The sequence below is a fragment of the Hylobates moloch genome, unplaced genomic scaffold (assembly GCF_009828535.3).
Source record: "Hylobates moloch isolate HMO894 unplaced genomic scaffold, HMol_V3 SCAFFOLD_2, whole genome shotgun sequence".
NCBI lineage: Eukaryota > Metazoa > Chordata > Mammalia > Primates > Hylobatidae > Hylobates > Hylobates moloch.
In genome coordinates, this window is record NW_026652277.1 from 153,989,834 (window position 1) to 154,134,012 (window position 144,179).

At 40.0% G+C, this 144,179-nt stretch overlaps 3 protein-coding genes and 1 long non-coding RNA gene across 18 annotated transcripts in view; 1 reads left to right on the top strand and 3 right to left on the bottom strand.

Annotated features, from left to right (window-relative positions):
- Positions 1-27,450: 27,450 nt before the first annotated feature.
- On the bottom strand, positions 27,451-51,685 carry MTFR2 (mitochondrial fission regulator 2). 2 transcript variants are annotated; one of them, XM_032159704.2, is made up of 8 exons: positions 46,890-51,685; positions 45,848-45,963; positions 41,255-41,359; positions 39,296-39,408; positions 37,885-38,117; positions 35,888-36,245; positions 29,737-29,911; positions 27,451-27,812 (listed from the first exon to the last, which is right to left on the bottom strand). In XM_032159704.2, the coding sequence occupies exons 2-8, from the start codon at positions 45,908-45,910 to the stop codon at positions 27,696-27,698; spliced, it is 1,164 nt and encodes a 387-aa protein (XP_032015595.1). In that variant the 5' UTR covers positions 45,911-45,963; positions 46,890-51,685; the 3' UTR covers positions 27,451-27,695. The 2 variants fall into 2 exon arrangements, with proteins under 2 accessions (XP_032015595.1, XP_032015604.1); XM_032159713.2 differs by having other exon boundaries at positions 46,602-51,685.
- A 3,470-nt stretch (positions 51,686-55,155) lies between these two features.
- Positions 55,156-86,306, bottom strand: BCLAF1 (BCL2 associated transcription factor 1). Of its 9 annotated transcripts, XM_032159762.2 has the most exons (13): positions 86,183-86,306; positions 79,095-79,198; positions 76,305-76,418; positions 74,413-75,324; positions 72,388-73,053; positions 72,077-72,246; positions 69,634-69,739; positions 68,546-68,630; positions 65,994-66,169; positions 64,716-64,896; positions 63,583-63,729; positions 57,845-58,057; positions 55,156-57,690 (listed from the first exon to the last, which is right to left on the bottom strand). In XM_032159762.2, exons 3-13 carry the CDS (start codon positions 76,406-76,408, stop codon positions 57,685-57,687), a joined length of 2,766 nt encoding a protein of 921 aa, XP_032015653.1. In that variant the 5' UTR covers positions 76,409-76,418; positions 79,095-79,198; positions 86,183-86,306; the 3' UTR covers positions 55,156-57,684. The 9 variants fall into 9 exon arrangements, 8 of the variants coding, with proteins under 8 accessions (XP_032015653.1, XP_058291568.1, XP_032015672.1 ...); XM_058435585.1 differs by lacking the exons at positions 63,583-63,729; positions 79,095-79,198; positions 86,183-86,306 and adding an exon at positions 77,537-77,922 and having other exon boundaries at positions 72,388-72,534; positions 74,413-75,318; XM_032159781.2 differs by lacking the exons at positions 63,583-63,729; positions 79,095-79,198; positions 86,183-86,306 and adding an exon at positions 77,537-77,921 and having other exon boundaries at positions 74,413-75,318.
- On the top strand, positions 85,344-97,841 carry LOC131382889 (uncharacterized). The gene is made up of 3 exons (XR_009212517.1): positions 85,344-85,786; positions 91,183-91,512; positions 97,571-97,841. It is a non-coding gene; the product is annotated as an uncharacterized LOC131382889 (long non-coding RNA).
- A 37,891-nt stretch (positions 97,842-135,732) lies between these two features.
- Positions 135,733-144,179, bottom strand: part of MAP7 (microtubule associated protein 7) — a 212,207-nt gene continuing 203,760 nt past the window's right edge. For all 6 annotated transcript variants that reach the window (XM_032159912.2, XM_032159903.2, XM_032159860.2 and 3 more), the window contains exons 17-18: positions 138,863-139,086; positions 135,733-137,235 (exon numbers count right to left, since the gene is read on the bottom strand). In XM_032159912.2, coding sequence (XP_032015803.1) covers positions 137,225-137,235; positions 138,863-139,086 — 235 coding nt within the window. In that variant the 3' untranslated portion in view covers positions 135,733-137,224. The remainder of the gene's footprint in view (positions 137,236-138,862; positions 139,087-144,179) is intronic.

The window sequence follows — 144,179 nt, forward strand, 5'->3', positions numbered from 1 at the left end:
AAAAAATAAAAAATAAAAAAATAAAAATGCTTTACAAAATAAAAAAATAAAATAAAATAAAATCACAGTGGCATCAGCCATCTGAAGATGACAGTATGATTCTTGTTCTACTTTTCAGCTTCTTCACTATTTCATCATTGATTTCCCAGATACTTTGATTCATTCATTCATTTGTGCAACAAATATACATGAAGCACCAAGTTTGTGTTAGGTGTTGGGGATACAATGATAATTGTCTTCTCTGTGCTTACAATAAAGTGAGCAACTAGGGAGAATTCATAATAGCAAATCATAATTAGTGAAATAACAGGAGAAGTAGGAGCAGGCGGGATCACATAGAAGGGAAACCTAACCCACGACAGGGTATGGGAGAAGTCAGGAAGCCCTCCCAGAGGAAGGGATGCCTAAGTCGAGATATAAATGAAATGAGGAGTGAGGCAAGGGGAGGAATCTGGGAAGAACTGTTCCTGACCAAGGGACAATAGTTGAAGTGTTTCTGAGGATGGAAAAATATCCCCAGAAACACCAAGAAACTGAAAAAAAAAAAAAAAAATTAGCGCTCAAGGGAGATATGTAGGTAGTTGTGCAGATAATAAGGAAAAGTTAAAGGTATAGAAAATGATAGGTGCACCAGTTCCTGATAAGGATGGGACTCAGAGAGCAGAAGGCTTTGGAGATGAAGTCGACTCACCACCATTGTGATAGGTGGGAAGGAGATGAGGCCATGTGGGACACAATTATGTTCATGCATTTTGTGGCAAAAGTTGGAGAATTCTCGTCTGGTGACCTCTGCATTCTGGGTCCAGTACAATGCACAGGCATCTGCTGGAGTGAAGGGGGCCAAAAGTGGGAGAAAAAAAGAGGAAATCAATAGCATATCTGTATATGAGAGAGTGTTGACTCAAGAAAGAAAGAGCATAGCAGAGAGAGTTCACTGAAGAAACTTCACATGATCACGTAGAGCACCAATGCTAGAAGTCGGGAATTGATAGCCACAACCATCTTAAACATCCTGCAACATCTCCAGCAGCTCTCAGCCCCCGGATGAAGATGAGAAGGTAGAAGTCAGATTCTTCCAAGGTTTGGATCTTGCCCAGAGGAAACAAAGTAGAGCAGCAAGGCAAGGGAGTTGATTGTAGTTGTAACTTAAGCTGAGCAGAAAAGGCAGTAAAGATGAGAAGCTGTTGGATAAAGGCAGAATCAAGAGATAAAAGAGCCTTAGAAGACATGCTGAGAAGAAAGAAACAGAGAGCTGGAAGGTTAGGCTTGTGTGGTCCGAGGCTGTGGAAGGTTTGAATGTATTATTTTAGAGGTGAAGTGGTTTGATGTGAAGACAGGTCCAGGAGCTTTGGGGGCAGAGAGCTTCAGGAGTATGGAGAAGTTTATTATAGTTAAGGAATCAAAAGTACGTGGTGGTAGGTGAGTTATCCACTTGGTTACTGAAGTAACACAGGGTATTGGCAGCACTTGAAGTGAAAAGAAGCCTGGAGCTTCTCCAGTAACTGAAGTGGAAAGAATGAAATGTCAAATGATGTCGCAGACATGAGGTGGTAGCACCCACGGCAAGAACCCCAAGGGAGACGGGTTCTCAGCTTTGAGTCCTCCCTGAGGGTAGAGGACTAATGGTCTAGAAGTGGCAGTAACATGCAAGGGAGACGCTGATCCCATGTCCCAACACTGACATGAAGGACAGTTGGTAATAAGTAGCCTCCATTTGAGAGGCTTCCATAAGACAATGTTGTCAGGGGACAGTTCAGATAAAGGAACGTCTAGGGCAGACAGTGGTCGTAAGAGTGTTTATATCCTGGTTTGGGAGTCCCAGGGAAAATAATAGAAGTGTCAGGAAGGAGGATTGTGACAGGAAATGGTAGGATCCAAGTATCATGGAGCATGAGAATGTGGGAGAAGATAAGTGAAGGAATCATTCTTCTTAGTTGGTAAACAAGGGTTACAGGGATGAGAGGTAGGGTAGATTAAGCTGGCCACTAGACTGCCAATAGAATTAATCCCACCATCCGCCCTGTAGATGGGAGGAGGCTCTCAGGGATTCACATAGCCCTGCCAGATGTACTTCCAAGCCTTAAAAGAAAGGGGAAACTCTTAGCTGTTGGAAGAAGTGACCTTTGGTCTGGATTGACTGTGGTGGTCTCGGGGAGGTTGTGGGAATGAAGTAACTTCCACTCAGGTACCCAGGGAATGGTGAAGGACACCGCACCCAGAAAGCCTGGCTGGGAGTGGGCAATGGGTCCAGCTCTTTGAGGGAACGGTGATGACCAGGAAATACTGTCACACAACCTGCTCTGCTTCTCCCTCTGGGACTCCAAGCTCAGCAGTGCTACGGTTAGAGAGTCTGTGTGCAATCTGCAGGTGGTAATAAGGATCTGTAGCTAGCATTTTTCAATCTCTCTTCATACTACATCCCCAGAGGTCAACTGAGAGCCCAGGCAGCTTGCTGTTACAGGGACGGCCGTCAGACATGTCAGTTTTCTGAATGAAACAGAGTCCTGGTGTGTTTGAAAGGTGGAAAGAAATCTGTCTTCAATTAACCAAATGGTCATTCTTCAATAATGGAAAAGATAAGGTAGCAGCAAAGACCAAAAGTGGGCACTAAAAGGTATGTGATTTTTTTTTCAGGTGAGACAAGGGTCTATATTCCTTTCCATTACAAGTGGGGTCATTTCTATGACTCAAATCTAAACAAAATACAGGTAGCAATCTAAATTCAATCATGATAATAAAATACTTTCCATTTTCCAAGTTTGATGGTAATAAATATTTACGTTTTAAAAAATAATTTGTTCTTTGTTTTTAAAAAAGACGACATGCTCAAGGTTACACAGAATCTGGAAAAAATCACTTCATCTGAGAGATCAACTGGTAGTAAAAAACACTGTTCTTACATAGTAACCCAATTCAAGAATATCACCACGGAGTCTAACATGATGTTTATTTCAAAGACAATATTCAAGTATGTCATTTAGAACACTATGTCTAATGTATCCGTAAAGAAGCAAACATTGCTATCCAAGAGCATTAGGATAAGTAGTGGTGCCAGCCGGGAGAAGACCCCATGTGCCATTAATAAGGCACTGATGGGAAGGGTGCCTGACAGGGAAGGCCAGCCGAATGAAATTAAACCACCACCCCCCAGAAATGCCCCCTTGACAAAAGAGACAAGAAGGCAATGGTGGTTGGGGTGGTGGTGGAGGTGGTGGTAGAGGAGGGGGTGGGGGTGGAAGAGTTGGCTGGGGGTGGTGGAGGAGGTTGGGGAGGTGGTGGGGGAGGGGGAGAAGGGCAGTGGGGAAGAGGTGATGGTAGAGGAGGTTTCCAAGGCAGGGGAGATTATGGTGGAAGAGAGGGCTGTGGTGGAAGAGGCTATGGAGATCCATATGGAGGAGGAGGTGGTGGTGAAGGTAAGTAATTTTTAATGAACACTTCCAATCACACATTGAACACTCAGGCAATCCCTTTGTTAAGGTACAAATCAAGCAACTTCTGGATTTTAATCCAAGTTCACGGTCCTGTGCCAAGTTCCCAGACACACTCAGTTGAGAAAGAAAAATAGGCTCAGAAAACGGCTAGAAAAAGCGGTTCTACTCAAGCTCTCTTACATCTGATCAGAGCTGGCTCCCAAAAGCAATGGATAGTATAAAGAAAAAGAGATCACTTAGACAGCATCCTCTTTATGCAGTGATTTCTTATTAACCCTTAATGTAAGAAAGAGACAATTCTTAGAATTTAAGAATTTGCTAAAAAACAAAATATTTTTTCCCTGAAATTAACCTTTGTGTTTCAAAGCTTTCAAGCCTTCCTGGAATTATTGTTTATTATTCCAGAGGGTTCAGTGAAGATTCTCAAATGCAACTACGTCCTCTGCTAACATTATATGCAGAGGCCTTCTTCCTCCTACAATGACAGGGTATATCATGCAATCTTCTCTAGAAACAAAAAGGCAATATGATAATTCTACTACCAACAACAAGCACCAATTCAACCAGAGTTTAGTTTTGAAATTAAGACTCACTTTACGTGAGATCTACTCTCAACAAATATTTAAGTGTACACTATATTACTGTTGACTATAAGTATAAATGCCTATTTTTCTTATAAGAACTCTGACATCTCAAAGTTGTAACCATTCATTTTCCAATCACGTAAATAACATATAGAGGAAGGATCACCATCAGAGACTTACACAATTTATGGAAGGGAGAATGAGAAAGCCATTTCCTAAACCAAACTCAAAGGGATTCAAGGGCCAGGGAGTCTGTAGTCTTGAGTCAAATAATTAAAATTTGTTCACTAAGGGGACTATAACATCTTATCAAAACATAAGAATAATTTGGGGCTAGGTGCAGTGGTTCACAACTATAATCCTAATGCTTTAAGACACTGAGGCAGGAGGATTGCTTGAGTCCAGGAGTTCAAGACCAGCCTGACCAACATAGCAAGATCCTCTCTACAAAAAAATTTAAAAATCAGCCAGGCACGGTGGTACATATCTGCAGTTTTAGCTACTCAGGAGGCCGAGGCAGGAGGATCACTTGAGCCTAGGAGTTTGAGGCTGAAGTGTGCTATGATCACACCATTGCACTCTAACCTGGGCAGCGGAGAGAGACCCTCTGTGAGGGTTATCAGTGAGGCTTCCGCTTAACAGTAGACTATTAGTAGTTAAGCTTTTGGGGAGTCAAAAATTATATGTGAATTTTTTACTGTGTGTGGGTGGCACCCCTAACCTCCCTGTTGTCCAAAAGTCAACTGTATTACAATTCATTCTGCCAACCCGAGTCTTTCTAAAATGCTAACGTAATTAACCTTTTTGCAGTCATTTAATGATTCCCCTTGTGGCTTTTCAGATGTGTTAGTCCATTCTTATACCGCTAATAAAGACATACCTGAGACGGGGTCGTTTATAAAGGAAAGAGGTTTAATGCACTCACAGTGCCACATGACTGGGGAGGCCTCACAATCATGGTGGAAGGTGAAGGAAGAGCAAAGACAAGAGGGAGTGTATGCAGAGGAACTCCCTTTTATAAAACCATCAGATCTCATGAAACTCATTCACTATTATGAGAACGGCATGGGAAAAACCCACCTCCATGATTCAATTACCTCCCACCGGGTCGCTCCCAAGACACGTGAGGATTATTACAATTTAAGGTGAGATTCAGGTGGAGACACAGAGCCAAACCATATCATCAGAAATCCAGTTCCTTGGGTTAGAATGCTAAGTCTTCATAATCTGAACCCTGCCAATCTCTACAGCCTTCTCTTCATTCATTTTCCCACCCTCCTCTTGCCAGCCACCCCATTCCCCCAGTCTTAGGCTCCAACCATTCTAAATACCTGCAGGTCTCCAAACCCCGCTGCTATTTCCCACCTACGAGCCTTCCAACAAAAGTTCCCTCCACTGAGAATGCTCATCCTCCAACCCACCCTGAGTTTTTCCATTTCAAATAACAATACCTCTGTCTGATGTGGCTATCCTCCTTTAGACAATCATAGCACCCTCTATCAGGGCACTTCCTACCTAGTGTCTTCATCACTGATTATATATATGTTTCTCCTACTGGACTTTGAGAAACTTGAAACTATCCATTTGCTATTTTAAATTCAACACCTAAAACCACAATGCTTAACAAAAGTTTGTTGAATAAAATAATGAATGAATAACCCATGGGCAAATGATTTAATATATGGAAACCAGATGGGCTGGCTGTAAATGGTTTTATGAGCTTTATTCCTTAAAGTTGATGTTTTCACATTTTAGAAGCTAGAGAAATTTCCAGAGTAGTGAGAATGAAAGCAAGGTTCGCACTGATGAGGAAAAATATGTGAAGAAACTTAGTTTAAGATATCTATGAATAATAAAAAAAATTAATTTTTTAAAAGGCCGAGTGTGGTGGCTCAAACCTGTAATCCTAGCAGTTTGGGAGGCCGAGGCGAGAAGATCACTTGAGTCCAAGAGTTCAAGACCAGCCTGGGCAACGTGATGAAACCCTGCCTCTATCAAAAAAAAAAAAAAACCACTATGATTTTATAAATGTGTTTTGAGAAGGATTTTTACAAAATGCTATTAAACTGTTTGTTGAGTGAATAAAGCAAGCATTGCTTGACTGCCCTTGGGCCTATGTCACTGAGGAAGTGAGAACACACCAGGAAATGTTTGGCAGACTAAGAACAGGACACAATCATTGCCTCCAGGAGCTACTATCTGGTTGGGAGACAAGATATGCAGGATAACACTCAATGAGGACCTCACAGAAGAGAAAGAGAAACATCTTGCCTTAGTCTAAGTCAAAAAAGACTTCACAGAGGACGGGGGCCTTAGAACTGGTTTTGAGAGAGGATCTGTGTTAGTCTGTTCTCACACTGCTAATAAAGACATACCCAAGACTAGGTAATTTAATTTATAAAATAAAAAGTTTTAATTGACTCACTGTTCCTCATGGCTGAGGAGGCCTCAGGAAATTTGCAATCACGGCGAAAGGCGAAGGGGAAGCAGACACCTTCTTCACAAGGTGGCAGGAAAGAGAAGTGTAAACGGGGAAATGCCAGACACTTATAAAACCGTCAGATCTCATGAGACTTACTTATTATCACGAGAACAGCTGGGGGGAACCGCCCCTATGATTCAATTACCTCTACCTGGTCCTGCCCTTGACACGTAGGAATTATGGGGATTACAATTCAAGGTGAGATTTGGTTGGGGACACAGCCAAATCATATCAACATCTAAATGAGAGTGACAGTGAGTGAGAAGGAAGAAATCTACACTAAAGTGTAGGAAGTAGACTTACCACAAGTAAGGGCAAAAACTTGCCATTGTGTTCACCTGGTGGTGAGGCCATCAACAAGATGAAGCTGAAAGTAATCATAAACAGGACTACAGAGTCAGCTGAAAAGCTACAACAGGTTCAAATACATAGGATCTTGAATGCCTAACTAAGGGCAAAGGTCCCCCTAGAGTGGTCAGGACATGAGGAAAATAGTGTTGACTATGTAATTGGCCCCCAAGCCTACTGAAAGATAAAGAAAACAGAAAGCAATCAAAATATTTTTGTTACCATAGTAATACAAGCACTGAAAGGGGAAAATTGGAATGCTCTATCTTCAGGGAGACCTCATTGAATGGAAAGTCTCCACAGCTGGTGCAAGGAGGGGGCCATGGAGTGTGATCCAGCCAGACTACAAATCAAGAGTCCAGAACACAGACCAGCATGGCAGAGGATGGGGTAGCATGACAGATGAAATAACCAAGCAGAAGAAATCCTTAATCTCTGTGAGAAAGGTCCATATTGAAGGAACACATTTGTGTAAAAGAGATAATGCATTATCACATAATCAAGAAAATTAGCCTAAGTTGGCCAGGTGTGGTGGCTCATGCCTGTAATCCCAGCACTTTGGGAGGTTGAGGTGGGTGAATCACCTGAGGACAGGAGTTCAAGACCAGCCTGGGCAACATGGTGAAACCCTGTGTCTACTAAAAATACAAAAATTAGCCGGGCATAGTGGTGGCACACGCCTGTAATCCCAGCTACTCAGAAGGCTCAGGCAGGAGAATCGCTTGAACCGGGAAGGCGGAGGTTGCAGTGAACCAAGATCAAGCCACTGCACTCCACCCAGCCTGGGTGACAGAGCGAGACGCCATCTCAAAAAAAAAAAAAAAAAAAGAAAGAAAACAAAAGAAAAGAAAATTAGACCAAATTTGTAATAATGATATTTAGGTAACTGTAGAAGTTGCCACATAATAATAAAGGGGGACTTTGATGTCATATCAGGACAAGATGTAGAGCTGAGCTTTCCTTAAACAACAATGACTGCTTCACCAGGGCAGGACGAGCTGCCAGGGCACCTGGCGAATACAAAAGACCTGAGAAAAGGCAAATCCAGACAGAGGCTAGAAACTTTAGACAAGTGCCTCCAATCAAATTATGCAGAATGTTTATTCCAAACTGATAAATAAGTTCATATTTATGTTTGCTTTTTTCCATTTGTTTTTCACATATATTATTTCATTGGCACCTCAAAATGACCCTGTCAAGTAGATGGGGTAGGAATTATTATCCTCATTTTATGACCAAGGAAACCGGGACTCGACATTAGTAAATTACTTGCCCAAGATCCCACAGAGAGTCGAACATGGAGCTGGGTCTTGATTTCTTGTTTCTAGTTCAGCTCTCCTTCTGCTATAACAGGAGGCCTCTCTGATTTAAGGTTCACCCTATAGAAATAGAAATTAAGGAAGCGTGCAGAATAAGGAGGCATCCTGGCAAGGCTACAGCTCCAGGCCCTTGTGGGAGAAGACAAGTCAGCAAGCAGCAGATCTATGGGGAACCCTGGAAGAGGATGGAAACCTCGGTCACCAGGTATCCCTTGGGGTGACAGCAAGAGGGCAGGGTCACCAACTCATCCCAGTTTGCCCAGCTCTGTCCCCATTTTCAAATCGGAAGTCCTATAGCCTGGGAGCTTCATGCTGGTGGTCTCAAGCACACCAACATAGTGGTTGGGAGCCCTGTGTAGGAGCAGAAGCTCTGGAATCAGAAGCAAGGCCCAGCTTTCAGACCACGCTGTCACAGGACAATGCATGCAGTCTTCAGTGTGTCACTTAACTCTCTGAGTTGCAGTATGGAGATGGAGTTGGTCATTAGCACCTGCGCCTTCTTCACCTCCTGCCATGATTTAGTTGAACCTTTTGAAGTTGCCTCTTTTTTTAGTCAAAAAGTGTCACATATTTGTATGGTTCTACCTAATACTTCATACTGCAATTAGAAAGACAAACGAGGTTGTGTTTATGAAAATACTTATAAACAGTAAAGAGCTTATAAATGTAAGTTATTATCATTATTACTCTAAAAGGACCCTTTATTATCAATAGCAAAGTGGACACAGGCTGGAGTGACCATGAGCTTCACTCAGTGGGAAAGCCTTGTTTTGTAATATTTTTAAGACTTCCAGGAAAAATCACTGTTCTTTTACATTTTCTCATGTAAAATTTTTTCCTGCCCAAGATTAATGGTCATTCAGATGCCTACCAGATAGACAGCAAACCAAGAAAACCAGAGGGTTCTGACATCTGGTTCGCTCTTAAAACAAGAACACATTTCTAAGGTTGCATTGTAGATATGTATCACAATGGGAATAAATACATTCATGAAAAGACTAGTGAAACCAAAAGCAAACCACAAAAATGACCCGAGTTAGGACACTGGGAAATATATTGGGAAATGTAATGACCCCCCATGGAGGCCATGTTAACATTGTGTTACCCAGAAAACTTTGTGTAAATAATTGATTGGGAAATGTCATAATATTGCCTCTGTCTCACACACATCTCAGAGAGATGCAGAAAAAAGAAGACAGAGCTCCTACCCTCCCATTCCTTATAAAAGAAAAAGGAAAAAACAAAAAGCAAAAGTCCTACAGAAAGGGCACGATCTATCTTCTGAGCCAGACATGAGCTCAGACAGGGAGAGCAATTTAGAGCTATTGAAATAAACCCCTTTGGCCAAAGGCAGCTCTGTGTACCTTCTCTAACTTCACAGAACACTCACAGACTATCTATAATACGTATACAGCTTCTAGAAAATCTGACTGCTTCAAACACACGTGCTGATTTTGTGAAAGTGACATAAACAAAACATACATGGAAAAATTCAGGGCCCCGAGCAAGTAGTCTTGGCAGCCGTGCTGTAAGGAGGGCTCAGCTAACACACCACAGTCTCCCAAATGGAGGACAGCATGGACCAGACTCCAGGGGCTGGTTTCTGCTACTTGAATTATATTTATATGACTCTATGCTGATGTGTTAATTTGCAAATAATGCCCTTATAACATGGAAGATGTTCTCCTTATAACCCTGAAAATTGTCATCGCCTTTAGGGAAAGAAATTTTTCTCAAGCTCAGAAGGAATGACACATTATTTTTGACACATTCAGCACTCATATAGTAGCTTCGGGAGTTAATATTGCTGCCAAAACCCCTTTAGAACATGGAAAGTGAGGTCTAGAGCCACGGCCTATTAGTCAGTGAGAAGGGACACCTGCTCCTCCCTCCCACCACTTGTTTGCCAGCCACAGTACATTGGCAAGGTCCTGGCAACTGGACCTTGTCTGTGGGCTCTCCATAGGACAGGGCAGGCAACTGCAATCACCCCATGCCCCAACCCGGCAGACACACACACACACACACGCACACACACACACACACACACACACCTGGAACTATGCACATTGCTGCGGTCTTCATAAGAGGCAGTAAAGAACTCCACCTTTAGAGAAAATAAATAGCATAAGTCCAAGGAGGTCTCAAATTCTGGCAGCAAATCAGTGGCAAGTTATACAGGGAAGCAAAGTGAGAACTGACCACAACTGTCAGTTCCATCTGAAACCCACTGATCTGAGGTGCAGGGCCTAAAATGTGAAACTTTCTCAGGCCTCATTGAGGTTTTCAGAGAGTCTATCCAGAAGTCCAATGATACAGTAATGATGATGAACAAGAGGAGCAAGAGAAAGAGGGGAGAATAGGTAACCTTTACTAAGCACTTACCAAGGCTTTGTTTAGGAGCTTTGCATGTATTAACTCACAATGACCCTATGCAGTGAGAGCTACTATTTTTTCCCAGTTTCTACATAAAAAAAAAGTTGAGAACCAAAGGGTTAAATCATCGTCAGGGTCCATGAAACCAGGCCAGCTGGCTCCAGAGCCTGACAATGTTGTATGGTCATTCAAATGCTCCTAGAAGAGTCCCCTCTACTTGAATACCTCCGAAGCAGGCAACTCTACATCCCCAGCCAGCCCTGCCATTAACATCATCAGTGTGAATGTGCGCAACTGCACGCATTCTAGCCACGGTTGCACCTCTGGGAATTTGAGATACATATGTGCATGTAGGCAGTTATTTGTTGGTGCATAGTTATAGTTTATACAGAAAATAATCCGCATTTCCATCAACAGATTAACTAGTTAAATTCATTGCCGTGTGGCCACACAGGGCATTAGCATATAAAGCTGGCTTCTCCCTTCCACTCCCTGCAACCCTGGAGGCATGTGGCTTCATCAGTTGATAGCACTTTGATGGGAAGAAACCTGTGCTCTTTCCTCCAAGTGGAAGCAGGGCACTTGTACTGCAAGCCATGCAGCCCCATAGCCTCTCAATTAATTACCATGCAGCAGCAATAAAAAAGTAAGTGGTGCGCACACATCCACGCACAGAGTTTGCGCAGACCATCTCCGGAAGGACCTGTGGGAAACTGATGACCGCATTTGCCTCTGAAGAGGAGACCTGGAGAACTGGGGGTGGGAGGGTGGACTTTTTACTTACAAGTCTCTTTGCTATGTTTGCATTTTACATGTATGTGTAAACCAAGCATACCTTTTAAGAAAGACTAAAATTTCAAGTTAAAAATTTCTAGCCTGGGCAACATGACAAAATCCCTTCTATACAAAAAAATACAAAAATTAGCCAGGCATGTACTTGTAGTCCCAGCTGCTTGGGAGGCTGAGGTGACAGGACTGGTTGAGCCCCAGGGGGTCAGGGCAGCAGCAAGCTGAGATCATACCACTGCACTCCAGCCTGGGCCACAGAGTGAGACCCTGTCTCGAAAAAAATACAAAAAATAAATTTAAGAAAAATTTGAATAAACCAGAGAAAAATAAAATATTCATTAATAATCAGTCACAAGCAAAAAATTAGAAAAGGTAAAACAAACAAAAAAAACGAAGTGTCCAACAATTTGGGAAATGGAATACAAAAATTAGCTAGGTATGGTGGCATATGCCCGTAATCCCAGCTACTCAGGAGGCTGAGGCAGGAGAATTACTTAAACCCAAGAGGCAGAGGTTGCAGTGAGCCGAGATTGCGCCACTGCACTACAGCCTGGGCGACAGAGCGAGACTCCACCTCAAAAAAAAAAAAAAATTGGAGAAATGGATAAGAACGTAAGAGGATAAGTCTTCAGTGAAATATCATGTCATCATTAAAAGTTGGGGAAGCTATGTAGCAACGAGGGAAATGTTTAGATTACAGTGTCAGTGAAAGAGCAAAATGCCAAATTGTATGTTCCATGTGATTACAATCACGATAATATGAAGAAAATTGTCTTCTCTTAGCAGCTAGAATAAGTATTTCTTCTAAAGGTGGGGGTAGGGCTGAGTGAGCTGAGATCGTACCACTGCACTCCAGCCTGAGCAAGAGTAAGACCTTGTCACAAGAAAAAAAAAAAAAAAGAGGCAATGAGAAGCAAATATGTTCCAGCTCTAAAAGGCAATTGGAAATCTTGCAGAAGACAGTGACAGCAGGGATTAGTAATGAAACCTCCACGTTTATCAGATCCTCAGGGAGCTTATGTTCTTTCTGCCACCATGTCCAAGCCCCTCACTCCTGGGATCAGGTAAAAGGGAAAAAGCGGCATGAGCTGCAGGAGAGAGGGATGGCTAGGCAGCAGGAGGAGAAAGGAGTTATTTTTTATTTCCTTGTGGGACGGAGTCTCACTCTATCACCCAGGCTGGAGTGCAATGGCACGATCTCAGCTCACTGCAACCTCCGCCTCCCGGGTTCTAATGATTCTCTTGCCTCAGCCTCCCAAGTAGCTGGGATTACAGGCGTGTGCCACCACACCAGGCTAAATTTTGTATTTTTAGTAGAGACAGGGTATCACCATGTTGGCCAGGCTGGTCTCAAACTCATGACCTCAGGTGATCCACTCACCTCGGCCTTCCAAAGTGCTGGGATTACAGGTGGGAGCCACCACCCCTGGCAGGCTGGAAGGAGCATTTTGGAAAACACCTTACCCTACCAATGCATCTCAAATAGATAACTGATCCTGATGGAGAAAATAAGGCTCAAGAACGGAAATAATAGGTCTTTCTCGATTATATTCGTTCTGTAGAGTATATAACTAGACAGTCATAAGGCTGCTTACCTCAAACAGCACATGTGATAGCTAAGTAGGTAGATAACAAAGAGCATGCAGTATTTTATAAACCACAGTTCAATCCTTTCTCCTCTGCTCTTCTTCCCCACTCTTGTTCCTTTCATCCTTCTGCCCACAGATTGTAGAATTGACAGTGAACCACTGAGCCCCAAGCCTGATACTTAAACAGATCACAACTTTCCACATCACTTAAGCCTCCTCAGCCTCAGAATCTCCATGAATAAGATGGGAACAATAACAATATTCAGCTTTTGAGGTTATCTTGAACATTAAATGAGATCATGGATGTGAAAGGCCCCTGGGATTTTAAAGCATTCTATAACATTATTTTATCAGGGGCAAAAAAGCTTATGCTGTTTCAGAAAATGCAGAAAAATATCCCCAAGAAATATGATGGCTAAAACACACAATTTTGGGATACCACATAATTTTATAACATTAGAAATTCAAATGTTAATAAACTTAAAACTATATATTACCATCTTGTTTTTATTTTATTCCCATATGTACTTATAAATAGAATCCAGCTTAAAGAAAAATGGGCTAATTTGACTCTGCTTTTACTTTAATTAAGGCCTCTTAAAAGTAAAAAAAAAAATAAAATATCTTTGAAAGGTTGTTGTTTTAAAAAAAGGGACGATGTTATTTTCTTGAAGTCACCTTTCAAAATGCAGCAACAAAGTAGGCTTCAATTTAAATTGAGTGGAAAATTCAGCGATAGCTTCCTAAAAATTTCATGCAGCTTAATCAGAATATTTCCCTTTGTACTTTGATTTTTCTAGGTAAAAATATTCTTTTTTTTTTTAGACCCAGGTTGGAGTGCAGTGGTGGGATCTCAGCTCACTGCAACCTCCACCTCCTGGGTTCAAGCGATTCTCCTGCTTCAGCCTCTCGAGTAGCTGGGATTGCAGGCACCTGCCACCACACCCGGCTAATTTTTGTATTTTTCATAGAGACAGGGTTTCACCATGTTGGCCAAGCTGGTCTCAAACTCCTGACCTCAGGTGATCCACCCACCTCAGCCTCCCAAAGTGCTGGGATTACAGTCGTGAGTCACTGCGCCCAGCAAAAATATTCTTTCTAAGTTTACCTTTCCTTTTCATCATATTGAATATAAGCATATTCATTATATTAATTGGTAAACTGCTGTGCATTATCTTTACTATTATTACTATAAATAAATTGGTGTTAATCAATTGTAAGTGAATATTCTAAATGAAATTCAATATCTAAACCAGGTCACAGAGCCATGAGGTCATGGCCAAAGCCCCTCTGGTAGTGGTCCACAGTCATAATCCCAATCATTCTGCCCATCTCCTCTACCCAGCACATATTTAGAGCTGTTGGACAGAAAGAACCCTCAAGGGAGGCCTTACAATGCATCCAACTCCAGGCTGAACAGCTCCTGGTATTAGAAGGCCCTCTTGACTCTGAGCCTCTATCTACCATCCTTTGACTTCCAGCCATGAACCTAGAGCTTCCATCTTGAGCAACACATAAAATCAGTCCCCCTCCATATGAAGAGAACTATCATGTTCCCCATCAGTATCCTCTTCCAAATTAAATACATCAAATTGCATTAACTCCTCCTTATAAAACACAATATCCTGACTCCTTCGCCATCCTGGTGAAACTTCTCTGGATACAAACTTCTCTGCATCTTCCCAAATGGATATACTACTCCAAACATCCTCTAAATTATTCTGTGTACAATGGAATTCACTCTTGTTATGAATGAATATTACCTATATAATTGTAACATAAATTTGCATGCATTGTATTGTTTGCTTGTTTGTTTTGAGAAGAGGTGTTTGTTTTGGAATCTTTCTCATTCCAGGCTTATGTTGAGCTTGGTGCCTTATAGTTGGAATTATCACGATTATATGAATAAATTTGTCTTTAAAATTTTCAGGAAATATCTCTACATTTTTACTTAAATTCAGCATTCTTACATTCCCCAAGGTCAAAGAGAAAAGAACTACATACGTCTTAATACCAAGTATTTTCAGAAAGGATGCCACAAATCTCTGCAAAGAGTAAGAGACTTCTTAAAAACGCTGTGTAGTCAAAGTAAAGACGATTTTTCATCTTCAAAGTATATACTAGCTAAGCGTCTTGAAGGGGGACATTATAAGAAAATAGACTGACTGGGTCCTGTACCAACTGGTGATATCTCATATAAGAAATGTTTTAGCAAAACATGTGATAATCTTAAGCTAATCTAAGCAAGAGATGCAATTGGGGTGAGCTTTTAAAGTGTTTTATTCTCTCTCTAGTATGGTACCTGGAAGACAGGAAGCATTTTGGAATCAAGCCTTGTTTCAATGCCAGAGACACACCTGTGAATAAAGCAGACACAATTATCTATCTACACACAGCTTACACCTGCACACATAAGTATGTATATGGTGATGGTAAGTGTCTGTCTTGTCCATTCTCACACTGCTATAAGGACATACCTGAGACTGGGTAATTTATAAAGGGAAGAGGTTTAATTGACTCACAGTTCTGCATGGCTGGGAGGCCTCAGGAAACTTACAATCATGGCGGAAGGGGAAGTAAACACTTTCTTCTTCACAGGGTGGCAGGAGAGAGAAGTGACAGCAAAGGGGAGAAAAAGCCCCTTGTAAAACCATCAGATCTTGTGAGAATTCACTCATTATCACGAGAACAGCATGAGGGTAACCATCCCCATGATTCAATTACTTCCCATCAGGTCCCTCCCATGACATGTGGGCATTATGGGAACTACAATTCAAGATGAGATGTGGGTGGGGACACAGCCAAACCATATCAGTGTCAATGAATTCATAAAAGCAAAATTCAGAAATTCATGTTCTCCCTCATTTTCCATCAAAAAGAACAAACCAAGACTAGGCATGGTGGCTCCCACCTCTAATCCCAACACTTTGGGAGGCTGAGATGGGAGGATCATTTGAGACCAGCCTCGTCAGCAGAGCAAGACCCTGTCTCTACAAAAATAATAAATTAGCCAGGCATAGTGGTGCACCCCTGTAGTCCCAGCTACTCAGAAGGCTAAGGCAGGAGGATTGCTTGAGCCCAGGAGTTCAAGGATGCAATGAGCCATGATTGTACCACTGCACTCCAGCCTGAGCAACAGAGCAAGACCTTATCTCTAAAAAAAAAAAAAAAAAAATTATAGGCACAATTCTGAAATAGAAATGTTTCAGGGTTCATTGTCCTTGAGGGATCATTGATGTTCTATGAATTAACTGGGCAAGAGAAAATATTCCAGGCTTCAAAATAAAATAAAGAATAAACATCACATCTTGGATTTGTTTACTTTACAAAATAAGGTCAACATACTTAGTCATTTGTGCAGTTACCATAAAGGAAACTAGGTAAGTAATGTATCTTTTAAAAATACACACATTCTATATTCTCTAAGTATTTAGTCATAGGGTTTTTTTCTAAAGTCTGCATTGTATAAAGAAGGAAACTGAGGCCAAAAGACATTTAAAGACTTGGCTAATGTGACTCAGTAAATGAGGGTCATTGCAGGGGCTAGCTCTCCAGTCTCCCACGCTCAGTATGCTCTTTCTACTCACTCCAACTTCTACCTGTGACTTCAGACAGAGGAAAAAGAGATGAGCCACTCCAATAAAATGCACAGATCATTCTCTTTTTTAATTTAATTTTTATTTTTCCATAAGTTATTGGGGTACAGGTAGAATCTGGTTACATGAGTAAGTTCTTTAATGGTGATTTGTGAGATTTTGGTGCACCCATCTCCCGAGCAATATACACTGCACCATATTTGTAGTCTTTTAACCCTCGCCTCCTTCCCACTCTTCCCCACCAAGTCCGCAAAGTCCATTGTATCATTCTTATGCCTTTGAGTCTTCATAGCTTAGCTCCCACATATCAGTGAGAAAATATGCTGCTTGGTTTTCCATTCCTGAGTTACATCACTTAGAATAATAGTCCTCAATCTCATCCAGGTCACTGCAAATGCTGTTAATTCATTCCTTTTTATGGCTGCATAGTATTCCATATATATATATGGTTTTATATATATATATGTGATATGATTATCACATATATATATGGATAAATACATATATCACAGTTTCTTTATCCACTTGTTGATTGATGGGCATTTGGATTGTCCCACAATTTTGCAATTGTGAATTGTGCTGCTATAAACATGCGTGTGCAAGTATCTTTTTCGAATAATGACTTCTTTTTCTCTGGCTAGATATCCAGTAGTGGGATTGTTGTATCAAATGGTAGTTCTACATTTAGTTCTTCAAGGAATCTTCACAATGCTTTCCATAATGGCTGTACTAGTTTACATTTCGACCAGCAGTGTAGAAGTGTTTCCTGTTCACCACATCCATGCCAACATCTATTGCTTTTTGATTTTTTTATTATGGTCATCCTTGCAGGAGTAAGGTGCTATTGCATTGTGGTCTTGATTTGCATTTCCCTGATCATTAGTGATGTTGAGCATTTTTTCAAATGTTTGTTGGCCATTTGTATATCTTCTTTTGAAAATTGTCTATTCATGTCCTTAGCCCACTTTCGGATGGGATTGTTTGGTTTTGTCTTACTGATTTGTTTGAGTTTGTTGTAGATTTGCACAGATCATTTTAATATGTTTTTCTAAAACTCTAGATCTGAAATCAGGTTGAAAGAGACAAAAGCTGGAATTCTTACAGAACAAAACTTGCCCTAAGCACTATGAATCTAGTGCTCAACACAGCATATGGTAGATTAAATGGTCAAAGATCAGCAGAATTCAACAAAATGTTTTCATTCATTTCAAACTGATTAGCACCAGTATTAACAATTTAGGCAGTCAGATTCCTGGTGGCAGGCATGTGCCATTAATGAAAGAGAAATTAACATCAGTGATATTTTACCTTCCATCTGCTTCTTTAGTGACTGAATTTGGTCATAATATTCAGTTCAAGTAGAAAATAACAGATGGGTATAAAAGTCCCACGTGCATTACTTCTTGAAGAATATAGGAAAATGCATGTATTTTTTATGCACTACTTCAATGGCTTTTGTCAAAACTAACCTGCTTTTAACTTAAATAGTCAAAAATATTTTCATCTTTCTTCAAATTTTACTCTATCATCTGTTAAAACTAGCTTTAAATCTTGGATCCAAACTCCTATCCAGGCAATATCGATCACAACATATGTTGATGATTTTAAAGTCTTATGACTGATTTACTGACAACACTCTTACCAGAAATTCTGAAAAATGAGTAAATTCTTTAAAATGAGTCGTATTAGTTCTCACACTGCTAATAAAGACACACCCGAGACTGAGTAATTTATAAAGAAAAAGAGGTTTAATGATAAAGGGGATATCACCACTGATCCCACAGAAATACAAACTACCATCAGAGAATACTATAAACACCTCTACACAAATAAACTAGAAAATCTAGAAGAAATGGATAAATTCCTGGACACATACACTCTCCCAAGACTAAACCAGGAAGAAGTCGAGTCCCTAAATAGACCAATAACAAGTTCTGAAATTGAGGTAGTAATTAATAGCCTGCCAACCAAAAAAAGCCCATGACCACAGCCAAATTCTACCAGAGGCACAAAGAGAAGACAATATCATTCCTTCTGAAACTATTCCAAACAATTGAAGAGAAGGGACTCCTCCCTAACTCATTTGATGAGGTCAGCATCATCCTGATACCAAAACCTGGCAGAGACACAGACACAAAGAAAACTTTGGACCAATATCCCTGATGAACATTGATGCAAAAATCCTCAATAAAATACTGACAAACCAAATCCAGCAGCATATCAAAAAACTTTTCCACCATGATCAAGCCAGCTTCATCCCTGGGATGCAAGGCTGGTTCAGCATACACAAATGAATAAATGTAATCCATCACATAAACAGAACCGAAGACAAAAACCACATGGTTATCTCAATAGATGCAGAAAAGGCCTTTGATAAACTTCAACATCCCTTCGTGTTAAAAACTCTCAGTAAACTAGATATTGATGGAGCATATCTCAAAATAATACGAGCTATGTATGACAAACCCACAGCCCATATTGAATGGGCAAAAGCAGGAAGCTTTCCCTGTGAAAACCAGTACAAAACAAGGATGACCTCTCTCACCACTCCTATTCAACATAGTGTTGGAAGTTCTGCCTAGGGCAATCAGGCAAAAGAAAGAAATAAAGTGTACTCAGATAAGAAGAGAGGAAGTCAGGCCGGGCACAGTGGCTCATGCCTGCAATCCCAGCACTTTGGGAGGCCATAGCAGGAGGATCACGAGGTCAGGAGTTCAAGAACAGCCTGACCAAGATGGTGAAACCCTGTCTCTACCTAAAATACAAAAAAATTAGCTGGGCATGGTGGCAGGCACCTGTAATCCCCAGCTACTCAAGAGGCTGAGGCAGAGAATTGCTTGAACCCAGGAGGCAGAGATTGCAGTGAGCCGAGATCGTGCCACTGCACTCCAACCTGGGCAACAGAGTGAGACTCCATCTCAAAAAACAAAAAAAAAGATGAAGTCAAATTGTCTCTGTTTGCAGACAACATTATTTTATATTTAGAAAACCCCATCATCTCAGCCCAAAAACTCCTTAAGCTGATAAGCAACTTCAGCAAAGTCTCAGGATACAAAATCAATGTCCACAACTCACAAGCATTTCTTTACACCAACAATAAGCAAGCAGAGAGCCAAATTATGAATGAACTCCCATTCACAATTACTACAAAGAGAATCAAATACCAAGGAATACAGCTACAAGGGATGTGAAGGACCTCTTCAAGGTCCTCTCTTATTTCCAAACCACTGCTCAAGGAAATAAGAGAGGACACAAATGGAAAAAAATCTATCCTCCTGGATAGGAAGAATCAGTATTGTGAAAATGGCCATACTGCCCAAAGTAATTTATAGATTCAATGCTATTCCCATCAAACTACCATTGACATTCTTCACAGAATTAGAAAAACCTACTGTAGGCCAGGAACGGTAGCTCATGCCTGTAATCCCAGCACTTTGGGAGGCCGAGGCAGGTGGATAACCTGAAGTAGGGAGTTCCCGACCAGCCTGACCAACATGGAGAAACCCAATCTCTACTAAAAATACAAAATTAGCCAGGCATGGTGGCACATGCCTGTAATCCCAGTTATTCGGGAGGCTGAAGCAGGAGAATCGCTTGAACACGGGAGGTGGAGGTTAAGGTGAGCCGAGATCACACCACTGCACCACTCTCGCCTGGGCAACAAGGGCGAAACTCCATCTCAAAAAAACAAAAAACAAACAAAAAAAAAAAAACTACTTTAAATTTCATATTGAATTAAAGAAGATCCTGTATAGCCAAGACAATCCTAAGCAAAAAGAACAAAGCTAGAGGCATCATACTACCTGACTTCAAAGTATACAAGGCTACAGTAACCAAAACAGCATGGTACTGGTACCAAAACAGACATATAGACCAATGGAACAGAACAGAGGCCTCAGAAATAACACCACACATCTCCAACCATCTGATCTTCTACAAACTTGACAAAAACAAGCAATGGGGAAAGGATTCCCGATTCAATAAATGGTGCTGGGAAAACTGGCTAGCCATATGCAGAAAACTGAAACTGGACCACTTCCTTACACCTTATACAAAAATTAACTCAAGATGGATTAAAGACTTAAATGTAAAACCCAAAACCATAAAAACCCTAGAAGAAAACCTAGGTAATGCCATTCAGGACATAAGCATGGGCAAAGACTTCATGACTAAAATGCTGAAAGCAATTGCAACAAAAGCCAAAATTGACAAATGGTTTCTAATTAAACAAAAGAGCTTCTGCAGAGCAAAAGAAACTATCATCAGAGTGAACAGGCAACCTACAGAATGGGAGAAAATTTTTGCAATCTACCCATCTGACAAAGGTCTAATAGTCAGAATTTATAAGGAACTTAAACAAATTTACAAGAAAAAATCAAACAACCCCATCAAAAAGTGGGCAAAGTATATGAACAGACACTTCTCAAAAGAAGACATTTACGCAGCCAACAAACATATGAAAGAAAGCTCAACATCACTGATCATTACAGAAATGCAAATCAAAACCACAATGAAATAACATCTCACACCAGTCAGCATGGTGATGATTAAAAACTCAAGAAACAGATGCTGGTGAGGCTATGGAGAAACAGGAATGCTTTTACACTGTTGGTGGGAATGTAAATTAGTTCAACCATTGTGGAAGACAGTACAGTGATTCCTCAAGGATCTAGAACCAGAAATACCATTTGACTCAGCAATCTCATTACTGAGTATATACCCAAAGGAATATAAATCATTCTACTATAAAAACACATGCACATGTATGTTTATTGCAGCACTACTTACAATAGCAAAGTCATGGAACCAACCCAAATGCCCATCAATGATAGACTGGATAAAGAAAATGTGGTCCATATACACCATGGAATACTATGCAGCCATAAAAAGGAATAAGATCATGTCATTTGCAGGAGCTTGGAAGAAGCTGGAAGTCATCATCCTCAGCAAACTAACACAGGAACAGAAATCCAAATACCACATATTCTCACTCATAAGTGGGAATTGAGCAATGAGAGCACATGGACACAGGCAGGAGAACAACACACACCAGGGCCTGCTGCAGGATGGGGAAAAAGAAGAGGGAACTTAAAGGATGTGTCAATAGGTGCAGCAAACCACCATGGCACACGTATACCTATGTGACAAACCTGCACTTTCTGCACATATATCCTGGAACTTAAAGTAAAATAAAATAAATAATTAAATAAAATTAGATTAAATTTTTAAAAAGAAGAGATTTAATGGACTCACAGTTCCACATGACTGGGGAGGCCTTACAATCATGGTGGAAGCCAAAGGAGGAGCAAAGGCATGTCTTATATGGTGGCAGGCAAGAGAGCAGGTGCAGGGAAACTGCCCTTTATAAAACCATCAGATCTCATGAGACTTATTCACTATCACAAGAACAGCACGGGAAAACCCCACCCTCATGACTCAATTACCTCCCACCAGGTCGCTCCCATGACACGTGGGGATCCAGCAGACACCACCACCACCTCAACCCACTTCAAATGTGGTCTCCCATGCTCGAGAAGCAGTGCTCACCTTCTGGTCTGCAAAGCGCCATCCTGGCATAATTTGCCTTGGCATTTGTCTTTTAAACGATCTTTTAAACGAATATAGTATCTTTGGAAGCCCTTATTTGCATGTATTAGTTATGATATACCTAATAAAAATACCACCACTCTAATTTACCAATCTTTACCAGTTATAAAAGCAGAAACTATAATCATGTCTTTCGAAATAAGCCTTGGGCTGTTTTGTAGCAGTGAAATAGATAGTTGCACTTCACCTAAAGAACCTGCGAGAATCCCACTGCAGTGCTGAAGTTTAACAATAAGCAATACTATCCCTGGCTTTCATCATTGAATTTCACAAAACATGTATTTGCTGGGAAAACAGTTGAATAGGCCTGATGACATGAATAATCTCAGGCCTGTCAAGGATATAGCTGTATTATAAATCCTTAGTGTCCTTAAATGTAAGCTGCTTTTGCAATTAATACTAAATCTAACCTCGCTTTTTCCATAATTTCTATAATTTCATCTGAACGTCGTAACAGGTTAGCAGGGGCAATCAGCCTGGGCGCTCTCGGTGTTATACTGTCCTCTCGTGGTAAATCTGAGAACTGCAGCCTGACGGCTTTTTCCTCTTTTCAGTTTCCTGTTCCATTATTTTGCCGTGCTATACATATCCTTGTAAACTGCCTTAAATTCTTTCTAGGATACAGCAAAATCTAAAATAAATAGATAAGCAAATGTACAAGATGAGAACTGTTGACTAGGAGCTTAAAACATGGGTTGGAAAACCCATCTGCTTGGGTTCAAATCCCAGCTCTTAAAGCCCAGCACAGTGGCAAGCGCCTGTAGTCCCAGCTTCTTGGAAGGTTGAGGCAGGAGAATGGCTCAGGTTCAGCGGAAAAATAAAAAATGAAAATTCCAGCTCTGCCACTTAATCAGCTGTGAGAACCTGGGTTATCTACTGGGGTGGAGATCGTCTCTCTCTATGCCTAGTTCCTCATCTGTAAAATGAGGATAACAATAGCCTACATTGCACAGTGCTGATATACCTCCATGGCAAGCACTAGGAACAGAACTGGCACATTGTAGGTGCCATTCAAAGTGAGAGCTTTATGGCCGGGCCAGGTGGCTAACACCTGTAATCCCAGCACTTTGGGAGGCCGAGGCGGGCGGATCACTTGAGGTCAGAGGTTCGAGACCAGCCAGGGCAACATGGTGGAACCATCTCTACTAAAAATACAAAAATTAGCCGGATGTGGTGGCCCATGCCTGTAATCCTAGCTACTCTGGAGGCTAAGGCGGGAGAATCACTTGAACCCAAGAGGCGGAGGTTACAGTGAGCCGAGATCGTGCCACTACACTCCAACCTGGGCAACAGAGCAAGACTCCTTCTCAAAAACAAACAAAAAACAAAAAACCAAAGTGAGAGCTTTATCATCTAAACGGTCAATTATAGCTTATTCTTACATATAGTGGAACAGAAGTTCTCTGGGACCCACAGACCACTTCCCCACTGTGTCCAAATTTGACACAGAGTGCAGAAAACTGAAATTGCAACCCAGCTGAGCTGTGATTGTGTCTTTTTTCACTGGAGGAAGTAAATCATAGAATGTTAGTGTTGTACACTAGACTCTGGAACACATTCCGTTTGGCCTCCTCATTTTACAGTTGACGAGTTTGAGGCCCAGAGAAGTGATAACTCAGTTCTCCTGATACATTTACACGATGCGATCACTGCTTCATGCTCTGAGTCCTTATAAACACAGGAATTTCCATGAAGAGGGAAGGACAAAGCTGTGACCAACCAGCCATAGGTTTCCCAGCCCTAGTTTTCCCCATGCAGCTACAGAAGTCACCGTGGAATAACCCACGAGCAAGGCCACAGGCACAGACACTTTGGGAGCTGACAGGAATAGATCTTTAGAGACAGGAAGGCTTTCCTATCCAACCCCACCACCACTTTTTTAAAAGCAAACATTTCCCAAAAGGTAAATATAAGAACTAGTCTGGTCAAAGGATAACAAGGCAGTAGGTACTGGAAATTCCGGACAATTTGTACTACTCAAGCTAACCGCAATGCAAGACAGGCTCTGGAACCTAAGGCAAGCTATTATGGCCGGCTCTGCAACAATTTTAGAATCCGCGTCCTCTGTAGTGGACTGTGATGCACCACTATGTTCTGTCCTCAACAGAGGTTGTCCTCTGACAACCCTCTCTGAAAACTGCCCTCAGCTCAAGAAGGTTGCTTTGTTCAAGGTCAAGCCCCCCAGTACTTAGTCAACGAGAAAGTTTAGAGACTCAGCACTCCCAGAGCAATGGGGGACAACTCCAGAGCACCCGGGGTTCTGCTGAGGCCCTGCTGAGATTGCATCACACCCAGCTGCCCCCTCACCTGAGTATTATCCTGAGGACACGCCCAGAGAGATGTCCTGCACGTTCATCGCTACTCAGAGCCTGTTTGCCAGAGAAACCAAATCAACAGCCCTTTTCTGATATAAAATCTCACACGTCACTCTTCTTGACCTGTTCGGGTTTTGTGGGGTTTTTTTGTTTGTTTTTTTTGTTTGTTTGTTTGGTTGGTTGGTTGGTTTTTTTGAGGGGGAGAGGATCAATTTAAAATAAATCCATTGTATACTTAGCCTCTCCAATCTGAGAAGAGAGTGTGCTTTATATCTGGCAAAACCTGTTTAAAATGCTCTTTCCTGATTGCTGCCATCTAAATTATCCTCCGTGTAAATGGCTGTTTCTCCCCAAACCTAATTCCAGTGGATGGAATGCTTCTGTTCCCCCAAAATTCACGCGCTGAAATCCTAACTCCCAAGGTGATCGTATTTAGGAGGTGAGGCTTTTGGGAGATGACTAGGTCAAGAGGGCGGAGTCCTCGTGATTGCGATTAGTGCCCTTGTAAAAAACCCCAGAGAGCTCCCTTTAGCCACATGAAGACACAGCAAGAAGAAGGCTGGGCCTTCTATGAACCAGGAAGCAGGCCCACCCCAGACACCAAATCTGCCAGCACCTTGATCTTGGGCTTCCCAGCCTCCAGAACTGTGAGAAATAAATTTCTGTTGTTTATAAGCCCCTCTGTTTATGGTATTTTGTTATAGGAACCTTAATGAACTGTTGGAAATTTTTATTTAGATTTCATAATTAAAACACAAATACATATTCATTGTAAAAGTATGACCTTTTGATCCCCCCTCCCCAGGGGGCCCATGCCACCGTTTCCAATCTGGGTCCTCTCCAGATTTTGATACACACTCCTAGGTAGTCACGTCTCCCCTCCCTGCTTTGAAAACCACTATCATCTGCATATCAACCAGTCAAGATTTTGAACATTAACTTCTTGCAGTCTATATTATAAAACCCTTTTTAAAAATTTTTCCAAATATAAAATACTATTAGAATGCCTTGTGAAACGTCCTTGCTCAAACACCTTAGTTTGAGGGCACTAACCAACACCCAGTTTGGAGGGAAATGCAACCTACTCAAAGGCATTTGAGGAAGTGAGAGAAGTGTTTCAGAGTCAGGAAAAGAAGCTATTAACATGACTTGCAAGAGAAAGCTTCAGCATTTACAGTAATTTCATCAAATTTAAAAGTAATCAAATCTGGATTTTATAACATTTGGCATGAGGTCATTTATGTATAGGCTCATGAGGAAGGCCTAAACTGAATCCCCAATCCTCAAGAATTCTAAAGTGAACACAACAGTTACCGGGAGCCCAAAATTAGGCCACTGCAGATTTTAGGGCATATGGTCATGTCTTCCCAGATACCAGGAGTTATACTTCGAAACACAGGGGAGCATAAAGTCAACTCAATTCTAATGCATCACTGGTGTTGAAATGTGCTTTGGGAAGGCAGGAAATCCATTCTAACGAAGAATAAAAAAGCCCACCAAAAAACCAACTTGGGATTTGTCAAGAAATAATATACTTCACTTGGCAGAAGACAGTATCTTCCAAAGATTCCTGCTGGTTGTTGACGGATTGTTGATTACACATTTTTGAACAAGGAAACTAGAACACTAAAAATGCAAGCCTACCTACTTGAGAAATAAAAAAAGTTATTTCAGGAGAAAACAAACTCTTATTACAAGGACAATGAGACAAGTCAGGGTGGGGAAAACGTTTGAGAGGGGCAGGAACAACAGCAAAAACAAAAACTATTGGTAGCTAGCTAAGAAATGTCAAAAACAATCACAGGCTGGGTGCAGTGGCTCATGCCAGTAATCCCAGCACTTTGGGAGGCTGAGGCGGGTGGATCACTTAAACCCAGGAATTTGAGACTAGCCTAGGCAACATGGTGAAACCCCGTCTCTACAAAAAATACAAAACTTAGCCAGGCGTGATGGCATGTGCCTGTAGTCCCAGCTACTCAGGAGGTTGAGGTGCAAGGATCACTTAAGCCCAGGAATTGGAGGCTGCAGTGAGCCATGACTGCACCACTGCACTCCAGCCTGGGCAACAGAGCAAGACCCTGTCTCCAAGAAAAAAAAAAATCACAGAAGGAATAACAAATAACAGGCAGGCACTGAAAATACACTACGACAGGTGCAGCGACTCACGCTTATAATCCCAGCACTTTGGGAGGCCAAGGCAGGAGGATCACTTGAGGCCAGGAGTTCGAGACCAGCCTAGGCAACGTGAGACCCTGTCTCTACAAATTAGCCAGGATGGTGGTACACACTTACATTCCAGCTACTTCAGAGACTGAGGAAGGAAGATCGCTTGAACCCAGGAATTTGAGCTTGCAGTGAGCCGTGACTGCGCCACTCACTCCATCCTGAGCAACAGAGTGAGAACTTATCTCTTAAAAAAAAAAAAAAAAATTACACTACTATACTTGCTGTATCATTACAAATGCTTTTGGCTGCATGTAACAGAAAACACACAGGGCATATTTTTCTCATATATCTTTCTGACAAGAAGTCTGCAAACAGGACTTGTTGATGTTGGTTCAACAGCTCAGTGATGTCATCTCTGTGATTCTAACCCTTTTCTTCATGGTCATAACTGCCACACAGCCACTCCTAACTGGAATATGGCCAGGAGAAAGGGTTGCGAATGGAGGTGGGGCTAGGCAAGCAAGTCTGCCACAACAACAAGAAAACTGTAGGAAACCTGGGCTTTGCTGAAAGTGAAGAGCTTGGCAAAATGGGTGGGGCTGAGTCCATTCCAATGGTGACCTCAGCTCCCTGGCTGTTGCACACAGTCTGAAGGGTCCAGGGAAACATGTAAATTTCCATATCACATTAGTATGTGGGAGAAGAAGGACAAAATATCTGTTGCAAACTTATGTTTCATTTCTATTATCCAAGAAACTCTACCTATGGAATTCCTCACAAAAAAACAACAAAAAAAGGTCAGACTATGTGGTGAGAAAACATGAATTTGAGTTGCTACAAAACACAAGCAAGTTCAAAAGGAATGTTTATTTTAAGCTCTATGTACAGAAGAACAGAGTATCAACGTAAAAAGGAACAAAGGAAACAAAAATGACAGGCGTACATATTTACATAGCAAGTGTAGGCAAAATGTGTCAAGAAGAGTCTTTAAATACATCTACTTTTAGCCTTTAACAGTCTGAATCAGTTTCTAAGAATAATTTATCATCCAGGAAGAAGTTTTAGAAGTTTAAGGCTCAACCTTAAGTTGAGTTTAAATCCTTGAGTTTAGAAGGCTTGTGTTGCTGATACCTTGGTCAACAGCTTTTGTGTTGACCATTTCTTCTTTAGTAGTTCGCTGTCCTTCTAACTGTGAAATGTGATGTCCAAACTGAAATAAAGCAAATATTTGACACAGAAATTATTCTAATGTTAAAAAAAAAAAAAGGGCAAGACAAAGGCCAGATGACCCTCTGAGGTTTCATTCACAATATTTATTTACTGTATTTATTACTATAATACATAGTTATTTGGCTATGTATCAGGTACTACGCTCACAGCCAAGGACAAAAGTGAAGAGACATTCTCAGGCGCACAGACCGAGCTCTTGGGCAACTAAACTTTGAGTCCCTATGTGCCCAGTGCTAAAAACTATGTAAAACAAAAAGAAGATTCTCTAAAATACTTGTAATTGGCTGGAAAGAAAGTGCTAAGAGACACGGAACTAATAGCAAGCAGTAAATGACAACCTAGTAACACTTCGTTTACCCACTACCACTGGGAAACAGTGTGTTCCACCTACGGGAACTGCTTAGATAACTGCAGGTTTTCAAACATCCTCAAATTTAAAGAAACCAAGTTCTAGTCTCTGCTCTGCCCCTTAGATATGGGATTATAGGCACTACAGGGCTCATTTTCCTCACATTTTGGGGGGCAGGGGGGTTACTGCTGTGAAGATCTAGTGAGATGAGTAAAAAAGGTACTTTGCAAGTTACAAACTGCTCTACAAATGTCAAAATTAAACATTTACTTTAGACACACTTGCATTTTTATAGTAATAGTTCTAAAGTGAACTTTTTGTCTTCTTAAATAGTTAAGAGAATATAATTTTCTAAGTCGACATGCTAAACATCAGATACAGTACACACACACACACACACACACACACAATGCTGAGCACAGAGGCTGCACACACTGGAGTGGGAATGTGTGTGTGTGACAAGTCCCTCCACTCTGTTACACTCTTTTTTTTTTTTTTTGAGACAGAGTCTCGCTCTGTCGCCAGGCTGCAGTGCAGTGGCACAATCTTGGCTCACTGCAACCTCCACCTCCTGAGTTCAAGCAATTCTCCTGCCTCAGCCTCCCCAGTAGCTGGAATTAATTACAGGTGCGTGCCACCACGCCCAGCTAATTTTTGTATTTTTAGTAGAGATGAGGTTTCACCATGTTGGTCAGGTTGGTCTTGAACTCCTGACCTCATGCATGATCTGCCCACCTCAGCCTCCCAAAGTGCTGGGATGACCACGCCCGGCCCTGTTACACTCTTGGAGGGCTCAATGCGTCTGAGTCTTCCAGTCTCTTCCTCTGCTGACGTCTGTCCTTCCTCAGTGCTATCTAGCTGACTTTAGATGCTGTTCCTCTTCCACACTCCTGTCATTCTCAAGGCTTATTCTTATGTGTTAATACTACCTCAACTAAATTAAGACATGTGAAAACCACCCCAAAATTAGAATTACTTCTAAATTTAAGAAAAGAGACTTCAAGTAAGGAGTAATCCTAAGGCTCAAATGCTTAAAATCCAGTGTTTGTCATCCTAGGCATCCAGTAAGTGCTGTCACTAAAGATAACTATAATCCCATTTGCTTTTTTACATGCAGAGTTAACATTATATTCAACAAAATATCCAAAGTCTGTACATTTGACAGAGAAAAATCTTGGCGTATTCACATTCCATATGGTTAGGGGAAATCTATTGCACCATTCTTCCCTGGCCCTCTCAAACTGTCAGACACCCAGTTCATACTGCAGATGGCAACATCAAATTGGCACCTGTCTAAGATAAGTCATTATAAACATATGCACAAATATTTTTCAAATTAAGTATTTTATTTCAAAAGAGCTCATGATAGGCTAAAAGTGAAAATGAGCATATAAAATTAACCACAAAAAAAACCCCAGAAACATTAGCAGCATCAATAAACAATTATATAGCCCATTCTGCACAATTACTTCAAGAGAACTTGAACACAAAGCTGCAACATAAACAATACATCGGAGAAAAACTGAAAAATTAATTTTACATTAGTGTGGCTTACCCTTGAAGTTTCTGGACTAGAAAATGGGGAAGATTCCCAAGATGTATTCTCTTTCTCAAAAGAATCATCTTCTTGAAATGCAAATTTCTGCTTAAGTGCATGAGATATTAAAGAAACTGGATCCCAATGTGAATTCTGTCTTTTCCTCTTATGAATGGGTCTACCGCCAGGTGACCTATTTTAAAAAAAAAAAAATTGAATTTATTACAACTTGGATGTAATTTTAGCTCCTTGTTGATAAACATAGCAGGAATACAAGCATAATATCTTACAATTCAATCAGTCTTCAAGAGATTGAAAATAATCTAATCTTCAAGAAATTTTTGCAATGAAATAAGGCACAATGAATGAAGAATCAGAAAACCAAAAACCCATGTGACTTGAGACACTGCCATAACCTTGCTGTCTGAGATCTGTCAGATGTTACTATGCTGAAGATCTTTATTATTATAATTTTCTAATTTCTTAATGGGTAGGAAAATTCAAATAAATAAGAACTTTTAAAAGGACTAGAGTTCATGCCAAAAAAAAAAATTAGGCAAATTGTTCATTTGTTTGGTCATTCATTCATTTAATCTTCATTGAATGCCCACTACTACATCCAACTCCATTTTACGCTTTGGGAGTATTCTGCTCCCAGTTCTTACAGCAAGACTATCATCAATATACAAGTGAGCAAGATCATTTGGATGGTAATAAGTGCTGTGAATAAAACAAAACAGAGGCTGGGCATGGTAGCTCATGCCTGTAATCCCAGCACTTTAGGAGGCCAAGGTGGGAGGACTGCTTGAGCCCAGGAGTTCGAGAGCAGCTTGGGTAACATAGTGAGACCCCGTCTCTAGAAAAAATCTAACAATTAGCCAGGCAACTACTTGGGAGGTTAAGGCAGGAGGATCACTTGAGCCAAGGAGGTCAAGCCTGCAGCAAGTCGTGGCACCACTATACTCCAGCCTGGGTGACAGGGCAACACCCTGTCTCAAAAAAAAAAAAACATTAAAAAGTAAAAAATAGGGAAATGTAATAGTGATTAGGGACAGAAGCACTTCAGATGAGATATGATCAGAAAAAAAGCCTCTTTAAGGAAGCAACATCCTCTTTAAGAAAATGACAAGGGGTCAGTTTTAGTGTAAACATCTGGGGGTACAGCAGGAAGGAGCTTGGCATGTGTGAGAAATGGAAAAAGGAAAGCAACTGCAGCTGGAGTGCAGTGGGCAAACATGGGACGTAGGAGAGGAGCTCAGCGAGAGAAGTGAGGTCTGGCTCCTGGAGGGACCTACAGACACAGCAAGGGCTCTAGAACTGATTCAAGCACAACAGAAATGCACAGAAGAGTCTGAAGCAGGAGAATGGCCTGATCTGACTTTTGGTCACTATCTGCAGAATAAATAAGGAGGCAAGAATGAAAACAGACCACTGAGGAGGCTGCTGTGGAAGTCTAAGCTAGATAAGAATGGGCTTAGCCTGGGGAGTTGGCGGTGGAGGTCAAGAGGGTCCACAGAATTGAGCTATGCGCTGATGGGAACGGTGGGAGATAGAACGGAAAATAAAGATGAAGGATGATTTCTAGATATTTGTTTTTGTTTTTTTGATACGGAGTCTCGCTTTGTCACCAAGGCTGGAGTACAGTGGCTCACTGCAACCTCCGCCTCCCGGGCTCAAACAATTAATTCTCCTGCCTCAGCCTCCTAGTAGCTGGGATTACAGGTGTGCGCCACCATGTCAGAGTAATTTTTGTATTTTTAGTAGAGACTGGATTTCACCATGTTGGCCAGGCTGGTCTTGAACTCCTGACCTCAAGTGATCCGCCCACCTCAGTCTCCCAAAGTGCTGGGATTACTGGTGTGAGCCACCGCACCTGGCCTGATTCCTAGATCTTAAGCAACCGGGTGATCGTGTTGCCATTTGCTAAGATGCAAAAGACATGGGAAAGAACAGGTTTTCAAGGTGGTGGAAAAGAACAGGTAGGAAGGAAAAGTCCTGTTTTGGACCTGTGAAACGAGATACCTGTGAGACAGGCAAATAAAGATGTCAAGTAGGCATTTCAGTATATGCATCTGGGCTCAAGAGGAGAGGTCAGGGCTAGAAAAATAAACGTTTGAGTCATAAGCATACAGCTGGTATGTAGAGCCATAGGACTAGGTGAGCTCACCAAAGGAAACAGCATGGACAGAGAAGAGAGGGGGCTGAGGTCTGAACCAGGCACTTCAACATTTAAAGACCAGGCCCAAGGGGAAGAGTTAAAGGCATAAGAAGGAATAGCTGATGAGGTCAGAGGAAACCTCGGGGTATGTTTTCCCAGAAATCAAGTAAAGAAAGTGCTCCCAGCTGGGCGCAGTGGCTCGCGCCTGTAATCCCAGAACTTTGGGAGGCCAAGGTGGGCGGATCACGAGGTCAAGAGATCGAGACCATCCTGGCCAATACGGTGAAACCCCATCTCTACTAAAAATACAAAAATTAGCTGGACATGATGGCACATGCCTGTAGTCCCAGCTACTCGGGAGACTGAGGCAGGAGAATCACTTGAATCCAGGAGGCAGAGGTTGCAGTTAGCCAAGATTGTGCCACCTCACTCCAGCCTGGCAACAGAGCGAGACTCCATCTCAAAAAAAAAAGAAAGTGCTCCAAGGAGGTGGGGACCATAGGCTGTATCAAATGCTGCCAAGAGGTCAAGGAAGACGAGCAATGCGAAGAGACCACTGGATTTAGCCACATGGAGTCACTGGTGAAGCAGTTTTCAATGGAGTCACTGTGGGTAGAAGGCGGCAGCGATAGATAGAAACAAATTATGGACAACTTCAAGAATTCATATCAGAAAGGGGAGCAGAACAACAGAACAACGGCTGAGAGTACATGTGTTTTGAAGGTGGGAAGTACTCAGGTGTGAGGAGAAGGACGAGGTAAAGAAGGAAGATTCAGTGATGCAGAAGGGCTCATTTTAAGTGAAATCCTTGTGAAGAGGAAAGAGAAGGGAAACCAGTAACCACAGGAAGAGCATGAGGCAGCTTGTTGAGAAAAATCTCATGGCTGTAGGTGCATGCTTGGTCCCAACTAGATCTTGTACTTTTGTCATTGGGCTTAGTCAATATCAAGTGGCAACTCTGTGACTGTTACCATCACTGGAAAAACAACTAAAAGGCCAGTAGCCTCTGCCTCCTGTCCCCCTATTCTCTCCTGAGTTGCCTCTACAGCTAACTTTGTTTTGTACATTGCTGAGGAATCAGATGAGCTCTGTCACCTCTTTACACCTACAGATTCCCCATGCAGATTCTCTGCCTTCCATCTTGCTGTTGGGAGTGAAGTGTCATCATTCATGGCCAGGCTCTTCCTTTGGTTACTGGTTTCCCTTCTCTTTCCTCTTCACAAGGATTTCACTTAAAATGAGCCCTTCTGCATCGCTGCAAGGATCAAACTCACAACCTCATTAAAAACAGAACTGACTTATCTGTCCTAGGACTATTATACAGAAAATATATCTATTTTCTCACCAAAAGCCTCACTGAGGGACTTCCAGGTAAGCATGGCAAATCCCTCGTGAAATCCTACTAAAATGACAGTAAAGAAATGAAAAAGATCTATATATCCACAAGGACAAAGAGATTAGAAGGGGAGACAGGAGATAAGAATTGCAACCAGATGCTGGAAGCTGGAAAGCTGATTAAAGTGAGAGCATGGGGCGTGAGCGCCCTGCTGAACACAGGGCGTGTGCTGAATAAGACACTTCTCTCTTGCTCGTCTTTCCCCACTCAGCTCTCCAATGACCTGGCTTGCACCCGCTGTGTAATCCCCATCCCTCCTGACCACAAGGGAAAATGAAGAACTTTCTAAGGAAAATCCTGTAGCCCAAAAGAAAAGACATACAGCTCTGGGGTGTGGCCAACAAAATGGTCCTCTCCCTAATCACTAAATTGTGAAGCCCCTAAGTTGATAAGACCACTTCACACAAAGAACATGCAATCAGCTTTTCCTTGCCTCATTTTTAAATAAGAATCACCAGATGCTTACACAAGGCTACAAAACTAAAGATAGAGATCAAAGCTAAAAGGAAAAAAGAAACTCACAAAAAATACAGTAATTCAAGAACAGAGGAAAACTTAAAACAAACCTACACTTTTAATATTGTCAGTGGGATAAGACCAACAAAACCAAAAAGATTTTAAAAAGAAGCATTTGAAGAAAAAGAAACAGCTCTTAAAAATTAAAAATGTGGGCCAGGTGTGGTGGCTCACACCTGTAATCCCAGCACTTTGGGAGGGCGAGGCCGGCGGATCACAAGGTCAGGAGTTCATGACCAGCCTGGCCAACATGGTGAAACCCCGCCTCAGTATACCAAAACTACAAAAATTAGCTGAGCATGGTGGCATGTGCCTGTAATCCCAGCTACTTGGGAGGCTGAGGCAAGAGAATTGCTTGAACCAAGACCCCGGAGGCAGAAGCTGCAGTGAGCCAAGATCATGCCACTGCACTCCAGCCTGGGCGACAGAGCCAGACTCTGTCTCAAAAAAAAAAAAAAAAGAATAAAAGAACATTTTTGGACATGCAAAGTAGTAAACTAATCTACCTTTTATGTTTCTCAGGAAGCTATAGGAAGATATGACATTTAGGAAATCAGTGATGCAGCATAGAAAAAAGGGGGCAAGAATGCTCAAGAGGTAAGCGAAGGAAATCCTTCGGGCACAGAGGGATCCTCGAGGAGAGTCACCAAGAACTAAATGGAGGGTCATCCAAAAATCAGAAATAGAACTACCCTATGATCCAGCAATCCCACTTCTGGGTACTTATCCAAAAGAAGTGAAATCAGTATCTCAAAGAGATATCTGCACACCCACATTCATCACAGTGCTATTCACAATAGACAAGACATGGAAGCAAACTAAATGTCTATCAATAGATGAATGGATTAAGAAATGGGATATATACATATAACATACAGCATGCTAAGTGAAATAAGCCACTCACAAAAAGATAAATGCTGCATGATTCACTTATATGAGGCATCTAAAGTAATCAAACTAGGCCAGACACAGTGGCTCTTGCCTGTAATCCCAGTACTTTGAGAGACCGAGGCAGGAGGATCACCTGAGCCCAGGAGTTCAAGACCAGCCTGGGCAACACAGTGAAATCCTGTCTCTATTTTTTTTAATAAGATAAAATAAAAAATAAAGTAATCAAACTATAGGAGTAGAAAGAAGAATGGCAGCTGCCAGGGGATGAGGGGAGAGGGAAACGATTACTGTTCAGTGAGTATAAAATTTCAGTTATGCAAGATGAAAAATCCCTAGAGATCTGTCGTACAACATTGTGCTTAACGATACTGTATTATACACATAAAAATTTGTTAACAGAATGGAGCTCACTATGTTTTTTTCACCACACACACACAACACACACACACACACACAAATGGAACTCAGACAGGCAATTATTAACTCTAAAAAAATTATTCAATAAAATGTAGTCAAAATATATGAAATGGGGCCAGGCACAGTGGCTCACACCTGTAATCCCAGCGCTTTGGGAGGCCAACATGGGCAGATCGCTTGAGCTCAGGAGTTTGAGACCAGCCTGGGCAACATGGCGAAACCCCATCTCTACAAAAAAAATACAAAAATTAGCCAGGCATGGTGGCACATGCCTATAGTCCCAACTACTAAGGAAGCTGAGGTGGGAGGATCACTTGAGCCCAGGAGGTCGAGGCTGCAGTGAGCCGTAATTTCAACACTGCCCTCCAGCCTGGGTTACAATATGAGAAATGGCTTACTGTGGATGTTTACTGTTATAATAAGGATATTAATTTTGAATACTCTTTTAACTAAAGATTGTGGTTTATTTCAGGAAGACATAGCAAGATGTGTGTGTGTGTCCTCGGTAGAGTATCTACGAAAATATATTCCTAATATCCTACAACTGGAAGTCAATATAATTAAAATATCAAGAAATAGCAAATAAGTATGTTGTTTCAAAAATATGGTGATAAGAGACTAGAAGAAGAAATAGTCAAAAATAATTGAATGTCATTATCTCTGGGAGAGGTATTCAGGTGTGAAGAAGAATAAGAAAAAAGACATATATGTTAATTTTCATAAACATAATAATTTTTCTAAACATAAAATTGACAAAATTTCAGTTCACTTTTCAAATTACAACAACATACCGCTCAATTGCACGAAGCTTAACCTTATTCATATCCTTTAGAACGTCCAACATGTTTGGAATATCTTTATTTCTCTGGCTTTTTGAATGATGACTATAATTGGTCTTATTAGCAGCCGGGTTCTGTTTGCTCATTTCAGTTGCTGGATTATCTGAGTCACAAATATGATTAGATCCTGGTTGTATGGGAGGAAAACATGGTGGCTGGAGAGATGAAAACTGAGGAGGAAGTGGTGGTGGAGGAGGAGGAGAAGAAAGCACTGAACTTGGAAACTGATCTGGCTCCACACTCAGATGGGCAGCCTGCGATGATGACAACTGACCCAAACTAATGGGCTCGTCATTCAAGCCAAAGGAACCTACAAACAAAGTGGTTCATTACAAAATCATTCACAATTATCTCTAACGTAATATATATTAATAACACTAATTAGAGCCAAAACAGGAGCAATTTCTGTAATGCTACTAAAGGTAGCAATATGGTAGCAAGGAAAGAGTATCAATCCCATCTGCTTAGTAATTTAAGAGTCAAGTCAAATTGTGAATTCATTTTTAATCCAGTTAGGAATTTTCAGTGTAGGTCCAAGAGCAGAGTGGGGAGGAGAATGCATTTTAAACAAACAAAAAAAAAACGAGTTTTTTCTGTAATTCACATACACTCTGAACTTCATCCTCTATTTTAAAAAGCTAAAACATAAATCAACAACTTGTAGTTAGAAACACAAATTGATGTATTCACTCTATAATGACATTGGAGAAATAAGCATATTATTTTCTAAGCAAAGCTTAAGATGGGTACTGAGTATTTAACTTTTCCACAACAGATTTGCTCTTAAAGGACTGTGGGTAAACATGACTGCTTAAGAAAACTGTGTATAGTTATATATCATTTTATTTATTATGTATAAATATAAGTTATTGTATATTATATAATGTGTTTATATGTAAATGTTATAAATATACACTGTATAAATATCTTAAATTATATGTGTATTTATGCATTTGTATATATACATATATATTAAAAAATTTTTAGCAATTATATTTACACACAGCCCTTTACAGCCAAATCTGTTGTGAAAAGCATTCAGTACCTAGATTGCTTTACATTTTATACACACATACATACATTTTGTGTGTGTGTGTGTGCATATGTTTAAAGCAAGTTGTATCTCTAAATTTATAAAACAATCATCTGGAAAACATTACTCACCTCAACTTGGTGGAAGTGTAGCAGCAATAACTAAAAACTATAAACATATGATGACTCAAACCTATATCCTCTTTCAAACCAATGCATTCTTCCTCTTTAATATCCAATGCTTTCATGAAGAGTTAGAAAAGCTTACTGAGGGCCAGGCGCAGTGGCTCATGCCTGTAATCCCAGCACTTTGGGAGGCCAAGGCGGGTGGATCACGAGGTCAGCAGATCGAGACCATCCCGGCTAACACAGTGAAACCTCGTCTCTACTAAAAATACAAAAAATTAGCCGAGCGTGGTGGCTGGCGCCTGGAGTCCCAGCTACTCGAGAGGCTGAGGCAGGAGAATGGCATGGACCTGGGAGGTGGAGCTTGTAGTGAGCCGAGATCGTCCCACTGCACTCCAGCCTGGACGACAGAGCGAGACTCTGTCTCAAAAAAAAAAAAAAAAAAAAAAAGAAAAGCTTACTTAGAAGACAACAGACTTTTTAATACAAAAATACAATCTTCTAGTACAGTAAAGCTAGTTCTTCTTTAAATCAAAGCCATCCCCTCACTACAAATGTGTCTTAATTCATCCTGAATAAATATCAGATATAATAATTTTGTATATTCAACATCCTTTTATGTACATTTAATGTTTTCATGGCACTTATTCAGAATTGTACTCACTTAAATACTAGATGTTCCTGTATGCTACTATATGTACTATATTCAGTACAGTATCATGCTGTACGGGTTGGTATAGGCTATACCATGAGTATCATCTAACTGAAACAAAAATCCTAGTGTTACTTACTAGAATTTGTACTGTTTTTCAGTTCCTGCATTTCCACAATTGCTGCAATCTGAGAGCGAAGAAAAGTCAGCTCATTTTCAAGGGCAGCTATTTTTTTAATTGCAGCTTCATTTACAGGCAGATCATTTTTCACTGTTTCATTCTGTCTTACAGCAGGTGACAGTGGATCCCGAACTAGTCGCGAAGGCTGAAAAATTTCCACTTTCTCTTCTTCATTTTTCCATATACTATTTCTGTGGGTGAAAAAAATATGAAATGGAGGGAAGATATATTTCCAATCAAAAGAATTATAAACTCTTACACTCCTACGTGAAAATCAAAAGACAATAAAACAAAATAAAAGCTACTCTCAGGCCAGGCACAGTGGCTCACGCCTGTAATCCCAACACTTTGGGGGCTGAGGCAGTGAATCACCTGAAGTCAGGAGTTCGAGACCAGCCTGGTCAAAATGGTGAAACCCCGTCTCTACTAAAAATATTTTTAAAAATTAGCCGGGTGTGATGACGTGCCCCTGTAGTCCCAGCTACTCAGGAGGCCGAGGCAGGAGAATCACTTGAGCCTGGGAGGCAGAGGTTGCAGTGAGCCAAGATGATCGTGCCATTGCACTCCAGCCTGGTCAACAGAGTGAGACTCTGTCTCAAAAAAAAAAAAAAAAAAAAAAAAAAACTACTCTCTATCCCCCATGATTGTTTCTAGAGTCACTGAGGACAAGAAAAACATCTTATTTAGCGTTGTATTCCCAATATAAACAGAACGTAGCCTCCAATGGAGGACCAGTCAGTGGCCAGGAAATGAACAAAACAAACCTTGCTTTTAGATTATAAAAGAAAAATAATTATCCTGCAATTGTTCTACTTATTAACTTTAAACGCAGGTAAGTTAATTTATTTAGAAGTTCTATATAAGTTAATAAAGAGCCTTACATTCAGGATTATGTTAGGGTGAAATGTATGTTATTTTAACTATTTGAAAATTGGTGCCAGTTTGATACATAATAAAATCAGCCAGAATACTTAAATAATTGACACTTAACGTGCTTAGAGCCTGTATCTGAATATACTAACATATAAAGTAATACTCCCTAGGAGTAACACATCCAAATTTTGAAATACATTTAACATCATTGCCTGGTGCACAATAAACAGTATATAAGTTTTGGCTAAATACATGATTCTAAAATCTCTTTAATAACCACTCCCTCCTAGGCCTGGTATTAGGTTTAAATGTGCACTAAAAAAAAAAAAACTGCCTAAAAAAATGAAAAGCAGCCAGTCTTCTTTATTAGGAAGATACAGTAGGGCACAGCACAGTTTGAAGTTAAAACAAAAAAGCTCAATCAATCTGTACAAGCTTTGACACATGCAAGAATTCAGTTTATAGCCCACTTCCCAAGATAAGCATATAAAATTACCGAAATCTGAGATAACTGACTTCTTCATCATTTGCCACATACAAAATATCAGCAAAAGATGGAACCATGGATCCACGATTACCAGAGTCTACAGAGTTCAAGAGAGGGATTAACTAAAGTAAAAAAAGAAAAAAATAGTCAGAGCTCTGCAGGGAGTCAGGAGAAGACACATGCCCCATGGTATTAAATTAGTTAACAATCCAAAAGAAAGAAAAAGAAAAAGAATATTCAATAGAAAAACATGCACCTGTTAGCAAGAAAGAACACTGGGAAAAATGTTATGCTGAAGTCTAAGCACTAAGCAATATTCTCTCCCCTGGTTAATTTCATCTATCATAAAATGCAAAATAAAATTAAACTCTTCAGTTATTGTTCACACTTGCCCATCTGTGAATGTCATTACAGACATGTACCACATAACGTTTAGGTCGATGACGGACTGCATATACGTGGGGTCACATAAGATTATAATGAAACTGAAATATTCCTATCACCTAGTATTTACTATATTATACTTTTTATTATTATTTTAGAGTGTATTCCTTCTACTTAAAAAGAAAAGTTGGCTGGGCATGGTGGTGCATTCCTGTAATCCCAGCACTTTGGGAGGCCAAGGCAGGAGGATCAATTAAGGCCAGGAGTCCAAGACCAGCCAGGGCAACATAACAAGATCCTGTCTCTACCAGACCAAAAAAAAGTCAGCCAGGTGTGGTGGTGCACACCTCCCAGGTAGTCCCAGCTACTCAGGAGGCTGAGGTGGGAGGATCACTTGAGCCCAGGAGGTTGAGGCTGCAGTGAGCCGTTATCATGCCACTGCACTTCGTTTGGCCTGGGTGACAGCAAGACCTTATCTTAAAAAAAAAAAAAAAAGAAAGTTAACTATAACACAGCCTCAGGAAGGTCCTTCAGGAGGTATTCCAGGAGAAGGTATTGTTATCGTAGGAGATGACAGCTCCATGCATGTTATTGCCATTGAAGGCCTTCCAGTAGGACAAGATGTGGAGGTAGAAGACAGTGATATTGATGATTCTGCCCTGGGTAGGCCTAGGCTAACGTGTGTGCTTGTGTCTTAGTTTTAACAAAAAAATTTTAAAAGTATAAAAAATTTAAAAATTTTTAAATCATAAAAAGCTTATAGAATAAGGATATAAAAAATATTTTGTATAGCTGTACAATGTGTGTTTTAAGATAAGTGTTATTACAAAAGAGTCAAAACTTTTTACAAAATACCTAAAACCTAAAGTATAATAATAAAAAAATTAAAAAATTAAAAAAATTAAAAAAACATTTATAAAAAGTTACAGTAAGCTACGGTTAATGTATTATTGAAGAAAGGGTTTTTGTATAAATTTAGTGTAGCCTAAGTGTACAGTGTTTATAAAGTCTACAGTAGTGTACAGTAATGTCCTAGGCCTTCAAATTCACTCACCACTCACTGACTCACCCAGAGCAACTTTCCATCTTCCATTCACGGTAGGTGCCCTACATGGACGTAACATTTTTTATCTAATTTTTACTGCATTGTTACCGTACTTTTTCTATGTTTAGATACACAAACACTTACCATTGTGTAACAATGCCTACAGTATTCAGTACAGTAACATGCTGAAAAGGTTTTCAGACTAGAAGCAACAGGTCATACCATATAGCCTGGGTGCATAATAGGCCATATACCATCTAGGTTTGTGCCAGTATACTCTGTGATGTTTGCACAATGACAAAATCACCAAACAACGCTTTTCTCAGAATGTATCCCCCCCATCATTAAACAATGCATGATTGTATTTAAATAAACAAAACCACAAAAACATATATGAAATGGCCTGTTCCCAAGGGTAAACTAAAGGTTTTTGGCTTGCAGGAAATGTTTCTTCGTTTGCTGTTCTACCCCATACCTGTTAAGAGTACCTAGGATTATTTTGTACTTGGTACTTAAACAATTTATGTTGACTGACTTACCTCAAAATTAGGTCTTCGACAAGGTTCCAATGGAAGCATTTTCCCAATAATACGAACAATACTCCTAGTTGATCCATAGTCTTTATTTTCCCAAATCAGCAAAACCTATTTTAAACATAAAGTATGAATTAAAATGCACTCTGATTAAGCACATTTATATAAGTATGAAAAAAGGAGATGTAAAAAAGATGCAGTGGCATTTTTTTTTAAATACAGGGAGTCCTGTAAAATAACATTTATTTTTAAAAAGAAATATAGAATGGCAGAGCCTTTCTTCAAAGAATAGAACTTTATGAGTATTTGTCCAAAAAAAAGATGGTAGTAAACTTATATACATTCCAGGAAGATCTTTTAAAAACCACAATTCATTTTGTTCTATTTCTGATATGTCCAAATACCTTGGGAGAAACTTTGTTCAAAAAAATTGCATCCCCTCCCCCAGCTACAAATCCCATCTTTTTGGCCCAACCAAAAATTGACAATTTCAAATTATCAAGCAACGAGGTAATATGGAGTATACTTATGTAATTTCCTTTAAAGGAGAAATAAAAAAGGGAATAAATCAGGTCCTAGACAATTCAGAGTTATTTACATAAAGTGAAATATATCCGCTGGCAGTCAGCTCTTGAAAAGGCATTAGAAGTAATCATGTGCTACTATAGCTCAAATAATACTTTGTCCTTTGGTGTGGGCTTCCCAAATTAGTGTAAACCATTGCCACAGGAACCACTCTCCCCCACCAGCCAAAAGATACGACATAATAAATTGGACATTTTTCCTAAGATCCCAACAGATATAGGTAGCCTCCTATTAGCATCCTCGTTAAAACATCCAATAAACAGCCTGTCTCAGCTGTTAAACAACAGCAACAACCAACGACAGCAGGCTAAGTAAACTTGTGCACCTGCGTTTTGATTGTGACCCATCATATGAGGTCAGGTGTAAAATTTTCCCATTGTGGTGTCATGCTGGTACTCAAGAAGTTTGGGATTTTGGAGGATTTCAGATTTCAGGTTTTGAGTGATGCTCAACCAATAATATTTTTAAATTGCTAAGATTATTTTACATTTTTTTCACACTCAGTCTTCAAAATCCCTTATATAGTTTATACCTATAGAAGATCTCAATTCAGATATTTTGAGTGCTTAAAAGTGACATGTGGCCAGTGGTTATCATACTGGATTGCACAGCCTAGAGGATATAGATCCCAGACCTATTACTAGTAGAATATTTGGAGGATTGACCATTTATATTTAAAGTGTTCTACAGACCATTCATCTGCATACCCCTGCTAAGAACAACAGGCATAGAGGCTTTGCTACCATGAGGGCTACCTACGACATATACAGTCACCCAAGAGTTGGGTTAGCTCTTAGTTAATTTAAATGATACCTTCCTATCTTGCTCGGCAGTTTCCATCCTAATAAACTCCTGTCCTTCCTCTCATTCCTTCATTGCCCCTGGCCATCTTCACCACTTTCGTTGTTGTTGTTGTTTGCTTCTTGAGGTTTTTTTTGAGATAGGGTCTCACTCTGTCACCCAGGCTGGAGTGCAGAGGCATGATCAGGGTTCACTTCAAACTCTACCTCCCGGGCTCAAGCAATCCTCCTACCTCAGCCTCTGGAGTAGCTGGGACCACAGGCGCACACGACCATGCCTGGTTAATTTTTATATTTTTGATAGAGACGATGTTTCATCATGTTGCCCAAGCTGGTCTTGAAAACCTGAGCTCAAGTGATATGCCTGCCTCAGCCTCCCAAAGTGGTGGGATTACAGGGGTGACCCACCACATCTGGCTATCTTCACCATTCTTATTATTTCATCTTCCCTCTATTCCTGGTCTAGCACCCACATTTTGACTTTACTAATTTTCCTACCAAGCATGGATTTTCTGGTTAATTATTTTAGTAATATGTTCAATGCCATTCAAAAATGGGTTCGTTCTTTTGATATTATGTGCTCCCACACTGCTAATGAATACACTACCCTAATTACTCTTAGCTAGGAAAAAAAAAATCACAAAACGACGATATTTAGAAAAACTACAACTCCATGATGACTTCAGCTGGGTTCTCACAGGTATTCTGAAATCCCTTCATAACGTGTTAGATTCTATACCACATTGTCCAGAGCAGTCTCCGATCTCTGAAATCCCTTCTCAAATCCCACCACTTCATTACCTGCAAGTGACCTTGTCTCTGCTCTTACAGAGAAAACCGAGAACTTCAACTTGACATACCTCAACTTCATTTCTGTTACTTAGCTCCATTCAAAATCTCTTTTTAGACCAGGCGCGGGGGCTCACGCCTGTAATCCCAGCACTTCGGAAGGCCAAGGCAGGTGGATCACTTGAGGTTAGAAATTCAAGACCAGCCTGGCCAACGTGGTAAAACCCCATCTCTACTAAAAATATAAAAATCAGCTGGGCATTGGTGGCAGGCTCCTGTAATCCCAGCTACTCAGGAGGCTGGGGCAGGAGAATCACTTGAACCTCGGAGCAGAGGTTGCAGTAAGCCAAGATTGCACCACTGCACTCCAGCCTGGGCAACAGAGCAAGACTCCATCTTAAAAAAAAAAAAATCTCTTTTCACTCTCTCTCACTTTCATTCTGTTCTTTAAGGCAGGACAGTCTCTCTCCTTTCCAAGACTTATTTAATTAGATCCCTTGCCCAACCATCTTCTCAAAGGCGGTGCTCAATCACTCTCTCATGTGGATCTTAAATTTCTTCCTGTCTGTTTCTTCCAGAGTGATGACAAATATGCTGAAGTTACTTCTAACTTTAAAAGAAAAATAAAAATTCCATCCTGCAGCCCCTTCAGGTTGATGGCCTCTCTCAATTTCTTTTCACAAGCAAACTTTTCAAAAGAAGGTTGCTGATCCCACCTCCCTTCCTGACATTCTTCAAACTACTCCAACACAGTCCCATTCTCCACTTACAGAAATTCTTAAGGGCACCAATAACCTAATAGTGATAAACAAATGTTCAGCTGTTATCTTCAGTCTCTCAATTACTGAAATTTAAAATGTTTTTAGGCCAGGCGCGGTGGCTCACACTTGTAATCCCAGCACTTTGGGAGGCCGAGGCGGGTGGATCACGAGGTCAGGAGATCGAGACCATGGTGAAACCCCGTCTCTACTAAAAATACAAAAAAAAAAAAATTAGCCGGCCGTGGTGGCGGGTGCCTGTAGTCCCAGCTACTCGGAGAGGCTGAGGCAGGAGAATGGCGTGAACCCAGGAGGCGGAGCTTGTAGCGAGCCGAGATTGCACCACTGCACTCCAGCCTGGGTGACAGAGCGAGACTCCGTCTCAAAAATACATAAATAAATAAAATAAAATAAAATAAAATAAAATAAAATGTTTCAATCACATCTAATGACATTTGCGATTATCAAAGTCCATGGCTTTAAGTATCAAGACAAAGCAGATAACTCCCAAAACTGAATCTTTTTCTTTCCTACATTCTAAAACCATATATATATCCAATTGTCTGAAGGATATTTCTACTTATATGTTCTAACATCACCTCTGACTCACCTCATCTCCATATTCAAACTAGTTTCTCATACTAAGATGCCCATTTATAATAATGGTACCATGATTCTTCAACTTACTTTTGCTTTAAAAAAATCTTAAATTGTCCTTGACTACTTTCTTCTAATTCACCCCACCCGTCTTCCTTATAGTCAATCTCATATTACAGTTATCTTTATTGTTTCTTATTCCCCATATTTTAAGCATTATGAATACAACAATCATGTATTACTCCTCTGTATTACCTGCAGAAACAAGCATATTGTCTTAGATACAGTAGATTTTCAACAAGTAGATAAAATTTGATTTGCTTATGATATGGTTTGGCTGTGTCCCCACCCAAATCTCACCTTGAATTATAATTATCCTCACGTGTCAAGGGTGGGGCCAGGTGATGATAACTGAATCATGGGGGCAGCTTCCCCCATACTATGCTCGTGGTAGTGAATAAGTCTCATGAGATGTGATGGTTTTATAAACAGGAGTTCCCCTGCACAAGCTCTCTTGCCTGCCACCATGTAAGATGTGACTTTGCTATTCATTTGCCTTCAGCAATGATTGTGAGGCCTCCCCAGCCATGCGGAACTGTGAGTCAATTAAACCTCTTTCCTTTATAAATTACCCAGTCTCGGGTATGTCTTAATTAGCAGCATGAGAACAGACTAATACAGCTTATAATTCTCAGGCCTAAATCATCCTCTTTCCATTAGATTTATTCTGGATTTATTGAGCTTTAAATATTGAACTTGTTAATAAATTACCTTGAATAGAAGTTTTAATGTATCTGTGCAATAAATGTAATTCTGTGAAGGTCATGTCTATATTTTGCTTCCTTTGTATCTTCTGTTGGCACTTGTCCTATCAGGTAAATATGTTCTCAATAATCTTATCCCTCTTCTAATTCGAACCATCAAAGCTATACTGTTGCAAACTCACCTTTGTTCCATCTAAAAAGAAGGAACAATTTTGCCTCAAATCAAATGATTACATATAAGTTATTTTCAAAATGAAACCCAAGAACAAATACAACAGATCCGTTCCAATCCAAAAGGACATTTACCTGTTCTACAGGAACGCCAAAATATTCCAGCATCTCTCTTAAGATATTCAGTATGAGAGACATTGATGAAGCAAATACAGAAGCAATTCAAAGGAACATTATCAGTTTCTTGGTGCCTTTGGGAAAAATTTTAGAAAATGTTACTCTTGACAAATAAATGCCACACAAATTGTACTACATAACCTGGAAAAGTCCTCTTGATACACATTACACTGTCAACTAATTTCTCCTAGCCAGCATTATTTTAAGTCAAAGAAAAAGAAAGGAAGAGGAAATCTGGGGGAAAGAGAGGGTTGTAAAAGAAATTTCAATTTATTGGTTAGACTACATTAAAACCTCGTAGGATGTTTGAGCTCATGAAGAGGCCTAGTTAATAGAGACCAATCAACAACAAACTGGACATGTACTTAGTAGGCAAGGCTTCAAGTTACATGCCACAGCGAAGCTCGCTCTTTCCTGAAAGCTTTGGGCTGAGACTCTTAGCAGATGGGTGAGTTTAGCCGACCCTTGAAAGCAGGCAAAGGACGACTCAAGGTTTTTTTAAAAAAAATAAACAGTAGCTCTTCTCACACACCTATCGAAGTACCGCCCAACCCTCCTCACTCTTTTAAAATAAGGAGCACGAATTCCAGATAGGGGACGTGACTTGGTCACCCATCTAGTAACAGGCCGTGACCAGAGCCGGATCGCGTCCCTCGCTTTGGCCACAAGCTTCCTGGTGCTCTCCAAACACAGCGTGGTAGCCTTGCCTCACCTTCCTCCGAAGCCGAGCCCCCGGGAATCACCAGAATATCAAGCGGAGGGCGTTAGGAATCCTCAGTCAAACTCCAGACTGCGCCACTCCTTGTGCAGATCGCTCAGACGTCTACCCAGACATCCACCCAGTTTCCGCCCACGCGCCTCGGCTTGCAGCCACAGGAGGTAACGATGCCCTCAGCGAGGAATAAGAGGTCAACCCAGTGCCCAGCACTGGAGCCTCACGCTCAGCTACGGTAACATTACGGAAAGTGCACCCACCTCCTCCTGCGCCCAACGAACCCACCTGCTAGACCCTAGGACCGGACTGCTACTTCCGCAGGACCGGACTGCTACTTCCGCATCCCAGGACGAAATCAAACTCCGCGGGCCAGGACCCGTACCCAGTCTCATTGGGCAAAACTGAAGATCGCTGCTTCTGATTGGTCATTGCATGATGTCAGGCAATTCGGGAAGCGACTGCTTTTCCTTCCCAAGAGGCGGGTCTTCCGAGAGTCAGCCAATAGGAGCTGATGGGCGGGGCAGGTCGCGTTAGGACGGCTGCGCTCCCGCAGGGCAAGGTTTTAGGTACAAACCCATGAGCTGAACTCGCGGTTCGGACTTCGTACCCCACGTAACTCTTCGCAGGGAGTGCGTTACTCACTACAGCCGGACCCTAAGCGCATCCGCCTTCCCAAGTTCATTTGACACAAAGTCGCGATTTATTTTTTGGTCATTTCATTTGTTCAGCTAATATTAAAATACTTGTGGAACTGGCAGAAGCCAAGCACTACCCCCGAGGGTTTTGCAGCTTTGCATTGGTTGGATTCATTCGTTCGTTCACTAAATACACCTACGTATCCAGGCTACCGAATATGGGCCGGACACTCTCCTGGCTTAGCTGAGGATGGCAAGTGATATGACAGGTGATATCCCAATTTTCATTTCTGATTTGAGGTTATTGGCTTCATACGAAATAGCTTCCTCTTCTGAATTTCAGCAAGACGTGCACCAGAGTGATATAACAATTTAAGATGTGTGCCTGCTACTGACATAATTTGAAAATGTAAGTTTTGAACTTATTTATCTATGGTCAACACCATTTATTCATTCAACCAATAATGGATATCTACTACGTAGCAGACACCATTCTAAGCACGGAAAATGCCTTAATGAGAGGGCAGGTCCTTGTCCTCCTGGAGCTTACATGCCAGTGGGGCATCTCGTTCCACTCTAACCCTAATTTGCTTTTCTCTATAGCACTTATATGTTTAGTTATGCTTCCACTACCACCAAACAAAATTGTAGACTCCAGCAGAACAGGAATTTGTTTTGATCCATGCTCTTTCCCCAGTGCTTTAGAAGAGTGTCTGGTATATAATAGGCATTCGGTCTATTTGTTGAATAAAATACTTACATGTGGAATGACAGAAAAGATGATAATGATTTGGGACTAAGCAACTAGCAAAACAATTGATAGCAATTATAGTGATATGCCCAGTAGTCTGAGCTGGATACGGCTGAAAGTGAGTGCAGAACAAGGATGATGATAGATCAGAAACCCTACATGGAGTAATTTTCTCAAGTTTCTTGTCCTTCCCTTTGCCCTTGTGAATAAATCACGACTTTATAACCCCCTCCCTTTCCCACTCTCTTATCAAACAGCAAACAGGGCCAGAATGAAAACGTCCCTCCAGAATGAGAAGGGAACCACTACTGTTCCAGCTGCACTATTAACATAGGTTAATATTCCAACTGATTTAGGTAGCAAGGACGACCCAGGTCAAATACTACATCCATAAATGCTTTGCTGACAACTTTCTTCTAAATTCTTCAGAGATATTTCCTCCACTGTTTACTAAAGCATTCATAATTCCATTTTGACAAAAACATTTTATGTGATTGGACATCTTTTTCCCTTGCTCATTTTTACATGAAATTAGATTTTCCTCAACTCTCAGAATGAGATAGTGTCCAAGAAAGCTTTTCTGACACCACAAAGCTAGCTTTTCTGTTGCCTCTGAGTAGTGTTCAAAAATATGGTGGCTTGTTTTCTGGGGTTTTCCTGTGTTCCCCTCCCCCAGTTTGATCCAGGTAGAAAACTTGCTATTCACAAGCTGCATGTAACACTTTTTAAAGTATCTAGTTATCAAGTATTAGCTCATTATATTGAATTAAGCTCATTATATTGAGCTAGTAAGTCTATGTCCCTAAGATTTTTTACCTACTGACTCTGATTTCTGTCCTTTAAATATGTAACATTTTTAAATGAGGAGATCGGACAAGGAAGTATCAAATAACAGTCTCCTGATCCTATGTGATTTGAACATGTCTCTTCTCTGGGAAAACCTTTTAAGGATTTGAACACAGCAATCAAAAACCTATCTCGGCTGGGAGCGGTGGCTCACGCCTGTAATCCCAGCACATTTTTAAGACAGCCCAGATTGTATGTTTCAAGCAGCAGCAGCAGACATAAAATTAAATCAAGCCTTTATAAACATGCAATTATCATTTTCATTTATACACACTCAAGGACCATTTATTACGTAACTACAGTATGTGTGCCACGCACAATACTAAATGCTAAAATTTTATTCTGGTGGAGACATGTAAGTGGAATGAATTACTAGCCTAAAGGTATGTGCTGCATTCAGTGGCCTCAGAACAAAAAGAGGAATTGGAAATTTTTTGCTAGGGTGTAAGACTTTAAGATAGGCAACTGAACAAGGAGTAGCATAAGGCAAAGTGGCCAAAAACAGTACATAGGGAGTTCCTATAGTTCATCATGACTGAGGTTCAGACAACAGGAAGACATCGATGCGCAAATTTTGGTTTTAAAATGATTGTAATTTTGCACTTGAAAAACATCCCAGAGACGGCAATATAAAGATGAAATTTATGGGTAGAGTCCAAACTAGGAGACCAATGCAGCAGCTAGGGATAGTGATGAGCATCTATTATTGGGGGTTAAGGGGGGATGGCGAGGCGGCGGTGGAGAGAAGACAGAACACTTTATAGGGATGTCCAACTAGCTTAATGGATAAAGAACATCAGTTTGCAGTAGGATGGGGTACAGATGATGACAGTTTGGAGTGCTGAAGTTCTAGCAGAACTATCCAGGGAAGAGTTGGAGAGAAAAAATGGAGTTCAGGAGAGAAGTTTAAGAGGTAAATTTCAGAGTCACCTGCATGTAGATAAAAATGTTTGAAAACCTGTCATTCACAAAGTACTTCCATTCTTGTTCCTTCCACATACCAATGTTATTTACTATTATTTACTAATTTTTGCTACACCCCCCCCCCTTTGTAAACTTAGCCAGAGACAGTAGCTGTGAAATGCTGGATTTGAAGTGCTAGAACATGTTTAACACTAACCTGAAATATGACAGCACCAGAAAACTCTTTATGGCTGTTCCAATTACTTTCAGGGCTTCATCTGAAATCTGTATTGCCTTTCTACTTCCTTTTAAACAATGGGTTATCTTTTATCCTTTGGAATATTTGGAATATTCAAATGGCCTAAAATGGCAAGAGAACTTTGTATAATGGTAAGCTTGGAAATTTTGAATAAAAGTGGTATTTAAAATAATGTGAGGAAAGTTCGACATTGAAAATGAATTAGGCCGGGCACAGTGGCTCACGCCTGTAATCCCAGCACTTTGGGAGGCTGAGGCGGGTGGATCATGAGGTCAAGAGATCGAGACCTTCCTAGCCAACATGGTGAAACCCTGTCTCTACTAAAAATGTAAAAATTAGCCTGGCGTGGTGGCCAGCGCCTGTAGTCCCAGTTATTTGGGATGCTGAGGCAGGAAAATCACTTGAACCCGGGAGGTGGAGGTTGCAGTGAGCCGAGATTGCGCCACTGCACTCCAGCCTAGCGACAGAGCAAGACTGTCGCGCAAAAAAAAAAAGAAAAAAAAAAAAAAGAAAATAATTAGCACTGAGACGTTTAGTTTGATCACTTACATTTTTCTCCTACACCTTATCCTACTATACATAATACCTTACGCCAGAAACTCTATTAGCTCAGGAGATGATCCATTTTTGTCTAAAATCCCTCTTATGTAAGGCAGTCATATTCCTTGATGAGCTTTAAACAATTTAGCACTGGGTTGGCATTATCAGGGGATTCTGAGGTATTAGATTTTCTCAGATGGATATTTAACCCTTTAGACAGCTGTCACACCTTAAAGCTTTTTCATCAAAATTTTTATTAAATATAACCACACATTTCCAACTAATCTTTTATGACTTAGGATTAACACTATATTGTGTTGTTCCGTTATGCAGTGATACTCCTAAACATTACTTAGCCAGGTGGGACTTAGCTTGACTTTTCAACCCACTATGGTATTTTTACTTTAGTTCTGCTGTCCTTTTCCTTAATGGCGACTGAGACTATCATAGGGCTTCTGCAAACAGTACATTCAAAACAGGCTGTTGCTGTTATATATATGAAATTTATTACTGGGCAGTGTTGAGAACTATTTTTGAAACTTCTCCATAAAGGATCTGCTCCTTACCTGCTTTGTTGTATCAATACTCACATCTCATTTTCAACTTATTCCCTCAGTGTAACACAGTGCAGGACCGACATTTGTCCAGGATACCAAAAAATTATGTTTAAAAAAAAGTCAACATACCATGTGTCTAAAACTTTTAGGCCTCCCAGTGTTTAGGAAAGAGGTGAGTCTAAATAGATGAACTCTGAATTAGAGACAGAGAACTTGATCCTCAGAAGTATCAAAGAGTTACTAAAAGAATCCTGATTTGCATATTAATACCCCATTATTTGGAGCTAGCTCATTCAAAAACTAGAGCCTATGAATATATTAAATATATAATGCAAGGAAATATTTTCACTATTATAGTGCAAGAATAAAAATGAGAAAAGGACAAAGCCTTATCTTGTTGCTCTAGTGCCTAGCTCACACTTAACTAGTGAAACATAGAACTTTAAAACTGCAAGTTATATCCATGTAACAGTTGCTTTAAGAATATACATCCTAATCCAATTACTCTGCTAGATATTCCTAATACCTGGAGCACTACCATATTCAGATAAGATGGTTTTAAGACCTCTTATTACTGTTACACTCTGGCATCATGCCCTCAGCCACCAGAAAAGAATGTTGCAAGAAACACTCATTTGAAAACCTGTTCCTATTCTAGGAAGACTTATTCTAGGAACATCAACATCTAAATGAAAACCTACGGACAAGTATCTCAGTATTTGGTAGCAGGAATAGTTCTGCTTCCCAGAAGTGGTTTCATTTGACACTGAAAATTGCATACCTTATTTCCCTTTTTCATATAGCTACTATTGGCCAATTCAAGCTCTGAATCTTTTTCCTTTAGTGAAGACTAGCCAAATACTTATTTCCTAAAGTGTTGCCCAAGTTGAGAATACAGAACAAAATCAAGATGTAATATTGTCCTGAGTGGGCCAGACACCTAAATCTTTAACTACATGAGAAGCCATATGCTTTTTTTCCCCCAATTCTCTGACCTCCCCACACCTCAACTGGAGTTTTACATACTAAAAGCTAAGATTCCAGAATCGTTTTATATAACTCAGTTCTGTTAACTGAACCTTATCTTTTGTAAAGGACAAACATTCATGTTTATAAATATGGAAGATTATCTTAAGGTTGTATCAAGGGAAAAAAGTATACTTTGAAATCTAGAAAGGACTCCAAAAACAATGTTTTAGTTTTCCAGTAAGTCATGAATGGAACTGTTAATTTTTTCCTTTTAAATAAGCAGCCATCAATTTTTCACTCCAAGTTCTATCAAAGACTTTCATGACTTTTACATCCCATTTTCCAATTAAAAGTACAAATTTTTAAGTCATTTCTTCCAGCTGACAAATCCCCTTACTGCAGTATCTGAACACGATTACTCAGAAATCTGATTCCTCAGTTATACGCTGAGGTGGTATTACTCCACAAGTCTGTATCTTCAAGCCATTTGAACAGTATGCTGACGTTAATCAGTTAATTACTGTAATTTTTTTTTTTTTTTTTGAGACAGAGCCTAGCTCTGTCACCCAGGCTGGGGTGCAGTGGCATGATCTCCGCTCACTGCAGCCTCCACCTCCCAGGTTCAAGTGATTGTGGTGCCCAAACCTCCCGAGTAGCTGGGATTACAGGCACGCGCCATCACGCCCAGCTAATTTTTGTATTTTTAGTAGAGGCGGGGTTTCGCCATGTTGGCCAGGCTGGTCTCGAACTCCTGACCTCAGGTGATCTGTCCGTCTCAGCCTCCCAAAGTGCTGGGATTACAGGTGTGAGCCACCACACACAGGCCTATCTTTTTTTTTTAAGTACATTAGGTAATGATATTCAACTTCTTCCAAAAACAATTCTGGAGTGGGAAAACCTTTTGGTAAGGTAAAAAATAAAAAATAAATTAATCCTGCAGGCTGGATATGTGAGACGTAAATTAAAATTTAGAAACTCTGGCCAGGCACAGTGGCTCACGCCTGTAATCCCAGCACTTTGGGAGGCCAAGAATTAGACTAGCCTGGCCAACATAGTGAAACCCCGTCTCTACTAAAAATACAAAAATTAGTTGGGTGTGGTAGTGCACACCTGTAATACCAGCTACTCAGCAAGCTGAGGTAGAAGAATTGCTTGCACCTGGGAGGCGGAGGTTGCAGTGAGCCGAGATCGAGCCACTGCACTCTGGGCAAGACTCCATCTCAATAAATAAATAAATAATTCAAAGTGCATTAACTTTCTTTTTCATGGCCACCTTACAAGTATCCTGAGAACTCATCAGAAAGTTTAGTTTTCCGTTCTAGTACAAATGAGACTGAAAAATTATTTTCCATAGTGAAGGACTCAATAAGGTAGCAAGTAATCCACTATTCTGGAGGGTGAGTGGTATTTTTTATTTATTGTGGCTCTTCGCATTCCATGAAATTTGTAATCACTATGACAGTACCAAGCAAATACACAGTTCATGCTGTGATTATAAATCATTTCACACCACCTAAACGTACAGTGTAGCTATGATCATGTACTTTTATTAAAGGCAGAGCTCATTATTAATGAATTTGGAAACTGGTCAACCCCAAAAGATTAAGAAAAATTTGATGTATATTCTTGGGGGAAAAGCATTAAAGCCTGCTCACCCAACCTTTTTCTATTTTCAAAATTACCTTTTGCACTTTGTAAGTGCTACAAATCAGTTCACTGTGGTAAAACACCAAAAATATCCATAGGACAAATTTTCCTACATACAGATTACAATTAAGACACATTATTTGAATGTTTCTAGTTGTGGCGGAATGCTGTCCTAATATTGCCTGTTCTCTTTAATCAGTGAGATTCATTTTTAAAGGCCAAGGTATAGTCTGCTAACATAAAGAGAACTGGTACCCTTAATTAAATGTACAAGTTTGGTCTCATTACCATCACTGACACATGTTAATCATTACTGCATGTTTCTAAAACAATAGGAGTCCAGCTCATAAATCAACACAATCTCTGTGGCTCTCAAGTCAATTAAATACAACTAGATTCCATATATTCCCGAATCCTAAGAAATGTAAAACTTGTTCATTTAAACTTCATTAGGACAGTGTACTAATTTTTAGTATCTACCCCAATAAAATTTGAAACAGATTTAATAATAGTATCAACTATTTGAGAACTCTAAATATATAATGGATATTACTTTCTCATTTTAAGGCTTAAGAGATTGAGTCTAGCCAAATTAATCCCAATGACAATGAAGTTTATTTCTCCATTTGCCTTCTCTCTTCAACTTTGTAAATTGAGAAAAGCCTCTGAACTTCTCTTTCTGGATGTGAAAGTGTATTATTCCACAAGGAAACTTAAGGTACATCCCCACCAAAGGGATTCCAGTTGAAACCCAGAAAAAAAAAAATAAGAAAAGTTAAACAAATGTTCTTAATAATACAGCATACTTTTATATAAGAAATTTGTATATAACATTATAATTATCCAGGATAATTAAGCTACCAGTGATCTTACACAACCCTTTACATGCATATATATGTACACACAGAGTTCTTATTTCTCTCACAGAATTTTTAAGGACTAATTTGCCATTTGTATGAGTCAAAATGTGTCAATTTGTCTTAGCACACAAATTTCTGTAAAAATGCTTTGTTAAAACTGACAGGATGGCACGTGGTAAGAATTATACCAGATCTTACTCAAAGTGAATGAAAAGACAATTCTTTTTAGTTATTTACTAGCTACTATGTTTTTAGAGAGAGAAGTAATCACCATCTTATTATGGGTGATAAGGTCCCAGATTAACGTTAAGAAAAAGAGGACTAAACTAGAAATCCAGAATTCCTGTATTTCAAAATAATGGCTTAGATTTACCAACTGTAAAATTTCCCATTTTCCCAGGGGAGACAAGGGAAAAAACAAAAACAAAAACAAAACAAAACAAAAAAACAGTAAAGAGAGGTTTGAGGGAGTTTATAAAGCATTTATCAAGCCTTACCACACCAGTAATCTTCCTAACAGATATGCTGATATTCTAAAATAAGCCATAGAAATAAGGTGTGAAATAGACACAGGTAAACAAACAGCAGTTATTACTTGTGACATTTTATTGGCGTATGACAATTTACAAGGGTCCCTGTTGCATTATACATCACACTGAGTAAGAATCGTTTAGCCATCTACATTCAATGTTACTGGGTAATATTTTTCTCAAATTATAATTCCCAACACTGATTTTACCTGTGACAAAAGGAACAACAGTTAATTCCTTGAAGTAGACTGTAACTGGAAAAACATTTTGCTTTTAGTATAAAAATTCCTAGGATGCTGAAAGGTACACCATACACACCTAAAGAGTCATGGCCTTCTTAAACAGCTTTCTTAATCCTTTCTGGAAATATCCTTTGGTTCACTTTTATTGCCCCTCTCTAGGCAAAACAAAGTATGTTGACACAGGTATCAATGAGTTATTTCCTAGCACTTGTAAGCAAATATCCTTACCAAGAGGAACCATTCAACTTTTATAATGTCGTAAAGCGTGGAGTTAAGATGTGTTTTAAAAAAATATACAGGCTACTTTTTATATGCTTGGATCTGAAAAAGGTAACATCCACAATGACATTCTATTACAGAGTTCTTACAATCACCCTAGCCTACTACACTCTGGTATAATACTCTTTCCTCAATTTTGTTTAATAGAATAAAAGTAACCAAAGGTTAAAGCAATGCATTTGAACTTAAAATGTAACCTGCCCACAGGAATCAAGTAGCTTTATTCCCACTCCCTATTACATAATTTCTCAGATCCCCTTTTACCTACTGTCTTAAGTGGATAAGCACATAGTCATGCACACAGATTTGATGTCTAACCAAGTAACTGTTAGGGTATTCATTTGTATACAATAAAAGGGTCATGAAAATTCTGTGCTGGGAATCACATCCATGTTGCTTTCACACGTAAGGAAGTATTATTCTGAACAGGAGAATATTAATTATGTTCTGATTAATGCAATATATACTTCCTTTGGCAGGTATTTCCTCTGCTTTAATAGACAATTTCAGAAAGACATGTTAACGGGGGAAAAATCACACAATACTAAGGATCTGAGGGCCATAAACATCACATATGATGAGTTTGCTTTTAGTTTTGTTTCCAATAGTTCTTCACCAATGTCCCTGGCTGTAACCTAGGTGCTAGACGCATTGCAAATCCTCGAAAGTGTTTAAGATGAAAGAGCAATACACTTAAGATCTTCAAAAGTTTACATTAACAGAATAAGCATTAGCTCCTTTTAACACACACAACTAACAAATGAAATGTGTCTACTTTTATATATGCCCATAAAGCAGACAGACTTAACATTGAAATTTACTATTTTAGATTTTCACTCCTTTAAGAGCTATCAATATAGACACAAAAGATAATTCACATTTGAAAAGTTATCTACCTGAAGAATAGAACTCTTAAGAGGAAAAAGAAAAAGCCATTCTACAAACTGCAACTGAAATAGGGGGGAAAAAAGTTAGATCAATGCGGCAACAAGCTTCCTGCCAAAACTTTTATTGGTGACATTTGAAAAACAATTTTCTTAAAATACTATTAATGAACAGTATGCTGTTTCTCTATTTTTACTAATAGTTACACTACAAACTAATGTTCAGCTCAAATAAATATGTAAGATATTAAATCAGGTACTAATGTATCAACTTATTCTGCAGGATAAACCTCCTCCATACCAACCCCAGGATTACAGTTTTTCTTCTGTTTAAAAGTAGGATGTTCAGTAGAAATGGGGTTTCTATTTGCAGTATTATTACAAACCAGTTTCCTCTCACAAATAGCTAATATCTAAGACCATGACTCAAACTATCAAATAGGAATAGAAAGAGAACACTCAGTTTTGAACGCAAATAGAAAAGGCTCCTAAGAATGTTCTTTATAGGCCACTGCTTGCTTTCAGTAAAAATAACATTTTCTCAGAACTTTTCAATCTGATTTTTAATAGCTTTTACTTTTTAGCTATTGGCAAAGCTTTTTTTTTTTTTTTTTTTTTAATTCCTTCTTAAGCATTTGCTCAAGTGTTAAACTAGCTTAGTTTACCAAAGTAACAACTTTTTGTCTGTGGTATACTTCAAAAATTAGTCACCCTACAATGTAGTGTGTTCAAATTAAACAGATGTATACAGTTAAAACAATTAGTGTAGTCTCTATAAACAATTTCTGTTCCAGGATTTTTATGTAGAGCTAACGTTTACTTCAGAATAAAACATTGACAAACAGGGAAGGAAGAGAATCAGAACTTTCACAGAGCTGTACTTGACCATATCTTAAAGACAAAGCAGAATTACAATGCATGTAACAAAAACGTTAAAAGTTTTAAAAGTTGATAGTTACAAATATGGTACGTAACAATTTTCTACTTTATTTCAGTACAATTTTCAACATACAGTCTACTATTTCTCAAGATATTTGAAGACTTAAAACAAAATTTCTATAGACTACTTGCAAACAGTAAAATTTAAGTAAAATGCTTACATTCTTATTTGAAAACAAAAATCAGGTAAAAAATGGTGGGTGCAAGTTCTGCTCTGTTGTAATCTTACTTCATATTTATTATTCCTAAGAGAGAGAAAAAATTAAAATTAACAAAAGACACGAAGAGTGAAAAGGAACCATATTAATAATTGTTCCTAAAAATGAAATAATGAACTAATTCACCCACCAAACCTATATCAAAAAAAATCTGTCAGAATCACAAGTTGAAATTTTATACCTTTTCTTCCTTGCGTCTGTCCTTCTTTTCTTCATTATTTTCCATGGTCTCTTCCTCATCTTCAACAATCCCATCCCCTTGGTATTTGTCATGAGTCCATTTAGGACTGCTACCTGATTTTTTGAAGTTAAAGCGCCCTCTGCCACGTTGAAAAGTACCACGACCTCTTCCTCTTTTGGCCCAATAATCCACACCATCATCTCTGTCGTCATGCTACAGAAAAGTTAAAAACAATTGTCAATGAAATGTTTCTTGTAAAGATGATCATTTCTCCAATCATAAATCACAGTATTGATCTTCTGAAGATTGGGTATATGAGATTGGTAATATTCTAAAACACAATAAAACAAAACCAGTAAAACTGAATTTTTCAACAAAAATATATTCCATCGTCAAGAGAATAACTACATCTTACTACTTAGCAACCCAAGCACTGAAGGTTACCCAGACAATCATTTGGAAAATCTCAACAGCTAAATTACCACTGATTTTCAGAATCCTGAGTTTTGTTTTTCCATTATGTCAATCCAATCCCACTTATTATTACACCAAATGCAGAGATAAAATAGTTTTTCCCAAAATTACCTTAGTCATAAAGATGCAGCACAAAGTCATAAAAATATCATTACAATATTAATGTTCACTAAAATGAAACTGGTGGTATGAATTTTATACTTTACATGTAAAAGTAGATTTTAAATCTATTGAGATTGAAATCTAGATCAATGTATAGTACATATCGATGTTCTGGGCTACAGAATTCAATGGTAAGTCATGACATGGTCCCTAGAATTAACACCTCAGTTCTTCTTCATCAATCTAAAGTACTGCACTTATCACCTCCCAGCTTTAATTATTAATTGTATTCAAATACAGATGTTCCCCAAATTATGAAATTGTTCTATTAAGCAAAACAATCTGCAAAACTGAAAAGTACTTGACTCTGTACATGAGTAGAGATGGGTATTATATTCATACAAAAGGCAAGGGAGTCCTGTATGTAATTTAATTAATTGCTAACTTACTTTGTCACCCACAAAAATGGGAAATAAAGCAAAATGCCCCTTTATTAGAAAAGGGGTATAATGCAAACGAAATGTTGTGTAATCTAGAGTATTAGCAGTGAGCAACCATCCAAAAGCCACTAAAACTTTTTTTTACGTAGTATGTCATTTGAGTATTTTTTTTCCAAAACGTAAGACTGTGCCTTTGGATATATTCATTTAACTGATTAACCCCCTTCATGACTTGAAAAGTTAAATTATATGGGTAACTAACAGACCATATGAAAGAGAACTTACCAACTGCTAATAATCTATCTTTACTAAACCACTGAAAGACTACTAGGTAGAGGTGTACATGACTCTATAATGAATGGATTTGGGAACTATCAAAAGTGTAAATTTAAATACAGCAGAGTTTATTGCAAACCCAAAATAAACTACTTTAAAATAGTCTGCCACTAAAAATAATGCCCACTCCACTACATAATTTCATGCTCCCTTAACATACCCAACTCCAGAGGCTGTGTTTTTTTATGATATTTACACAATACGCCATGGATTCTGGGAAGAGGTTTTGGAGTAGAAGCATGGGTTTAAATCTGATCAGAAACTGTGTGACTTTGGGCAACCTCTCTAGAATTTACTTCATTTTAATAATGTGTGCCTTGAGGGAACACAGATCAGTAGAAAGTGCCTGGCCCAGTGTCTGACAAGCAAGCACTCAATAAACGGTGGCAAAAATGATGTTTCTATAGTGTGTAATGTGGATCTGGCCCTGTTCTGAACCCTTCACATGTATTTATTCATCCAATCCTCACAACAACCCTCTAAGATACTGTTACTGCCCTCATTTTAGAAATAAAGAAACTGAGGCACAGAGAAATTAAGTAACTTGCCCAAGGTCACAGAACTAGCCCTTTCTTCTACCCCTTGTGACCATCACCCATAAAACACATTTCCCAGATACCTTGGTGGCAGTATATGATTACCACACCAGGTAGCCAAGAGTTGGCAGAAATAGAAAAGCCAAGAGCAAAGCTAGACACTAGGGTTAAACTAGCCATTGCATTTAATATACAATCATCTGAAACTTGGTAAACCAACAGCACCTAAACAATTAAACTGTGCCTTTCGTAGGGTATCCTGGCAGCTAGTTGAGATTTTTGATGCTAAACATATTCTTAATACTCAAGTTTTATATCAAAGATTTCAATCTCATTATTAAAATTTTTAATTTTTAATTACCTCAGATTAAAAAGGGCCAGAAGTTAGATATTTATACACAGCTAAGAACATGTTAACAAAGGAGTCTGTATTAGAACTAAGACCTTCTGAACCATCTTCTCTCTTCTCCATACAAGGATCAAGTTTCAAAGGAATAATTACCAAAACTCCAATCCTGAACCCCCTTCCCCACCAGGGATTTTCTCTTCCTTTGAAGACAGCAACTCAACACTGAGAACCTGCCTACTTCAGTACTTTCCCACTTGCTCCAACTCTTCACACTCACCCCTCCATAGAATTTCAGGTTCTAACTAAAACTAGTATCTTTCCTGGAATTTTTATTATTGAAAACATTACCACACCTTTGCATAAAACAAAGCTTAGCGGTAGGAAAATTCAGAAAAGAATGCAACAAAGATTACTGTAACTCAGTATTGGACAACAAATAGTACAAACGAGACTTTCAGAACCCTGACTCTGGAGCCCAATGCATAAGTCCTGACCCCACTGCTACTAGCCACATAACTCTGGTTAAGCTACTCAACCTTGTACCTCAGTTTTTTCCATCCACAAAAATAGAATAACGGCCCCAACTCAAAAGGCTTTTTTAAGTATTCATACATACAGAACACTCAAAACAGCACCTAGCATGGTACATGATGCTTAATAAATGTTATCTATTATTACTAAGATTTTTTGTTTGTTTGAGACAGATTCTCGCTCTGTCGCCCAGGCTGGAGTATAATGGCGCAACCGTGGCTCACTGCAACCTCCACCACCTGGGTTCAAGCGATTCTCCTGCCTCAGCCTCCCGAGTAGCTGGGACTACAGGCACGCACCACCACGCTCGACTAATTTTTGTATTTTTTGTAGAGACAGGGTTTCAACATGTTGGCCAGGCTGTTCTTGAACTCCTGACCTCGTGATCCGTCTGTCTCGGCCTCCCAAAGTGCTGGGATTACAGGCGTGAGCCACCGTGCCTGGCCTGTTAGTTACTAAGTATTAATGTTTCATCCAAATGGGCAAACTCTCTTAGACTGGTCAATTGTTCTGAAAGAACCTAAGGGAATGAATGTCTAGTTTTAGACTTTTCTTCTGAATCATATTTTTCTTTCTTTTCCCTCAACATTCCTTTACATATAAGATACAAAATCTTTGAAATTCAACTATTCATGTGAAAACCAAAGTTGCCATTTCAATGGCTCATAAGTAAAAACCAAAATAATTAACTGTGGGAATTGATTTATAAGGAAAGAGTGTGTAATTTTGCTTGATACGCTAGTGAACATCATCAGTCTGTGGCAAATCAATGTTTATGTTTTATACAGAGACCAAGATTTTTAAATATAACCCAGAAAAGCAACATGTAAAAATATTACTGCTACTTATAAATGGCTAAATTCTTAAAATAGGACAGTTCTTAATGAAACTACTGCCTAAGTAAACGCCAACCCAAAATGAGTATGTACTTGTTAAGGGTTAGCAGCCTCTTAAGAGAATGCCATAGAAAAACGGCCTAAATTTTATATTTCTAAATTGTTAAAAGTGTTAAACAATTACTATCTACTTGTTCACCTCTCATTCCCTCTTAACCTTCTGACCTATCTATCATACCTGGTCTACTTCTCTGGCAGTTTTACTCTCTCTCACTTTTCACCCCACCTTTGAAATGCTGGTCTTTATCTCTTCTCTTCTGTGATCTTAACACAGCTTTAATGGTGACCTATAAAATTACAGCACTTAGATTTTTTTGTTTCTCTAAATTTGAATTACCAACTATCCACTGGACAGCTCCATTTCTCCCAGGCACTTCAAATTCAACCTGTTCAGAACAGAACTTAATCTTTTGAAAGGAGCTTCTTTCCTATAGATTTAGATTCCTTCCTCTCACTACCAACTCCCTGAATTCAAGTCCCCATAAACGTTACTTTTTCTCAAATCTAGCACCTTAGTTCAGACACTACATTCTCTCAAATTGCTTAACTTTTAACACCCATGATTTTTGTAAACTCTGCTTAAAACTACTTTCTTAAAACTATTAAGACCTTTCACACTGACTCCTTGTGCTCAATTTTCCCATACTTATACCAACCATCTAGCCATCTGAGTACTAGAGTTATCTATACCATGCTGTTTCACTCCTGCTATGTGCAGTACACTTGCCTACCTCTTAACCTCAAGATTAAGGTCAAGTTCCTCTACAAGTCTCTCCTAATCACTGTCTCCTTTGCAAAAATCCACCTATTTCTTCTTTGGGAAAAGTGAAAAGCCACCATATATATTCAGAATGTTTGTTTCTCTACTACTAGTAGTCTCTCTAAGTCAAAAATTAGAATCATATCCTACTTGTCTTTCCATCCTTAGTACCTAGCATAAACATGAGTCTGTTAATACATAAATTCTTGAACCAAGTAGATGGATCTTTCAAATTTTTCTACACATCAAATGCCTTTTACTTTCCAGAATGTCAATTCAAGCCACTCAAGAAGCATAAACTGAGAAAACATTATGCATAACGCACTCTATAACTTTTTTTTGGTTCTTGGTCATTAACATGCCAAAAAAGAGGCAAATGGAAATATATTTTTGAAACATATATATTGTTTTTCCAGACAAAATAGAGATCCACTTCAAACTACAGCTATAACCTCTAAGTAGGTATGTCATGGACATTCAGGTTTATACAAATATATTCATAAAAAGCCAACTGAAAAAGTCAACAATTCCTCAAGTCCAACACAATCTTCCTCCATGGAAGCAACTAGTTTTCAGAACTAGTCTCTGAAACATAAATTCTCTGAAAAGCCATGACAAAAAAATGAATACTTCTGGTAATAGTTTCGGTATATTCTTGTCCACCTCTATAATGCAGGAGGGAACCTTTTCCCTATGCCAAACAGCAGAAAATCCCCATCCTTATCTACAGAATCTTTCAGGACCTACCCACCTCTAGCTTCATCCTTGAAAAACTATTTCAGAGGGAAAAGCACCTCTACCACAGGAAGCACCAAATTAGTGTATCTAGCAGCAACTTTTCTGTAATGTAATTTTTCATCTTTTTTCTCCAGTGAAAGTTGACAGCCTCCCTAAAATTCTTAATTACACGTACTTTGAAAAAATTATTCTCCTTTTCATTTAAACAAATAGCTATGATAATGGAAGGTACATCTTAATGTGAAGTTTCTACAACTGTCATTGTCTTATAGACAGATATAAAACAAACATTAAGCTCAACTATAATATAATGTTTTTCTCTGAATGTGGGTAACAAATCAGGCATATTTTTCGCTTACCCTGATCAGCCTGTGTTTAATATCAAGAAAATATGAACAGGACTAAAGGGACCCACATTTTTCAAAATTTCAAATCATCTGGGTAATTATTTTAAAAAAGGTTTCCCACATAACGGTGAATCTTCTTATAGTAGTGGTTATCTGTACTCAAATGTATTCACCTAGTATGCTTCGAAAATTAATGCAAACCAAATAAACACAGATGTCTAACACCCACCAAGAAGTACTTCTTGCTCTTTGGGGTATATTCTGGATCCCATTCCTCTTCCTTCGGTCTCTTTTGAAAAGTAGTATTTGAGTTGTTTGGACCAGTATTTGTCCCAGCAAAAACTCCTCTGGCTCTTCCTCTGCCTCTAATTCGAAACTGATTAACATTAACAAAGTTGTTTAGTGATGCAATCAAAAGGTATTTAGTTACATGCAAATTCTAATTTTACTGCAGTAACAAAAAACATATGCCCTAATTTCCTATCTAAATCTCATGGCCATTGAGGATGAAAAGGATGGCCATTTTATATCACAGGCAAAAAATTTCTGCCAACTACAAGTTGAGTAGGTTAAGAAGAAATGATCAACCTAAGTGTTAGAATACTGTACTTTCATGGACTGAACTAATATTTTTAAATAATCCAGTTGTTTTTCCTTTTTACTAGTCAAAAGTTGTCTAATTTCTTTGAATTATCATAGAAGCCCCAAGTATTCAGCCATACCTATCACCATATAAGCAAAGCTCTTCTCTTTCCCAAATTATCTAATAAATGAACTCCACCAAAACCCAACTAGATACTCGCTCAAGGTAGGAGTGTGAATCTCGAAATTAAAGAGGCAAGAAGATGCACTACCATGAAGTCATTATATCAATAATTATAACGACTTACGGAAACGGGGATAATGTATATGCTATGTGAAATATTTATATGATTTCTATGATTGATACCCATATAAGTAAGGATTTGAAGAAAGCAGACAAAATGAATGTAACTATAATACAGAGATGAACATACAGGGGTTTTATTAAGGCGTTAAGGTACTTTTTCAAAAACTAAGTGATTAAAGAAATGTTATTACCAATCAGTAACTTTCCTTGACTCTTGGTCTTTAAGGACTAGGTACAGTTATTGATCTCGAAGTCAAGAAAAGTACCTACTTTATATAGATGCTTCTAGATCTCAAAATGGCATTTCTAAATGAAGACAGCACTTCAAACACCACTTCATGTTTCAATACTACCTCTGACTTCAGGAATAATGACACACATAACAATCTCTAAATCATGTATATGACCTTCCTTATGTACAGTACTCTAAGATAAACTCCTATCAAACAATCAAAGATAATTTTTTCACTTACAAAGGTTCCTCGTGGTCGGCTAACTCCTGCAAAGCCTGAGTATTCTTTCATTTCATGGTGAGTTTTAAATTCTTCTTCTCTTTCCTTCTTACTCTCCTTTTCTTCTCGAGAACTGGGAGAAGAAGGTGATGCTGAAGAGGATGAAGATCGAGAATGATCTTGCTCTCTACTTTTATGTTTACTGCAAAATAAAGAAAACAAAAAATGTGCTACTTTTAAAAAGATAAAGACCCTGCTGAATCTTACAATAGAAGAGATATTTTTCAAGTCAAAAACACTATCCCCTAATAAAATTATGTAAATAAAATAACTGGGTGTTAAACTTTGACACAGTCTGTTTCCATTCTCCTTCAATATGTGTTTTACATCAACAATGAAAAACATGCTAGGGCCTGCCAGTTAGAAAATAGTAGTCTGTAAAGATCAAGAATAAGGTTCAGTTCTTTAGTATTTTTAAATTAACTTATATCTTTTATTACTTTAACGAAAGGAAGAGAAGAGTAGAAAAAAGTAAGGATGTTTTTAAGGCCAAGTTTCAAAATGACTGCAGTTTGTACACCCTGGGTGAAAATAGTTGGTATAGTTTGGGCTATAGTACCATTATAGCAAATAAAAAGCATATGACATTACAAATAACAGCCATAAATTTAATAACACAAATAAAATCCACCATTTACCTAATGAATAGCAAGAAAAAAGATTATCTATAATACTTTGTGTTCCTATTTGACTCTATGATGATCAAATTTACATGATTTAATGCAACACCCGAAAAGGTCATACCTGTGGTTAACTCTTACCACTGCTAACAGTTTCCAAGGAAATATTATTTTGAAAGACTAATACACATTGCTATTTCTAGTCCTTCCTCCCCCCCATCTCTCCCATGTTAAACCACTAGATATCAGTTTAAAATTCTTGTACTCTGGGTGTTATGAGTTGAAAAAGTGCGGAATCAAGCATAACGAACCAAAGTTCTTACACAAACTGTTTCTAGAAATGCACTGCATTGAAGTCCAACCTCCTGATGTAGCCTGGATAATAGGACACATTAATTTGTCATTTTTTTTTTCAGTGTTAGCTTGCTATTCCAAAGTTTTTGTCCTCATCCACCATAAGCCGTGTAAAAGACAAATACATTTTTGCTGTAAAACAAATAATTTTAATTGTTTAAATTTAAACATTCGATTACACAGTCAAAATTGAAAGCAATTAAGCTGACAATTATTAAAGGCTAATTAGAAGCTAAAACCTATCTTAGTCAGTTTGAACAATTACCTGTCATCTTTGTAAGATTTGTATTCCTTGTAATCTTTTGGAGTTTTTTCCTGCTTTCTTGATCCACTGGATTCCCTGGAGCCCTTGGAATCTCCCCGTTCTTTACTTCTTTCTTTTCTACGGCGATCAATGTCATGCCGAAGGTCAGCAGAGTCACACCTTAATTTTTTATCTCCCTATAAAAGACAGATGTAAAATACAGATTTCAGGGGAGAAATAGAAAAAATATATACACATATATTATAGAGTTAAATTTTATGCCAGCTTCTAAACTGGCATTTTAGTATCAGAAAATAATGAACCATATAAGATACTATCACTTAGTTTTTGTTAAAAAAAAATGTACTTGATTTTTACTAAACATTTGTGTATACAAAGTGCAGTGGGACTGGGGAAATTATTAAAAGCTAATTATCCTGAGAATTTTGCAGGTTTTTATCCAAAACAATCTATAATAAACTTCTGTACAGTAAATGATACAAATATTTTTTCCACTCAGCATATCCTTATTATTATCCCTCATCCTTCCAAATGGTTTTCAATAGTTGAACAGTAACAGATGTTATAATCTGTAGTTGTGACGTAGCCTTCTACCTAAATAAAAGATATCCTAACATAATGGTTCTCATTACTTAAGCCTCATTATGATCAAGCTCTTCCCAAATAATCTGACCAACCCAATAAAAAAAAAACACTTCAAAAGTAAGAATTCTATAATTTCCATAACATGCATGTAAAATATGATTAATGAAACCAATTGGTTGAACAAGGGTAGAAACAAAGCCAGAAAGATATTCGCAATCCTGTACTCAGTATCTTGGGCCATATACTGCCCTTTCTCAATTCAGGTATTGCAACGGACATTAGTTTAACTGGGTCACAATTCACCTCCTTCTTGTTCCATTGCTTTTTCAAATACTATATAATTTAGGAAGATGGAAAGAGGCATCTAGGAATGAAGAGAAATTATACATCAGTAAGATGCTAAGCAATGTGGACATCCTTGCTAGTATTCAACAATAAGTAGTATTTACTCTGGGAAGTCTGGCTATAATATTCATAAGCATTCATAAAACTGAAAGTACGTATCTCCAAATGATATCAACTACTCACCTATTTGCTCCCAGAGTCACAAAGAAAAAAATCTAATCAAGAGCAAAAAAAACCCTTCCTATTCACCTAGGTATTACCAAGTCCACAAGTAACAAGATAATGTGAAACTACTTTGTAAATTACAAACGATATATACGTAATTACATATTAACATGTTATTCATCCAGACAGGAGGATAAAACCAATGGCATATCCTCTTGTCTATTCATCATCTCTACTTTTTCTCCTCTGGATCAAAATCTGGTCTACATAATGAGGAGGGAAGATACTCACTGTCAGAGCACAAGGACAGACTAAAACTGTTGGGAAAACTAAATTAACAACTTTGAACCCAAGATATTATTTAAGTTAAAAACCAAAAAAAGTATTCACTTCTCAGAATCTGTTCTTTCAAGATCAATACGCCCCATGCGAAACAAAAACAAAAACAAAACAAAAAAGAAAAACCTTCTTTGTAAGCTCTAGATTCCACATCTAGTAAGTTAATAGCATGCCCTATTAAACATGTATAGTACCACTGTCCATAACAGCTTCTAGTAACAAACGTGCCTATTTTCAAAATAACCCAATTATTCAACAACTCTGCAAAACAGATGCATTCTCATTTTTCTAATTAGAAAAGCAAGGTTCAAGAGGGTATTTTCCAAGTATCATGTAGATAGTACTTAGTGACAGCCAGAATTGGAACCAAGCAGTACTTCCAAGTCCCCTAATCTCTTCAAAACAGTTGCTTCCTTTCTACCTTTCCCCACATTTCTACTCCTAGACATTTTATGGCCTGATACAGATTAGTCTACCTGGCAAAGGTCATTTTGAATTGTCAAGAGTATACTGGAGACCCCTTAACCACTGAATTCCATTCGCACCAAGACCCCTCAATATCTTTCACAGGCTCCTCTCTCATGTTTAAAAGACATTCCCCCAATCCCCAAATATTCCAAGAGTGACAACAGTCTTTGTTCCAAACGCTCATTTGTAAACCAGTTCTTAGAATGCTTATTTCTTAATCCACATCAAAAATGCCCAGTAGCATGGGGATTACTTCTTGTTATCTGTGAAGAACCTAGAGATATTAATTTAGACACACAAATCGAGAAATATTTACTCTGGCTAATGAATCTCATCTCAAAATTCTAATTTGTATCTTTGATTTTATAATTTCCCTTTGTCTACCCACTGATTCTTTACACTTTTCTTAGGACTATTTTTTTTCCTTTCGTTAGTGTTCTGAAAAAATACTCTTGGTTTAAATTTGAGACACTTTGTATAGTGTCACCTTAACTTCTTCCAGGAAGGAACAGTATGTACACTACCATAATATAGTTATGAATTAAAAGTAGAAGATACCTATAGACATTTTGCCTTGAGAAACTATATTTGGTACAATATCATTAACTAAGCTGAACTTAACATGAAAAAAATTACATTCAAAAACATACCTTTTGATTTTCTTCTTTAAAAACTCTCTCTTCCCCTGCTAAACGGGTATGCTTCCTCAGGGTACTTGGTGAGATGTCAATTCTCCTTAATGTAAAATAAAATATATTTTTAGTCATATTATTAACTTTTTGGTTCAAAAACATCCACACGATTATCCATTTTCCTAAGACAGTTATTTCTCTCCCAATCAACTAATTTAGCACACCAAGACTATTAATTTACTTTATAATACACAATTAAGGAAAAATATCCATGAAGAATAAATTAAAATGCTCCATATATTTTTATATAGAAGTGAAGTCTGCCCTTTAAAACATCAAACTTATTTTAGCCATCAAAAATAGAAAAAATATGTTTCGATTAAACTGGATATGATTTTAAGCATCAACAAACACATATGAATAGGATTATTTGCTCCTGTCTTCAGTATTTTTAAATATTCAGTGCCCCTTTAGTTTTATTCTGCGCCTTTCCTTTTTAAGTCAGTATTGGCTGTAACTACCCAGTGCTTCTTTAGCAGTCATCACCAAAACCACACCAACTGTGTACAAAGTACCGAGTCAGATACTTCATAGCCAATATCACTGTCACTGCCACCCTGCAAAACTGGCATGATTATCCACATTTTGTATATGAAAAAATTGACGTCCAGAGATTAAGTTGTTCATCACAATGCAACAAAGAGACACAGCCAGGATGTCAACACAACTATCTGACTTCAATGCTCATGCTTTTGTTCTCTCTCACCAAACATTTTTTATTTCACAAACTTACTAGAAATTCGAAGGTAACTCTAGGCCTCCACTGTCCCTCCCAAAAACCAAACTAACTGATAACTATTTAATTCCATACTGCAAAGTAATAAGGGTTAATATTTCAAGTTCTAACAACCAGTTTCAACTAAGCTGAAAATCGAGAATTACAGAATTTTCAAGACTTAGAAATATATTTATTTAAACTATAAATGAGGAATAAAACCAAAGTTTTTAGTTGTATCAATGACAAAAACAAACTTCCAATACGATGTTTTAACAGTGTCTTCCTATCAAAACAACGTTTTTATATGCCAATTCAGCAGGATACATACCTGTGTATTTCAGGGCTCTTTTGCCGAGTACTATGCTCTTCAGTGGCTTTCTGATACGAAGTGAACCGCTCGTTTAGGGTCACTGCAGCTGACTTGAAGTATTGCTCTGTTGATTTAGAAGAAATACTGTCCGATTAGTTAACTTTACTTTTAAGAGAGATCTGTTTGTGACAGAAGGGCATGTAGCAGGTGAAAAGAAAATAAAAATAAGAAACCTAGCAAAAGAGAATCAAGTGTTACAAGGAACTCCTACCCTTTCAATTTCTTGTACCTCAACAGGAAAGTGCTTCGAAAGTTGCTCACAGGTCCCTGTCAATACTACATCTAATCCAAGAGCAATTAGTAGATTAAATCAAGAGTCTCTAATTCTACTTCATTAATACACTACTTCCTCAGAACAAAAAGGAACATAATCTATGGATGTTCTAATACCTTGCCAATATGAACCAATGACATTACTTCAAGTAATCCTTTGCAGAAAACAAAAATTAACAGGAAAATATGGAGTTAACTAAAAAGCTAGTTTGGGTAAACTATTAAATTTCATCAGTGACTATGCTGCCATATCAACAAAAATGGATTTATAAAAACACTGAATACTATCACTCAAATTGGAAAAATATTTTTAAATCAATTAGCACTCAATAATTACTCCAAAAATCTGGCATCTTGGCAAACCCAACAGCACATTTGATATTGCTGTTTTGTCTCTCTTTAAACAATTTTCAAACTAGTAATATCAATACTGATTATTTTTAAAACCAGTTCAAGATATGCTGTAAATGTAAAATAGACGTATAAAGTCATGAGCTATGAAATGTCACATTATGAAGCAAGCTATCTGCTTAACAGGTCAACATACATCTGTGTCAACTTACCGCCCAATATCCAGCACATGTCTCATAACCAATCATTAAAACTTGAAACGGCCACTACAAGGGTAGTGCCTCAATCATAATTCCATGAAACCCAGGAATTTGAGCTAGCAACTCAGTTTTTATGCCATTTTTGCCAGGAAGACAGAAGATTCAACTTTGCCTGTATCTTTCAACAGCTATTTTACTTTGAAACATGGATTTTGCCATTTCAAAACATATTCCAGGACCTAGTTACAATGAAAAAGAAAACATCACTGGGCATTTTCAGCTCTGTATAAAGTAAGAGCTGTTCAGATCGGTTGCACAATACCAATTATGAAACATCACTACAGTTCTTTTAAAAAAAAAAAAGAAAAAAGAAAAAGGAAAAAATTTATCAAAACCTGATCTCAAAATTCAGTACTAAATTGTAAAATGTGGAGATAGGCCAAAAAAGATTAAAAAATTAAAAAAAATGAATGTTTCATATTTTATGTACCACAGTAATATGGTCATGAACTGGTTCACAAACCTACTTAGAGCCAAATAGCAAAACTGTCTTGTTACCGTGTTTAAATAATTACAGCCCAAAAGAAATTCATTTAACTATTCACTGTTCTGATATATCAACTGCATAAAGAACTGCTAGAGGCAAGTTTCATCTATTACAGTGAGCTGTTCTCACATCAAATGACAGATTTTTTTAAAGTGGGGAGGAGATTAATTTTAAAGGCCAACAGTCTTCGAAGTTCCTGAGAAAGAACATGTCTCATAGTAAGTTGCTTTTTAAAAACAAAAACAAAACAACAAAAACAAAACTTAACCTAACTGCCCAAAAGACATACCTGAAAATCTTTGAAAATTATTAGTAACTTTGCAACTATAATTACATACTGGTAAAACTTTAAAAAAAAAAAAATCATTACTTTAGTTGAAATAAACAACCTTATCTTTAGGACCTAAAGAAGTGTCATCATTATCCTAATTAGTCACTATTCATGTAATCAGTATTTATATATCATACTTCTAAATTCCTTGAACTTTTTTCCTTTAAAAATCCTGATAAATTTTCTTGTTTTATCATTTTAAGATTTTTATGTATAAAAAATTAAGCGCAAAAGTGTTTTCCACCACTTCAGATTTCTTTAAAAGTTGAAAAGAAATTCTTAGTAATATTCAATAACAATACTGTCTGACTTTGTTATAAATCTATGCCAAGATTATCACAAGCCATAGGCATGCAATGAAAGACTATCTGTAAGCCTTCTGGCACTTCAAGTACATTACAACGACATACTTAAAAAACACTTTTAGCATTCAACAAATCTACATCATGTTCTACCATGATACAGATTTTTAGCGTATGGTTTCTCCAGCATTTCAATTACTTTTTATTAACTATCTTCTTACGTTTCAATGCTAGCAAGACTAGGGACTCCCTTCTATGAAACTACTTTTCCAAGTTTTAATAATATTGATGTATATTTGCTAGCCCTGGGGTACATGAATTATTAAGCATAATTACACATTTTTTTATTTGCATGCAAGAGAAATTTAATTCACAATACTAAACATTCTAAGCATACCTTTAACATGATGAACCAAGGACACAATGTGTTGAATAAATGACTCTGAAGTGCTTTTGCTGGCCTGTGGCAACTTAATGTGGTCAAAGATGGATCGGAATTCTTGCTCCTTCTTGACAGAATGGACAAGTGTACTAGCAAGCAGCCTGTCTTTAGTCAAGGAAGCAGGTCTGGAACATATTGATAACACACACACACACAAAATATACCATTGGTTTAAATATAAAAATGGTATGTTCAGAAAGTTTAAGATAATTAACTGGAATACTGACTACCCACAGATTATTTACTGGGCATCAATATGGAATTACCTGTTAGAATCATCAAGGGGAACAGGTGCCATTTTGAGTTTGACTTCAGGACGGTGAGAATCACTCGCTATCATTTTGATCCTAAGTGGGCTTTCCTCTCTGAAGGTAGACTTTTCTCGTGCATCCAGATTCTTGTGTAGAGGGGGACTGTAATCAAAGAGGTCTTTGAGCTTTTCAGACTTTACCTGCTCAGGTGACTGAGTTTCTTTCTTTACTGTTATTCTTTCAGAATTTTTGTCTTCTTCTTTGTGCTTATCTTTTGTAGTGCTAGGCCTTTCCACTACATATCCAGTCTCTTTAAGTTTATAATTTTTTTCTTCTCTAAATCCATCACTTTCTCTATTGCCTTTCAGTGAAACTTTGGACTTGTACTTGAGTCCTTCCTCCTCAGTATTCCGGTGAGATGCAGTAGCAAAACTTTTACCCTGATCTGCGAGGACTGACTTCCTGAACTGTCTATAATCCTCTGTCTCCTCTGTGTCATCCCCTTCTGAATCATTAAACTTTTGTTTTCCAGACTCTTTATCACTGAAGTAATCTAGAGCTTCCTGATCTTCCCATTCTCCCTCTGCCCTCCCTTTCTCTGATCCTTTCTCTTTTGAAGCCTCTTTATCCCTGGTATTACCCCTATCAAGCAGGAATACTCTAGACTCTTCATCTGTGAACCTGCGAATAAGCAAAGAAGAGGATAGTAACTCTGGATTGCATTCACTGTAGATCGCTTCCATATTTAAATGTGTTGCCCAATCCCTCAGGACCAGCAAGAGAGAAAATAACCCTATTGAAAAGTGCTTTTTCAGATTCCACTTTTAAAAATCATTGAAAGCATCCACACAGAACTTATGTACTAACTTTTAAAATAAATTTACAATTGACTTCTGAAGTTTAAAACGCAAAGCCAACCACAAAAACCTGTCCTATTTAGTCACAATCCACAATTCTGCACTAACACGAACTTCTAGAGATTGCCTAAATTTAATTTTTGAAGCTAAGAACCACTAATAGATAATACGCATTGTTAGAATTCTATTGATAATTATCCCCAAAATTTCAGACTGTTTCAATTACTTATCTATTAATATAAACAAGAGTTCACACAAATGGATTTAAATACCACTACAGTAATTTAATACTTTATGCGAATCACAAACAGTTCATATATACTTGCTCTTGAAAAATAATGATTTCTGGCACTATTTCATAGAAACTAATGATCAATTCAATAATAAATTCTAGATTGTGCAGTGCTATTCCACAAACAGCATGTTTCCTCTATTTTCTCACTTTTAAGTCAAATCACAATACACGAAGCAACCAATTTTCATTGTTAGCAACTTTCAGCAACACTTGAAATCAGAATTTAAATAATGTATGTTTCAAATGTCATTAGTCAGTGAGAAATACCATTACCTTTTGTATAGTCAGGCTGAAATCATTAAATATTGACAGCCAGACTGTTTATGCCACCTAACAACATGCAATATAGCTGCATTATTTATGTAGGTCACATTCTAATAGTGAAAAGAACAAAATAAGCCTTCAATGCTTTAATAAACTTAATTTCTAAAAGGTTTACAGTTATTAGCAACATGTATCATTTAGTTATGCTCTAAGCTACTCAACTTCTCCTCATCTGTATTTTTAATTCTGGACCGAAAATGGTAAAATTAAGAGGAGGAATAGAAATTAGTGTTTTTTATTCTTTTTAAAGAGACAGGGTCTTGCTCTGTTGCCCAGGCTGGAGTGCAGTAGGCGCAATCATAGCTCACCACAGCCTTGAACTCCTGGGCTCAAGAATCCTCCCGCCTCAGCCTCCTGAGTAGCTGGATAAATTAATTTTTATTAAAACACTTAGCTTCCAAAGTTCACCAGATAAGAGTAAAAACAATTTGGAATTATCTTAAAATGAAGGAAGAGTAAAAACCGCTAGTTAAATACATATCACAATTTTACGTTTATAATTCCAAACAGAATTCAAAGAACAAAAACAATATTATAATCTAGATTCTGTACTTTAGTTTTTACCTTTTTAAGAACTTCCCAGTCTTTGCAGTTTCCTGATCTCCACCATCAGGATAAAATGAGGAACGGCCCCTAGACTCATCTCTTGGAGCATTCTGTGGTGCGATTGTCTTTGCAGGACTTCTTCGTGAAGGGATGTGATGAATTGGACTATTCTGAGAAGGACTGTATCGACTAGATCCATTTCCGACAGAACCAGACCCAGACCTTTCAGGACTATGCTGAATGGAATGTGAATGCTGAGAAGGAGTATTTTTTGCAGAGTGAACTGTACTGAGCATGGGAGCATCAGAGCAAGATGAACTCTGACTAGGTGGTGTAGCAATAGGTGAAGGACTATGGGGTGATCTAGGACTATTATCATAAGCTGAAAGGCCAGGCCAAATATCACCGGATGTGGCTGATGACTTATTAAATTCATCGATAGACTCAGATGGGTCATGTTCAAATGTATCTTTCGGTTCCTCCTGTGATTTACTTTTCAACGGACTCTCTTCTTGGGGTTCCCCTTCAGCTTTTTTGGTTTGTTTTTCCTGAGACCCTCGTCTTTTAGAAACAGGAGATTTGCTATATGGGGATGAAGAACGAGAAGAGGATGATCTTGGAGACCTAGAAGATCTATATGACCGGCGAGATCTGCTTCTGGATCTTTGAGAAGAAACGGATCTTCTTTTTGGACTCCTGGAACGTGAACGACCTCGTCTAGGACTCCTAGAGTGCCTTCTATTCCAGACAGGTCTATAACCACCTCGATGATATCTACCACCTCCTCCTTGATAATACCCTCTACCCCTTCCTCTGTACCCATAAGGTCGTCTCATTCCTCTATTATTTCTGTAATCGCGACGATAATCTCTAGAATACATACGATCTCTACTACGAGACCTTGAATATGTTCTGGAACGAGACCTAGAACTAAAAATGAAATAAATATCAATGCAAGAAAACTAAAGTATTCCATCCTACCACTCTAAATACTCTGGTTGAATATAACATGTAAATAAACGGTAAAGGTAAAAATAGACTTTTTAAAAAAACCTCATCTGTACAAAAGTTTATGGTCTCCAATCAAAAAGCCTCACTAAGGTAAATACTGAGAGAATACCTTAAAGACCTTACAAATGAAGGCATAAAACACACACACACACACGTGCGTGTGTTATATATATATCTATCTCACACATTAGGACATATTAGCAAATTGTAGTACATCTAGGCAAGCACTTAAACTGATGTTATAAAAGAATATTTAATGGCATTGCATAGTATATAGTTAAATGGCGGAAAAGATTACAAAAAACTATCAGTGAGATACTATTAATTAAATACATACATGATATAAAGTTAAGCCTGGCAGGGGAAAAAGAATAATCATCAACTACTATTAATTCTTAATGGTATTATGGTCATTTGTATTTTCAACTTCTGGTTTCTGTTTTCTATGCTAAGTATGTATTACTATTTTAACAAAAATAACCAGAGTTGTTAACTTTTTAACAAAAAAAAATTATTTTGTTAGAATTCAAAGATTCACAGTCAGAAATGAGAAACTATAAAACAATATGCAGAGACTGTTTACTGTCAAATTCTTGCATTACCCAATTCACCTCTTAACATTGTGGACAAATACAAAGAAACCTACCATATATTATACAGTAAAATTTGAGACCTGGAGTCAGACTAACTGGACTTCAAGCCAAGCTCTGCCATTTACTAGACCTTGTTACCTGGACATTTCTCAATTTCTTGCTTACAATAAGGATAACAATAGATCCATTTCACAGGGTTCTTTGAGAATAAAATACATTTTGGGGTTTAGCACTGTATTTATGATACGCATCCAACAAATATTAACTGATATAATTATTTTAAAAATTTAAAGCACATTAAATCACCTGTATCGCTTCTTTCTAGAATGAGATCTTGATCTTGATCGAGAACTAGACTGTGATCTAGACTTTGACCTTGAAGAATGTGATCTAGAATTGGAGCGACCCATTTCTTTTCTCCTAATCAAATGATAGGGCAAAAAAAGGTTAAAATTACAATATGATTTTTTAAATTTTACATTATTACTTATTTTCAGATAAAATATGATTTTTACGAAAGTTTCTCAAAGGCTATTTATTATTCACCATCCTTTTCAAATCAGTATTCAGAAGACAAGTCAATTATCCCTGACTAAAACTGTTTTCACCTGCATGACAGGTACTGTAGATTAAAGACACAACTGAAGATTTTTATGGACTGCCCCATTTATGTGCCTCAATCCAAAAAGGCAGCAGCTGCAGAAGCCAAAAAAAGCAATGAGACTGCAGCAGCATGTTATGTGTTATTCCACACCCAATACAAATGCCTACCTCTCCTGTAAGAAAGATAAATAATAAAAGTACTACAGACAAGGCAACTGAAATAAAGTGTCACAATATCAACAAAAAATAAACCTACCAGACTGTTATCATAGTGCTTTATGGCCTTGAAAATGAGACTGAGCTGACCATTCCATATACACAATCCAGTCTGGAGTGGTACTAGATAGTATCCTAGAACAATACAGGACACTAAGTTTCTGAACACCTGGAGCCATGGCTCTGCTCTCAGTACTCCATGACTCCAGAATAAAGTGGACTTATGTGACAATGCCTAGTTCACCCTGAAGCTTTCTGTTAAGATTTAAAAATAAAAGACAAAGAATTGGCAGGATTACTTCAAGAAAGATTTATTAGAATTACAAGAAAAAAAACTTGGGCACCAGTAGTTTAACTTTTCTAAACACTACATGGTATCCAATGCTATAATTAGACCTCATTGGGTACAGAAATCAGTTAACTGTCAGAACTAATTGATTTATAAGATCTACCAATTGAAAAAATATACATATATAGCAAATCACTGCATGCATATCCCAAATGTCACATTTTCAACTTTTCAATGATTAATGAGATTATATCTCAGCCTCTCAAGCTTGTTTTTGCTGCATAGAACTATTTCCAAATTTACACTTACTCAAAAAGTATTCATTTCAATAAAAATCAACTTACTAAATTTCTAACAGCTTGCAATTCCCATAATACTTAAATAGTATCTCCTACAACCAAGTATTTTTGAAAGCACTTATTTTACCTACCTAGACTTTGTTCGGTATAATAAAATAGTATTTGGAGGTACTAAGATGAGTTCAGTTATAGAAGAGGTAATGGTAATACTTGGATAGTTCCTCATCAAGCAATAGAAATAACAAATTCAAGATGTTTGAGATAAATGCTTATTTCAAAATAAAACATAACTATCCTCTAATAGACTACCACCTTTGTCTTCTCTCACTCTTCTTCTCAATCCCAAGTGAGCAAGAAATACATAAAGACAGAAATAAAACATAGGTTCAGGGTTCAAAAAGGCAGAATAAGAATTCTACAACACATAAGAAACAAATTTAGCATTAACATAAGGAGATCTGATACCTTGTAGAACACAATTTGGTTTAGCAACTGTAGTTTTGACAACATAACACAATTGTAAAGGAAGGAATCTCGGCCACTGGGAACTGTGACATTCTTTTGCATTTGATTTCAAAATTCTGTCCCTCCCAAACTTTTTAAAAGAATATAAATATGTAATTTACATTCATTGTGATTGAATTTACTTCAAGATATTTATTTTTATCCCACTCTGAGATAATCAGACACACTGTAGGAAGAAACCAGAGCTGCAAATGATTTTGGAGATCCAGTCCAGCAATAAGACAACATTCTTTTTCATTGTATTAATCAGTAAATAAAACACTATTTTACTAAGAGCTAGAGATGCTGTGTTGTGCTGTATCTCCAGAACCTCTGTTCTTGGCTCTTGAGGCTTTTTGGATGGTAATTTCTGTTAAGGGATTCAGGAATTCTGTAGGCTTTTTCAGTCACCAGGATGTAGTTGGACTTGTGGCACATGAGCACAACAGGTATTTAATAAATAACTATCAAATGAATGCATTCCCCAGAACCTGGATATTTTTTAAAGCAGCAAGTTTATTTGTAAAGGTTTGCGTTTTGCTTTAAGCTACACCTGAAACTTCAAAAACTAACGGAAAGAAAGCATGCCTATCAAATAGCCGTCCAAAAGAAATGGATTGATATCTTCTGCTCTACTGCAAAAATACTTAGGAAAAAAGTTAAGAACATGGTCTCTGTATTTAAACTACATGAATTCAAATTCCTAAGCTCTCTGAGCCTGTTCCTCAACTGTAAAACGAAGAAAATAACAGTACCTACTTCACAGACTTGTAGCGGACTTAATGAGCTGATAAACTTAATTCACTTAATACATCTAACACATTAGCAATCAATTTGAATTACCTAAACACTACAGTAGAGAGAAACAAGTTATGAATCTCCTCGTTTACATTAGGGAAATGGGTTAAGTAGCAGTCTTTCTATCTTGTATGTCCTGAGTCTTTTAGGAGATGTGCTTATAGAAATAGAAAAAGCAGGAGCACAAACTGGAAGGAGACAGAAAAAGAACCTTTTTCCTAAAACTAACTTAACATTTGACTTACTTCATACAAGCCACCAAAATAAACAAAAAACAAAGCTTCGGACCACATCATTTTTAATCACTCCATCCGAATCATCAGTTCAGTAGTGACATTTCCTCAAAAAAGTCAAAAGTGAGAACTAGGAAAATGAATGCTCTTTTACCTTGGGTTTATGCAGGATCAAGAAGTCAAGTGAAGTCTTTGAGATACTGTAAAAATTCTTCCTGGAGAGAATGCTCTGAGAAATTAAACTCTAAATTCAAATTCCTAGCAAAGACAAAAAAACCATTATTTTGATTTATGTTAAATTAAATAACCATTATTTACAATGCATATAATGGGCACTGCAATAAACTCTAATAAACGTACTTACAATTTCAGGGAAGGAAAAACTAATTCAGGAAATAGGAAACTTCTAACCGTAAAAGCTTAAAACTCAACTTTTTTGTAAACCACAATGCAGCAGCGTTTCATGAAACTGACATCTTTTTAATTTTAACTACTTGAATTCTAATTTTAGCAATTTGAGCTTTAAAAATCATATGATATGTTGTCGTTCCATCAGAAAATTCCAAAGTAGCTAACATAATGCCATCTTGGTAGCGGGGCAAGGTAGCACAAGTCTGTAGTCCCAGCTACTTGGGAAGCTGAGGCAGAAGGATCACTTGAGCCCAGGAGTTTCACGCTGCAATGCACTGTGATCACACCTGTGACTAGCTACCGCACTCTAGCCTTGGCAACGTAGCAAGACCCCACCTCAAAAAAAAAAAAAAAAAAAAAGATAATCTGTACTTAATTTTCATAATGCTCTACTTTGCTAAAATATAAGTTTAATGCTCTGCTACTTATTCTCTTTTGGTACTTCCTTTCACACAATTTAGTTTCATGTGAAACTGATTTTAAAATCCACTGGTTAACAGCCATCATAGTAACTTTAAATTCTGTGCCTAAAAGCATCTTGATACATCTACATTCAAATAAAAGAACAGTCAGCAACGAAACTTTTATCTACTGAAAGTCAATATTCTTTCTAAAATAATTTATCATTACTCTGTAAATAAACTTTGCACAAAATATTCAAGTTACTAATACTGAAAAGTTTAGCTTTATGTATATTCACATCAAGTATGTGCAAAGGATAGTCAAAAGCACCAGGGGAACAGAAACTAAGGAATACAAGATTAATATATGTCAGCACTTAAAGAATTCATGAACAAGTTTACATGGAAATCTGTAACTCTTACCAAGATCCAATTTTAAAAATAAAACGAGACTGGAAATACAAAGAAGAAATGGTAACATTAAACTGGTGAATCAAGAATAGGGTCTCCTAAAATATCCATGGCCCTCCAACTGGGGAGAGATTTGAGGTTCAGCCTAGGAAGGAGGAATCGGAACCTATTAAGGAAAACACTAAAAAAGTAGCAAAGTCAAAAAGCCAAGCAAGATTGGTTACAAAAACAAAGGATTTCTAAAGGACATATAAGTTTAGTTTTTAAAATATCAAAACCCCAAGTGGCCAGAGAAAAAAATGGCAATCTTCTAAACTGGAGTACTGTTATAAAACTGTATTCTGACCTGGAAAGTCATTACTACTGATTCACTCCTAGAAGTGGTACAAGGCTCATTTTAGCTAACACTTCCCTAAACAATTCCAAAAGGCTAATTTCTATATATATATATATGTATATATATATATATATATATATATATATATATATACACATATCCAAAGACTCAACTGCCAGATCTCTTTACTCCGTCATGGTATTCTGAAGTTCAAAGAAAATAAACACTAGATATAAAAAACTGACAGAACAGGGAACATAGGCTGTTAGACCAGTGGATATACATTCCTGTTCACAATCTATAAATATATTCAAGTATCCACACCAATAACTCAAATAATACACAAAATGTGACACACAATAAATAAGTCAGTATCAAAGACTGATTAGTTCAACTAATTTTTAAAAAATGAAAGTCTATATACAAAGCACAATGCTAATTACTATAGGAAATATGTCTATGTAAGTGGTCCCTGCCTTCCAAATACCAAATCGAGAACAGTTATCAGCAACAAATCATAGTAAACTAAACATCTAAATACCAACCATGTGCCAAGAACTGTGCTAGGTGACTTAAATAAAATAATCTCATATTTGATCCTGATAATCTCATGAGCTACATATTAATCCCATCTTTCAAATACAGAGAACTCTAAACTTTCCAAATAACTTGAAATAAGTGCCTTACATGCCAGGCACTACTATTCTAATGTTGGGAATACAGCATTTTAAGTAAGATTAAGTTCCCTACTCTCTTGAAGCTTTCAGAGGGGGGAAGACAGAAAACAAGAAAAAAATCAAATAGTGGCAAGGGCCACATTGGAGGGGGAGAAAAGTACAAGTCAACATGCAGAGGAGGTGGGCAGGGGGGCTACTTACTTAGGTGGATCCTTGGGCCCTCTTTGAGGAGGTAATATTTGGGCCTAAAAACAGGGAACACTGCAAAGATCCACAGAGGGAAGTGCATACTAGGCAGAGGACACAAACTTAGCAAATTCAGGACAGAAAGACCAATAAGAAGGTTGAGACAACGTGATCAAGGAGTTGACGGTATGAAATACGGCAGGAGGAGGAGGAACGGACCAGATGAAATAGCAGCTAGTAGATCATCAAAAGAGGTCAGGATTTTACTCGGCAGAGAAACCCTTGCAGGGTTTGCTTGGGTGAGTCACTCATCTTATTTACATTTTAAGATGGCTGCTAATGAAAAAAAGAGGCAAATCCAAGATGTGGTTTGTCAAAATGACTTGTTAATGGATTGTCACGGGTGTGAAGTACAGAGAGTGAGGAAAAATGAAAAATCACTAGTGCCCTTAAATTCTAGGTTTTAGATTCAAGCAACTGGGAGAAGGACAAGTTTGGGGGAGAAAACAAAAGACGTGTTTGCCGTTTTTCGTGCCCACAGTCGGAGTGTAACTCTCCTGACTCCAACTCCAGTGCTCTCTCTTCAATACCCTGAAAGGTGCCTGATGTTTCCAAAACCCAAATACAGAATTGAAAATGCCAAATTAATCTTCCCTTTATTACAACCAAGATCATTTGTTAATAGATTCCCACTTGTATAGAGATAAGGAATAAATTGCCATATGTATCTTTAGCCAATTGATACACCAACCAATGAGGAACACAGAATAAAATAAAACAGGTTTTATTTTTAAAAATAAGGTTCTTAAATATCTAAACAGAGCCTATCTTTCATGAAATAATACATAATGACCAGCTAGAACATAAGTGATCAGAAACCAGCTAGAAAACAATTATACCAGGCCAGGCATGGTGGCTCACGCCTGTAATCCCAACTCTTTGGGAGGCCGAGGTGAGCAGATCCTGAGGTTAGGAGTTCGAGACCAGCCTGGCCAACATGGTGAAACCCCATCTCTACTAAAAATACAAAAATTAGCCAGGCGTGGTGGTGCACACCTATAGTCCCAGGTACTCCAGAGGCTGAGGCAGGAGAATCACTTGACCCAGGAGGCGGAGCTTGCAGTGAGCCAAGATTGCACCACTGCACTCCAGGCTGGGCAACAGTGAGGCTGTCTCAAAAAAAGAAAAAAAAATGATCAAAGTAACTGGGTTCAACAAAATATCCAAGACAAACCACCCAAAATGAATTCTTTAAGATTACTATTTCAAGCATACTTGATCCCAGTCTTCATTTTAGCAGGCTCAAGGAGTTTGGTCCCCAGATTGTTGTAAACAAAGTAATGCTATTTCCATCTTTTCAAATCCTAAAAATATAGCCCATGACTATTATTCCAGTAGACTAGATTCAATTCCTGGCTCAGCCATTAACTAGCTGCCCAACACTGAACAAGTTACCTTAATCTGTCAGCTTCAAATTCTGTAGGTGTTTTTTGTTGTTGTTGTTTTTTTAAAGGCTACTAATGGTACTTCCTTACAAGTACAGGGTTAAATGAACTAAGCAAGGCATGTAAACAGCTTAATGTTTGGCCCGTGGTATACAATCTAGCATTAGCCATCATTATTGGTAAACCTTGTTTAGGCAGCCTTTCTGTAAGCTAACCACGTTTACTTAAAATGATTCTTGCACGTATGGTTACCTAATATTTTTGATACAGCATTACTCAGCATCATTTAGAAGTCTTTCCAGACATGCTTAATAACATGTCTGGGCTGGGTTCGGTGGCTTACACCTGTAATCCCAACACCTTGGGAGGCCGAAGCGGGCGGATCACCCGAGGTTAGGAGTTCGAGACCAGCCTGGCCAACATGGCAAAATCCCGTCTCTACTAAAAATATAAAAATTAGACGAGCGTGGTGGCGGGCGCCTGTAATCCCAGTTACTCTGGAGGCTGAGGCAGGAGAATCGCTTAAACCCATGAGGTGGAGGTTGCAGTGAGCCATGATCATGCCACTGCACTCCAGCCCGGGCGACAGAGCAAGACTCCATCTCAAAAATAGAAAGAAAAAGAAAAACTAGCTGGCCTTTGTGGTGTGCACCTGTAATCCCATGTAATCCCAGCTACTGGGGAGGCTGAGGCACGAGAATCAGTTGAACTTGGGAGGCAGAGGTTGCAGTCAGCCAAGATTACGCCACTGCACACCAGCCTTGGCGACAGAGCAAGACTGTGTCTCAAGAAAAAAAAAAAAAATTAGCGGGACATGGCGGCGGGACATGGCGGCAGGCCGGCGCCTGTAGTCCCAGCTACTTGGGAGGCTGAGACACGAGAATCGCTTGAACCAGGGAAGTGGAGGTTGCAGTGAGCCGAGATGGCGCCACTGCACTCCAGCCTGGGCTACAGAGCGAGTCTCTGTCTCAAAAAAACAAATAAATAAAATTAAAGTGTTTGGAAACTCTAAAATATTACACAAATATAATCTAGTATTATCTTCGTGTTAGTATACTCGTTGGTTTTCAGCCTTAGGGACAGTCAGATAAAATATTAAATGCTATGACTGAGGTAACACTTATTACCTGAGTGTAAACAATTAACAAATTCATATCCAACAAGTACCCAGAGATTTTAGCTTCTTAATTCCCTCTTCTACTTATTTGGTAAATAACAAATCACTGTAAATTATACAGCTGAATTCAGCTAGTGTGCAACTACTGATTTCCAACGTAGTTTCCAGAAACTCCCAAACCAAGTCCTATGTAGAACTGATAAAACTTTGTCCATTTCTAAGTCTTCTCATCACATAGTTAACCTCGTACAGCTTGCTGCCCATAAAAGTTGTTTAATAAATTCAACCGAGGCCAGGCGCAGGGGCTCACCCCTGTAATCCCAACACTTTGGGTGGGCCAGGCGAGTGGATCACCTGAGGTCAGGAGTTCGAGACCAATATTGTGAAACCCCGTCTCTACCAAAAATACAAAAATTAGCCCGGTGTAGTGGTGGGCGCCTGTAGTTCCAGCTACTCGGGAGGCTGAGGCAGAGGAATCGCTTGGACTCGGAGACGGAGGTTGCAGTGAGCCGAGATTGGGCCACTGCACTCCTGCCTAGGCGATAGAGGGGCATTCCGTCTCAAAAATCAGTCAATCAACCAGACCTGAGCCTACCAGTGAGTAGTACTTTTTACATGTCTGTCACCAAGTCTTATACTACCATTGTTCCTCAAAGTCAAGAAGGGCTCTGGCTAAACAGTTTCCTTTGCCACCATTTTAATTACCTGAATTAAAGAAGATATTTCAGTATTCACCACAATGTACTGGCTGAAGTATGAAATCACTAAGAGAAGATGCTCCAAGGTTGTTTACCATGAGCTACCTTTTTTAAGTGACAAGGTCTCGCTCTGTTGCCCCCGCTGGAGGGCAGTGGGACGAGCATAGCTCACAGCAGCCTCAAACTCCCGCCGAGGGGCCACTTTTTCCCTCCCATCAAATTACCTATCATGAATTGGTCGTGATCAAACAAAAATACAAAAACTTTGTAGCAGTTTTTCCTACATAAAGGTTATTTACTGCCTGAACAGTATCCTAACCATTCCAACTAGAGTCAAACTGACATGAGAATTCACAAAAGGAACAAGAAATTTTGTTTTGCTTTGTAATACCAAAAAATTTAACAGAGGCTGTTGCAACGAGGTACAAGTCTGAGGTAGCTCATCTTTTTCATCAGTGTTAACCACACTTGCTTTCAACTTCAGTCTTAATTTTTTTCCAATTCTAAAATGCTTTTTTAAAAAGTCTGAGGTAGCAAAGTAGCTGCTGGTACTTCAGCTTGATTCTGAAGAAATAAATCTTAAAAGCGAATCAAGCCAACTCATGAATTTAAAATGAAGGCAAAGTCCAATTCGCCACTCCCACCCATTTCTCACAGCAGCTGTCTACCAATCGTGGCCGCAGCATTTCTGACACGACTAAATGGGCTGAATCACTTGAAAAGACTCGGCTTCGCTAGTACTCATGAAGAACCGCACTTTCAGCCGGATGGGGCAGGGCCACGCTCAGAACCACCAGCTAAGACCCAATCCTCTCGCTAGGGAACCGTAACTAGGCAACCAGCACGAGTCAACAGCGCGCTCTCGCTTCAAAACAGCAGGTTGCCGGGGGTACCGAAATTAACTCCAGAGAACCAGGGTCAGCAGTGACGGGCAGAACAGAGCCTCAAAACCTAGCAGCATCACAAAAATGAGGCATTAACTGACGGGTGGCCTGAAGCCGGAGAGCAGTTTTAAAGACCACGCGAAAAGGGGCAGACCTACTCAACGCACTTTGCTGCGGGTCACAGTTATTTTCTCAAAACCCCACAGGCCACGAAGAAAGGTGGCAGTCTCAGCCAATGAGAGGCGGACACAAGTTGCACCTCCAGCGGCCGTCGGCGCGGTAGGCGGGGGAGAGAGAAAAATGAACGAGCGCGCGTGCGCGGAGCGTTCAGTCGGGCGCGCGCAGAGGTACGGGCTGAAGAAATGGGGGAAGGGTGGAAGAGGAAGATATGCGCACGCGCACGGGAGGCCGCGCGGGCTCTGGGTCTCCAGCCAGGTTCGCAAACACGCGCGCGCTCGCCGTTAGCACTGCTCACCGCCCCCGCCCGGCCTTTTCGGCCCGTAGTGCCTCGAAAACCTGAGGGAAGCTGACGAAAAAACGCATAAATAACGGCGCAACGTCTCCTTGGTTCTCCTTTCGCCGCCAACCCGACACCACCCACAAAAGAGTCAAAAATATGGCCTGTCCTCGGTCTTCACTGCCCCTTGAGTAACTTGAATACAGCGCGAGGCCTACCTGACACGCCGAATCGCGGTTCCGGGGATTTATCTCCGTTGCAACCACACAGCGGCCATTTCCCGACTCAAGAACGCGAGGAAAACCATAGAGCTACCTTCGACGCGCTAGCTCGTCTCCGTCACTTCCGATCTGGGCGTGGTCTCGGCTGCCGCTAAATATGCGGGCAAGCCCCGCCCACCCTTCCGCTCTGGTCCGGCTTCCTGGCTGCTATTAAGATGTTGCCTGCGGCCTTCTGGGAAGTCGCGTGGCTCGTCTCGCGCGAAGATGTGGCGGCTCCGCCCTCTGGCCCGTAGCGACAGCCTTGGCCGGAGAGGCGGTAGAGTGGGGTGGGTGTTTTGTTAGGCCTGAGTTAGCTTGGCCATACGCCGCTTTTCGCTGGTGTTTCTGCCTCGTTCTGAGTAGACCCTCTAGACCTCACCGCCGCCCCTACTTTTTACCTCAGTAAGCTCGTCTGGTCTGTTCTTTCTGTGGGGCCAGCTCAGACCAGGCAAAAAACAAAAAGACAATCCCACACTGAGGAAAAGATCAGGAGGCGAGACGTGGCTGTAATTGCAGACACGCTGCTCCCTCAGCCAGCAAGCGCCACTTTTCTTCCTCTTGGACGTCTAACTGGAGATTAGAAAATGTGGCTTTTGCTTTGCTATTAAATGCAGCAGACGCACTTAGTTGAAAAATGGCCACGATCTAAATCCCTTTCCTGAGTGGCGTCTGATCAAATCGGAGCTCACGCCGCGGCAGCCGGAAGCCTCTTAGGCTGCTCGCGCCAGAGGAGGCCGCCCTTCTGGCGGCGTGGTGACAGCTTTACCACATCGGCAACGTTGGCATAGGCATAAAAAAATAAAGAGCACGAAGCAGTTGAGCTTTCAGCCTGTGACGATGATTTGTGGCAGCCGAGGAACACAGCCCAACGTAGCTTGGTTGTCCAGAATTATAAGTCAGATTATAAATAGGCAAGCCACATTCGATTTGAATAGAATTTAAATAACAGCCTTTGCACATTTTCCATTAATACTTCTCCGGACTGCACTTTCTTAGGGCCTAAAACCGCTATTGCTTTGATGTTTAGAGATGTTAACTACCTTGATGGATTTCAGACTTGTAATTAGCAACCAGGGTGTCAGTGAGTGAATAGAATCTAGTATTGGGCCCTGGTTGTGAATTTAACACTGTGCTTAGGGCATTCTTTCTTCACAGTCCAATTTACCAGCTCAACTAGAAAAACGACAACATTTTCATGGAGTGAATCGTAGGTTTTTTATTGTACAGTCTGTCCCTCACCCCATTACCACCTCAGGATGTGGACACAGAAATCTTTGGCCTTTTTGTTGTGCCCTGATGTCTCAAGCATTCGCAGGTTCTCAGTAAATATTTGTGGAGTGAATGAACTATATTTAAAAAAAAACTAAGGGCTCAATACACCTCTGCTATTCTGCATGTATTGGGAGTCAGGGTGCTCCCACAAAATACCCCAAATTGCAGGCTAGCATATTATCTTGAGCTTCCCTCTGCAATTCTATTGCACATGTGTTGAAAATGAAGTCATCTATTTAAGGCAATATAACTGATTATGATTTTATTTACATAACATGAGGTAGTAACAAAGGAGATCCTTTGGAACAAAGCCTTGAGTAAATGGAAGTTATACAGACTTCCCTTGAAATAGATCCATTTGATACGTGATGCTTTCCCAATCTACAAAGTAGAAGGTTCTTGAATTTAGATGTTTTATGCACATTCTTATTTTCAAAACTTGAAATTCCACCATTACAGATTCATTCTTTGTAATAAATTTTTTATCCTATTAAAATACAAACGCTGAAAAGAGCAGAGGAAGTAAGAGCCCATTTAACAAATGGGCATTGCAGAAAAATAGAACATTATCTCAAGAAGAAATACAAGTTGTAAACAAATGACCAAACTGCTAAGAAGATACAAAAAGAATGCTGAGATAAATTAGTGAGCTGATTTTAATTTTTTTTTTTTTTTTTTTTAAAGACAGAGTCTCACTCTGTCGCCCAGGCTGGAGTGCAGTGGCGCGATCTCGGCTCACTGCAACCTTCGCACCCCCAGATTCAAGCAAGTCTCCTGCCTCAGCCTCCCAGGTAGCTGGGGTTACAGGCTCCCACCATCAAGCCCAGCTAATGTTTGTATTTTTAGTAGAGACAGTGTTTCACCATGTTGGCCAGGCTCGTCCCAAAGTCCCGGCCTCAAGTGATGCACCCGCCTCAGCCTCCCAAAGTGTTGGGATTACAGGCGTGAGCCACCGCGCCCGGCGAGGTGAGTTTAATTTATGGTCATGGAGAAGTTATTGTTAATATGATTATAAAACTCTTTCTTGAAAGATATTGCTTCTGTTTTGGTTTGATTTTAATTTAAGATAATTGAAAAAGAGAAATGGGCCAGACGCTGTGGCTCACGCCTGTAATCCCAGCACTTTGGAAAGCCGACAGGGGCGGATCACTTGGGGTCTGGAGTTCGAGACCAGCCTAGCCAACATGGTGAAACTCCATCTCTTCTAAAAATACAAAAATTAGCCGGGCTTGGTGGCGGGCACTTGTAGTCCCAGCTACTTGGGAGGCTGAGGCAGGAGAATCGCTTGAACCCGGCAGGTGGTGGTTGCAGTGAGACGAGATCACACCACTGCACTCCAGCCTAGGCAACAGATCAAGACAGTATTTCAAAAAAGAAAGAAAGACAGAAAGAAAGAAAATGAAAAAAAGAAATGGAGACAAGAAAAGGAAAAAGAGAAATGGAGAAGAATGGATATGTGGAAAGGACAAAGACAAGAAGATAGGAATGAGGATGGGGTTGGAAGTCTAGCACAAAGGCAAGCTCCAAGACCTGACTGGTTTTGCTTGGTTTGTTTTGTTTATCTTTTTAGGTGGAACATCTGAACTATTTCCATATTTGGGGAAATTGAAGTTGAAGTGGTATTTGGAGTCTCACTCTTCCCACTCCCTGAAAATACTGGCATTGGGAACCCAACAGTAGTAGTGAGAAGCAGGCAGCAGAGGAAACGTGACCAACAGAGATTCCCTAACTAGAGTGCTGATGGGGCCGGACTTTGGCTGTAGTTCCTGCTGCATGGCCTCCATTTGTGCATATCCCTCTACAGGCTTTGTGCTAATTTCTTTTTTAATTTTAAGTAATAAAATATGCATTGATTCTTTGAGTTAGCTGGTATCCTTCCAGTAAATTTCTTTTCCTGATGAGTTAATCAGAGTTGGTTTCTATTGTTTGCTAAGAACCCTGAACTCCATGTCACAGTTTTGAGTAGAAGCAGGTCCTATTTATGAGGTCAGTTTTCCAAATGGTCTGGCATTTTTTTAGATCTGTACCAGTGAAATAAATGGTTCCCCTTGTCTAGACTGTTTCATTCCTACTGGTGAATAAATTGACTAGGATATTTTCCTTATTTTTCTATCCCCTTTTACATACTAAGAATGTAGAGTTATTTATTTTATTTAAAATATTTTAATTTTATTTTTTCAATTTTAATTATTTTGGTTTAAAATTACCAAAATTATTTAAGAATTATGTATTTACAGTGTTGTTCCTTAATATTCATATCTCCATTTTGAAAAAAAAAATTGAAATATCAAAATGAGCCAGGTATGGTGGCTCACACCTATAATCCCAGCACTTTGGGAGGCTGAGGTAGGAGGATCACTTGAGCCAAGAGTTTGAGACCAACCTAGACAATATGTGAGACCTTGTCTGTTCGAAAAATTTAAATATTTGGATTTTTTTGTTGTTGTTTTTTGGTTTTGGGTTTTTTTCTTTTTGAGACAGATCCTTGCTTTGTCGCCCAGGCTGGAGTGCAGTGGCGGGATCTCGGCTCACTACAATCTCCACCTCCCAGGTTCAAGCAGTTCTCTGCCTCAGCCTCCCAAGTAGCTGGGATTACAGGCATGCACCACCACGCCTGGCTAATTTTTGTATTTTTAGTAGAGACAGAGTTTTACCATCTTGGCCAGGCTGGTCTTGAACTCCTGACCTCGTGATCCACCTGCCTCGGCCTCCCAAAGTGCTGGGATTACAGGTGTGAGCCACCGCGCCTGGCTGAAAATTTTAAATACTAACCTAGTGTGGTGGTTCCTACTTGTAATCCCAGCTACTCAGGAGGCTGAGTTAGGAGGATTGCTTGAGCCTGGGAGGCGGAGGCCACAGTAAGCCAAGATTGTGCCACTGCACTCCTGCCTGGGCGACAGAGCGAGACTCCGTCTCAAACAAACAAACAGAAAAATATCAAAATGTGACTGTTAACTATTGCTTCTAAGTTCTACCAAGATTAATGCGCATCTTTCAGAAAGATGGAAACAACAAATAGAACATTAAATTCTTTCAAAGTTTTCGTAAGAAATCTTTGCCCCAAAATTGTGCCAGCTTGCTGTTTAATGTAACTATTGAAGAACAAAGAGGGAACCCCTCTAAAATGGGGCAACAGAATTGTGATGAGATTCATACCCAGAAATCATTTCTTCCTTAAGAAAGGTTATAAGAGTTACAGAACAACTCCTTCTTTTAAAGCAGTTATCCAGTTGCCAACAAATATGTCTGTTTGCCCCCTGAAAAGTCTGAAAACTCAGTTCTACCCAGACAATTTATCTCACAGAAGGCTAAAATCACCTAAGCAAAGGGCTGCAACCAATGATGATATTTTAAAGTAGTGAAATACAGAGCATAGAGTATTGGAGGTAGGAGTGAGGTAGGGGAGCCTCTCCAAATGTCTTGGGGTGCTGAAATTTCAGCCTCATTGCTTATTTTAAAAGAACTGAGAATTAAGCCTGGCCTGGAGAGGGAGTCACCATTGATATTGACAAGCCCTAATGCCGGTTTTCTTAAAGTGTAAAACAAAAGCCAACTCATGAGAATAACCTAGGTTGTTTAAGAGAACTGAGTCTCATTACACATTTATTGAGGCAGAATCTATGGGGGTAAGGATACACACTAAAGTTTTAGAACCGCTGATTTATTGAACACCTGTCATATTCTAGATATTACAGACCAGACCAAGGGTCTCCAACTCCCAGTCCAGTCCACACAGAAGGAGGTGAACATCAGTCCAGCGAAGCTTCATCTATATTTACAGCCACTCCCCATCACTTGCATTACCATCTGAGCTCTGCCTCCTGTCACATCAGTGGTAGCCTTAGACTCATAGGAGCATGAACTCTATTGTGAACTGCAAGTGCAAGGGATCTAGGTTGCAGGCTGCTTGTGAGAATCTAAGGTCTGATGATCCATCACTGTCTCCCATCATGCCAACATGTGATCATCTAGTTGCAGGAAAACAAGCTCAGGGCTCCCACTGATTCTGCATTATGGTGAGTTGTATAATTATTTCATTATATATTACAATATAATAATAATAGAAATAAAATGCACAATAAATTAATGCACTTAATTCATCCTAAAACCATCCTGCCACCCTCCGTCTATGAAAAAATTGTCTTCCACAAAAGCAGTCCCTGGTGCCAAAAAGATTGGAGACCGCTGTTACAGACTACAAAGCAGTATGAGACATCATTGCTGCTTCTCTGTTGTAACTCAAAATCCAGCAGAGAGAGGGTGTAACTCACATCAGATCTACATGGGAGCAAGTGCCAATGGTGAAAGAGGGAAAGAACTAACATTTTAAAAATCAGTGGGATTTCACCTGTCATTTATTCATTTGTTTATTTAGTCAGCAAATATGCCTGAAGCATATGCCATTTATAGGTACTGAGCAGGTGCTCAGGATGGAGCAGTGATGAAGCCTAATGCTGACACTGCTGCCAGGTAGACTGCCTCTCTGTGAGGGAGACAGAACACATGTAAGCAGACACAAATTCTGCTATCAATCAGGAAGTGATAGAAAATCAAAGAAGGAGACCTTATTTATTTATTTATTTATTTATTTATTTAACTTTTAAGTTCAGGAGTACAAGTGCAGATTTGTTACGTAGGTAAACTTGCATCCTGGGGGGTTGTTGTAAAGGTTATTTCATCACCAAGGTATTAAGCCTAGTACCCATTAGTTGTTTTTACTCATCCTCTTCCTCCTCCCACCCTCACCTTCCTAGAGGCCCTAGCGTGCATTTTTTCCCTCAACGTGTCCATGTGTTCTCCTCATTTAGCTCCCACTTATAAGTGAGAACATGTGGTGTTTGGTTTACTGTTCCTGTGTTAGTTTGCTAGGGATAATGGCCTCCAGCTCCATCCCTGTCCCTATAAAGGACATGATCTCATTATTTTTTTATGGCTGCATAGTATTCTGTGGTGTATATGTACCACATTTTCTTTATCCAGTTCATCACTGATGGACATTTAGGTTGATTCCATGTCTTTGTTATTGTGACTAGCACTGCAATGAACATGTGTGCATGTTCTCTTTATAATAGAACGATTTGTATTCATTTGGGTATATACCCAGTAATGGCATTGCTGGGTCAAATATTTCTCTCTTTTTTTTCTTTTTTTTATTTGAGATGGAGTCTCGCTCTGTCGCCCCAGGCTGGAGTGCAGTGGCGCAATCTCGGCTCACTGCAATCTCTGCCTCCCAGGTTCAAATGATTCTCCTGCCTCAGCCTCCTGAGTAGCTGGGACTATAGGCGCACACCACCACGCCTGGCTAATTTTTGTATTTTTAGTACAGATGGGGTTTCACCATATTGGTCTTGAACTCCTGACCTCATGATCCACCCACCTTGGCCTCCCATAGTGCTGGGATTACAGGCGTGAGCCACTGTGCCCTGCCTGGGTCAAATATTTCTGTTTTTAGATCTTTGAGGAATCGCCACACTGCCTTCCACAATGGCTGAACTAATTTACACTCTCACCAACAGTATATCGAATTTCTTTTTCTTCACAACCTTGCCAGCATCTGGTATTTTTTTGAGTTTTTAAGAGTAGCCATTCTGACTGGTATGAGATGATATATCATTGTGGTTTTTATTTGCATTTCTCTAATGATCAGTGATTTTTTTTTTTTCTGTTTTTTTTTGAGACAGAGTCTGCCACTGTCGCCAGGCTGGAGTGCAGTGGCACGATCTCAGCTCACTGCAACCTCCGCCTCCCGGGTTCAAGCGATTCTCCTGCCTCAGCCCCTCGAGTAGCTGAGATTACAGGCGCGCACCACCATGCCCGGCTAATTTTTGTATTTTTAGTAGAGACTGGGTTTCCCCATGTTGGCCAGGATGGTCTTGACCTCTTGATCCACCCGCCTCGGCCTCCCAAAGTGCTGGGATTACAGGCGTGAGCCACAGCACCCGGCCCGATACCATTATAATAATTGGAAAGATTGGAGAGAATGATAGGGAAGGGAAGCATGGAACAGATTGGGAAAAGAGAAGGAAATCAGGAATTCTATTTTGAATATATTAGGCTTGATATGTGTGTGAAACTTTTAAGTACAGAGGCAAGGTATGAAGTTAAATGTGTGCATCCTTGGTTCAGAGGTGAGTTCTAGCCAAGAGATAAAGCAGAAAGATTATATTTAGAATTATTGGATGAGGCTTGGTGCATTGGCTCACACCTGTAATCCCAACAATTTGGGATGCCAAGGCAGGAGGATGGCTTGAGCTTAGGAGTTCAAGACCAGCCTGGGCAACATAGGGAGACCCCGTCTCTATTAAAAGTAAAAAAATTGGCTGGGTGTGGTGGTGCACACCTGTAGTCCCATCTACTTGGAAGGCTGAGGCAGGAGGATTTGTTGAGCCCAGGATGTTGAGACTGCAGTGAGCCATGATTGCACCACTGCACTCCAGCATGGGTGACAGAGCGAGACCCTTTCTAAAAAAAAATAACATAAAATAAAATAAAATAAGATAAAATCATAGGATGAGAAATATAGGGAGACAAGAGAAGCAGCCCAGGACTGAACCCTAAAGAATCCCAACATTTAGAGATTTGTTAAAAGAGGAGGCGGAGCCAATAAAGGAGACTGAGAACAGCCTATGAAGTAGGAAAAAAGTGAAATCAAATGTATTGGTTGTCTACTGCTGTGTAATGAATGACCCCAAATTTACCAGCTTAATGTTTACTATCTCACAGCTCCTGTGGATCAGAAATCTGAGAGTGATTATTTGGGTGGTTCTGGCTTAGGGTCCCTTGAAGTTGCACTCCAGCCTGGGCGACATAGGGAGACTATCTCTAAAAATAAATAAATAAGTCATTTTAAAAATCTCATTTAAAAATTTATCTATCTATGTAGAAACAGAAGAATCAACCTCAAAATGATACTGTTCTGTGTTTATATTGAATGGCCACATTATTGGCAATTTTTAAAATATTTTCTTCCTTTGCTCTTCTGTATTTTCTAAAATTTCTACAATAAAAATTACTTTTATAATATTAATACCAAAAAACTTTTAAAAATGTAGACGATTGAATTTTATTTGAATTGCGTAAGATAATGAAGACCTAAAAACTGAGAGGTTTTGTTTTTGTTTTTGTTTTTGTTTTTTGAGACAGAGTCTCGCCCTGTTGCCCAGGCTGGAGTGCAGTGGCACGATCTCAGCTCACTGCAACCTCCACCTCCCAGGTTCAAGCAATTCTCCTGCCTCTGCCTCCCAAGTAGCTGGAATTACAGGCATGCACCACCACACCTGGCTAATTTTTGTATTTTTAGTAGAGACGGGGTTTCACCGTGTTGGCCGGGCTGGTCTCAAATTCCTGACCTCAGGTGATTTGCCCACCTCGGCCACCCAAAGTGGTGGGATTACAGGCGTGAGCCATCGCGCCCAGCAAGAGTTGGTTTTGTTTTTTTGTTTTTTTGTTGTTGTTGTTTGTTTTTTTGTGTGCGTGTGTGTGTGTATGGTTCTTCCAAATCAAGTGTAAAAGCTCTCATTTAATAAAGAAGAAGAACAAGGATGGGTATGGTGGCTCATGCCTGTAATCCCATCACTTTAGGAAGCCGAAGCAGGAGGATTACTTACACCCAGAGTTTGAACTGTGTGAGCCACTGCACTCCAACCTGGGTGACAGAGAGAGAACCTACCTCTAAAAAATACAAACATACATATATACATAATAAAATATCCATTACTAAATCACAATCTTGATAAGCCTAATTATGAACTGCTGCTAGGAGGATATTTGCTTCCAGAGAGAATCTTTTAGATTTGTTTTTGAGGGATTTTTGGGTTTTTTTTCCTAGAGTGCTCTATAGTCCTCTTTTAGCTGCATGAATCTTCTGTCGAGCAATGAAGGGGAGTACTTGGTTCAACAAGAGAAAACCATATATAAAAGTGTTTGCTTCCATTTAAAAGGAACCTTTATACTGAATTCCAACCAACTGTGATAGATAGACCTAAAAATGGCTTAATCCTTTGCAAGACAGTTATTTTTCAAAGTTCTATTTGTCATATTAGGGTCTGGCTAATTAGGTTAAAAGCACCACTGGCTGATTTCTTAAGTTCCATTTTAGAGAGTATAGTAAAAGCACAGACCTGACTTTGTGTTTCTAGTATTTGTGCCATTATTTTTTAATTTACATTATTAAGCTTAACTTTGTACTGCAGTGAGGTTAATTTCTGCCCACACAAGCCCATCCAGTAGCTTTTCCTAAACACATTCATTCTTCATTATATATTCCAGGGAGATATTTCTGTCAATGGCATGTGAGATGATCTATTCACCCCATGATGAGATGCTTACTGTTTGAAAACAAATTCATTCACATGCTTAAAAATTGCTCAGGAGCAGGAACTATACAAATATTTATTGTTATTGGCTGTTTATAATTTATTCATAGTGATCCAGCTGACAACCGTCTGGTGCATAAAGCTGAAAGTTGGAAGAAAAAAAGAGTAAAAGTCCCTGGAAAAATATAATTTAGTCTCCGTATGTCTTTGATACATATTCAATTCAATTTATTACTTGCTAGTGGTATGAGATGCTCTATAATAATAGATACATATATGAAATTTAACACAAAGGGAAATTGAAATTTTACTCAAAAATGTATGTTGAAGGACAGAGTGAAGACAGTAGTAATAATACAGTAATTAGCAAATGTATATTGGCAAAGGTAGTATAAACTAGGCTGTGGTAACAAATAGACTCCAAAATACGTAATGACTTACATGCAATAGAAGCTCTTTCTCAAACAGTCCAAGACAGTTGAATTAGGTTGGTAAGTATTTTCTCCATGCAGTGATTCAGGGTCCTAAGCCATCTTGTGACTCCATGGATAGAACTCAGCGGTCTACCAATTCCCAAAGAATCCATGGATAGAATTCAGAGCTGTCACTATAATTTGTTGTTGTTGTTGTTGTTGTTTTTAATTCAATAGTTTTTTGGGTACCAGTGGTTTTTGGTTACATGGATGAATTCTTCAATGGTGAATTCTGAGATTTTAGCGCACCCATCACCCAAGCAGTGTACACTGTACCCAGTATGTAGTCTTGTATCCCTCACACCTCTCCCAACCTCCCAGAGATGTCGCTATATTTGTATGGGAAAAATTACATCCCTGTTGGGGCAGGGTGTGGTGGCTCACGCCTGCAATCCCGCGCTTTGGCAGGACAAGGCGGGCGGATTACCTGAGGTCAGGAATTTGAGACCAGCCTGGTCAACATGGTGAAACCCCGTCTCTACTAAAAATATTAAAAAAATAGCCAGGCATGGTGGCAAGCACCTGTCATCCCAATTACTCGGGAGGCTGAGGCAGGAGAATCACTTGAACCCAGGAGGCAGAGGTTGCAGTGAGCCGAGATCGTGCCACTGCACTCCAGCCTGGGCAACAGAAAGAGACTCTGTCTCAAAAAAAAAAAAAAAAAAAATTACATCTTTGTTAACTTCAAACTGAAATTTATCATTTCCATTAATTATGAATGTAGGCAAAACCACAGAAGTATTACCAGTACTTATGACTTTGTAATAAATAAAAATCACCGATTTTAAAAAAATCATTACTGTTAGGCCAGGCATGGTGGCTCATGCCTGTAATCCCAGCACTTTGGGAGGCCAAGGCAGGCAGATCACGAGATGAGGAGTTGGAAACCCACCTGGCCAATATGGTGAAACCCTGTCTCTACTAAAAACACAAAAATTAGCCGGATGTGGTGGCACATGCCTGTAGTCCCAGCTACTCAGGAGGCTGAAGAACCACTTGAACCCGGGAGGCAGAGTTTGCAGTGAGCTGAGATGGCACCACTGCACTCCAGTCTGGGCAACAGAGCCGCAGCGAGACTCCGTTGCAGAAAAAAAAAAAATTGTTTTGTAGATCTTTCAAAGAGTCATTTCTACTTGGAATGCTTTCGAAATTATAGTAGTTGTATACCCGCCTCTAGATCCTCTACTTTAATGTATTTTTTTAAAAGCGTATTATCTTAACCTTTACGGTAGCTCCCAGTGATCCTGGTTTCCTGGCATTCATACCCTTGTGTAATCCCCTTCCAGTAACAGAATATGGCAGAAATGATGGGACATCATGTTCTGTACCCTCTCTTCAAGCACTTGCTACAGGGGAAGTGAACTGCTATATCCTGAGATAACTGAGAGGTTGTGGAGAGTGACTCCATAAGTCTGTGGAGAGGTCAATATGACAAAGAACTGAAGCTTGCCAATAGCCATTTGAGTGAGCTTGGAAGTGGACCTTTCCCCAGGTAATGCCTCCTGATGACTGCCTACTTAGTTGGCATCTTGATTGTAGCCTTGTGAGATACCCTGAGCCCCAACCACCCAGCTAAGCTGGTCTCAGATTCCTGACCCCCAGGAATGTGAGAGAATAAATGTTTTAAGCTACTAAGGTTTGAGAGGATTTATTATATATCAATAGAGAGCTAGTGTATACATATATCATTGTATCACTAACTTACTTTTTTTTTTTTTTTTTTTTGAGACAGAGTGTAGCTCTTGTTGCCCAGGCTGGAGTGCAATAGTACAATCTTGGCTCACTGCAGCCTTTGCCTCCCAGGTTCAAGTGAGTCTCCCTACCTCAGCCTCCTGAGTAGCTAGGACTACAGGCGCCCGCCACCACACCCAGCCAATGTTTTTTGTATTTTTAGTAGGGACGGGGTTTTGCCACGTTGGCCAAGATGGTCCCAAACTCCTGACCTCAGGTGACCCACCCACCTCAGCCTCCCAATGTGCTGGGATTACAGGCATGAGCCACCGCGCCCAGCCCGTATCACTAACTTTCTAAATGTTTTTATAATTGTATTCATTATAATTTGTTTCCTTTATTAATCTATCATTTTGTTTTATGCATTTTAAAACATTATTTTGCCAGGCATGGTGGCTTGTGCCTCTAATCCCAACCATGCAGGAGGCTGAGGCAGGAGGATTACTTGAGACCAGGAGTTTGAGACCAGCCTGAGAAACATAGTAAGACTCTGTCTGTAAAACAATAAAAATTAAAATTTAAAAAATAATAAAATGTTATTCTGAGAAGGGATGCAGAGCATTCTTCAGTGTGCCAAACAATCCATGCATGGCACAAATAAGATTAACGCTTTCTGGCCAGGTACGGTGGCTCACGCATATAATCCAGCACTTTGGGAGGCCGCGGTGGGCGGATCACGAGGTCAGGAGTTCGAGACCAGCCTGTCCAATATGGTGAAACCCCATCTCTACTAAAAATACAAAAGTTAGTCGGGCGTGGTGGCATACACCTATAGTCCCAGCTACTCGGGAGGCTGAGGCAGAAGAATCGCTTAAACTCGGGAGGTGGAGGTTGCAGTGCACTCCAGCCTGGGCGACAGAGTGAGATTCCATCTCAAAAAAAAAAAAAAAAAAAAAAAAGATTAACCCTTCCTGTGGCCTCATTGTTGCCTTGTACTAGCTGGCAAAAGGAGGACAGAACAGGGAGGAGGCATACCTCTTTTTAATATCCTTAACCTAGGAGTAGCAGACATTTCTAATCACATTTATTGCAATAAACATGGACACATCTTGATGCAATAGAGACTGGCAAATTGTCCTGGGTAAACTGTCATTTGCTCTATATAGCACAAGGACCTATTTTGATAGTACCAGAGCAAATGCCCAAAATGTTAATAAAGCAATGAAAATAATATCTGCCAGAATAGAATCTTAGGGTTTTTTGAAAAATAAACACAAGGAATCAAATTAAAGAAAATGGTGATGACATAAAAAATTTTGTGAACTTTTATTCCGAATGATATTTGTAGATCTGAAGATGTAAAGAACTGATTTGGATTTAGAATCCAGATCAGAAATATCAGAAATCAAATTATTCTTCAGTCTTCCTTAAGAATGAATAAATTTTGTAAGATTATGAACATAAAGTCTGAATTTTCCTGAAGTCACAGAAAAAAGAATAGGATAGTATCCTTGTTGTTTTATTCAGTAAACATTTGCTGAGGGTCTACTGTGTAACAGATGCTGTATTAGTACCGGGGAAAATGAGACTGCCAAAAATATGACAGGACCCCTGCAATGGACTGAATGTTTGTGTTGCCCCCAAAATTCCTATGTTGAGAACCTAATCTCAATGCGATGGTATTTGGAGGCAGGGCCTCTGGGTAGTAATTAGGACATAAGGGTGGGGCACTCATAAATGTATTAGTGCCCTTATAAGAAAAGCCTGGAGAACTAGCTAGCTTTTGGTAGAATTATTGAAAATATACTGTGATGGTTAATGAGTGTCAACTTCATTGGATTAAAGGATGTAAAGTATTGTCCCTGGATGTGTCTATGAGGGTGTTGCCAAGGGATATTAACATTTGAGTTAGTGGACTGGGAGAAGCAGATCGACCCTCAAACTGCATGGACACCATCTGAGCAGCTGCCAACCAGGCTAGAAAAAGCAGGCAGAAGAAGGTGGAAGGAGATGACTCACTGAGTCTTTGGGCCTTCATCTTTCTCCCGTGCTGCATGCTTCCTGCCCTCAAACATCATACTACAAGTTCTTCAGCTTTTGGACTCTTGGACTTACACCAGTGATTTGCCAGGGGCTCTTGGGCTTTCAGCCACAGACTGAAGGCTTTACTGTCAGTTTCCCTGCTTTTAAGGTTTTGGGACTCGGATCAGCTTCCTTGTTCCTCAGCTTGCAGATGGCCTATTGTGGGACTTCCTCTTGTGATCCAGTGAGTCACTTCTCCTTAATAAACTCCCCTTCATATATACATCTATCCTATTAGTTCTGTCCCCCTAGAGAACACTGCAGAAAACACTGCATTTATGAAACCACATAAATGGTGTTGTGTGAAAAAATTAGTTATCTTGATGACTAATTACTCCTGAAGAAAAATCAAGACACGGATAAGTTGGGCTGCCGATAGCTCATCAGATGTCTTTGAGAAGACGAGGCAAAACTACCCTTGCTTGGACTCTCTGCCACTTAAGGATACAAGGAGAAGTTGTCAGCCTGCAACCCAGAAGACCCTCACCAGAACTGGACCATGGTGGCACTCGATGTCAACTTTCCAGCCTCCAGAACAGTGAGAAATGTTTATTTTGTTTGTAAGCCACCCAGCCTATGGCAATTCATTCTATCAACCTGAACTGACAGTCAGCCTGTTTCCAGAGATCTTATGTTGAGGGAAATGGCTCAGCAAAGTAAATCCGTACAGTGATCCTTACTAAGTTCGGTGACATACATAAACAGAGTGCTAAAAGCAATGTGCTAACAGCAAAATCATTCACGGTTTTTTAATTTCAACATAATTGGACTAAAAAGATTAAATTAAATTGGAATGTCAGGCTTCAGTTGTTAAATAGGGTAGGATTCCTATGGGGATAATTTTTTATGCCTTCCCAGGACCCTGAATCTACAAAGTAAGGCTGTCCCCCAATGTTCGCAGAAAGTTTTCAGAAAAGATCTTAGGCCTCTGCTCATGGGGAATGACAAGAAAGACTTGAAAATCCACAGTGTGGTTCCATAAATGCAGTGTCATGTGAAAAAACTAGTTATCCTCTGCTCCCTCCAATGTTCACAGGCTGACTCATGACTGATGACTCCGGGGAAAAACCAAGACAAAGGTAAGTTAAGCTGCCAATAGCTCATCAGATGTCTCTGAGAACATGAGACAAACTTACCCTTTCCTCAGGCTGAGGCATCCCCACGCTTAGGCATGTGGCTTGAGGAGCAGGTGAGCAGAGTGCAGGCTGGAGCTCGGCCCTATTTGAGCCTTTGGCTATACATTCTGGCACAAGAGAGGCCCTGCCACAAGCTCCTTGGCAAATTAACACCTCTCCCCAGTGCGCCCTTCCTTCTGAGCACCTATTACTTTGTTATTCAGCCCTCAACAACTTGGGGTTCCTGGGACTATGTCATTCTTCCTGCTTAGTTGACAGTGTTATATAAGATTATATTCATTTTCATAATGTTGGGTATTCATTCTTCAATCAACAAATATTTATTGAAGAATAAATGAGGTATTTGAAGAAATGAAGTATTATACACTTATGACAGATAAATAATAGAAAATTATCTCATTGAAACCCAGGCTCACATCAAGTAACTGGTATAATCTGTATTTCATTGAAACATCACTCTTTGTCATTGCATGTTTCAGGAAAAATAAGGGAATAAGCAAATGAATACCCCAGTTCTATTTAAGGAAATATTTGATTTTCAAGAGGTGGTCTTCAAAAAGATCTGATTGCCTCTCAGGAAAGATACTAATGCTGGCATTCTGCCCAAGTGATTGTATTTGCATCTGTGATATATGTATATATATGTAGATGTGATAATGTATATCCTCCCTTCACTAAACGGTTTATAACAGTGGTACTCAAGCCTGTTGTTTTAACATACTGATGAGTTGTACAGCATTTTCAAAGTGACTTACTACCAAGTGGGCTGAACTGAGATAGTCCTTCCTTCTTCCTTCTTCCAGGAGAGGAAGGGTATTCCCATTCATCCCAGTAATGCTAATCAAGGAAATGGTCCTTGGACCTGCAGCAACAGCGTCACCTGGGGACTTGTTAGCAACGGAAGTTCTCAGACTCCGCCATAGAACTACTGAATCAGAAATTCTGGGATAAGGCCCAGCATTCCATGTTCTAACAAACCCTCCAGGTGACTGTAATGTACATTCAAGTTTAAGAACCACTGTAATAGACCCATTCCTTGGTTGATTAAATGGCTCTTATATTGTAAATAAGCAGAATAGTCAAATGTTTCTTCACACAATAGGCTAGAGCTGTTATTTGACAGGATCATGGTCGTTTTAACAGGAGGAATATGATGAATCTGAAAAATGGAAACAATATTTGCAATGGCAGTTGTGTGTCCCTGTGCAACACGAGGTGGGGAGGCCTTGAGGATTCCACTGATGGAAAGAATTGAGCTGAAATCTGAGCACCTGCCATCCTCTTCCTCCTCTCCCCTCCCAACATCTGCATGGAACCACAGCCCTCCCCTCTTTTCTTTGGAGCCAGTGAAGCATGGAAAGGGGAAAGTCATTCCCAGCATCCACCAAGGTTTAGAGGTAGTGTCATAAGCAAACATCTATACCAGCAAGTTCTCCAGTAAGGAGGGGCAGAGGCAGCGTATGGGCCACACACTGAGTTTGAAAAATAGCAGAGTTTGAAAAGGAGTTAAGGAGTTATGGGCAAGAGATTAGGTGGCCACTGGGAGGAGATTGAGAATAAAGCAAACCAGAAACCCTCAAAGACCTGAGGCATGTGGCTTGAAGAGCAGGTGAGAAGGTTTTGCCTGCCCATGCAGTTAAAAATCGCAAATCCCAGTTCATTCTAATTGATGCAGCTTTAGGAATGATTTTACAGTAAAAACCCACTGCTTAGAATGTCATTATAGTTCATTCTGGGAAGACAGCTGAAGTGGCACTCCATCCTGGAAAGACAGCTCCGCTTTCTGATCAAGTAGGACTTTCTCACTCTCTCTCACACTTCAAGTTGAAAATTCAACAGCCAACTAAACCAAACAGCCCGCAGACAGTTGCCTCTGACTGACCGTTGTCAACAGCAATGTCTCTTTGTTCTCTGTGAAGTAAGTGGAATAAATGGAGCACTGCCTTAATGCCCTTGCCAACTGAGTACTCAATAGTTCTGTTGTTTAAGGGCTCAACCCCTCCCACTACCCACAGAGTAATGTGCTCTGAAATCTAGTGACAACCCAAGGTAGACTGGGCACTCTGGAAAGGAGGCATGGCCTGGTTGTTAGAATGCTTGTGATATCAGACATTTTTAGGACTAGAATGAAGTGAAGGATATCGAAAATTCCAAAAAAGGCCAGGCACAGTGGCTTATACCTGTAATCCCAGCACTTTGAGAAGCCGAGGAGAGCAGATCACCTGAGGTCGGGAGTTCTAGACCAGTCTGGCCAACATGGTGAAACCCCGTCTCTACTAAAAATACAAAAATTAGCTGGGTATGGTGGTGCATGCCTGTAATCCCAGCTACTTGGGAGGCTGAGGCAAGAGAATCGCTTGAACCTGGGAGGCAGAGGTTGTAGTAAGCCAAGATCATGCTGCTGTACTCTATCCTGGGCAACGGAGCAAGACTCCGTCTCAAAAAGGAAAAAAAATTAGCAGTGCATGGCGGTGCATGTCTGTAATCCTAGCTACTCGGGAGGCTGCGGCAGGAGAATTGCTTGAACCCAGGAGGTGGAGGTTGCAGTGAGCCGAGATTGCACCACTGCACTCCAGCCTGGGCGACAGAGTAAGACTCCATCTCAAAAAAAAAGAAAATTCCAAAAGAAGTAATATTCACACATAAGGTTAAGTCTAGGTTAAATGTTGCCTTAAACCAGGGGTGGGTAAACTATAGCCCATGAGCCAAATTTAGCCTGCAGCCTGTTTTTGTAAATAAAGTTTTATTGGAACACAGCCAGGCTCATTCATTTAGGTATAGTACATGTCTACTTTTGTCATAAAACAGCAGAATTGAATAACTGTAATAGAGAACAGATGGCCTGCAAAAGCCTGAAATATTTACTATCTGGCCTTTTGCAGAAAGAATATGCTGGCCCTGCCTTACACTCAACTGTAACCTTTGGGGCTTGGAAGTCACCACAGGTCCTCCATTTTTATGGCTTTTTGGTCAATGCAAGGACCTTAGTTATGTGAACTACTGTTACCCACTAGTAAATGCCCTAATTTTTATCAGAATGAAGTAGAATATCTACCTCTCCTTGCCTATTTTGCTTTTTCTTTACTTCAAAACTACGTTTAACATTCACTTTCCCAAAATGATGAGAAATTTTGATTATCCCAGTTCTATTTAAAGAAACATTTGATTTTTAAGATGCCTCTTTGCCTTTTTTCAACAATGGCCCTGCCTTCTGCTTGGCACCTTCAGTTGATGGTTTCTTACTATTTCATACTAGGTGCTCATTTGTCGTCCATCTCCGAGTGACTTTCCCATTTTCCTCATCCTCAGCCACTGACAGTCAACATATTTTTAAAAGCAGTGGCCTGTGGCACTAACGAGCCACAGTAAAGATCTGCAAGTCCCCTCTGCCCCCACTCCCCGCTTTGAAATCAAGTCTGGTAGGTCAGCCCACTTCTTACATTTCACATACACAGATGCAGGACTTCATACACAGGTACCCTTACAAACACACATTGACACATAGTCTGCAGTTTTTTCTTTACTTCTTTGAGACTAAACTTTCATTCAATATGAAGTCTGTTTTACTACTCCATATATCTTAGGGCTTGAATTCTTCCTAAGTGGAAAATGCTAGGAGCTCCAAAAACTTGGCATATTCTGAAAAGAGTGTATTGCAGCCATTTGTTTTCTACTATTATGGTGGATATGTGGGCCGGCAGCATAAGTAGATAGGGTTCACATTAGTTTTTGATATTAAAACTATGTAGATAGATATTCAAAATACTTGATAAATAATTTTTAAAAGTGCAGACCAGCTGGGAACGGTGGCTCATGCCTGTAATCCCACTGCTTTGGGAGGCTGAGGTGGGAGGATCACTGAGGCCAGGAGTTCAAGACAACCCTGGGCAACATAGCAAGACCCCATCTCTACAAAACATTTTAAAAATTAGGTGGCACACACCTGTAGTCCTAGCTACTTGGGAGGCTGAGGTAGGAGAATTGCTTAAGCCCAAGAGTTGGAGGTTACTGTGAGCTATGATTGTGCCACTGCACTCTAGCCTGGGCAACAGAGCAAGACCCTGTCTCTTAAAAGGACAGAGAGAGAGAGAGCATACCTTTTAAGACTGACCATTTTTATAAGCAACATGGAAAAATGTTGATGTAGAAGATTCCAGATCATTGCCTTCATAGAGAATTTCAAATCTAGAACTGTTTCTATACTCTTTTATTTCTGCAGTAAGCCCATAGCTCTCCACTGAATATGTAAAATACTTTAAATTTTGCTAAAATTTAATGTAATAGAGGTTCTTTGCAGAGGCCACTTTTGCCCCTAGTGAAATTCTTGCTAAAAGAGTCATTATGAAATGGCAGATTAATTTATCTTTTCTACATAAAAATCTATAGTGAAGAGGGATATAGCTTCTCACCACTCCAGGCAAGGCACAGGACCAATGGCAGAGGACCAGGTGAGTTGGACATTCCTGACCATGAATAAAAAAGGAATATGAAAAGGGGGAGGAAGAAGAGGAGGAGAAGAAGGAGGAAAAGAAACAGAAGTGACATGTTTAAAGACTGTTGTTACATCTTTGTTTTGGATCTCCTGGTCTCAAGCAATCCTCCTACCTCAGCACCCCCACTGAGTAGCTAGGACTACAGGCATGCACCATGATGCCTGGCTAATTTTTGTAATTTTTGTAGAGATGGAATCTCACCATGTTGCCCAAGCTATTCTTGAACTCCTGGACTCAAGCACTCTGTCCACCTTGCCAACCCAAAATGTTGGGATTACAGGCGTGAGCCACCACTCCCAGCCTGTTGTTACATCTTTCCTTTAATGGATTGTCTCTTCATATTTTTTGTTTATGTCTTCTTCTCTCACTTTTAGAAAAGTTTTTAGTATATTAGGCATATTGGACCTTTATAATACATATTGCAAATATTTTCCCCCAGTTTATCAGCCTGACTTTGCTTATGGAATTTTTGCCATGCAAATGGCTTCTTTTTTTATTTTTTATGGAGACGAGGTTTCACCATATTGCCCAGGCTGGTCTTGAACTCCTGGGATCAAGCGATCTGCCCACCTTGGCCTCCCAAAGTGTTGGGATTACAGATGTGAGCTACTGCACCCAACCCTTTCCTTTTTTCCTCTCTTTCTCTCTTCCTCCCTCCCTTCCTCTCTCTCTTTCTTTATTTTCATTCTTTCTTTCTCTCTCTCTTTCTATTCTTTCTCTTTCTCTCTTCTTTCTCTATTTCTTCTTTCTCTTTCTTTCTTTCTTTTTCTTTTTTCTTTTCTTTCCGTCTTTCTTCTTTCTGAAAGGTTCTCACTCTGTCACCCATGCTGGAGTGCAGGATCGCAAAAGTGATCCTCCTGCCTCAGCTTCCCAAAGTGCTGGGATCCCAGGCCTGAGTCATGACACCTGGCCAGTTTTTATTTTTATGTAATCAAGTTTGTCTGTTTTTCTTTCACTGCATCTGGACTTTCAGTCACAGTGAGAAAGTCTTTCCCAACACCAAAGGTAAAGATGACACCCATGAAATGAAAAATCTTTTCATTTTTTGCATTTAGATCTCTGATCCATTTGGAGTTTATTCTTCTTATATATATGTGAAATATAAATTAATTTTATCTTTTTCCAAATGGTTAACCATTTTGTTTGTTTGTTTGTTTGGTTTGTTTGTTTGTTTTGAGACAGAGTTTTGCTCGTTGCCCAGGCTGGAGAGCAATAGTGCAATCTCGGCTCATGGCAACCTCCACCTCCCGGTTCAAGCGCTTCTCCTGCCTCAGCCTCCCGAGTAGCTGGGATTACAGGCATGTACCACCACACTTGGCTAATTTTTTTTTTTTTTTTTTTGAGACAGAGTTTCGCTCTTGTCGCCCAGGCTGGAGTGCAGTGGTGCAATCTCGGCTCTCTGCAGCCTCCACCTCCCAGGTTCAAGAGATTCTCCTGCCTCAGCCTCCTGAGTAGCTGGGATTACAGGCATGTTGCCACCATGCCTGGCTAATTTTTTGTATTTTTAGTAGAGACGGGGGTTTCTCCCTGTTGGTCAGGTTGGTCTCAAACTCCTGACCTGAGGTGATCCACCCACCTCGGTCTCCCAAAGTGCTAGGATTACAGGTGTGAAGCCGTCGCACCCTGCCTAACCAGTTGTTTTAACAGCATTTATTAAAATTCCTTCTTGGTCCCAGTGACTTGAAATGGTGCCTTTATCATTTACGGTACTAAAGTTTCATATGAGCTTGGGTATTCTTCTAGACTATCTATTTTATTCCACTGGTGTCCCTGCATATTCATGTGCCAGTACCATATAGTTTTAATTATAAAGATTTTACAGTATGCTTTCAGTCTGGGAGGGCTAGTGGGCTCATCCCTTCTCATAGATTTTCTTTTTTAGTGTTCTCTGTTTTTGTTTTTGGTTTTTGGTTTTTTTGTTTTTTTGAGACAGAGTCTCACTCTGTCGCCCAGGCTGGAGTGCAGCTCAATCTTGGCTCACTGCAACCTCCACTTCCCTGGTTCAAGCAATTCCCCTGCCTCAGCCTCCCGAGTAGCTGGGATTACAGGTGCATGCCACCATGCCCAGCTAATTGTTTTTGTATTTTTAGTAGAGATGGGGTTTCACCATGTTGGCCAGACTGTTATCGAACTCCTGACCTCAGACAATCTGCCCACCTCGGCCTCCCAAAGTGCTGGGATTACAGGCATGAGCCACAGCGCCCAGCTAGTGTTCTCTGTTATTACATGTTTATTTTTTTCATATGAATTTAAGTATCAACTTGTCTAGCTTCATGAAAAAAAGTTAGAATTTGAAGTGGAGGTGGAGATTAAGTTAGGGAAATTAATTAATTTAGGGAAAACTGACATCTTTATGATGGTAAGCCATCCTATCAAAATATGAGATATCCTTTCTTTTGTCAAAGCTAATTTTGTCTCTTTTAGCAGAGTTTTAAAGTTTTCCTCATATAGATTTGCACATTTCTTATTAAATGTATCTCTAATATTTTATCTTGTTTGTTGCTGTTACAATGAGGATTTTCTCTGTCATTCTATCTCTAGATGGTTACTGCCTGTGCATGTGAAATTTACCGATCTCTACATACTGTTGTTATATTCTACTACTCTGTTCAATTGTTTGAATTAATTTTATCATTAATTCTCTAGGATTTTCCAGGCACACCATCATATCATCCAAAAATAGCTAATACATTTCTCGTAGAAATTGTCAAGTTGATTTGAACACTTACATGAAAATGCAATGAATCTAGAAGAGCCAAAACAGAAAGAAAAACATACTGCTGCCACCTGATTTCAGATTTCACTGTAAACCACAGTAGTTATGATGGTGTGCTGTAGGTGTGAGGACAGACAGATCAATGAACAGAATAAACAGCCTGGAGATGATACAGTCACCAAGACAATTAAATGGGGAAAAGAACATCTTTTTGAGTGAATGGTGCTGAACAACTGGTTACACACATGGAAAGGAAAAAACCTTGATTGATTACTACTACTACTACCTGATCTTTACTGCTTTTTTGTGGTCTTAATTGTATCATCTGTGAAATAATTATGCTATAGGTCCACAGTTCCTTACCTGTGGATCCAAAATCAAAAATTCTCTAAAAACTGCAAGTTTCTTTCTAAGACTTTCTGTGCCAAAACCCAACCGTACCTGGATTCATTTGGTCACAGATCTGATCTGAAATGATTTGAGGCTACTTGTAGTCTCTGTAATTTAGTATAGTCACACATTTCACTGCAAATATACACATTTACTTGATTACAAGTTGTTACCCAGACCCTGCTGATTGAGTTCCATACTATATAGTATATGCAATATATTACCTAACTAAAATCCAAAAAGTTCTAAATTCATACATATACATGAATTAAATAATCCATGTAAAACACTTAGTATAGTGTCTGGCACAGAGTAACCCCTCAATATAATATAGGGGTAACACTGGCCTGGCACAGTGGCTCACACCTGTAATCCCAGCACTTCGGGAGGCTGAGGTGGGCATTCGAGACCAGCCTGGCCGACATGGTAAAACCCCATCTCTACTAAAAATACAAAAATTAGCCGGGCATGGTGGCGGGCACCTGTAATCCCAGCTACTTGGGAGGCTGAGGCAGGAAAATCGCTTGAACCCAGGAGGCGGAGGTTTCAGTGAGCCGAGATTGCACCACTGCACTCTAGCCTGGGCAACAGAGCGAGACTCTGTCTCAAAATAATAATAATAATAATATAGGGATAATACTGTCACTATTACTAGTACTACTACCTCCACAACTACTATTATCATTACTATTATTATAAATTGTAGGAGTAGCCAATAAAGTGACTAAACACAAATTAAAAGGAATTAATAACAACAATAGAGGTTTAAAGGACTTGTGCGGTATCTGTAGGTGAGTCAAGCCTCCCTGGAGTCTACAGGGAAGTGGCATTGGTGATTCAACAGAGATACCCAGGAGGAGATGGTGAAACAAAGCTGACTGCCTGTCAGGAAACTTGCGTCCTGCCCTCGCTCTTGGGTGGGGATTCTCCTTGCATTGCTCCATGTAGAGAACCTGAAGGGATTCGAAGACGTGGCATGCTTCCTGATAGACCACAGTCAGGAAAAGATTGTTACCATCCAAAAGGCATTCACTTTTCAGGGAAAGTGAGAAAGGAAGAGAGGAGAGGATAAATAAATACATGGAGAAAAAATAGGGAAGGGAAAGAGAGAAGAACCCAAGAGAACAACCGCTTTTCTTCCTCCTTTTTCTTGGGCAGTCAATGCCTGCCTCGTACCTGTAGTGCCTCTGACTGCTGCTGCAGGTGTCCTCAGGAGTAAAATCAGTCGGCTGCACAAACTCTGAAGGGGTGGTAGCTGAGGACAATGGGTGGAGAATGAGTACCTGGAATAGTCACCTCCCCACACTTTGGGACAAACCCCCAAGGCTGACAGATGGCACTTAGATAAGGGGCTCTTTCTCCTTTATTCTCTAGAAGAGCATATCACAGACAATGGGACAAGAATCAAATTGATAACAATATTGTCAACGTGAACACTGGAAGTAACATATATGTAATATACAAATACATATTTATTGTTGTACTATGAAGGGAATACATCCCAACCCTTTTTAAAGGTTAGCATAACTTTGTTACCAAACCAAGAAAAGACATTATCAGAGTAAAAAGCTATAGGCTCATTTTACACAAATATAGATTCAAGAACCCTTAAAAAAAAAGCAAATTAAATTCAACAATGCACAGGGAAGGTAATACCCTTGCCCAATTGGGTTTATCTCAGGCATCCATATGTTAGTTTAATATCAGAAAAACTATAGATATAATTCAACATAGTAGCAGATTAAGAAAAGAGAAGATTTGTGATGATCTCAAGTTTATGCTGATAAAATCCAATATAAATTCATAAAACAAACTTTTGCCAAATCAAAAATATAGCCAGTTTCCTTAACCTCATAAAAATGTCTATAAAAAGGCTTTAAGCAAACATCATTCTGTATGGGAAAACACCAGAAATATCTTCTTTAAAGCAAGAATGAAATGAGATGTTCACTCTTACCGCTCCTCAATAGCAATAAAAAATTAGAATCATAAAGGTAAACCATTTTTATTTATAGATGGCATTATTATTTACACAGAACAAATAAAATAATTTATAGGCCAGGTATGGTGGCTCACTCCTGTAACCCTAATACTTTGAGAGTATCACTTGAGACCTGGAGGTGGATCCAGACGGATCAAGGGGGATCACTTGAGTCCTGGAGTTTGAGACAAACCTGGGGAACATAGCAAGGCCTCATCTCTACAAAAAACTTAAAAATTAACCAAATGCAATGGTTCATGCCTGTAGTCCCAACTACTGGGGAGGTTGAGGTAGGAGGATCTCTTGAGCCCAGGAGTTTGAGGCTACAATGAGCTATGATGGTGCCACTGTACTCCAGCCTGGGCAACAGAGCAAGACCCCATCCTACCCCTACTCCCCTCCCCCACCAAAAAAAAAAAGAATTTACAGGTGATATATTCGAAATAGGAAAGGTTAGCAAATTAGCAAGACAGCTGCATTTCCAAACACCAGCAACAAACGACTAGAGATTGAAATTGGAAAGAAGACCTCATTTGTAATACTTCAGAGACTATCAGGAGCCTAGAAAAAAATTCTAGCTAAACATACATAAAACATATACAGGGAATTTTTTAAATTTATTTTTTAGAGACAGGGTCTCTGTCACCCAGGCTGGAGTGGTGTGTCACTATCACAGCTCACTGCAGTCTTGAATAAAGCAACCAAAATGAATGAAATATAGCAACATGCAACAATATGGATGAATCTTATCAATATGAAATTTAAAAAGTCTCAGCATATTTGCATAAAGTATGCTATCCTTTTCATAAAGTGGAAAAGTATGTTTTTTAGAAATTCATATAGTTGAGTGAACAAACTGCATAGAAAGAAAGCAACAGACTGATGAATGCTGGTCTTTGGATTGTGGTACCTCAGGAAGGCAAGAAAAGAGAAGAGGAAAGAACATAAGTAAATGTAAGATATTGTCAAAGTCTTAGTGTTTATAATGAGAGATGGATTCATGGTTGCTTATTATATAATAATAATACAAGGATGAGGAGAGAGAGAGGGGAAGAAATGGACATTCATAAGCCAATGATAAGAGTGAGTTGGCCGGGCGCAGTGGCTCGCGCCTGCAATTCCAGCAATTTGGGAGGCCGAGGTGAGCAGATCAGTTGAGTCCAGGAGTTCGAGACCAGCCTGGCCAACATGGTGAAACCCCTATCTCTACTAAAAATACAAAAATTTGCTGAGGGTAGTGGCACATACCTGTAATCCTAGCTACTTGGGAGGCTGAGGCAGTAGAATTACTTGAACCCAGGAAGCAGAAGTTGCAGGGAAGCTGAGATTACGCCACTGCACTCCAGCCTGGGCCATATAGCGAGACTCTATCTGAAAAAAAAAAAAATGAGTCATGACCAAGGATTATAATTAAGCGAACATTGATATCCAGTGAAAAACGAGCCATAACAAAAGCTATAAAAGTTATTGACTGAGAAAAACAAGAAAAGTAGGTGGTTTGGATTTTGCAAAGTTTCTGGAATAAGTAAACCCACTTAGCCACAGTGTGATTAAAATTCTACTTTAAAGTGATATCTGAGAGTAGGTAGAAGGAAGATTAAAAACTTTTTGTTATAAGGGATAAGAAACTTGATAAAAGAATTCTCCAGGTTCAGGACAGATGGCAGAGGACAGAAAAAGGCTCAGATGCACAGCAGCGAATCAGGGAAGAAAAGAATCCCCACTGGACCAGAAATACATCAATTCTCTTCAGTAGAGCTAAGAGCTTTGCCAGCTCCTTCCTGAGCAACCCACTATACATCTTTGCAGTTAGTTGTTGTTTTATAGACTGAACACTTATGCTCCCCTCTCCAAATTCATAAGTTGAAGCCCCAAACCCTGATGTGAGGGTATTTTGAGATGGGGCCTTTGAGAGGTAATTAGGGTTAGATGGGGTCATGAGGGTGTGGCACTAATGATGGGATTGGTACCCTTATAAGAAGCAACACAGACAGCTTGCTCTCTGTCACTCTAACATGTGAGGACACAGTGAGAAGGGGGCCATCTGCAAGCCTGAAAGAGAGCCCTCATCAGGAACTGAATCAGTTGGCACCTTGATCTTGGCCTTCCCAGCCTCCAGAACTGTGAGAAAATAAATTTCTATTATTTAAACCACCCAGTCCATAGCATTCTGTAATGACAGCCTGAGCAGACTGAGGCAATTGTATAGCAATACACTTACATGTTTACTCATTCATTCAATGGTGCGAGGTTAGTTGTTTCAAATGAATCCTGTTGCCATTCGTCCAAAGAGCCCTTCCAGATATTTTTATTTATTTATTTATTTATTTATTTATTTTGGAGACAGAGTCTCACTCTGTCGCCCAGGCTGGAGTGCAGTGGCACGATCCCGGCTGACTGCAATCTCCGCCTCCCAGGTTCAAGTGATTCTTCTGCCTCAGCCTCCTGAGTAGCTGGGACTAGAGGCACGCACCACCACGCCCAGCTAATTTGTGTAACTTTAGTAGAGACGAGGTTTCACCGTATTGGCCAGGCTGGTCTCAAATTCCTGACCTTGTGATCCGCCCACCTCAGCCTCCCAAAGTGCTGGGATTACAGGTGTGAGCCACTGTGCCCAGCAGATATTGTTATATTTACATGGATTGAGTGGACCCTATCCAAGCATTGTAGACCAGTGTGATCAAAACCAGGGAAGAAGCACCCTTACAAAACACTGCTTTAGTGAGGACTATTTCTGCCTGGGAGTGCTACACATTACATAATTGAAAGAGGATAAAATAGCTAGATAGGCCAACCTCTCCGCACAACTCAGGTTGGTTACTGGCCTTTGAAAGCAGAAAAACCTGTTGGTCTGAAATCTCAGTGGCTCACTGCCTCCACCTTCTGGAGATTTGGAGACATGGCAGTGTTGTTGTTTGCTATTGTTAGCTTTCTAATTTCCTTTCACCATTCTCATTACTGGAAATTAATATCAGGATAAAAACAACCAAAATCCTATCAAGATATTGTAGCTTGAAGGCTTTAAAAAACACGAAGTTCTTTTTAATGTCATTTTTATAATAGGAAAACAGATAACGGGTACCTGGAGTCTCTTTTGCTCAACTTGTTCAGTTTAAATAGATATTTTGAACCTGGGCAGCACAGCAAGACCCCGCCTCTACAAAACATTTACAAATAAGCTGGGTGTGGTGGTGCACACTGGTAGTCCTAGCTGCAGCCCAGGAGTCAAGGTGGCAGTGAGCTATGATTGCACCACTACACTCCAGCCTAGGCAACAGCGTGAGACCCTGTCTCTAAAAAAAAGAATAGATATTTTGTGATCTATAGTCTATTCCATTTTAAACTAAGGACAAAGTAAAAAGGTACCTTCTTTCACATGCTTACACAGGCCTCTGTTTTCCTTTCATAGATCTTTATGAGTACAAGGCCTGTGTCTTCCAGGCTCTTAAAATAATGCACCATCAATTCATCATAGAAACTCTTAGGAGACTGGAACGAGAAAAGAATTTCCTTTATCTGATAAAGGCTATTTACAAAAATCTACAGTAAAAACCACTTTTTTTTTTTTTTTTTTTGAGACACAGTCTCGTTCTGTCACCCAGGCTGGAGTGCAGTGGCACGATCTCAGGTTTGCTGGGCTTAAAGCAGACTGATTGCTGTTCTGGTAAGAAGCTGGAAGATGGCCCCAAATTCCTGAACTCAGCTAATGTTGCCGTCATTGATGTGGTTCCTAGCAAGCTCACGTGTGCTGAGAGCTTCTCTGACTATTCTCTGAGTTGTTATGCTGTTTATGATGTGAGACACACAGATGCTGTGGGTATCATCAAAGCAGTGCACAAGAAGCCTGCTAGAGCTGGCAAAGTCACTGAGTCTTCCCCGGAAAGCTCAACAGGCTAAATGAATAGTATCCCTCCTACCTGCCCCCAGTCTTAATCAGTGGTGGAAGAATGGTCTCAGAACTGTTTGTCTCAATAGGCCATTTAAGCTTGATAGTAAAAGACTGGTTAATGATAAAAATGCACCGTAAAACCTTCAGAAAGAAAGGAGAATATTTTGTAGACCACACACCACACAATGTGTGTGTGTGTGCGCGTGTTTGTGTGTGTGCGCGTGTTTGTGTGTGTGTCAGTTTTAAGTTATTAGTTTTTAAAATCAGTCCTTTTAAATAGAAACAACTCAGGTTGGGCATGATGGCTAACACCTGTAATCCCAGCATTCTGGGAAGCCAAGGCAGGCGGAACACTTGAGGCCAGGAATTTGAAACCATCCCGGGCAACATAGCTAGACCCCATCTCTATGTAAAACACACACACAAAAATTAGTCAGGTGTGGTAGCACACGCTTGTAGTCCCAGCTCCTCGGGAGGCCGAGGCAGGAGAATCACTTGAGCCCGGGGAAGTCAAAGCTGCAGTGAGCCATGATTGTGCCACTGCACTCCATCCTGGGCCACTGCACTCCATCCTGGGTGACAGAGCAAGACCCTGTCTCAAAATAATAAATAAGTGGAAACAACTTGGCAAAAAATCTGCCACAGAATGTTGAGAACTATTAAAATAAAGTTTAATGAGAAACGTGTCTTGGTCAACACTGAAACTTCTATAGAAATGCGAAGTCATCTGTTTCTAGTGTTGAAAATCTGCTGAAACTTGATGAGAATTGGAACTTTGGGGGTTAACATTTTTTCCTAGGCATGAATTGAGGAGTTTTGTTGTTGTTGTTGTTGTTGTTGTTGTTGTTTGAGATGGAGTCTCGCTCTTGTCACCCTGGCTGGATTGCATTGGTGTGATCTCAGCTCACTGCAACCTCTGCCTCCCAGGGTTCAGGTGATTCTCCTGCCTCAGCTTCCTGAGTAGCTGGGATTACAGGCGCCCGCCACCATGCCTGGCTAATTTTTTTTGTATTTTGAGTAGATACAGGGTTTCACCATGTTGGCTGGCCTGTTCTCGAACTCCGGACCTCAGGTGATCCACCCGCCTTGGCCAGGCGTGAGCCACCGCGCCCAGCTTGAATTGAGTTTTTTTTTCCCACTTATGTCTAAAGAGGAATCCTGTTTCAAGTACCTAGTGAAAAGCTGTGGAAGGGATTTGTTTGTTGCAACACTATCGGTTAGGACAGAAAAGCAGAGTAATTTTGTTTATATGAAATCTAAGTTGGGGGCAGGTGCAGTGGCTCGTATCTGTAATTACAGCACTTTGGGAGGTTGAGGCAGGAGGATCACTTGAGACTGGGAGTTCAAGGCCAGCCTGGAAGATATAACAAGACCCTGTGTCTACAAAATAATTAAAAAAAAAAAAAATAGCCAGGCATGCTGGCACATGCCTGTAGTCCCAGTTACTCAGAAAGCTGAGGTGGAAAGATTGTTTGAGTCTAGGAGGTCGAGGCTGCAGTGAGTAATGATCACATTACTGCACTCCAGCCTCAGCAACAGAGTAAGACCCCATCTCAAAAGAAAAGAAAAGAAAAGAAATCTAAGTTGGAAGGCCAAATTTTAAAGGCCATGTGTTACATATCAAAAAAAAAAAAGTGGGGTGAAAACCAAGAAAAATTAGCAAGAGGCATGAATATCCAAATGGCCAATTAAAAATAAAAAAGTGCTCCATCTCATTAGTAACCAAGGAAATGCAATGAGATGCCACTGTATACCCACTGAAATGGCCAAAATTAAAAAGTTTTATAAGACCGGGATGGGAATGTGGAATAACAGGACATCTCATCACTGCTGGTTAGAATATAAACTGGTAAATGTATCTTAGAAAATGCCTTGACATTGTCAACTAAATTTGAACATTTGTATTCTTGTCATCAAGCAGTTCCACTCCCAGTATATAAGATATGTGTAAGCTGATTGGGCCCGGTGGCTCACACCTCTAATTCCAGTGCGTTGGGAGGCCAAGGCTAGAGGATCACTTGAAATCAGGAGTTTGAGACCAACTTGGGCAACATAGCGAGACACCATTGCTACAAAAAATAAAGAAAATTGGCCAGCATGGTAGCACACACTGCTACTAAGAAAGTGATGGCAGGAGGATCACTTGAGCCCAGGAGTTCAAGGCTGCAGTGAGCTATGATCATATCACTGCGCTCCAGTGTGGGTAACAGAGGGAGATCCAGTCTCTCAAATAAATACATAGATGTGTGTGTAAGTGTACACAAACACACGTGTTCAAGAATGTGTATAGCAGCAATATTTTCAATAACACCAAATTGGAAACAACACAAATATCCATTAAGAGCAGAAACAATATGTACTTTTTTTTTTTTTTTTAGACAGGGTCTCACTTGGTCACCCCAGCTGGAGTACAGTAGTGTGATCTCGGCTCACTGTAGCCTTGACCTCCTGGGTTCCAACGATCCTCCTGCCTCAGCCCCCCAAGTAGCTGGGAATACAGGCGTATGCCACCACACTCAGCTAATTTTTCTATTTTTAGTAGAGATGGGGTTTTGCCATGTTGCCTAGGCTTGTCTTGAACCCCTAAGTTCAAGTGATCTGCCTGCCACTTGCCACTACACCCCAGCTCCATTGTGGTATATTCATACTGTGGAATACGACAGAGCATCACAAATAAATGTGAAATTTTAAAAATGTAATATTGATCAAAAGAAACCAGACACAAAAAATACATACTGTAGAATTCCATTTACACTTGCTATACAAAGACAGCATAGTGTTTAGGCATGCACACTGAGGTTAAAGGCATAAAGAGTACAAGTAAGAATAGTGGTAATGGCCAGGCACAGTGGCTCAATCTGTAATCCCAGCACTTTGGGAGGTCAAGGCAGGTGGATCACCTGACGTCAGGAGTTCGAGACCAGCCTGGCCAACATGGAGAAACTCCGTCTCTACTAAAAATACAAAATTAGCCGGGTGTGGTGGCACATGCCTGTAATCCCAGTTACTCGGGAGGCTGATGCAGGACAATCGCTTGAACCTGGGAGGTGGAGGTTGCGGTGAGCCGAGATCACGCCATTGCACTCCAGCCTAGGCAACAAGAGTGAAACTCCGTCTCAGGAAAAAAAAAAAAAAAAAAGAACAGTGGTAACTTTTAAGGAGGCAGGAATTTGTGTTTTGGGAAGGGCATGTGAAGGCTTTTTGAGATTCTAGTGAAATTGTGTCTGACATAGGAGGTATTAACATGGGTTAATGCCCATGTTAATGTAGATTTAAAATCTACATTATCTTAATTAATTCAGGTGGTAATTCAAAAGCAAAACTGTAATTTATATTTTACCTATGTTTCTGCATTTGTGTTATATGTCGCAATACAAAAAGGTAAAAATTACCTTGTCTTTTAAAATTCTAGGCAAAGCCAGGCACAGTGGCATGCACCTGTAGTCCCAGCTACTTGGAAGACCGAAGCAGGAGGATCGCTTGAGGCCAAGAGTTTGAGGCTGCAATGCGCTACGACCATGCCTGTGAATAGCCACTGCATTCTGGCCTATGCAACATAGTAAGACCCAGTCCCTAAAAAATAAATAAATAAATAAATAACTAGATAAAATAAAATCCTAGGCAAGACAATTAGGTATGCACTCTTTACCCAAGCTAATGATCCTTGCAAAACACTCCCACAAATTCAAATACTATGTCCCCAGGCAGAGCATAACAGCTTCAGTCTTCCTTTTGTTGTTCTAACAATAGTAAGAGGAGTAGCAATAACAACGATAATAATAGCTAATATTTATGTCAAAAACTACTGTAAGTGTTTTCCACATCTTACCTCACTTAGTCCTTATTGACACTAGAAGGTTGGTACTATTACTATAGTCATTTTTCAAATGAGAATTAAGGAACAGAGAAGTTAGCAGAGAGCTTGTTAAGTGGTGTGGTCAGAACTCCAGATCCTCTTAATCATGACATAGTGGCAGCAGCAGTCTTACTGCTTCAGCTACCTATAGGGTGCTTGTCTCTGCCAGTCTGATTCCAGCTTAAGCCTCATTTGGATCTGTGTGACTGGCTCCAGATGCGATGATAATCACCAGTGAGAATTAAAAGAAAACGCTTTTCACGTCCTAGTAAAATCATTCCCTGACTGTCAAAACATTTAAAGTTTTTAAACCTTATGTTGAAGTCCTTAGTGAGCAAAAGCTTGAATTTTCTTTTGAGGTGAAATGTATTGTGTCTTAATCACTCCATAAGAGGCTCACTTTCTTTCTGGATTTTTAAAAATTGCTTTTGCAGTAAAGTCTGAAAATGTTTTAAGTTGTGCTAGATGCCATGAAGCAAGCCTTTTGCTTTCTGAAATAAGATTTAACATTTATATTAATGTAAGATATTGTTTTTAATTAACTTGCAGAAAGTCTTAAGGTATTAATTTATGAGAGGGTATAAAAAGGGAGGGATAAATAGTGGGCAAATGGTACAATGCCACAAACTACAACCAATAAATACTAACTACATGGTATGAAGGAGTTTAATAAAATCTAAAGGCCAGGTGCAGTAGCTCATGCTATAATCCCAGTGCTTTAGGAGGCCAAGGCAGGAGGATAGCTTGAGCCCAGGTGTTGGAGACCAGGCTGGGCAAGATGGAAAAACATCTCCCTAACCCCCGCTGCCACCCCACTGCCCGCCGTCTCTACAAAAATTAAAATTAAAAAAAATAGCCAGACATGGTGGCATGTGCCTGTAGCTTTAGCTACTTGGGAGGCTGGGGCCGGGAGATCGAGTCCAGGAGTTCCAGGCTGCAAAGAGCCGTGATCACACCGCTGCACTCCAGCCTGGGTGACAGAGTGAGACTGAGTCTCTAAAAAAATTAAAAAATAAAATTTGAGATAGATGAGGAAAAGGAGGAGGAGCAGGAAGAGAAAGACAAGAAGTACAAGAAAGAGGAGCGAAAAGAAGGAAGAGCATATAATGATGACATGGTTGCAAGAATAAAGGACACAGATTCTTCATTTGAAATAACCCTCAGAAAGCAAAACATACTCCAGCTGACAACAAGCCACGTTACCAAACTACTGAGAACTATTAGAGCCCGTACTGGATTGGCTTTTGGTACTTTGAGATCCTCTTAATGACTGGAACTATACTGCGTCTTACAGGGCTGGCATAGTGGCTCACGCCTGTAATCCCAGCACTTTGGGAGGCCAAAGTGGGTAGATTGCTTGAAGCCAGGAGTTCAAGACCAGCCTGGGCAATGAGGCAAAACCCATATTGAACCCGAGAGGTTGAGGCTACAGTGAGCTGAGATTATGCCACTGTACTCCAGGCTGGGATACAGACCAAGACCCTGTCTCAAAAAAAAAAAAAAAAAAAAAAGTATGAGACCTCTGGATAGTACAGCTCTGGTCTTTGAAAAAAATCCGTGTTTACATAGCACGTGATTCAACATAGCCAGTGTTACCTGATGTAATTGTGGAGGCTTGATTGATTTTCATTTAGGTTGAAAGCTTGGATAGAGGACTTAGTCCATTTATATTCTCTTTCTCATTCTACCCTTTGTTATACATTTCCAGAGAGGATAAATCTCTGTCAGAGGAGCCATTTCGAGGGCATACAGTACTTAACAAAGATTATAGGTTATGTTCAGAAAATGTCCAGTGTTAAAATGAAGGTTAGGATGTTTCTGCTGGCTGTGTTTTGTTTAATCCTGTTTTCTGTGGCCTTGAATAGGATTAGGGCTCAGAGGGAGGCCTGGAAGGAGGTATCTGGCAGAGGGAGAGAGCTTCACAGTGAACAGTGTGTGCCAGTTTTTCCACAGAATTGCTCAGTCAGCTTGCGGTGAGGAGACTTTCAAGCCCATGGAGCTGCAATATTAAAATATGAAGTTGGTGGAACTTTCTCATAGAAGTTAAGTTACCGTCCCTGAGGGAAGGAGAGCCAAGTTTTGTTTTGTTATTTTGTGCCAGGCACTTTATTATGTTAGAAGAGAATATCCTAAATATATTCCCTTTAATTAATTAATTAGTTAATTAATTAATTAATTTTTTGAGATAGGGTCTCACTCTGTCATCCAGGCTGGAGCCAACACAGCTCACTGGAACCTCAACCTCTGGACTCCAGTGATCTTCCCGCCTCAGCCTCCCAAGTAGCTGGGACCACAGGTGTGCACCACCATGCTTGGCTAATTTAAACAAAAAAAAATGTTGTAGAGATGGAGTCTTACTATGTTGCCCAGCCTGGCCTGGAACTCCTGGGCTTAAGTGATCCTCCTGCCTCAGCCTCCCAAGTAGCACAGCCATTGCATTTTCTATTGGAAGTTTTTTCTACTCTGAGTATTGACCTTGAAAGAGCCTAAGTTTTTTCCGACCTACGTTTAAAACTTTTTTTCCCAATATCTATCTTTAGAAATAAGGAAGAAAATAGTGCCAGACTGGCCAAATTAGTAACCCCCATTTGGGATAGAATGCTAGGCAGCATTTGGGGGCACACTGGATCACAGTGTTTTATCTGAAGATGATATCTGTTTTTCGGAAATCCTTATTGCTTATGGGAAATCGAATATATCTCAATGTTAAAATAACAGCATAAATGTTTTAATTAAGCAAGTGCCAAGCATGGGTGTGGAAGGCCTAATTAGACCCCGTGGGTATCAGTGATGTCTGCCAGATTAGGGATGTGTCCTAGCCCTGAGAGAATCGCCTTGCTGAGAGCTGTGGCTGCTGCCCCCTGCCTACAAATGGCTGGTCCCTGTAGAGGCTTCTTTTTCGCCTTGAAAATATTTGCAAATGGAGAAGTAGTTTTCTGAGTCTATATCTCATTACAAAATCTGGCTGATGGTCCATTTCTAATGAAATTAGGAAAGAGAAAAAAGAGAGTGAGAAGGAAGAGGAAGGAGTCTGCTCAGACAGGGCTTGGAGGCTTTATACAGCACTTGTCTCTCCTCTGGGCCTCTCTCGTAGCTCTCAGTCATGTCCCCTGGGCAGCCTGAATTCCAGATACATGGAGGAGCTATGTCTCCATGGGAACAGCATGAGAGAACAAAATGAGGAACAAAGTTAATATTTATAGCCCATGCCTGCTGATTTTCTGTGCTGGCTTTATTCATTAAGTGATCTCAGGGCTGAGGTGAGTGCAGGAGTGTACGTCTCTCTTGGTATCCAAATCTTTTTTTTTTTTTTCATTCTCTTTCCAACCCATCCCTAAAATGTCAAGCACAAATAGTGAGGATTAGCTGTGGAGTGTACTCTCCTTCCACTGTGCTTGGTAGACGGAACCCAGGCTTTGGAGCCCAGGTCTTTCGTAGAGACTCCTGTCTCTAAAAAAATAAGCCCAAAGCCCAGGCTTTGGAGACATGGATTTAAATCCCAGCTCTGGCACTAACCTACCTTAATTACTTCCAGTTCTCAATTTCTTCATCTCCAACATAGGAATAATGATACTTAACGCTACCATTGGTTGTAAGGATTCAAAATGATTCATACAAAGTCCCTGAGTCTGGCACAGGGTAGGTCCTTAACAAATGGCAGTTATTGTTCATTATATTATTGACTCTCTGCTTACTTAAATGGTTCTTGTCACATTTTGATTCACAGAAAAATTAAATGGGGATAAGGAACAGAAGGAAAAATCATATTCTTTGGCAGAGCTCAGTGTTACCAGTAAAACTTGTATCTTGAATTGGAAGAAAATGTTATATAATTAAATATCTAGATTCCTCAGGCTCAAGAAGCATGAATAAGGACCTTGTTTTCCTGGCCTTCTTGCCTTCATGTGTTTTTTAAAACATCTCAACATGTTGCCTGTGACGTTTTAATTTTATTGTTCTTTCCAGGATGTCAGACTGGCCGATTTCATCAGCCATGAGAGCCAAAGACTCAGAGGATACACACACTCACGTACAAAAGCCTCTGCCAGCCAGCAAAGCCTGTTTGTTTTGTCATGACAACCCTTGTCACTTCCATCTGGAGGGTGAGTGATGACGTCATTATCAAGAGAGGATGAGGGCACAGGCTGAGAACCTGTCTGAGCTGCAAGATTACAGAGAATTATATTTCACAGTCAAATGATTATGACACAGAGAGAAGCCATCAGTATAAGGTGCTCAGGCTTTACATAAACAAACATGCACTGTCTTTGACAAGGAAACAACTGGGCTTGAAAATTTCACATGAAGAGCAATATTGATGTGTATGTGATTTTAAGAGGGAGAGAGTGCATGAAGCTACTTCAGTGTGCAGGCAGTTCTGTACTGATGTTTAGTGAGACTATACATGGCTCTCACGGTCTGGTGGTTCTTTTAAGTCTTGGGCACAAAGTTCGCCATGGTCTAGTCAGCGATCTGCTGACTAGAGATGGAAACAAATTGGAGGGTGCATAGGAGACAGACTGTCCCTGGGAGGCGGGTACAGCTAGCATCAGGAGGGTGTTGCAGCAGCCTGATATAATCCAAACAGAGACCCTTTTTTTTTTTTTTTGAGACGGAGTCTTGCTCTGTCGCCCAGGCTGGAGTGCAGTGGCGCAGTCTCGGCTCACTGCAAGCTCCGCCTCCCGGGTTCACGCCATTCTCCTGCCTCAGCCTCTCCGAGTAGCTGGGACTACAGGCGCCCGCCACTACGCCCGGCTAATTTTTTTGTATTTTTAGTAGAGACGGGGTTTCACCGTGGTCTCGATCTCCTGACCTCGTGATCCGCCCGCCTCGGCCTCCCAAAGTGCTGGGATTACAAGCGTGAGCCACCGCGCCCGGCCAACAGAGACCCTTTGAAGAATAAAAGGGGATGCTATCAATACTTGTTGCAGGAGAGCTGGCATAACTGGGGACTGTTCTAAGCAAACAGGGATGTGAGGTCACTGCATGTAAGTGATGAAGACAACCATTTCCTGGTTCCCTCTTAAGATAGCAGTGCTGATGTTTTAGAACTAGAAGTGCTGCTGTGTGACAAAACACAGATAAGAAGAAGACACTGGTCACCTACATGCACATTAAGAGAAAATAGCAGGTGAGGGGTTCATATGTCACCTCAACAAATTAGTCCCAGCCAAGGCTTCACACACACGACCACAGCAAGTGAGAGGCCTGATTCCAAGAATCAGCTGGGACAATTGTTAAAATATAGAATCTCAGGCCAGATGTGGTGGATCACGCCTGTAATCCCAAAACTTTAGGAGGCCGAGACGGGAGGATCTCTTGAGCCAGGAGTTTGAGACCAGTCTGGGCAACACAGGGAGACTCCTGTCTCCACAAAAACACAAAAATCTGCCAGTGTGGTGGTGCACACCTGTGGTCCCAGCTACTTGGGAGGCTGCAGTGAGCTCTGATTGTGCCTGGGCAACAGAGCGAGACTCTGTCTCTAAAAAAAAAAAAAAAAAATTAAGCAACAATACATAGACTCTCAAGCCCTCCCTTGCCATCATACCGAATGAATCACAGTCTCCAGAAAAGAAACCTGACAGTACATCTTATAGAACCTTTGTACCAAAAGCAGCATTAGCAGTCATCTAGGGAAATTTGGTCTTCTTACAAACTAGTGTAACAGAGTGGCAGTTAGCCTGAGCAGTGCATGAGATGGGCCTTAATTCACAGCCTCCCACCGCCCCTTAATAAATGTGTGTGGCCCTGGGTAAGGTGCTTAGCTCCCTGAGCCTCCTGGCTCTGTTGGGAGGATGGTGCAATGTTTATAAACTGATTTGGGCACTGTTTCCGCAAAGACTAAGACTTCAGTAGACAGACACCATTGTTACTGTTTGACCTGCTGAATGTCATAGCTCTGGTTTATGGCACAGCTATGACTAGATTCCTTAAACTGTCATAATTGTTGTTATATTTTTTGTGTTAATGGCAGGCAGAAGGAACAGAGATCATCCCAAACTTGTGTACATATGGTTTCTTAAAACCTTTGTATTTGGAAGTAACTTCAAATTCATAGAAAAATTATAAGGAACAACACAAGGAATTCCCAAATATCCTTTACACAAATTTGCCAGTTGTTAACTTTTTATGTGTGCCTCGTGTGCATATATACACATACATATATGTTATATATTATATGTATATTATATATATTCCCCCCTAAGTTATTTGTGGATTACAGACATACCTTGATACCCCTTAATACTTCAGTCTTGTGTATACCTATGTAACAAACCTGCATATTGTGCACATGTATCCCAGAACTTAAAGTAAAATTAAGGCCAGGAGCAGTGACTCACGCCTGTAATCCCAGCGCTCTGGGAGGCTGAGGCGGGCAGATCACCTGAGGTCGGGAGTTCGAGGCCAGCCTGACCAACATGGAGAAACCCTGTCTGTACTAAAAATACAAAATTAGCTGGGCGTGGTTGCACATGCCTATAATCCCAGCTACTCAGGAGGCTGAGGCAGGAGAATCGCTTGAACCTAGGAGGCAGTGGTTGCCTCAGGAATTAGGCAGAGGAAAGCTCAAAGTCTAAGTGACATTGTTGCTTTCCTCACATGATGGCCTGTGTGGCGTTTGAATTGAGTGAGCCTTCAAAGCAAGAAGGCAACCGAGGCTGAGTATCTATCTGTCTATCATCTTTCTATCATCTATCACCTATCTATCTATCTGTCATCTATCTATCATCTATCTATCTATCTATCTATCTATCTATCTATCTATCTATCTATCATCTATCTATCTGTCTGTCTGTCTGTCATCTATCTATCATCTATCTATCCTATCACCTATCTATCTATCTGTCATCTATCTATCATCTATCTATCTATCTATCTATCTATCTATCTATCTATCTATCTATCATCTATCTATCTATCTATCTATCTGTCTGTCTATCATCTATCTATTATCTATCTATCTATCTATCTATCTATCTATCTATCTATCTATCTATCATCAACACAGGGTCTTACTATGTTTTCCAGGCTGGTTTTGAACTCCTAATCTCAAGAAACCCTCCTGCCTTGGCCTCCCAAAGTACTGGGATTACAGGCTTGAGCCACTGCTCCTGGCCAAGGCTGTTTTTTGTTTGTTTTTTTGTTTGTTTGAGACGGAGTCTCGCCCTGTCACCCAGGCTGGAGTGCAGTGGTGCAATCTTGGCTCTCTGCAACCTCTTCCTCCCAGGTTTAAGTGATTCTCCTACCTCAGCCTCCCAAGTAGCTGGGATTACAGGTGCCCGCCACCATGCCCAGCTGATTTTTGTATTTTTTTAGTAGAGATGGAGTTTCTCCATGTTGGCCGGGCTGGTCTTGAACTCCCGACCTCAAGTGATCTGCCTGTGAGACTGTTTCAATCTTCTGAAGCAAGAGGTGTTTCAGCTGTGGTGTGCTGAATCCCTGGATTCCTTTGCAGCTGGAGAGTGTGGTCGTGGTTTAGACTCTGTGAATCACGTGCTTTTGAATGAGACTCAAGAGAAGATGTAGATAGCACTTCTGGTCACTTCTGCTGGCAAGTAAGGTGATGGAGTTGTTGGACTTTGGGAAGAGGCGTTCTGCATCCAGGCATTAGCTTCATGGGGAACAAGAGGAGCAGGGCTGGAAATCCATGTTTTGCTTGTGTGGCTCTAGCAGAAGGTTCAGTTGCAGTAGCTTCCTGATCTCTGGATCTCAGTTAAGGCAAATATGTTGCTGAAGTCAGGAGTTCCAGACAGGGGAAGCCTCTTGAATTCTCATCTTCCTGATATATGAGCAGTAGCAGCTCCCCTGGTGGGTCAGATCTTCTGTGATCTTGGAGTCATTCCTGAAGGCCCCATCTAGAGCAAGCTCTTTCAGTGCTTTCAACAATTTAAAAAGCATTTAAAACCTCCTCTGCTTGAAAATACTGTGCTGGTTTCTATTTTTTGCCACTGAGCTTTGACTGATACAGAATCCAATGGAGAAAAAGATATTTAAGAATAAAGGGTTAATCATTAACTTGAAAGCTGCCAAAAGTTGAGAATTTCATTTATTCAATTCATTAAAAGCAATTATCAAGTTCCTAATATATATCAGGCACCATGATGGACATTTGGGATTATTATATGGAGATGAATAAAACAGTCTTTCCCTCAACGAATTCAGTCTAGTAGAGAATCATGAACACAAATGTGATAGACTGTGGCAAGTACAGTGATAGAGACATATTCCAGAAGTTAGTATGAGAAAAGGGGAAGGGTACTTAACCTAGCTTGGGACTCTGGGGAGGAAGGTTGGCTTCATGAAGGTACACAAATTGAATATTGGAGGATTAATATTTTTATTTAGCTAATAAATACCGAATACTTACTATGAGGTAAGCATGGTGCTAAGATCTTTACATTCAAGATCTCATTTGGCCCTCCAAACATTCTATGAGGTACAGTATTATCACCACTTTACAAATACAACTGAGGTTCAGATCTGACTATCTGAAGGACTCCATGCAGAAGGAACAGCATCAGCAAAGAGGGGCGAGAAACATACGGCATGAACTATAAGCAGTTAGGTTGGGTTGGAGCAAAGACCCGAGGCTGAATGGGTATAGAGCATGCAGTAAGTCAGAGGAGTGAGCTGGGACCACATCATGTGGGGTCGCAAAGATCACGTAAATATGGAACCTGTTAGCAATGGGGAACCCGTGATGGAAAATGATAGAAAACTCGCCTTGTAGAAGGTTGTGTGGAAAATGGATTCGAGGGCAGATGCAGGCAGACAGTCTAGCTTCAAAGTCGTTGCTTTAGTTTTCTAGAGATGTTGTAACAATGCACCACAAACTGCTTGGCTGAAAACAGAAGTTTATTGTCTCACAGTTCTGGAGGCTGACAGTCGAAACTCATGGTGTTGGTGATAGGGAAGGCGGGCAGGGAGGTGCTGGGAGGAGAAGGGCAGGTCCCTGGCGAGGTCTCCACCCCTGGGCCTGTGTCCATGGACCTAGGTGAAGACAGGCACTCGTGCCTTCGCGCCCAAATGTTGCATTTCCTAAGACCATCCTGGCCCACCACGCCCCCATCCTTTGCCTATAAAAACCCTGAGACCTAGCAGGCAGGCACACAAGCGGCTGGACATCCAGAGGAGCACATAAGTGGAAGAAGACACAAGCAGCGGGACGTCGAGAAGCCATCAAGGGGAGCACGCTGGCAGAAGAGCACACGACAGAAGCCAGCACACCGGCGGGCCATCGACTTGGGAACGACACGGAGTTTGGCTGGGGTGGTTGGAGGAGAGCCCAGGCCGCTAAGAGGCCTAACTGCAGGGGAAAACCATCTCCCTTCTGGCTTCCCAATCTGCTGACAGCTACTTCCACTCAATAACCTTGCACCCATTCTCCAAGCCCACGTGTGATCCGATTCTTCTGGTACACCAAGGCAAGAACCCAGGATACAGAAAGCCCTCTGTCCTTGCCATAAGGCAGGGGCGTCTAATTGAGCTAATACAAGCCGCCAAACTAAAAGAGCACCCTGTAACACATGCCCACTGGGGCTTCAGCTGTAAACATTCACCCCTAGACACTGCCATGGGGTCGGAGCCCCACAACCTGCCTATCTGCCTGCTCCCCCTAGGGGTTTTGAGCAGCGGGGCACCGAAGAAGCGAGCCACACTCCCATCAGACACCCTGCAAGGGGGACAAAGGGACATTTCCTATTTCGTTGGCAGGGCCCTACTCCCTCTGAGGCTCTGGGTAGAACCCTTGGCTTGCAACTGCATCCCTCCAGCCTCTGAATCTGTCACCCAATGATGCTCTCCTTGTCTCTGTCCACTTTTCTTCTCTTATAAAAGCACCAATCGTATAATTAGACTCAACCTAATGACCTCATCTTGACTCAGTTACATCTGCAGAAACCTTAGTTCCAAATGCAGTCAACATTCACAGGTATCCGGGTTTAGGACTTCAACATATCTTTCTGAGGCAGATTCGGGGGAGGTCACAATTCAACCCCTAACAGAACAGGTAAAAAGATGGGCACAGCTGGGATGGGCACAGTGGCGGGGGGCTGAGCAGAATGGGCAGATTTTGGGGAAATGTTTAGAAAACAAAACCACCAGGGTTTGATGATTTGAGTTCCGAGTTGGCGCAGGGCAGCATACAGGCATTTTAGGCAGTTTTTAGGGATTGAATCCTAAACCAAATGTCAGACTTCCCTTTCTCCCTGGTGTCAAAAAACAGACTAACTCAGGATTCCTTTGTAAGAAGGATTTATTAGATTATATGGAAATGGACATGGTACAGAAGGTCTGTGGCACAGTCAGGGTTCTGCAGGACCCCAGAGCATCAGCAGAAATGCTGGTGTTCCACCTTCCCCAGGGCTGCCTTTGCCTGGGCTTCAGAGATGCAGCTGAGGCCTGGCCTCCAAATGCTGTGGGCAGTCCTGCAGGCCATCTTCTGGGCAGACTGGCCTGACTCACGGTGACTATTGTAGTTTCTGTGAACCTCTGGGTTTTGGTCCCACTGTTGTCAAGAGCCTTGACCAAGTGTAAAAGAATCCATTATGGATGAAAGTTGCAGTCTTGGAGGGTGTCACAGCAGAGAAGAAAGAGCGGGAGCGGAGTTTGGTAGGTGAACATAAGCGTAGACCAGCAGCTGCAAGCTGGGAACTGTCAGGACAGCATCTTAGTTTGGACAGCAGGTTTCCCTCTAAACTGGAGGCCAGGAGCTCATAGCAGTGGCTTGGTCTATGAAAAGCAGGTTTTCTAGACTGAGTAAAGCACAGATGTCCCTAGATGTGCTCCTGACCTAGAGGAGAGACCTGAAGGAAACATGGGCCTTCTCTGGACAGAGTCAAAAAGTTAATGTGGTAACACGCATTATTTGCAGGAAGCCTGGAAGTTAACAGTAATGCTGATGCCTTTAGTATAGAATACTGCTTCCATCTCTAGTACATTTCTAGTTTTGAAACTCTGCTACATTTCCATTTCATTCCCTCCTGTTGAGAAAACCTGAGCAAGAGATTATTTTTCCATGAGAAAGTGGGCCTTTAAGATTTTTTGGCCTTATCTTTCCTATATCTCCACTCCTAAAAACATTACCTTAATAAATATCAATATCATAGACTTAAATATTTAAATTTGGAGTACTTAAAATATTATAAAAGAGATAACTTGAGTCATCTTTGTGTTTATAATAGTGCTCCAAATTAAGTTTTAAAAATTAGCTACAAAATACTATTTTGAAATAATCTATCACGTCAGTTTTTGTTTTGTAATGGAAATTTCTCTTCCAATGTAAATAAAGCATTTTGATATGAAAATTACAACATGCAAAGAGCTGCTGAGTACATTTTAGGCATCTTAAGTGGACTTTAACATTTTAATAGCTTTTACATTTCTTTTTACAAAACACAGCTATTTCAGATATCCTTACCACTTCCATTTGAACCCTACAAAAATATATGAAAAAAATATCCCCCACCCCCAACTAGCAATTTGTATAAGAATAGCAATTATTTTAAAAAGAACTTGCATAGTATTCTGAATTTATCATATTGTTAGAAAGGCTGCCTATTGGATTTTTTTGAGATTTTCAGAAAATGCTGCAAACTCGACACTCCAGTTCTTCCAGATATTGGTAGCCGCAGCACAGGGGCGATGCTGTGTGGTTAGGAGTGATCACACCATCAGAGACTTCAGGACTAGGAAGAGGAAAAAGTAGTGTTTTTTTAAAAAAAGGAGATCTTACTAAAAAGGATCTGGGACAGAGGCATGAAGAACAGGACTCAACAGCTGAGAACCATCAGCCAGAACATAAAGGATAGGGAAGAAAATAGATAACAGGCTTATGGCCATGTGGAAGTGAACACACACTCACCAGTGTTAATTTATATCCAAGACGAACTGAAATTATGCTGAAAACATTATTCACTGGCTGGTGCATATCTGTGACAAAATGACAGAACACTAAGAGTTTTTCCAGTTAAATTTATTCATTTTTAAAAAATTCTGAGCTATGTTATTGTTAACAGATAACATACCACTTGTTTTATAAAACTATACTGATAGTCCTCAGTTCAGGTTTTCCTGGAAGCTGACCTTATGATGATGATGTGAGTACAAGTAGTTTATCTGGGAGGCAAAGGGAACCCCAGTAAGGAAATGTAGCCAAAAAATTAAGTGTTAGAAAGCTAGCTACCACTGTGACAGACAGATGCTTGATCTGGTGAAGAAGCTCTGGGCAAAAGTGTAAGTATACATGTAAGAGTTAGCACACCCCAGGCAGGAGGGGGACCATATTTACAGACTCTATGTGTCACTGATTGAAAGCTGCTTCCCAGGTCTTAACTTCCTGGCACTTCTGGCTGCCACATACTGGGGCAGGGCTGGCTTTTGACAAGAGCCCGCAGATATGTCAATGTGGGATGTACAGTCTGGGGGAACAAGTTACCAAGAGTGGCCTTTTATTTCTACTGTTCCTACCATGGCAAAATCATGTCAGTCATTGATGTTGGGTTCCCACTTACTTTCCAACCCTCCCCAAACCCAAAAGCCTGGGACACTGATACTCCACCAGCCAGAGGTCATGTCAGTTGATGACATGAATGACAGATAGGGCAGGTGCAGCTCAGAGTGAGACAAATTCTTGCCAATCATTCTGAGGGGGAAGGATGACTCTGGAACTAGCAAGAGAAGCACCGAAGGATGCCTTTCCTGACCCTCACATCCAACAAGGGCCTCCAAATCCTCGCCTTCCCGATCCATTTGTTGTTGTTGTTGTTGTTGTTGAGATAGGGCCTTGCTTGGTCACCCAGGCTGGAGTGCAGTGGTGCAATCTCGGCTCACTGCAACCTCCACTTCTCAGGTTCAAACGATTCTCCTGCCTAGGCCTCCCGAGTAGCTGGGATTACAAATGTTTGCCACCACACCTCGCTAATTTTTGTATTTTTAGTAGAGATGTAGTTTCACCATGTTGGTCAGGCTGGTCTGGAACTCCTGACCTTAAAGTGATCCACCCGCCTTGGTCTCCTAAAGTGTTGGGATTACGGGTGTGAGCCACCGTGCCTGACCCCATCTCTTTTTTGATAACATCTTCTGGTAAGGCAGCTCCATTTACGGAGGAGAAGGAATCATTACACACAGCTGGAACGAGATGTGCTTCACGGTCCTCTTGGAAACTGCTTTAGAAACTTCTCACTGCCCCAGCTTCCTGTAGCACCTCCTGGAGGCTGGCCAGTGTCAACTAACTTCTGGAAAAGCAGTTAACCATCCCTATATTTGCAGCCAACAAAGTAACTCTAATTGTGTCAAAGGATGTCAAAAAAGCCTCCAAATATGTGAAAATAGAAATAAAATTCTTTTTGGAAAGAAAACATTTTGGGAGAGATGGAAAGGGAAGTGATTGTGAAATGGTAATATGGTAGCAACTCAATGATTACAAATTCTAAACTTGCAATACTGCCCTGAAGAAAACAGTTCATATCCATTTAGCTTGCTTGGTATAATACTACCTAGAATGGGTATCTTAAAAAAAAAAAAAAAGACTATTGACATTTAAGGCCACTATTAGAGTGAAGATCCCACTTACAGGGGCAGATACCTGCCACTCTTCGGACTTTCAGAGACCCTGTCTTCCACAAGTATCTCAAACTAAACACAAAAGTTTTTTTTTTTGAGACGGAGTTTCACTCTTGTCACCCAGGCTAGAGTGCAGTGGCACGATCTTGGCTCACTGCAACCTCTGTGTCCCACGTTCAAGCGATTCTTGTGCCTCAGCCTCCCGAGTAGCTGGGACTACAGACGTGCGCCACCACGCCCAGCTAATTTCTGTATTTTTAGTAGAGATGGGGTTTTTACTATGTTGACCAGGCTGGTCTTGAACTCCTGGCCTCAGGTGATCCACCTGCCTTGGCCTCCCAAAGTGCTGGGATTACAGGAGTAAGCCACCATGCCAGGCCTTAAACACAAAAGTTTTAACATTTATCAAAAAATTACTGAGAAACTTTATACTCATTTAATTCAACCTTAATAATTAAGACAACTCCATGAGGGCCGGGCGTGGTGGCTCACACCTGTAATCCCAACACTTTGGGAGGCCGAGGTGGGCGGATCCGAGGTCAGGAGTTCGAGACCAGCCTGGCTAACATGGTGAAACCCCATCTTACTAAAATACACAAAATTAGCTGGGCATGGTGGTGTGCGCCTGTAGTCCCAGCTACTTGGGAGGCTGAGGCAGGGGAATCGCTTGAACCCGGGAGGCAGAGGTTGCAGTGAGCCGAGATCGCACCACTGCATTCCAGCCTGGCAACAGAGCAAGACTCCATCTCGAAAAAAAAAAATAATAATAATAAAAAAGACAACTCCATGAGATGAATATTATTCTCCCACTTAGCAATGAAAATATCCAGATACAGAGAACACAATTAACTTACTAAGCTTCCTATGGTTAATTACTGGCAAACCTGATACTTAACCACCTAAGTGTAACTCCAGATGCTGGCTCTTTATTTTTCTATTGCTTCCAACATTAGCACCTTGCCTTCTGACCCTCTCCCTTTACTCTTCCACAAGGTATTTAGAGATCCAGTAATTCAAAAGTGATCGTCAGTCCTTTTTTAGTGTATACTTTAATTTTTAGGTTTTTTTTGTTGTTGTTTGTTTAGATAGGGTCTGGCTCTGTCACTCAGGCTGGAGTGCAGTGGTGCAATCACAGCTCACTGCAGCCTCGACCTTCTGGGTTTAAGTGATCCTTCCACCTCAGCTTCTCAAGTGATTGAGACCACAGACATGTGCCATCATGCCCGGCTAATTTTCTAATTTTTGTAGAGATAGGGTCTCTGTATGTTACCCAGGCTGGTCTCAAACTACTGGGCTCAAGCGATCCTCCCACCTTGGACTCCTAAAGTTTTGGGATTAGGGGCATGAGCCACGGCGGCTGGCCTGTGTATATTTTTAAACAGCAATTTTAAAACTTCATTTGAACTTATCTTGGCATTAGTTTTTTTCTTTTGAGACAGAGTCTCACTCTGTCGCCCGGGCTGGAGTGCAGTGGCGCAATCTCAGCTCACTGCAACCTCCACATCCCGGGTTCAAGAGATTCTCGTGCCTCAGCCTCCAGAATAGCTGGGATTACAAGCGTGCGCCACCATACCCAGCTAATTTTTGTATTTTGTATTTTTATTTTTTTTGAGAGGCAGTTTCGCTCTGTTGCCCAGGCTGGAGTGCAATGGCGTGATCTCGGCTCACTGCAACCTCCACCTCCCAGGTTAAAGTGATTCTCCTGCCTCAGCCTCCCAAGTAGCTGGGATTACAGGCATACACCACCACGCTTGGCTAATTTTTTTTTTTAGTAGAGATAGGGTTTCTCCTTGTTGGTCAGGCTGGTCTCAAACTCCTGACCTCAGGTGATCTGCCCACCTCGGCCTCCCAATTTTTAGTTTCTAAAACTACTTTTGATCTCTAAAATTGTAATCAAACCTACTAATATAAAAACCCAATTGAGATTCACCAATGAACTAGTAACAAAATATTTTATTTGTAATAAACTTAAAATTGTTCCTTCTGTTCACACGCTGGTCCTTTTCTCTCCCACTTCTTGCAAGGCCTTCAGAGCTCCTCCCCAAAACTAAGGAGGTGCTAAGGGATGTGAGAAAATGACAATCCAGAACATTTCTGAGTGGGCTTAGGTGTTCACTGAGTAAGAACACAATTTTGGGGGAGAGAGTATAGGCAAAATGATGTTTCTTAGATGTTAGCTTATTTTTAAAAATTGCTTTTGGTAACCTGATCCAATAGCTATTCCATCATGCTTTTTTTTTTTTCTTTTGACAGTAGAGATGGGGGGCCAGGGGGAGGGTCTTGCTATGCTGCCCAAGCTGGTCTTGAACTGCTGGCCTTGAGTGATCCTCCTGCCTTGGCCTCTCAAAGTGCTCGGATTACAGTGTAAGCCACTGAACCCAGCCCCATCATGCCTTTAAGTGTTCAATGCACAGAACAGATGGAGGCCAATAGTCCATTTCAATTAGATTTTAAAAAAAGTAATGCAAAAGACGGGAGAATTTATTGTTGACTGTTACTTATTATGCAATAATTTACTTTAAAATACTTTAAATATAAACTGTGTAATGCATGTGTGCTGTGTAATTTAACTTCGATCTTGTTCTGAGGGTAAGTTAGTATTTGAAGCACCTCAATCAGGTGGCTAGGCAGATGCTTTAAACACTTATCTAAATATATGCCAGAGTGTTCATCAGCTAAGGGATATTAGTAATTTTTCATTGGTGAATGCAGCCTGAAAAGTAGGTGGTTGTCTAGACTTTTAGAGGCAAAATGCATGAAATGAGGTGTAAGAATCTGGCAGCTCCTGCAAAATAATGACTTTTTATAGTACCTCAGGTCTAGAGATCTCCTTGCCCCTGTACCTTCCCCCTCCAGCACTCCACACACGTTTATGACTGTGGCCTGATCCAACCAAGCAATTGGGTTTCTTAATTCTGCTTTCAGAATATCACTGCTTCTGCTTCACTGTGAACTTTTTAGTCAGGGTGTTTGTGGGGTTACTTAGGAGCAGAGAAGGAACTTCTCCAAGCTTTCCAGAAGCCCTGCTTGCTAATAAACTTGTCATATAACTGTTTTAGATTTGCTTTTACTGTAACATGCCACAAGGTGGTGAGGTTATGTAGGAGGACACATATAGCCTTACTTTCCTGTAATAGCTAGAGGTACCACCAAACGGACCCGTGATTGGCGACTAAATTGGCCTAGATAGTTTGCAATGGTGTAGAAAGGAAACTAAAAGCCCATTCACTCTATTTTCATATTGAGGGCCATATTTGATTCCTGAGCGCTCCCCTTAATGTAGTGTGAATACTGAAGACCTCCCTAAGGTCTGCAAGTAAGTACAGACTTTTCAAGTGCTGGCCAAAAAGCAATCCAGCCATTGTAAAGGTCAGGGTCATTCTCTGGCGGCGCTGCTCTTTAACACAATATAATTCAGAATTCTGTACCACTTCTAATTAAAACTTGATTACTTAGAAGGCTTTCCGTTTGCTAATGATCACTAAAGTTTAAAAACACACATGAAAAAGAAAAGCAGCCAAAATACACCTACTGCTCTAAATTTTAAATAAGGCTATCCTATATGCTTAATCAACAGGAGGCTGGGAAAATGTCACTGAGTTAAGTGAAGGACAATCTGAAGACTCAAGAATCAATCTGAGTGAAGTTATAACATATGAGAAACCTAAAAGTAAAACTATGTCAAACACTTTATTTGGTGTTTCATGCTATGTTGATTTAAACAAATTAAACAAGTTTGTTGAACAGATTTCTTTTCTAATATAATGACTATGTGTACATGGACAACTGAAAACAGTGAAAACCCCCAAATTGATGTTTTAACAAATTACAAACCATTACTGAAGACCATATGCCTGGATTAAAAAAAAAAAAATAGTCCAATAGATGAAGTCTCTCATTCAACCTAGCAGTTCAACCAATTTCTCTTTTAACAAAAGCTGCACATTACAGTGGAATAAATTTATCTTTTTAAACACTCCACATAAAAACATGTGCACCCTCTCCTACATTTAATCATTAGTAGTCTCTAAAATGGTAAAATAAAACTGAATTTATATTAGCAAATGAAAGTGCAAGTTTGTACAGCTAGGCTCAGCAGCAAAAGTGAAGAATAAGAATGAAAGGTGAAAAGCTGACAGATGCCACGCAGAGCAAGGACTTCCATGAAGGTCCATGTCCTGTGTGCCAAACACAGTCAACATTCCATCATTTTCTCATTGCTCTTAAACGAGCAAAACCAACTTCTTTTTCTATTTAAAGAAATATTAAATCTTTATTTTCCCCAACATAATCTGTGATCAGGTAAGGCAAAGATAAGTCCACCATCACTGGGGACAGCAGCAACACACAGACTTCAGAAATAGCCCTGAATCATCAGTAACATTCTCTCGTGGTAACAGCAGAAGGAATGCAGCTAACAAATTAAATTTGTAATGTTGTCACATTATTCTAATTTATTTGATTAGTTTATCTGGAAAAACTATAAATACATTATGTAAGAGGGCAGTAAATTATTTCCTTGCTTTGAAAAAATAATGTTTTTTCACATTTTAAAACATTTTAGTCTGCTTTTGCAAAAGGAGTTGCAAGAAAAATGTGACAGCTGGGTTTGCAGAATGTCCATGTACAAGTTGTATTTATAAGAACCTGGTAATCTGCCTATAATTTGCTTCTACAAATAGAGCTCTTTGCAATAATATTTAAACAAACAGGCTTAAACTCTTCTCCTATTCATTCTACTTGTAGAGCAAAGAGGTACTTATTTTTCAAGTATTATAAAAGGTAAAAAATTTTTTTGCCAATTTTACATGTTAAGCTTTTAAGACCAAAAAAATCATGCCTAGTCAGCCCATTTCTTTTATAACCAAATTCTCTTGTCTTTTAAAGAATGCAGAAAAATATTGATTGCTAAGAAGGAGCACACTGGAAAAAGCCATTTTAAAGTTTGAAGAATGAGACGTATTTCTTTTTTCCTATTGATGAAAATTATTAGAAAAGCTATCCAGTCTGTTGTCTTTAGCTAGTTTTAATAAATCTTTTCAAAATGATGGTCAAGAACTCTAGAAAACGGGTGGAGGGGATGCTCCTTTATAGCAGGAAAGGAATTCCATTAATTGTAGAAATTCTCATTAAATTTCAGCTTTGGTTCTTCAGAAGAAACACTCATATAACTTCTACATGAAGAGACAGAAAAAGAACAGATTAATATGACATTTATCTAAAATCTTCTTTCAAGAATACTATAGTAATACCTTAAATTTCTAAAATTTACCATACTGTTATATACACTTATATAAGAATAGGCAATTTTGTTAGGATTCACAGTCTTATATTTAAGTGAATTCTGTTACTCATAGGAAACATATGTTCTTTTCTTTACATCAGCTTGGGCCATAGCCTTCATTTTTCCAAGTGGCACACACAGATTGTACTTTTCTCGATTAGGGGTTTAAACATTCATTTCTCTTGTATCCTCAGTATCCGATGCTTAGGGTTCTAAACATAATTGGAGGTTAAATAAATGTTGATAAATCATCTGGAAGTTCTTTCCCTCCCTGTAAATCTGTAACATGAGTAGGAAGCTGCACTGGGCATGCTTCCATCAACATACCATTAGTCGGATTGTTCCCAAAGGCTTAAGAATCAGAAAGTCAGACAGGGGAGGGCCCTCACAACCTCCTTTCAAATCCTAGAAAAGTGGAGTTCACTAAAGTGAGGTTCCACTTCCAAGGTCAGTACACTAGAGGAGAAAAGAAGAGTAGCTTCATTTGGATGGGTGGTTCACATTGGTTATCTCACCGCATTAAAAGTTTATTTATTACAGATTCACTGATTGAATCTAGAAGGCAAAACAATTTGCCCACAAATAATTCTGTATTGTCTCCATTTAGTTATCCTGAATTTGGCCACTTCTTTTTGTAGAAATATAAAGAGGTGCCGGTCAATACATGACAGTCATCTTCAGGGAAGAGAAGTCAACAAAATTGAAACAGGTTTGAAGAGACAGGGAGCAGAGATTATCCTGCTAATTCCTGAGACTGATGGGATTGCACTGCTGAGCTGCTATGACCATTGAGTTAATTATATTTGATATTTACTCCTTCTTTCTTTGGGTCCTGATTGTTCTTTTTGCACAAAGACTTCAGGTCAAGTGTAGGTCAAAGAGACATTGTGTAAGAAAGTCACAGGCAGTTTCAACAGCAACAAAATCATTTAACAAGTAAAGATCCTTAGACTCAGTGTGATCCTATTCAGAGTACTGGTTTCATCACCTAAATCGTAACTATCCATCATGTCACATTTTAAAAGGACAATAATTTATTACCCAGGTTGCCAAACCCAAATAAGAGAAAAATGGTGGGAGAACATGATGGCAGTCTTCAAATATATGAAGACCTGAGAAAGATGGAAAAAACTCAGATCTTTCTCTAGTGGGCAGCACTAGGCCGGATGGTCCATAATTATGGGGAGGCAGCCCTGTCTTTCTACAAAGCATATTCTGAGCATGCATGATGTCGGGTAATGGGTGCTGCTCTGTGCAGAGAGGCTGACAGACACCCACTGGGTGCTGCGGACTGGACTTCTGCACTGACTGAGAGAATAGGAGAGGCCTTAGAAGTTGTCCAATCCAACTCAAAATTCAATTTCTATGAGCCAGGCACAATCTCTTCCATTGTGGCTTAGTTGGTCCTTTGAAAAACAAAGTGTTACCACAATCATACTGTAGAAGGCAGCAGTTCGTGTCCTCCCGGGTGTCAGATATTTCTGATGACTACAGAAGGGAATTGGAGGCAAGCTTACCTGCAGTCTGTTGTGTCTGAACACCATCTACCTGAGGCAGGGGCCCAAGTGTCCCTTCATCATCAAAGGCCAAAATTGGATTCAAAGGAATTTCTGGGCTCTCACTGTTGGTGACATCTAATCTGGATGGTTTAGATCCAATGGGTAAGTTTATAATTTCTTCAAAATTTTCATTCTGAACAGATACACCATTTTCATTTGGTTGTTTTTCCAAGTCGGGAGTGCTAAGGAATTTGAAAAATAAAAATAGAAATTAGTCTTAAAACTGGAAAACACATTATTAGGAAAACCAAAATGTTTTATGATGAATAATTTTATAAATTTACAATTAAAAAAATCAGACTGATGAGTCACATCATTACTAACAAAAATAATAAATTGTGGTGTATTTGTACCTTAAATTCTTATTTTAAAAAATCTAGGTCAGGCACAGTGGCTCATGCCTGTAATCTTAGTGCTTTGGGAGGCCAAGATGGGAGGACTGCTTAAGGCCAGGAGTTCAAGACTAGCCTGGTAAACATAGCAAGACCACCGTCTCTACAAAAGATAAAAAAATCAGCCGTGTGTGGTGGCATGCACCAGTAGTCCTAGCTACTCTGGCGGTTGAGGCGGGAGGATCACTTGAGCTCAGGAGTTTGAGGCTTCAGTGAGCTATGATGGCACCACTGCATTCCAGGCTGGGCTATGGAGTAAGACCCTGTCTCTAAACAACAAGAAAAAAATTTTAAATCTGTTATTTTGTTATGAAAATTATCAAATAGAACAATTTATCAATTACAACAGATCATCATTAATAGAAATAAATCAGCAGCAGCAGGAGTTCTACACATTTAATGATTTCTGCTGCAGGCATTTTTATATTCGTCTGATAAAGAGTACCACTTAATGAGGACCTTTGCCTCAAAGATGAGGGGATTATAATTTGGAGGGGGAGTAAATGATTTGCACAAAGTCACACAACTACTGAGAGATAGTTGAGGCTAAATGCACGATCTCTTGATCTCTGGTCCTGTGCTTTTCTCATTAAGCCACTTCTCACACTTTCTGGATATTCCAGCCTCCTAAAGCCCTTGCATAATTTCATATATAAATTTTTGAAGACCAATCTTCTTATCTTTGCCCCTTAAATCTGCCTCTGACCTCATCTTGATCCTTATGGATTCATGCTTAATATCTTGGATTTATTTTTGAGATATACTTAATTGGCCCCAAATACTTAATCTTCTACGGTTTGTCTTAGATTGTCACTCTCTCCAACTAAATTGGCAGCCCCTTATGTTATATGCTTATTATTATGCTTTACAATGTAGCCAAATAATGCCTATGCATCAAATGAGTGCTAAACTAATTTTACCATTCATTTTATTTCATTGCAGTATATACATATGTGTGCAAGCTTCATAACTTGTTCAATGCTCAACAAATTAACTGTAGTATCGCTAATACCAACTGCTTGAACATTGTTAGGTCAGTTTGTCTTTTCAAATTGTAAAACAATGCTAATGTAAATCCAACCTTTCCATTGCTTTTTAAGACTTTGCTTTTTTTGCCCGATTGAATAACTAGTTTACTTTCTTTTTCCTTTTTTGAGAAGGGTCTCATTCTGTTGCCCAGGCTGGAGTGCAGTGTGCAGGCTCAGCTCACTGCAACTTCTGCCTCCTGGGTTAAAGTGGTTCTTGAGTCTCAGCCTCCCGAATAGCTGGGACTACAGGGGCAAGCCACCATGCCTAGCTAATTTTTGTATTTTTAGTAGAGACAGGGTTTCTTCGTGTTGGCCAGGATGGTCTCGAACTCCTGGCCTCAAGTGATCTGCCCCCATCGGCCTCCCAAAGTGCTGGGATTACAGCCATGAGCCACCGCGCCCAGTCAAAATAGTTTACTTTCTCTACTGAGTGAGAAGTATTGACTTTGGAACACATTCTAAAGCATTTCTGATTTGAATATTTGTGTATTTTTAAAATTATTAAACCTTCTTTTTTTACGGAAAAAATGAAGATGCCTGTCCTAAGTGTCTCACAAGGCATTGCAGAATATGCTGAAAATATTATTTGTAAAATAATCTAAAATATTATACAGAAATATTATACAGTATGACGATGCTTTTCTGCTATTTTACCAATAAGGGAAGGGGATGCCACTAGGCATTATAAGTCTCCACAAGAGTACAGTCACACACATGTGCACATGCACCCCACCCAAGTCACATGTGCACACACATGCCTAACACCTACTGTTCTAAGTGCCTGGGCTGCCACACCCACCTTCCTGTTCTTGCCTAACACCAACAGTCTTTCTGTAACTAGGGAAACAATTTGGGTTCTTAATCCAGAGAGAATTTAAGTAGAAGTCCTGGCAAAGGATAAAGAACAGGAATGTATCTCCAGAGCCCCCTTTCCTTGGCAACCTTAACCTGTCACCTTCCAGGCCTATATGTACTAATAAGTCATAATGGCAATGGCTAACCCCAGACTTGAGCCAGTATCAGATTTCATTTCCCTTCCACCTGCCCATTCTAATTGCTGGCAATCAGAGGGATAATTGTGCCATATGCATTGGATGACAAGTCATGAAATGTTCAGGGGACATGGGGACTGGTAGAAACTATAAAACTGAAACTGAAGTACTGGGGTTAAGGATTATGGATCTGTGTGTCCACTCAGGATAAGAGCACCATCTTCTGAATTCCCTGCCTTCAGTTACCTTCTGAAGTTTGAAGACTGATGTAAGACTTTTGAAGACAGCATGCCTTGCTCCAGTCCAAAATGTGTACAGGGAGGGGCTGAGACCTTGGCAAGAATCTGCAGTCCACACGGCTTATGGAAGCCAGAACCTTATTTTCTCTTGATATTTATTAATTATTTTAAAACAAGTAACTTTTAAATTAAAAGGGATACATCTCTTCCTGTGTGAACAATAGGGGCCTGGGAATGTTACTTTTCCTTCAGGCCAAACTAAGAGCAATGATGAACTCAAGATTTGGAGGGAAAATGAATGGGTCGAACACCAAAATTACCAAAAACTCCTTATTTAAAAAAAAAGACGAACATTCTATGAAAAGACAGCTCCCCTACGGCTAAGAACAAACATGAAATGTCTTCTCGAATATCAGGAGGGTAAGGCAGTAGCTGTATAGGCAGCATAGCTTCTTAGCTTCTGGACTAGAGATTCTCGGCTGGGGGTAGAAGAAGATCTCAGAACGGCCTGAGAAACTGCAGATCACTTCCTCTGTTCCCATTCTGATATTCACCCCTGTCCTCCCCGACTTGTACTCATATGGATCTGTATCCTTTGTTTCCTATTCCAAAGCAAGTTTCCTATCCACGAACAAATATTTTCCTCAATTCTTGTGGAGCATCCCTCCACAAGTACTCTCTCTTAAGAACCAAACATGGCTTTTGAGTAAGAATGATCTGCTCAAGGGCATATATAATATTCATATCTTTCATAAAGATGTATTTCAAGTATTTTATAAACTTCATATATCTTACATAGGAAAATGTATATATTCATTTATAAAATTTTATAAAATCCATATATGTTATTAACATATATTCATATATTTCTTTGAGACACTCTGTTGCCCAAGCTGGAGTGCAGTGGTGCAATCACGGCTTACTGCAGCTTCAATTCCCTGGGCTCAGGCAATCCTCCGACCTCAGCCTCCTGCGTATCTGGGACTACAGATGCAGGCCACTGCCCTTGGCTGATCTTTGTATTTTTTGTAGAGACGGGATCTTGCCATGTTGCCAGCATGGTCTTGAACTCCTGGGCTCAAGCGATCTGCTTGCCTAGACCTGCTAAAGTGCTGGGATTACAGGCGTGAGCCACCACACTTGGCATATTCACATATTTCTTTACACCTTTAAAATCTGGCCAGAATTGTGATAACTCAAACCCTCTTCCATTCTAACTAATGTCAGTGGGGAACCTGTCAGGCAGAAAGGAGATGGGCAAGAAATATGGCTTTGGGGCAAAGGGGCCAGGCATCTCACTCAGGAGTAAGGTGAGGAGTAGGGTTCAGGATACTTCTGGTACAGAGTTGCTCTATAACAAAGGGTCTCAGTCCTAGCTGCTAGGAAAAGTAATGTGAGGGGGTCGCCATCCTTCTGGGGTGCTGCTAGACAGTTTGCTGAAATATCTCGAGGTGGGGCGGGGCAAATGTAATTTAGTTCACAGCATTCACTTATTTACCAATATATTAGGTACTAAAGACATTAGGAGAAGTGATACTTCTCTCTCAATCTGAATTAAAAGATAGTCATTCTGAGCAGTGGAGTTTTCTAGCAAAAATAAATTCTACCACTATACTTGCATGATCTGTCATGATGAATTTTCACAGAGTATCATGCATACCATGTTCTTTGGCAGGGACCCTGAGCATTTCCGTTAATCAGTGATTTAATTCACAGCGGGCAAGCTGGAGGGATCTATAACTCTACTTGAGGTGCAGAGTAGGGCATTTAATAAAGATGCTGACTGATCACAAGGATCATGGAATGCTTCACTAAAAATAATGCACTGAGATGAAAACCAAAGAGTTTATAAGCATTTTAAGGTTGATTTGAAACTAGAGGTGAAAGGAAACATTCATGGATGTGATTTGTCATTTAAAGTTTTTAACAGGATTTCAGATGTAAAACTGTTTAAAAACGTGAGTTTCCACTGCGTCAAAGGGAATGTTTATTCATGAATGGGAAGCTGTTTTGGGGATGGATATTAAAGACAAGAATAGGCTGCGCGTGGTGGCTCACGCCTGTAATCCCAACACTTCAGGAGGCCAAGGTGGGATGACTGCTTAAGGCCAGAGGCCAAGAGTTTGAGACTAGCCTGGGCAACATAGGGAGACCTAATCTCTATAAAAATATACATATTTTAAATTAGCCAGGTGTGGTGGCTCGCACCTGTAGTCCCAGCTACTCAGGAGGCTGGGGTGGGAGGATAATTTAAGTCGGGAGGTAGAGGCTGCAGTGAGCCATGCTCGTACCACTGCACTCCAGGCTTGGTGACAGAGCAAGACCCTGTTTTATAAAATAAAAATAAAACAAAATAAAGACAGGAATAAGCTAGCCCTTCTCTAGATGAAAGAGTGTAAGTGGCAGAGAGCCCCAGGGATCAGTGCTAGGGTTAGTTTTATAATAATCGGAAGACAAGCAGGATAAAATTTAAGTATGCAGATAATGTTTATTCTTGGAAATGCAAGTCATAAAAATAGCCCCTCGAAAACAACAGGGAAAATCATGAAATGAGTGACAAGGCAGGCAGTCTGTAAAGGCAGTGGGTTTAGAAAACTGTCAGTTGAGCGATCCTTAAAAGACAG

Bases quoted from the DNA above. Each gene is read 5' to 3' on its own strand.
- MTFR2 (XM_032159704.2), bottom strand. From the start codon at position 45,910: ATGTCTCTCATACTGAATATCTTAAGAGAGATGCTGGAATATTTTGGC. The intron at 39,409-41,254 runs GTAAGTCAGTCA...TTTTTACTTTAG, and splicing joins GTCGAAGACCTAATTTTGAG to TTAATCCCTCTCTTGAACTC. The intron at 27,813-29,736 runs GTAAGCCACACT...GCTTTATTTCAG, and splicing joins CTAGTCCAGAAACTTCAAGG to TTTGGACATCACATTTCACA.
- BCLAF1 (XM_032159762.2), bottom strand. From the start codon at position 76,408: ATGGGTCGCTCCAATTCTAGATCACATTCTTCAAGGTCAAAGTCTAGA. The intron at 73,054-74,412 runs GTAAAAACTAAA...GCTTATTCGCAG, and splicing joins ACTGGGAAGTTCTTAAAAAG to GTTCACAGATGAAGAGTCTA. The intron at 66,170-68,545 runs GTATGTTTTTGA...TGTCTTTTATAG, and splicing joins TTAAAGAAGAAAATCAAAAG to GGAGATAAAAAATTAAGGTG.